General features: G+C 46.0%; 1 protein-coding gene across 2 annotated transcripts; it reads left to right on the top strand.

The window, feature by feature from the left end:
- Positions 1 to 28,354: 28,354 nt before the first annotated feature.
- On the top strand, positions 28,355 to 139,521 carry ARHGAP11A (Rho GTPase activating protein 11A). 2 transcript variants are annotated; one of them, XM_086937027.1, is made up of 12 exons: positions 28,852 to 29,453; positions 41,149 to 41,219; positions 60,413 to 60,509; positions 61,798 to 62,054; positions 64,140 to 64,303; positions 68,411 to 68,557; positions 69,081 to 69,155; positions 73,324 to 73,494; positions 104,621 to 104,756; positions 116,368 to 116,473; positions 127,441 to 127,579; positions 136,070 to 139,521. In XM_086937027.1, the coding sequence occupies exons 1-12, from the start codon at positions 29,310 to 29,312 to the stop codon at positions 137,671 to 137,673; spliced, it is 3,111 nt and encodes a 1,036-aa protein (XP_086793153.1). In that variant the 5' UTR covers positions 28,852 to 29,309; the 3' UTR covers positions 137,674 to 139,521. The 2 variants fall into 2 exon arrangements, with proteins under 2 accessions (XP_086793154.1, XP_086793153.1); XM_086937028.1 differs by lacking the exon at positions 69,081 to 69,155 and having other exon boundaries at positions 28,355 to 29,453.
- The last annotated feature ends 4,658 nt before the right edge of the window (positions 139,522 to 144,179 follow it).

Below are 144,179 nucleotides of genomic sequence, written 5' to 3'. Positions count from 1 at the left end.
GTCATGCAGGCATTGAAGTTATCAGCTTCCTTAGAAGGGGCTTGGGTCAGAGATATAAGAAGTTGCGTGTCGTCGGCGTAGGAGACAAGCTCCACGCCGAACGACTGCACTACCTCTGCCAGTGGGACCATGTATAGATTAAACAGGGTGGGACTCAGGGCAGAGCCCTGAGGAACCCCCTGCTCGAGCATCACCCTGTCGGAGAGAGAAGTCCCCCTTTGGACTTGGAAGCTCCTGTTAAGCAAGAAAGCTTTCAGCCATCCCAGTGCCTTGTTGGTAACTCCTGCTTTGTTTAGACACTGTAGCAAGATGGAGTGTGCTACAGTGTCAAAAGCGGCACTGAGATCAAGCATGATGAGGGCCATTGTCTTTCCCTCATCTGCTCCCTCACGTAAGGTTTCTGTGGCCCTCAGGAGAGCTGTCTCCGTAGAAAAACCAGATCTGAAACCCGACTGAGATTTATGGAAAACATTATGGGTCTCAAGATGTTCCATCAGTTGACTGTTAGCGATTTTCTCTGCTAACTTGGACACATAAGGTAGCAAGGATATAGGTCGTAAGTTATCCATTATGTCCATACTGATGTTAGGTTTTTTCTTAATGGGTAGCACTATTGCCTGTTTCCATTCCTCCGGGAGGTAAGAGGTTGTAAAGGAGGTTTGTAGTAGGTGCCTCAAATGAGGTTCCAGTACAGAAAAGGCTTCAGCTAAAACTTTTGGTGGTGCCGGGTCCCGGGGCGATCCTGATTTAATTTTATTGCACATTTTGGACAGAATCTCATGGGAGGGAACTACAAACGATTTGAGGCACACAGGAGTATTTACAATTTTATCATTTTCAGTAAAGTCCGTGGCCGGGGCAATCTGTTTAGAGAAACTAGTGTAGATTTTATTAATTTTGCCTGCAAAAAACTGAGCAATGTTATTGCACGATTCCACAGAATCATTTTGGGTGGAGGAGGACACCTCCACTATGGATATCTCTTTGTATATTTGAAACAGTTCCCTAGAGGAGTTGCCTGCTTCCGTAATACGGGTGTGATAATGCTCAGCTTTGGCCAGGCGAACTGATTTGTAATATTCTCTCTGTGCTGTTTTATATTGTATTTTAGTATCTGCACAGAAATTATGGCGCCAGGCTCTCTCAAGTTTCTTACAAGCCGTTTTCAAGGTCTGTAGTTCTTGGCTGAACCATGGAGCAGTTTTCTTCGGCCTCCTAACATTGGACATGGTACGGCTAGGGGCTGTGATGTCCAGGGCCTTAGTAATGATATTGTTTAGATTTTCATTAGCTGCCTCACAGTCAGCTCCTTTAGGAGGACCTTCGTCTTGAACAATTTGAGTGAAAGAATCTAAAATAAAATTCTTCCATTTCCTGCGTTTGTATCGCAGGGATTGATGACGAAAGAGCTCCGCTTTGTCAAGTTGGACTGAAATGGGAATAATATAATGATCAGACCAGGGTATGGGTATAGGATCAGAAGTATGCACTCCCAGCCAGTTTCCAAAGACGGGGTCTAGCAAATGTCCTAGTTGGTGTGAGGGTTCTTTATTTTTTAGGTCAAGTTGAACCGATTGCAGTTCCATTCGAATATCAGCTGCATCTTTATCTAAATGATCCTCGAAATGAGCATTGAGATCTCCTAGAACTAACAATTTAGATTTCCTTAGTGCTAGATGAGTGACCGCCTCCATAAGGGTGGATGTGAAATCATATAATCTACCCGGTGGTCGGTATATCAAAATACCAGAGATCGAATGATTGGGACCAGTGTTGATTGTAAAGGTGCCAGCTTCACTATGATCAACCTGTATGTGTGCAAGGGAGCAGATGAGAGGGGCTCTCGTAACTATGGCGATGCCACCTCCTCTGCCGTCCTTTCTATCTAGCCTAGATATGGAGTATCCGTTAGGTAAGGCCTGGATAATGTCCGGATCCGAGTGTTCATCAAGCCAGGTTTCCGTTAGGAAGAGGATGTTAAAATTCTGGTCATCAAGCAAGTGGTAGATTTCCAGAGCATGTTTGCGTAGAGATCTACAATTTAGTAATGCTGCTTTGATGGTGGGCCCGGTACTAATATCAGGGGCTTGAGGGAGGGGATCAAAGCGGCACCTCCAGCATTTTGTAAGTGACTGGGCCAGCATGGTGTGCTTGCAAACGGCAGGCGTGTCGGGTTGTAATGCAAGTAATGCATGTCTATCATACCTTATGGAAGTTTGTGTCAATCTACCAGGGTCTGTGGCCCCGCGCCCCGACCAGTCGCGGACGGGCGCAGACGGGCTGGACTTTGGCTCGACTTCGGCGCGCTTCCGGCGCGCCCGCTGCACGCGTCCGCTGCGCGGTCGCTGGCTCAAGCACATTTATGCTAAGGGGGAGGGGTCGCTAGAGCGCTGACCTCTGCTCCCAGAGCCCGGATGTGCAAGGCTCCTCCTCGCCCTCCGCATCAAACGTCCATGATTGGACGCGGCGGACCGGGGCGGGAGTGGGATAGAATCTAAACTAACAGGTAAATGCAAAAATCACTTTAACCGTGTCAGACTGTGACCCCACACTGAACGTGTTAAAAGACAAATTCAATTACAGCATTTAAAAGCATCCGCTGTTAAAACAGCGCGAACAGTGCATTGAAGCGCGGTAATAATTGCTGAGTGAATAGAGGTTGCCTCTGCCACCGGCAAACACTCTTCTCCACAGCGCGTACCTGTATCTGCAGGATTAAATAACCTTTCCCCCTTCAGCGTCGCTAGAGCGCTGACCTCTGCTCCCAGAGCCCGGATGTGCAAGGCTCCTCCTCGCCCTCCGCATCAAACGTCCATGATTGGACGTGGCAGACCGGGGCGGGAGTGGGATAGAATCTAAACTAACAGGTAAATGCAAAAATCACTTTAACTGTGTCAGACTGTGACCCCACACTGAACGTGTTAAAAGACAAATTCAATTACAGCATTTAAAAGCATCCGCTGTTAAAACAGCGCGAACAGTGCATTGAAGCGCGGTAATAATCGCTGAGTGAATAGAGGTTGCCTCTGCCACCGGCAAACACTCTTCTCCACAGCGCGTACCTGTATCTGCAGGATTAAATAACCTTTCCCCCTTCAGCGTCGCTAGAGCGCTGACCTCTGCTCCCAGAGCCCGGATGTGCAAGGCTCCTCCTCGCCCTCCGCATCAAACGTCCATGATTGGACGCGGCGGACCGGGGCGGGAGTGGGATAGAATCTAAACTAACAGGTAAATGCAAAAATCACTTTAACCGTGTCAGACTGTGACCCCACACTGAACGTGTTAAAAGACAAATTCAATTACAGCATTTAAAAGCATCCGCTGTTAAAACAGCGCGAACAGTGCATTGAAGCGCGGTAATAATCGCTGAGTGAATAGAGGTTGCCTCTGCCACCGGCAAACACTCTTCTCCACAGCGCGTACCTGTATCTGCAGGATTAAATAACCTTTCCCCCTTCAGCGTCGCTAGAGCGCTGACCTCTGCTCCCAGAGCCCGGATGTGCAAGGCTCCTCCTCGCTGTCTCTCTCACACTCTCTCACACTCTCTCTCTCACACTCTCATCTCTCACACTCTCTCTCTCACACACTCTCTCTCACACACTCTCTACTACTCAACATTACTCACTCATAATTAGTCACTCTATACTACTCCCTCTTTACTACTGAAACTAAAAATACACTTTGTATATGTAAGGGTGTGGCTGTGCATGTAAATGTGTGTGGCTCTAGAACTCTTTACTACTCACTCTCTCACTATTTAATACTCACTCTTTCACTTTTTACTACTCGCTCTCTAATACTCTCTTTACTAATAACTCTCTCCTACTCACTATCTATTACTCACTCTACTACTCTACTACTTACTCTGTGTGGGTGCTAATGCAATAGGTCTCGCATATGCAAGCGATTAAGCTATTGGCAATATAAATGACAATGCCATTTATTTATGATTCAAAAAAATAAATGTCATGAGCAATGCCAATAGCTCTACCTTTAATAATGCCGAGACCATTGCATTGTAAATGTTTGTTCATAGAAGCCAGCAAGAGAGAGAACAGTGAATTAGGTGACGCAAGGAAGTGCATGTAGAAAGGAAAAGTGAAAAGACAGCGTTGAAGAGAAAGGACGTGAGATCTGCAGACAAAGAATTTCAGAAAGATGTTGGGGGACCAGTGTCAGAGTGAGAAACTGCAGATGAAAGGGGTTTTAAGGGGAGAACAGGAGTATTTGAGGCACTCCAAAGGCATCTACCGCTTCAACAAACTTACCAATATTTAATTCACAGTCTAATATTGTCAGAATTGAAACATTCTCAATTCTATTTATTCACAACAAAATCATCTATCTTATGGATCTGACATTGCTAACATTAGCAATAGCAGTAGGCTCTGCTTGTTTTATTTGTATGTTCCATGTATGATATGTCTAGATGAAGTAATCTGCCTGTCCGCGCCCGGATCGCGCCAAGCACTAGGGCTGCTGCTCGATTGTCCATCCACACAGCACCAAACAAGGGGTTTTCTGGTAAGGAACTGTGTGAACTAAATCCACTACCTGCTATTAAGCCCAAATAGTGTGTATGCTTTGGCCCTAGAAAACTACTATCTGAGAAACGGATTAGCTGTGCTAGCTGTGGTTTCTCCCTTTCACAGGATCTAAAACCCCACACACCTTTCCTCTTTAATCTGCCATTCAGGACAAGCACTGTTAGAGCTCCTAGCATAACATACAGCGCCCTCATTAACGCCCGGTCTCTGCCTAAACACAAGCTAGATATCTCTGAGCTGATAGATGCTCAGAACTTAGATATGCTTTTCATCACAGAAACCTGGGTGACCAGACGGCAGGCCCGGATTTCTGCACTGCTGTCCCACAGGGGTTCACTGTATTCAGACTTGGCAGAACCCACAAAGAAGGAGGTAGACTCACAGTAATGAACCGCGACACTCTCAAAGCCTCTTTTGAGCCTATATCCACTCCTGACTGGGAAGCCTTTCTTTTTAACTTAAAAATAGATAACTGTCTTTCATTTAAAGGGGCACTGCTCTACCGCCGGCAGGGATAAAAAATTGATTCCTTACCTACCTTAATTCACTTCTTGAATCCTGTGCTTTGGAGAACTCTGTTCATATTCTGGGTGACTTCGATTTTCACCTTGAAGCTGATACTGATCATTCATAACACTGCCTCTTTTCTCAATATTATGACCACGGCAGGTCTCAACCAAATAGTTACAGGCCCTATGCATCGAGCTGGCCACATCCTACATGGAATTTTTAGTAACAGCAAACATACTGTGATCAAAGAGATCTTTCCATTAACATGGACTGACCACTCTGCAGTTAACTTTGAGCTGAATAGCCCTCTTGGTGTTCAGACTATTAACGCCAAGAAATCTACCAGGACTTATCGCAACTGGAAGCAGGTCGACAATAATATGCTTAGCCTCCAACTCTCTCGCTCTCAAACCAAACTATCGGAAAACGCGGAAATTGCCTCCTCTCAGCTCAACTACTGGCTCTTGACCTGTTGGCAGCGTTCGACATGGTTGACCACAATCTGCTACTCAATCGTCCGAATTCTATCGGCATTACGGATAATGCTCTAACACTGGTCTCTACCTTTCTATATGGGAAAACACAATCTGTTGCCTTGGGTAGCTATGTTTCCCATTCCTTTGTTCTTCCATGTGGGGTTCCTCAGGGCTCCTCATTGAGTCCCACTCTCCTTAATATTTATGTCTCAGAACTAGCGGCACTCATTAGATCCTTCAGCTTGGCACTAAAGTCATATGCAGACGACACAGAAATTGTCTTGTTTGTTTTTAAAAACAGTGTGCCGCCGGCCCAAAGATTTAGGGAGCATATGCTGGCAGTCAGCTCTTGGATGAGCTCACACTGCCTCAAGTTGAACTCAGGAAAAACTGAGTTAGTCCTCTTTGGAAACATTTCTCCAAGCCCGTCACAGATTCAGCCGCCGGATGACCTGGGGCAGCACCTATTCCAGCTCCCAAGGCTAAGAACTCAGGTGTGATCATAGATAAGAAGCTTACCTTCGATGCACAAGCCAATGCCGTCTCTTCATCTAGCTTTTTCTTACTTAAGGTGATTAAGACAATCTTACCTTTCATTCCAGTAGACAGCAAGATACCTGTGGTCACATTGTTAGTTCTTGCGAAACTGGACTACTACAACCTTGGCATGCCAGAGAAGCAGTTATGTAAGCTGCAGAAGACTCAGAATGCGACTTCCAGGCTTCTCCTGGGGATTCCCAAGTTTCAATCGGTTGGAAAGCATCTTCAGAAAATGCACTGGCTCCCTGTCAGGAGCTGCATCGTTTTTAAGGCCCTCTACATCACACACAGGACACTTCATGGTGCAGGTCCTCAGTTCTTGAGACAGTTGATACACTGGTATGTCCCAAATAGACATCTCTGCTCAGAAAGAGCAAAACTGATGCCCACTCCCAGATTCCATAAAGCTCTTTGGGGCGGTAGAAGTTTCAAAGTAGGGGCTACGAAGCTCTGGAATAGCCTCCCAAATTCCATAAGAACTCTTCCCTCTCTGAGAACCTTCAGGAAAGCCCTTAAAACTTGGCTGTTTAACAAACAGAGATCCTCGCTCATTTTGGACTACTAGCGCCAAGATACCTTCTAGTATTCACGCGTGTAATAAACAGTGGTTAATTTGTAAAATAAAAAGTGCTGGGGCTCTTCTCAGGAGGCAGAAATGTGCTGGTGCAAACTGCCTCCAGACTAGAGCTCTGGCACTTATTAACAGCCGCGGCCGGCAGTGGGAGTACCTGCAGGGCGGTAACGTGGGGGAGGGGCAGGGGCAGGGTGGAGGGTAGTAATGTAAGGATTACGGAGCTTCTCAGGTAAGTAACCATTTAAATAAATAAAATGAATTTTGTTGCGCGCACTGCATGACCTTTGGGGTTGCAGTGCACTCAACGAAATTCATTTTATTTATTTAAATGTTTACTTACCTGGGAAGCTCCGTAATCCATACATTACTACCCCCCACCCTGCTCCTCCCCCTCCCCCTCCCCACGTCACCGCCCTGCAGGTACTCCCACTGCCGGCCGCGGCTGCTTATTAACCTGGAGAGGACTTGGCCTAATGGATAGAGCTTCTGATTTCGTAGCTGGAGAACCGGGTTCGAGTCTCGGTGTGGCTCAACATCTTTTGAGTCTGGGGAAAATCATGTTCATTCTAAATAAGTGTGTCCTTAACTAGTGGTGCTGGTGCCGTGGATTAGGTGCTGGTGCTGAGCCGGAAAGCACCAACTCAAATTAAGCACTGTTAATAAATGTAATAACTAAACATAACATAATGGATAATTCAGAAAGGCACTCAAATAATTGTCATTGCTTTCATTTTTTGTCTGCAAAAAGGTCACTCAAAGTGTCACACATTAGAGAATGTCACTCGTATTTCAACTGAAACTATAGAAATGTCACACATGAGCAGTCTGAAAACTTGGCAGCTATGTTGAAGTCTGTGTTTTATTCGTTGTCTGAGGGGGCGCTTATGGTGTTCCTTGATTTATCTTGCGCAGTAACTGTACATGCCGCGAAAGGACCTGTGGCCCCATTTCCGGGGGTTGGGGTTGTAGTAGTGAGTGCCTTGATTTACACTCATGAACATACCCCATTTGAAATCGTAATCTGGCATGCTTTTATTTTTAAAGGATGGTCTTGCTTGATGTGGACCAGCCAAAGACAAATAGTACGTAAATATCATTTTTGTATTGTTTCCTTATCAATGTTTTAACGTATATAATAAGGGGTGTCATGTATTTTTTGTAATAATGTACGTTGCTTGTAATAAACGGAACCAATCTGTACATTAAGTACCTAGTCACTCAGCTTTTAGTCAGACATTTTGTTCAAAATGAATGACATGGTTTTGGTGAAAGGACTATGTTAGAGGGCTGATCTCAGGAGGGGACAGATTTCGCACCTGCGCACCCTGGGACCCACCTCTCGTAGGAATACAGCCGAGCACTGGCGGGAGACCCTCAGGCTGAGCATCTCGAATCTAGAATTGTACGCGCTGCGCTAGCACCACTTCAACAGAGAGACACCACACTGGAGATTTTAAGAGAACGTATTCTTTATCTCTTCAAATAGAACTGGATCTTTATGTTCCGCAGAGTATTACGTACAGACGAGCCGGGGCTCGAAGAGTCTTGGCAGGGGTAGGGTAGCAGGACAGTCTCAGAGTTCAAGGTATCCGGAGCACAGCTCTCAATCCTCGAGCTGGGGGATACTGGGTGATCTTGGGTCCAGCCGGACCAGAGTAGTCTCTCGTGCCGCGATCGAATCAACAGGGCTCACAGTGATCTTCTTGGTTGCAAAGGAGCCGCGAACGAATCAGCAGGGCTCAGTGATCTTCTCGGTTGCAAGGAGCCGCAAACAAATCAGCAGGGCTCAAGAGTTCTTAGGGTGACGAAGGAGCCGCGACAGCGTCAGCAGGGCTCAGTGGTCTTCTCGGTTGCAAGAAGCTGCGAACGAATCAGCAGGGCTCAGTGGTCTTCTCGGTTGCAAGGAGCCGCGAACGAATCAGCAGGGCTCAAGAGTTCTCCGGATAGTAGGGAAGCCGCGACCAGGTCAGCAGGGCTCTCGTAGTCCAGGATACAACTGGTTTGGGCGGTCCAGAGCCACGCCTGATATAAGACTCCCTTTCTTTGATGTCCGGAGTCCTCGCAGGCGGAGGTCTTAGCACCTGGGGGGCTGGTTGTTGGGGGTTCCGCCTCAGCGGCTCCTTTCATCCTTTGAAGTAGGGTCTGGGGGGATCCCAGACACTCAGCAGGCCTGGAGCCAGCCCTCGGGGAGGCCGGATGAGTGATCAAAACTCATCTTCGAGGGGAGGTGGAAGGTGTGACCAAGCTACTCCTCCCTCTCTCGCTCACAGGGAGCGCTCTACCCCCTGGCTGGGGATGGTGCCATCGGCCGAGGTCGGGCTGGGGCGGCCATTTTAGGTGCAGGGACATGGGCCTCGGCCTCGGATGTCAGGAAAATGGGGGACGAGGACGGGAAGCCCAGGGTCGGGGATGTAACATGGCGGGAAGGGTCGGGTGGTTCAGGGTCTGGTGAAGCTATCTGGTTCAGGGGTGACCACGCCACGAGGCCGGGTCCAACACGCGTCACCCCCAGCTGAAAGTCGGGGAGAACTACCCATCCTCCTGGGGATTCTCCTCGCTGAGGCGGAAGAACCTGGAGAGGTCGTCAGCGTTGGCGTGGTCGGTACCCTGGCAGTGTTCTACTGTGAAGTCCATCCCCTGGAGGGAGAGTGACCATCGCAGCAGTTTGGGGTTTTCCCCTCTAATCTGCATGAGCCACCGTAAGGGTCGATGATCTGTCTGCACTCGGAAGTGGGTTCCGAATAGGTAGGGCCGTAGTATCTTGAGGGCCCAGACTACTGCGAACGCTTCTCGTTCGATGGTGCTCCATCTCTCTTCTCGGGGCAGTAGCCTTCTGCTGATGAAGGCCACGGGCTGATCTATACCTTCCTCGTTGAGCCGGGATTGTACGGCCCCGATGCCATGCTCGGAGGCGTCAGTCTGAACCACAAACTCTTTGGAGTCGTCCGGTGCTTGAAGTATGGGGGCAATTTTCTAAAACAACAGTGGTCCCATGCAAAGTTCAGTTCACATCCAATAAATATAGACGAAATCAATTCTATATTTTAGAATGACATGTCCAGCCGGACAGAGGTCCTTCAAGTTTACTCAATAAACAAAATTTCAGAATGAAACAAGGATACCTTCCACAATGCCCCTGTGAAGTACACAAGCCTGTGCCCAACACAAGCGGGGTGATTACAGTTGAAGAAAATAGGAAAGGTTCTAAGGCAAACAAGCGTTTTTCTGTTTACATATTCATTGCACAGAAAATATCAAGTAGCACCATTACATCAGTTTACACAACAAAATATGTTTGTATAAGGTGCATGAGCAAGTCGACGGCGTTTCGGTTCCCCTAAAGGGTCATGGGAACCATCATCAGGACAAACAAGTAGTTGCCTTATTTCACTAAACCTCAAATTGCCGAGGCAATGCGTGAATAACAAGGGGCAAGACGTTGCTCAATATCGCTAGGACCAGCAGTCCGAATTAGGACAGCGGGTGCCGTGTTACAGAGTCGTAACCGGACGACGCCAGGGTAAGCCAGAATCGGCGGTCATGGAGGTGTTCCATGACCGCCGATTCTGGCTTACCCTGACGTCGTCCGGTTACGACTCTGTAACACGGCACCCGCTGTCCTAATTCGGACTGCTGGTCCGGGCGATATTGAGCAACGTCTTGCCCCTTGTTATTCACGCATTGCCTCGGCAATTTGAGGTTTAGCTAAATAAGGCAACTACTTGTTTGTCCTGATGATGGTTCCCATGACCCTTTAGGGGAACCGAAACGCCGTCGACTTGCTCATGCACCTTATACAAACATATTTTGTTGTGTAAACTGATGTAATGGTGCTACTTGATATTTTCTGTGCAATGAATATGTAAACAGAAAAATGCTTGTTTGCCTTAGAACCTTTCCTATTTTCTTCAACTGTAATCACCCGGCTTGTGTTGGGCACAGGCTTGTGTACTTCACAGGGGCATTGTGGAAGGTATCCTTGTTTCATTCTGAAATTTTGTTTATTGAGTAAACTTGAAGGACCTCTGTCCGGCTGGACATGTCATTCTAAAATATAGAATTGATTTTGTCTATATTTATTGGATGTGAACTGAACTTTGCATGGGACCACTGTTGTTTTAGAAAATTGCTCCCCGAGATCCCTAGCTGACTTAATTGGGGTCCCTTGTTGTTACAAAAGATGAAGTATGGGGGCGGTACACATTGCGGTCTTTAAGGCGTCAAACGCCTTTTGGCAGGCTGGTGTCCAGTGCACGCGCTTGGGCTGCCTTTTGGATGTCAATTCTGTGAGGGGACCCACTATGTTGCCGTAGTCTTTGATGAATCTCCGGTAATAGCCGGTGAGGCCCAAGAAGGCTCAGACCTCGGTTTGGGTTGTGGCGGGTTCCCAGGCTAAGATGGCGTCGATCTTCGGTTGGAGCGGGGCGACCTGCCCACTTCCGACCTGGTGGCCTAGGTAGGTCACTGATCCTTGCCCAATCTGGCACTTGTTGGCTTTCACCGTCAAGCCCACCTGGCGCAGGGCTAGCAACACCCTCCGGAGGTGCTGGAGGTGGTCACTCCATTGGGAACTGAACACCTCAATATCGTCCAGATATGCGGCGCTGAACTCTTCCAGCCCGGCCAGGACTCGGTTCACCAGTCTCTGAAAGGTGGCCGGGGCGTTTTTCATCCCGAACGGCATCACTAGGAAGCGATAGTGCCCGTCCGGGGTGGAGATGGCGGACCGCTCCCTGGCTCCCTCTGTGAGCGCAATTTGTCAGTAGCCGCAGGTCAGGTCAAAGGTACTCAGGTAGCGAGCAGACCCCAGGCGGTCAATGAGCTCATCCGCACGGGGAATGGGGTGGGCATCTGCTCGGGTGACTGCGTTGAGCCCCCGGTAGTCCACGCAGAACCGAAGTTCCGGGACAGCTCCAGGGGCCGTGGCTTTCGGGACCAGCACCACGGGACTGGCCCAGGGGCTGTCGGAGGGCTCGACCACTCCTAGGGCAAGCATTTTTGAGACTTCGGCCTGGATGCAGGTCCGGACTCGATCAGGCACTCGGTAGGCCCGGTGCCGCACCGGCAGGTTGTCTCCGGTGTCCACGTCGTGGACACACCAGTCGGTGATTCGGGGGACTAGAGAGAACAAATCTGAGAACTGCCCCAAGAGCTGGCGGCAGTCCTCACGCTGCTGAGGGGTGAGGGAGGAAGAGAGGTTCACTCCATCTACGGAGCCATCTTTCTCTTTGGCACACAGGAGGTCAGGGAGAGGCTCCGTTTCCTCTTCCGCTCCGTCGTCGGTGGCCAAGAGCAAGCTCAACTCCGTCCGCACGAAGTGAGGCTTGAGGCGATTCACGTGGAGGACCCAAAGGGGGTTCCGAGGGGACTGGACGTCCACCAAGTAGGTCCCTTGGCTCTTCCTCTCCACCACCTTGAAGGGGCCTGTCCATTTGTCTTGGAGGGCGCAGGATTTCACAGGGGACATCACCCAGACCTGCTGGCCTGGTTGAAACTCGACCAGAGTGGCATTCTGGTTATACCAGCGCTTCATTTCCTGCTGACTTGCTTCGAGGTTGGCTTCAGCCATCGCTCGGAATTTCCGTGTCTGGTTTCGGAGGGTGAGAATGTATCGGTACACATCGGGGGGAGGTTCCTGGGGGGCTGCTTCCCATCCCTCCTTCACCAGGCTCAGGGGTCCCCGAACGGGGTGCCCGTACAGCAGCTCAAAGGGGCTAAACCCAAGGGACTTCTGTGGGACCTTTCGGTACGCGAACAGGAGACAGGGAAGGAGGACATCCCATTTGCGCCGGAGGGGTTCTTCTAGGCCCATGATCATCCCTTTCAAGGTCCGTTTAAACCGTTCCACCAGGCCATTGCCCTGGGGATGATACGGGGTGGTGAATTTGTAGGACACTCCACATTGTTGCCACAGGGACATCATGTACTTCGAGATGAAGTTTGTGCTGCGATCACTCACGACCTCGCGGGGGAAGCCTACTCGGGAGAAAATCCCCATCAGCGCCCGGCCCACCACGGGGGCCGTCACGGTGCGGAGGGGAATGGCTTCGGGGTATCTGGTGGCGTGGACTACCAGGACCAGGATAAATCGGTGACCTTGGGAGGTTCTGGGGTCCAGGGGTCCTACTATGTCGATACCGACCCGCTCAAAGGGGGTGCTGACAACCGGAAAGGGCTGGAAGGGAGCTTTGCGAGCGCCTCCACTCTTTCCACTAGCCTGGCACGTGGGGCAGGACTTACAGTGGGTCTCTACATTCGTTCGCATTTTGGGCCAGTAAAAGTGAGTGACTAGGTGATTGTAGGTCTTCTCTTGACCCAAGTGTCCCGCCAGGGGTACATCATGGGCCAGACCCAGAAGGAAGTCTCGGAAGCATAGGGGTACCACGAGCACCCGGCCCGACCCTAGCTCCGCAGACCTCTGTTCACTATACAGGAGGCCATTCTCCCAGTACAAGGAATGAGTCCCAGTTTGGTCTCCCGCAGCTTGGGCCGCGGCTTGTCGTCGGAGTCCGTCCAGGGATGGGCAAGTGGCTTGCTCCGGACAGAACTCCTCTCGGGAGGGGCCCCCCTTGTGACGCCACTGCGTCAACTCGGGCAGATCGTCTATCTCAGGGAGCTGTGCGGCCTCGGGATGCAAGGTCTCGGGGTCGGGAACGGGTTCTCCTTCCGGGGAGAGGCCGTGGGGCTCAGCCCGATCTTCCCTATCTTCTTCTACCGGGAGGTGGTTGGGAGGCTCGGCAATGACCGCCCCAATGGGGGGTAGTCGAGCGGACATGGATCGAGTGGTGGCGCACACCCACTCGGGTAGCCCATCATGCCCAGGTGTGTCTTACGTTCTACCTGTCTCCATGGGGAACTTTCTAGGTCGTTGCCCAGGAGACAGTCTACGGATTGGGAGGCCCTGACAGCGACTCGTAACTCTCCTGTCACTCCCCTCCATTCGAACGGTACTAGGGCCATCTTACATAGACTCTCGGTGTTGTCAGCGGACAATACGGGGCATAGGACATTCGGAATGATCTGGTCCTCCCTGACTAGGTGACTGAGGATACCTGTCATACTTGCCCCGGTGTCGCGAAGAGCCTCCACCCGGTGGCCGTTCACCTTCACTAATTGTCTGTACTTCTTGGTATTATCGGGCAAGGGGGCCCCTGGGATCATCTCTCGGTCTCCTAGGGAGACTAGGGCCATGGTGGCGGGTTTCCACTCTTCGGTGTCCTCCATCTCCTCCACTAGAGCTACATTTGCTACCTGTCTGGCTGGGGGAGCTGTTGCAGAGGGTCGCGGGCCAGGGGACACAGGGGGTCACTGGCGTAATGCCCGGTTTGCTGGCATCGGTAACAGGAATTTGTGACCCGGTGCCCACGGTTGCTCAGGGGAGCGGAAGTGGCTGATGCGGTGGCTGGTATGGTCTGGGTTTGGCCTCTAGGGGGACAATGCTGGGGTCCTGACTGGGAATACCTCTATATACCTTGGTTCCCTCCACCCCTCTGGCGGGGAGATCCCTGACTGTTTTTGGGGGAGTCTACTACGGGACCCCGGGGGACCCGGGTATTCACCCAGCGATCAGCCTCCATGGCCAGCTTCCTCGGGTCGGCAAGCTTGCTGTCGAGCAGATGCTGGCGAAGTTCCACAAAACAGTTCACGGACAGATGTTCCCAGAGCATGAGGTCAGTGAGTTCCTCCATGGTGGTCACTTTGCTGCCCTTGACCCACCCGTTGAATGCTCTGCTGAAAAAGTTGACGTACTCCACCCAGGTAGTCCCAGGAATCTTCTTGCAGTCCCAGAACCGCTGGCGGTACATTTCTAGAGTGAGGCCATATCTTGACAAGAGGGCCTCCTTCATGTGGCTGTAGGAGTTCTGCATAGAGGAGGGTAGGTCGAGCAGGGTGTCTCTCCCCTCACTCAGGAATCGGCCCCACAGCCCAGCTCCCCAATCTTTCTGCGGAACTCGGTGGGAGGTCATGGTGACCTCATAGGCTTTAAACCATTGCTGTATGTCATCGTTCTTATAATATTCTTTCACCACATCCTTGGGGATGTGGACCTTTAGTTCTGGTGGGGGAGCCGCTTCTCGGCTTCCCAAGGTTCGGTTTTCTTCGCTCCGGGCCTTGAGCTCGATCTCCTTCAGGCCGCGCTCGTGCTCCAGCTGGAGTCTCTTGTCTTCGTGTTCTCGTTGGAGCTTCTTTTCCTCCAACTCCCCTTGGACTCGTAGTTGTTCCACCACTAGTCTCTTTTCAGCTAGCTTCAGCTCACACTCAATCTTGAGTTTGGCCAATTCGAGTTCATGATTGCAGGTCCTTTCTCGGTCCGCTAGTTCTCCGGGGGAGAGGTCCCCATCCGGGAAGCTGCTCCGTACCGGAGTGTTGCTGCCTCCTCTTGGGTTGGGTTCGAGTTCGGTCGGTTGTTCTGTTCCTCCTCCTGACGGGGGAAGGTTGCCTTCGGACTCAACCCAAGTTTGTAGAGCTTTTTGCATATCTTCCTTGGTGTTTAGGCCTGTGGTAGCGATTCCTCGTTCCTTGCAAAATTCCTTCCATTCTCTGTGCGTGTAATCTTCTAACCATTCCGGAAGTAACGCAGGGCTTGCATCACTCTCAGTGGTACCCTTGTTACTCTTCTCTGCCATCTCTGTTTGGTAGCACGTCAGCCGCTTACTGTACGATATCTAGATTTACGGACTCGGATCCCGTCGCTTGCCACCAATGTTAGAGGGCTGATCTCAGGAGGGGACAGATTTCGCACCTGACCACCCTGGGACCCACCTCTCGTAGGAATACAGCCGAGCACTGGCGGGAGACCCTCAGGCTGAGGATCTCGAATCTAGAATCGTACGCGCTGCGCTAGCACCACTTCAACAGAGAGACACCACACTGGAGATTTTAAGAGAACGTATTCTTTATCTCTTCAAATAGAACTGGATCTTTATGATCCGCAGAGTATTACGTACAGACGAGCCGGGGCTCGAAGAGTCTTGGCAGGGGTAGGGTAGTGGGACAGTCTCAGAGTTCAAGGTATCCGGCGCACAGCTCTCAATCCTCAAGCTGAGGGATACTGGGTGATCTTGGGTCCAGCCGGACCAGAGTAGTCTCTCGAGCCGCGATCGAATCAGCAGGGCTCACGGTGATCTTCTTAGTTGCAAAGGAGCGCGAACGAATCAGCAGGGCTCGGTGATCTTCTCGGCTGCAAGTAGCCGCGAACGAATCAGCAGGGCTCAAGAGTTCTTAGGGTGGCGAAGGAGCCGCAACAGCGTCAGCAGGGCTCGGTGGTCTTCTCGGTTGCAAGGAGCCACGAACGAATCAGCAGTGCTCAGTGGTCTTCTCGGTTGCAAGGAGCCGCAAACGAATCAGCAGGGCTCAAGAGTTCTCCGGATAGTAGGGGAGCCACGACGAGGTCAGCAGGGCTCTCGTAGTCCAGGATACAACTGGTTTGGGCGGTCCAGAGCCACGGCTGATATAGGACTCCCTTTCTTTGATGTCCGGAGTCCTCGCAGGCGGAGGTCTTAGCACCTGCGGGGCTGGTTGTTGGGGGTTCCGCCTCGGCGGCTCCTTTCTTCCTTTGAAGTTGGGTCTGGGGGGATCCCAGACACTCAGCAGGCCTGGAGCCAGCCTTCGGGGAGGCCGGATGAGTGATCGAAACTCATCTTCGAGGGGAGGTGGAAGGTGTGACCAAGCTACTCCTCCCTCTCTCGCTCACAGGGAGCGCTCTACCCCCTGGCTGGGGATGGTGCCGTCGGCCGAGGTCGGGCTGGGGCCGGGGCGGCCATTTTAGGTTCAGGGACATGGGCCTCGGCCTCGGATGTCAGGAAAATGGGGGACGAGGACGGGAAGCCCAAGGTCGGAGATTTAACATGGCGGGAAGGGTCGGGTGGTTCAGGGTCTGGTGAATCTATCTAGTTCAGGGGTGACCACGCCACGAGGCCGGGTCCAACAGACTAGGGGGCATATTACCAAGCAATAGCGATAATTAGCGCGAATATCTCCAAAAGTTGGTAATAGGAGATAGCGATGTTAGCGACTGTTTCCAGTCGCTAACATCTTGGCACACCCACTTTGCATGTCATTAGTGATAAATATCACTGACATGCAAAGTGGGGCCCAAGATGGTCGCTATCTCCTACTAGCTGTCGCTAACTGGTGTTAGCGACAGCTAGGTAATTGGAAGATAATTTTATCTCCGCTTTCTTGGCTTTGATTTCACATTTGTAGAGTAAGTGCTTTCCCAAAAGCACCATGTTTCATGCGATTTATTTTTGAAGCTATTGCTTCTGGGAGTTCCACGCATAGAAAAAACAGAATGGGGGTTTTCCCTCTATAACCCAAAATGCATCTGGGAAAAATATACACAAGCAAAAAATATGATGCTGTGGGACCAATTAAATTTAAAAAATGCACAAACAGGTTTATAAATTACCTATCTGACCCTATTACTTATTCTAGAATAAATCTGTACAATTTTAGTATGTCAGTTACCAGCCATTACCTCAATGAATCAATTGTATCCACCGGATATGTCTTTTCTTTTTTGAAACTTTGTTTTATTTTCAAATATTTTGTATATTCATTTATTACTTCATGTTCTTTTATATAATATAAACATATATATTACACTATGTACAAACAAATATAGTCAACATACACAAATATCTACAAAGCATTGGAAATAATAGGTTAAACATTCACTCATTATTTCTAATCTCCCCTATTGTTTATATGGATGCTCTATCTCTCAAGAGCATTCCTCATTACACTGGTACACCTTATCACCGCAGTATTTGAGAGATCCTTATTTGATCCTTATTCTTTAGTCACTGCTGATTATTATTTGTCAATGAATATACATTCATAGGGTGTCCGTATCCAAGATTGTCGACGCGTTTCAGCCCATTAACTTGCGGGTCTCATCAGGACTAGGGATTTTATATTTGCATAACAAGTATGCTGTACCTACAACGTCAAAAAAGTACATTTTACTATCTACATATCCATGTGTCATTCTCATAATGAATTTATTCATGCTGCACCTATATGTACCAGATATATATCCATGTTTATTCAAAATTAACACTCTATCTCAGTTCACTCTAATTTCAACATATCCTGAAGTGACAGCAAGCAAGACTCAACAAAAGTGTCCCAAGGTGCCATTATCCTACTAACCACCGTGATGTGAATAAATATATCTAAATAGTGCTACCAACACACCTCATTAATAAAATAAATCAAAGTAGAACAACCCGGATAGGTGGAAATTACATCAGCGTGGTGCCACAGGTTATCACATACCTATTTCTTTGTATGTAATTTCCACAAATAATTGCCTGGTGTAGAGGCTATCCACATGAATTGGGGCGTAGCCTTTCAAATGCACTTCCTTCAATTGTTTTAGCAAATATGTACCACCTTAAAAATAATGAAAAGGGGATAAAACAAACGCTAATGGCAATGGTAACAAATTACTATGCAGGCTCTATTCAAAGCACTCATTGTAAAGTCAGCCAGGGATCCAAGGTATTTAAGCAAATGACTTACTCTTGTGGACTTCAAATGATATCGTCCATGCCGTCTTTGTCACAGAAAAATGCTCCGGGAGTTTGTTCTTTAAAATGCCACAACCGGGGACTATCGGAATTCTAAAGACAAGCAAGGGAGAACGGGCATAAGCGTAAACGCTCTCCAAAGTCTCCTAATTAAAAATGTATATACGGCCACCAACGCTTAGAAACAACGCTTACCTCAAAGGTTCTCTGCTGTGCAACCGGGCTACCGCAAGGACGCCATTCCACACTTCCGCGCTACAACCGGTCACGTGTGACGCTGTCATCAATTATATTCCAACTAGTGAAGCGCGAAGACATACTTCACCTACGCGTACAGATAAGTGCGGAGCCCATACAAAGGGCAAAGTTCTTCACTTCGCTAGAAATGGTATACCAATATCCACAACCTTCGAAGAAGTTCGGGAGACCTCCCTAATTACGGCCGGAAATAATCAAATGACATACAAGGACAACAAATATATATGCCCAAAAATCGGAACATGGGGTCCCATGAACTCAACAACGGGCTAAACCCCAGGCTGTGCTATAAACTAAACAATCTACTAAATTATAAACGGGGGATTAACAATTATCGAAAAATAATAATAAAAAAATAAAACATATAATTATAACCCGCATTGGAGAGATGAAACACTCAATTTACTCCTATTTTGGCAGGCAGGAGGGTACCGGCTATTATGTTCGCCGATGATACCTCCTGCTTTCCAAAACACCGATGGGGATCCAGCGGATCCTAGATGGATTTGGTCTTTTCTGCAGACAACATGGTCTCGAAATCAATACAGAGAAGACCAAGTTCATGATATTTAACCCCTCCCCTAAATGCAGACCTAACCCATCCTTGGGCACAGCAAGATTGGAAAGAGTAAAAACTTTCCAGTATCTGGGTGTAACCCTACACGAGAATTTATCCTGGGAGCCCCAAATAGCAAGATCCCGGCTTAAGCTTTATCAATTGTCTGGTGCAATTCTGAAGGTTGCAAACACTTCTACCTTTAAACCTATTAGCCCGGCAATAGAAATGTATAAAACTCAAGCTAAAGCGGCCGCTTCCTATGGCAGTGAGCTATGGGGGTATAAAGCAGGGACAGAATTTCTTAGTGTGGAAAATAACTTCCTTAGACGTCTTCTAGCCCTACCCCGTGGCACACCCTTGCTTCCCTTGAGACTAGATGTGGGTCTTCCTTCTATAGCTGAGGAGTTGGAATTAGACAGTGGCGGGAAGGAGACAGTGGCAGTGTCTCCGACCCGTTTGGTGACTGTCCTGGCAGTAAGAGATAATAGCGCTGTGATGTAATTGAAAGCATTTTAAAAATTGTGTTCTGGAAATTACCACTCGAGAATATTGTGTTTAAATAGTGTGTTTTTAAAATTCATAACCCCCCCTGCACCACACGCCTTGACTGATTCCTAGAGCCGCCTCCCTGCAATTCTTCGTAGGGGCCGGCAGGCACTTCCGGTTAGCTAGCACGCAGAGCGGTTAGCGCTCTAGTGCCCAACGTCCTCGAGGCTATTTAGGCTGAACAGGAGCTGCAGCGTGCTGCGGGAAGGAGACAGTGGCAGTGTCTCCGACCCGTTTGGTGACTGTCCTGGCAGTAAGAGATAATAGCGCTGTGATGTAATTGAAAGCATTTTAAAAATTGTGTTCTGGAAATTACCACTCGAGAATATTGTGTTTAAATAGTGTGTTTTTAAAATTCATAACCCCCCCTTGCACCACACGCCTTGACTGATTCCTAGAGCCGCCTCCCTGCAATTCTTCGTAGGGGCCGGCAGGCACTTCCGGTTAGCTAGCACGCAGAGCGGTTAGCGCTCTAGTGCCCAACGTCCTCGAGGCTATTTAGGCTGAGCAGGAGCTGCAGCGCGCTGCGGGAAGGAGACAGTGGCAGTGTCTCCGACCCGTTTGGTGACTGTCCTGGCAGTAAGAGATAATAGCGCTGTGATTTAATTGAAAGCATTTTAAAAATTGTGTTCTGGAAATTACCACTCGAGAATATTGTGTTTAAATAGTGTGTTTTTAAAATTCATAACCCCCCCTGCACCACACGCCTTGACTGATTCCTAGAGCCGCCTCCCTGCAATTCTTCGTAGGGGCCGGCAGGCACTTCCGGTTAGCTAGCACGCAGAGCGGTTAGCGCTCTAGTGCCCAACGTCCTCGAGGCTATTTAGCCCTAGCAGCATCACGAGCGCGCAGCGATCGCGCGCAGCCCGGCCGAAGACCGGCCAAAGAGCTGCCCGTCTGCGCCCGTCCGCGACTGGAGGGGGCTAGGGGCTGGGGGCTATGGCGGATTCTATACATTCCCTTGAGTCGCCTCACCGGCATGGTCTCACTTACACCAGTCAATCCCTACTCGCCTTAAACAGGTATGCCACCACACTGTGTTCACATAAGGTACTGGGGAGGCTGGAGGGACCGTTTTCTTGCAGGATCTGTCGTACTCAATTCACCTGTAGTGCTGTAATCACTCCTTGCCAGCCAAAATCTACTAACTGTCAGCCAATTTCGCTTGACTACCCAAATGATTTAACTCTTTCCTGTAAAAACCTACTGTGTAATGTTCGCTCTTTAGTCACCCATTCCACCCAGGTTTGGGATCTGATAACATCAGAAAAGCCTCATCTATGCTTTTTAACAGAGACGTGGTTGAAGCCCCACTCTGTTCCGGCCATTACTATGGGGGTACCACAAGGATACAAATTAGTAAGGATGGACAGGCCAATTAAAACCGGAGGGGGTTTAGCCATTGTTTTTAAACAAGAAATTGAGGTAGTGGTCACTGAGACCGTATGTAATCCGCAAATGGAGCTCCTTATTTTCACGGTAAACCCTAATTCCAGAGAAACAAGGAAGGGAGCATTAGTATATCGACCCCCAGGTCCACCCGGGAATTTTTCTCTCCAACTTGTTGAAATACTGGCCCCACATATACAGATGGACTCTGATTTCATCTTGGTAGGGGATTTCAATGTCCATAGTGAACTTTCCTCCTGTGTGGAGGCACGGACACTCCTGGCAGATCTAACCACTTTAGGTCTGCACCAAGTTAATCAGGGACCCACGCACTTCGCCGGTCACACTTTGGACCTTGTGCTATATAATTCCACTTCTATAAAGTGTCTACCTCCCTGCCAAGTGGATTGGACTGACCACTCGATCATTGAGTTCTATACTCGACCCAATCAGGTGTCTAAGGGTGTTCAGAAAACCTTGGCCGATGTTAGAAGACCTTGGAATAAACTAACGCCTGAGAGCTTCAGGGAGAAATTTATTGAACCTAATTGGGCTGAATGTGGCGACAATGTCACTGCGGCACTGGCCGCTCTCAACGAAGCGGTAACTATCTCCATTAATCATGTTGTTCCTTTTAGAACATACAAACTCCGACCTGCCCCAAGACAAGAAGTCTGGTACACAGACGATCTCAGGCAGTTAAAAATCTTGGCACGGAAATCGGAAAAACGATGGAGACTCACACATAAGGCTGAGGATAAAGACATTATAGGACCTCCCAGAAAAATTACCATAAAGCCATTCGATCTTCCCGGAAACATCATATAGCAGACCAAATAACAGCTGTGGGTAGAAATGCGAAAGTCCTTTATCAGATCCTACAGACCTTTGTCAAGCCTGCAGCCTGTGAAACAGAGGGGATTGAGTCCCAAGAACTCTGTAATAACATCTCGCAGTTCTTTGTAAGGAAAATAGAAGGCATTTATGCAAAGATATTAGCCTCGAACTCCTCCTCTAACATCTTGAGAACTGTTGATAGTATGGCTCCCCCACACCTCTGTTCAACAGAAAATAATGCTAACAAGCTTGTTGAATTCCCCCCTATATCAATCGAGGACATTGGCACTCTAATTAATCAAACCAAGAGTGGATGCCCGTCAGATACTGTCCCAGCTCGTATCATGTCTCTTTTAAGGGATGATCTAGGAGCAGGGATTCAACGGGTGCTTAATCTATCCTTAGGATCAGGTGAAGTTCCCCCTGATTGGAAGCGTGCTTTGGTGAGGCCTCTACGGAAGAACAACTCTATTCCATGGACTGACCTCACTAACCTGAGACCCATCTCGCTTCTCCCTTTTCTAGGGAAGCTTGCCGAGAAGTTTGTTAACCGGCACTTATCTAATTACATCGAGAGTGCAGGGGGACTAGATCCCTCTCAATCGGGTTTCAGACCTAGGCATAGCACCGAGACCGCCTTGCTGTCCGTCGCTGACAATCTCCATATGCTTCAGGATAAGGGGTACTCCGTGATCCTGGTGCTATTAGATTTGTCAGCGGCGTTTGACACGGTGTCACATGAGATCATGACCTCCAGACTAATCAACATCGGTCTGGGTGGCAAGGCGCTGGCATGGCTAAGGAGTAATACTGGGCCCCTACCAGTCAGAGGAGGTGGAGATCTCTAAGGGGGTGCCACAGGGCTCCTGCTTGAGCCCAACGTTATTTAACATCTATGTGGCACCCCTAGCTAACATCATGAGATCCCACGGATTTATCCCTGTATCGTATGCAGACGATACACAACTCCTCTTCCCATTTAAAATCATGACTCCTGAAGTGCGCCACTCCTTTGCCCAAGGGATGAAAGAAGTAGCACATTGGATGGCAGCAAACCTCCTTCAGTGCAACGTCTCCAAGACGGAGGTGATGCTCTTCGGGGAAGCCAAACGACTGTGGACTCCGGACTGGTGGCCTTGTGATCTTGGCCCAGTCCCTGAGCCAAAAATGGTAGTAAAAGATCTGGGAGTCAAACTGGATCAGGAGCTCACCCTAAAACATCATGCTACTCATGTAGTAAGCTCCTGTTTCCATGTTATTGGACTTCTCCGAAGGGTGTTCCCCTTGCTACCTGATTCCACCAGGAAAACATTAGTTCAGTCGCTCGTGCTGAGTAGACTGGACTACTGTAATGGTCTGCTTCTAGCCACCAATGAAGGGGTCATCGCTAGACTTCAAGTCGTGCAGAACACGGCTGCCCGCCTTGTTCTCAATGTCCCGGCCAGGACTCCTTCAAAGCCGCTCCTCAAAAAACTCCACTGGCTCACCATAAAACAAAGAGTGCTGTTTAAAACTTGTTGCACTATTCACAAGTGCTTGTCTGGTAGAGGCCCGGAGGACTTAAATAAGAAATTTATCCCATATATTCCCGCAAGAACCCTGAGATCCGGAGACCATGAACTATTATGTGTCCCCAGATTTCAGAAGACACGACAAGGTGGTAGAGCTCTGTCAGTGGCAGGCCCGAAACTTTGGAATGAACTTCCACTGGAAATCAGAACATGCAGGGAACATTTTCCCTTCAGGAAAAAGCTAAAAACGTTCCTGTTTAATTACTGACACTGTTGAATATTAATATTACATGACAGGGCTATTTGCTTTCTGATGTTGCCAATGGCGCGGAGATACTCCCAAGGGAGTCGATTCCCAGCGCGGTATAAGCTTGCAAATAAAATAAATAAAGCCTTTAAGATTCTGGCACAGGCTTTGGACCACAAATGAGCTCGCTCATTACAGGCAAGACCTTATTCATGTAATGAACTTGAATAAATGCGACAGAATTCCCTGGTTGGTTTTCATTAAGAAAGAACTGTACCACCTGAGACTTCAGGAGTTATGGGATGTTCCGGAACAAGGCTGCCAAAGAGTTTCCCGTAAAAGATTGGTGGAAATACACAAGGAAAAAATCCTATCTATCCAGGTATCTGCACTTAACAACGGCACTTTAACAGAAGGATTTTAGGATTCGAAAAAATTCTTACCAATTTGAGGGTTTTATGGACATTATCTTCCCCATTTTAGCACGAAAACTGTTCATTCAATGGAGGCTTGGCACCCTGCTATCAAAACTTTTACCTGCAAATGGACAAAGAGTGATGATAAAACCTGTCCGGGGTGCGCTAATCAAGACGAGGGGGAAATTCATGTCCTGTTCTTTTGCCCGGCCTACAATAGACCAAGGAAATATTTGCTTTTGCCATTATGTAGGAACCTGGGCATAAGGAGCTATCTGCACTCCTACAGAATATTGAAAACTAGCACTTTGCCCCACATAGCCTTTGCAGTTGCCAAATACATACTGGCCATGTGGCATATAAGGAATAAACTTCTAAAAGACTGAACATTGATATGAACTGTAATGTACTCCCCCCTATGAACAGATTTCCAAAGAATTACATTTTTATGTAATGGTCTTTTATAAGGGAAAGTGTCTTTTTTAATATGAATGTTTTAATGTATGAATGTTTTTATGTATCTTTTATGGTCTAAATGATCGAAATAAAGAATGTTTGGATTGGATTGGATTATAGGGAGATAAAACCCTCACTTTATCCCTGTTCTGGTTAATTAGAGAAAGGAAACCTTAAACCCAAAAGTGAATTACGGACACCTGGAGTCATAGAAGCCGCCACTCCTCACATTCTGATATGTCAATTCTACATATCAACAATTATACGTGGTCAAAAGTCAGTAATCGAAACAAAGAAACCATACAAACACATATATATATATATAACACATTTAAAACAGTAAGCCATATTTCTGATAATTTACACTGTCATGTATTGCCACCATACTGTCTATAGTTGTAATAAATCCCACATCTTGTCTTTATCATTAAGACCATCTCTAGCAGTATGATACTTTTCTATAAATCTGGCCTCCAGTTTGTTTAATTTTTAGGTCTCGCCTGTCGATGCGCATGCGCATCGAGCAAGCGAGACTATGGGGGCTTATCCACTCTTTGTCCAACTTGCAAGGAATCGTGGCGATTCCTTGCAGTGCCCGTGACTTTTAAGCTCAATGCGCATGCGCATTGAGCTTAAAAGCGCGTGCACATCAGTTCCCTCATCCGCACGTCGCATTTCTCCTCCCCCCTCGCCCCCTCCCCTGCCCGCTGTGTCGCATTTCTCCTCCCCCCTCCCCTTATCTGTCTTCCCTTCGTCTGTTCCCTCTCCCCGCTCCGCCCCCTCCCCTGCCCGCCGTGTCGCATTTCTCCTCCCCCCTCCCCTTATCTGGCCTTCCCTCCGTCTGTTCCCTCTCCCCGCTCCGCCCCCTCCCCTGCCCGCCGTGTCGCATTTTTTAAAAAATTTTCAATGACTTTTTCAAACCACTGAATTGTGCCAGGAATATCATAATCTTTTTATTAACAGCTGTACGTTTTTGCAATTATCTAAAAATGTCAAGTTGCTATTTTGATGTGCACTCGTTGGCAATGGCTAATCACAATTATGTGTGCTCACTATTTACAATTCTTAACTATTTCCAAAGCACAGTGGTTTGCAGACACGTCCTTGTTTCCTAAATTCAGCCCCTCACAGTAATTTCTCCAAACTCCCTACTCTCCGGCGACATCATGCAGACAAACCAGTGTTCACGCTTCCGGCGTAGGGATTCCCTTCAAGTAAACAACTGCTCCACCTCTGCCGGCTGTCCTCCTTCGGTTGAACTCTGGCAAGACATGCGGTAAGAGACTCCGACCATTCTTTTTGGCAATTATATCGAGCACTGGTGTGTTTCGAATTTAATGTTGTCCCAAACGCTTGTCACATTTAGCGTGATTCCTTTTTTCAGGCAGCCTCAAGCTTTTTTAATTGTTTTTTCAAGCCGTTAGACTCGGCGGGAGCTCGCTGTATCAGATTAACATAGGCCTCTGCAGCTAACAGCTATGTTGATTATTGTGACCGGTTCTTGCAACCCGCACCCCTGAGGCATTTTGACATTTGATTTTGGTCTGTACTTTTTACCTACGGGATTCCTGCACAAACAAGGACACTGCCCACCGAAGGTCTGCTGCCATTTAATTAATTCCACTTAACACGGACCTGTTCTTAGACACATTTTCGATAATGGTTAGAGGCCACAACACATATATACAGATTTTTCTTTCCTCTAATACAATGTACATTTAAGGTGGCCTTCTCAACCCACTAGGTCATCCTCTGTTTTACTTGAATTTAATCTTATTGGGTATATCTCGGTATTTGCGAGTGTCTGACAACGTTGGTTCATACCAGGGTTTTAGCTGTGTCGGTCAGGGGGTTTGCTGCAGAGGCAGTCTTCTGAGGAACTGCCTCAGTTGTGTGATCCTCGGCAACTCGCTCTGTATCACTGCGTTCAGATCGGCATTCATCAAAGTGAAGCAAACCAAAGCCAGTGCCTACCATTGTGTGAAAATAGGACAGTGTGTAATCTTATTTCAAGCAAAAGTCATACATCTCAGGATGCGCTCACAATCCCTAAGTTATCACAAATTCAACACCCTGCAAGTGGAATGTGTTAATTTGTGTGCGTGTGAATTCGAGATCCTACATTTTTTAATTAAATAGTGGAAAGTATGAGGTCCTAGAACAATGCCCTCGAGGGACCCCTCTGCCACACCCTGAAAACGCCCATTATTATATGTGCACACATGTTGGTTCTATGAGAGCAGTTACTTCACAGCCTTAAGGCCACACTCCATGTGACATCCCTTTTATGCACCATATGAACATGACCTGCACTTGCTTAATTCTTAGATGTTTGTATTTAGCCCCTATGCAGAGGGTTGAGGCGATGAGGAAGGTCACGTGCCCAGTAGATGTCCCAAGATCGTGAAGACAGGTTGTCTTTTATTCTGAACCCTCTCAGATGTATGCATGACCTTAACATATGCATGTTCTTTCATATGCCTGGCCCTAAGATGTCCTCAGACATGCCTGACCATAACATACTGTGAACAGAATATGAATGTACTTACATATTTTCTCAGAGATGTCAGATGCTCTTGGGTGGTGTGCCTGCATGTACGCAAGAGCGTGTGTTGCACTGGTGTTGCCAATAGGTCTCGCAGTAGGAAAGTTGGAGCTATTGGTTTTGTAAATGACAAAGCCCTTTATGTTTTTAAAATTAAAACAAAAATAAAAGGCATTGCTATTTGCAATTGTAATAGCTCCAACTTTCCTACTGCGAGACCTATTGGCAACCCTTCACCCTCAACCTCTCACTCACCCTCACTCACCCTCAACACCTCAGCCTCACCCTCACTCACCCTCACCCTCACTCACCCTCAACCCCTCACACTCACTCACCCTCACCCTCACTCACCCTCAACTCCTCACCCTCACTCACCCTCACACTCACCCTCCCTCAACCCCTCACCCTCACTCACCCTCAACCCCTCACCCACACCCTCAAACCTTCACCCTCAACCCCTCACTCACCCTCACTCTCACTCACCCTCACTCAGCCTCAACTACTCTCACTCACCCTCAACCCCTCACCCTAACTCACCCTCACCCTCACTCACCCTCAACACCTCACTCACCCTCAACACCTCACCCTCAACCTCAACTCCTCACCCTCACTCACCCTCACCCTCACTCACCCTCACTCTCACTCACCCTCAACCCCTCACTCACCCTCACTCACCCTCAACCCCTCACCCTCACTCACCCTCACCCACCCTCACCCTCACTCACCCTCAACCCCTCACCCTCACACAGTGCAATAGGTCTCAGACCATTTCAGTTAGAGCTTTAAGAAATGTTTATGGCTTTTTTTATTTGTAATTCTTTAGCATTGGCTACAGGAAACAAAAATGCTAAACATTTACAAAAAAACCCATAAACAATTCTAAAAGCACTAACTCTAATGGTGCGAGACCTATTGCATTTCCAATGCTTGTTTCTGTATGACTTCCCCATAACATTTGATATTACGTTCAGGATTGACCAGTGAATCTCCTCCTCCGAGTAACCCACATCTGGGAGTTCCACGGTCATGTTTTACTTGCACTGTTGGTATTATTATTCACGTGTATTTTACCTTGTAACGGTCAAACCCATCTACATTGGGAGCCTCGTTATCCGTCCCTCTGTTTACTTTTTCAACATCACATGATGGGTGCTTTTGAGCAGCTGATGTTTGTCTCTCGCGGTTTCAATAAAGCTTCCCCGGTTGAAAATAAAAACATGGCGTCGCTTGCCTGCTCCTAACTGACCAATCAGCGCCCGGCTCTCTGCCTGACAGGCGCGGCGCGGGCACCTCTGTCGCCGTGGTGACTGCGGGGTCCTGCGATTTAAACCTCTGCTAGCCAATGGGAGCAGAGGACGGGTAGCGGCGCGGAGGGCTTGAAGCTGCTCTGAGTCTGACGAGCAGGAAGGGATCAGGGGAACAAGAGATTGGAGAGGGAAGGGGGCGCAGGGGCAGGGATGCCGGTAGAGTTAGGGACCGGCCAGACGTTGCTGGTGGGGTGACGGGTACTTGACCGCTGGGGGCAACATTTGAAAGTGGATTGGAGGAAGGGTGAGGGTTTTTGTTTTGGGTGGCTCGTGGGCTTGTAGTGTAACTGGGAGCAGCATACAGACTATCTGGGCAGACCAGGCAGCACAATGGGAGGAGAGTGACGAGTTACCCGAGGGATGTTGGTGCCTGGAAGTTGAACAGGAGCCACACGAGTGGGCAGGCGAGCCAAGTTAGCCAAGAGCTGGCAGGAAGTGGACGGGAGTGACACAAGTGGGACAAAGTACCACAGGGGGAGCTGGGCTGAGTAGGTGAAGGGTTGGCAGGAAGTCAGTGGGGGATTCAGTGAGTGGGTCGGGTCGGGGTGGAATTAATGAGTAGATCGTTCAAGTAGTGCGCGTGAGAAGGTGTTTACGTAGCGGGTGGAGAGTCGTAGAAAGTTAGTAGTAGTGAAAGAAGTATGTTTTTATAAGTGCATTTTGAACTGTCAGTAAGTGGGCAACCGAAGGGTGCAGTACGTCACTAAGGGGATACAGGAAGTATTCGGGATGATCTGTAGGATGGCAGGCGGTAAGTGAGTTGATCAGAGACTGCGTGGGTTGTTAATGCATAGTCTGGATGAATAAACATTACTAAACCAACTGAAGTTTTAGAAAACACCCGCTTATTGAAGTAGAGCACTGTGTGATTTGAGGTCTCAGTGCTTGTGCCACTTCGTTTTCGATTGCAATATTGAGTGTCCGCACAGATCCCATGGTCTGGTTAACTTTTACATTGTATATGTCCTTTGGAGTACTTCAAAGGGAAACCAATCGATTGCAACACATTTTCCTTTAAAAGAGGCGACCGGGCTTCCCATTTAAGTAATTAAGTATGAAACCTCTGACCGATCACAAGAGTCTTTTGCGCCTCGCAGTGGTGCAGCAACTCCGAGGCTATGGCATCAAAGTAAAGCACTGGAACAGCAAGCAGCGGCTGGCCCCCGAAGAAGTGAGAGTTGTGGGGACCCCTGACAAAGTAAGTACAAACATTGCTCAGATGCACGAAAAGTTATTAATATGAGACATACATTATATAAATATCCGTCACACGTGTGCCTTTTCTAGGCTCTCAATATGAAGTGTTATTAATCTTAACAAATGTATGGTCCTTAATATACTGATCTTCGGAAAGATGACAGGCTGAGGTGGCCTTACCAGGATTCACACCCTTGACATGTAGATTATTCCCCATTTCAACAGTGAGCGTTCAATTCGGTAGACATCCTTCTGGCTGAGTAACTATGCTACCCAGAGACTGCTGTGAATGTACTAACCCGTAAGGTAATTGTGACATCTCAGCGGTCCTGTCATATGAAATACTCCGTGCTGTTGTGTAATACCTTTGTTGCAGATAAAATAGAGCTAAGATTAATTTCTTAAGAGTTTCCTTGTCAGTCTTTAAAGCATACCAGCTCCTCAGGCCTGCATGCCCAGCTGCAAGGAAGGCCCCTTTCTTCATGATGTGATGGGTCCCGACTCTATCAAAAACTGACATGTACTGTAAATTAATTGCACTGAAAGCACCTTATGATAGATCCTTGTATACATTTTGTGTTTTTATACACATTTTTTTTTTATAGATTGTTTGCTCTGGTGTCTATCCATCTCTGTTGTACTGGATGATTTCTTTTTTATTGTATTTGTTTGTGCTGTGTACTTTAATGATCGTGATCGAAATAAAATTATGATAAGGCCCCTTTCTCCCGTTGGGCATGCCTACCTGAGAAGCTGGTGGTCTAAAGTGTTTGCCTTGCTTGGTATTTACAGCACTCCATTGCTACCTTAGGTAGTGATTTATAAATAACACATCTGCATCTTCGCTCCCGAGCCATCCTCCCCTTAGCCTATTCTCACCAACTTTCGTTTGTCGTTGCCGATTTTAAATTCAGCCCCTGAATTGCTGGCACTCTAGAAGTGAACGGGTTGGAGGTGACCACAAGTCTTTTACTTATATGTCCACATGTGGTCATCTTGAACGAGTTCATTACTCCTGTTATGGTTCTCACTGGGATGTGGCCACTATGTTCAGAAAGCACTATCCCAAATGTCTCACTTGTTGGCTTTCTCAGCTGAAATAGAGAGTAGAACTTCTTGCAGTCAACAGCGGACAATGTGCTCGGCACTCTTCACCTTTGGCTGTGTTGTTTCCATCAAAGTGAGTGAGGTGTATACGTGTGAGGTGCAGTGGTGAATTGGTTGGTTCTTGTTAATGTCCTTTATTTAGTATCCTGGAAAAAAGGCTTTTCGCTTACAATTTGTCAATTGAGTTTTGGAAGAGAACGCAACATGTTATGTTGTAAGAAGGTAACTCAGTCCCTGGGAGAACTAATTATTTGGAAGCGCACCTCCGCAGCAGGATTAAAGCCTAAGCGGTTTAGCGGTTTTGATACATACACGCGGTTCCAACCTAAATATCCCTCGTGACAGGCAAGATAGCCAGCACTGAACCAGCCCTGCTTCTCTGAGATTGACTGAAATACATTCTTACATTATTCTTATAAGAGAAGGTCTATCTTTGTCAGAGTGTGCAAAGTGTTCAGGTAGTTTACAGCACATGTCAAAATTACGTAGGGTAGAATTTTATTAGCAAAATCTTGGTTTATTTAACGATCCACCGAAAACCTTGTTTAATGCACATATAGATCATAGTGCTGTACTTCAAAGGCGTTTCACTTGCTATAATTTGCTTCTTTTGATGCAATTTGTTTTGATGCGTATGGTATGTTGTCTGGCTTTGGCTGCAATATATTATTCTTCACAAATATCTGTATATAAAAATATATTTAGGTATGACATGCTTGTATACATAACACCATCCCCACCCCACACACATTCATACAGAAAGATCAATGACCTAATGTGTAGGGCGCTTTGTTTGAAGTCTTGAGGCTTTTCCTATAGCACAGATTTGTTTTTATTAAGATGCTTTTAACTTTCTTTGTGGACCTCTTTTGCGTTTGTACTTTTGAATGGTTGACAATCGCTTCAATCCTGGCCCATTTTTGAACACGTCTGGTGTCCAAGAATTCTTAACCACCTTCTGGGAGTTCATGGGAATTAGCAGATATGCCTCAGCATTACAGATGTGCATCCTACCATTTCGAGTCCTGCTCCAACAGGTGTGGCCATTTTTCATAGGGTCTCATCCACATTTTCCAGAAACGGTTATTTCAAGCAATCCCGTTTGTTGATAACAGATTTGGTTAGTTTTTGAGGTGTCATTTGGTAGTAAAAGAGGATAAAAGGTTGATTTGGGTGGCAACATTTTGCACTGTTATAAAGTCCTGAGACTTTGCTCTGGTCTAGGAGATGAGTACCATGGAAGAGGATTTTCAGGTACACTGTGTGGATGATGTTTTTTGCTCATCATCCCTAATGAGGTACTGATTAGCTACTAGGGCGTTGATATTTGTGCATCTTACCCTATTAGTGGAGTTTCTCCTTCCCATTACGACTAAGCCAGTTGGATGGCCACTCGCTGCTTTGTCTAGGTGAAGTTTGCAGCACGTCGGTGGATATACCATGCACCGTTCATACGCATGTAGAGAAGTGTGATAGGCTGTAGTGAAAGATAAGGTCAGACAGTGAAGATGTTATGAAGTTTATTCATGGACACTAGCCAACAGTGGGGACAATAGTCCAGCCAGCTCTCAAGGTAAGCATCCAGAATCTTCAACATAGTTCCGTACAAGTATAGAACATCCAACCATGCAGTGATACAGTGCTTCTTAAAGTTGTGACATTGGGCCTGTGGATAACTGAAAGAACACATTGACTGCCCATGACTCCTAGATGTGTGTGTGTGTGTGCGCTAAATAAGAGCGAGTTCTGGGGCAAAGTCCAGGAGGTGTCTGGGTCCTTCTGGTACAGACTCTGTCTCAAAGCAGACCCCAAGGACCTCAAGAACTTCCGGCCCATCTCCCTGTTCCCCTTCGCGGCGAAAGTCACAGAGAAGATTGTCAACAGACAGCTGACCCACTACCTCTAAGACAACAGCATCCTGGACCCATCCCAGTCCGGCTTCCGCAGCAACCACAGCACTGAGACCGCCCTCATCGCCGCCACCAACGACATCAGGATCCTGATGGACAAAGGAGAAACAGCCGCCCTCATCCTTCTGGACCTATCAGCAGCCTTCGACACGGTCTACCACCGCATCCTAACAGCACGCCTCCACGGCACCGGAATCCACGAGAAGGCCCTGGCATGGACCACATCCTTCCTCCCCGGCAGAATCCAGAGCGTCCGCCTCCCACCCTTCCGCTCCAAGACCACTGAGATCATCTGCAGCGTCCCACAAGGTTCCTCCCTCAGCCCGACGCTGTTCAATGTCTACATGGCACCGCTCGCCCACGTTGCACAACAAAATAACCTCAACATCATCTCTTAGGCCGACGACACCCAGCTGATCATATCCCTCACCGAAGACCCCCACACCGCCAAAGACAATCTCCAGAGAGGAATGAAGGCCGTTGCCGAATGGATGAAGGAGAGCGAACTGAAGCTGAACTCAGACAAGACGGAGGTTCTCATCCTTGGCTCCACCCCCTCAGCCTGGGACGACTCCTGGTTGCCGATCTCGCTAGGAACTCCCCCAGAACCCACCGAACACGCACACAACCTGGGGGATCATCCTCTACTACGCCCTCTCCATGACCAAGCAAGTCAACGCCGTCTCCGTGTCCTGCTTAAACACCCTCCGACTGCTCCGCAGAATCTTGAAATGAATCCCCTCCAACATGAGAGACAGTCACCCATGCACTCGTCACCAGCAGACTGGACTACGGGAACGCCCTCTACGCAGGAACAACAAATCTCCGGAGACGGCTAAAACGCATCCAGAACGCCGCGGCACGACTGATCCTTGACGTCCCATGACGCAGCCGCATCACACCCCTCCTGAAAGACCTGCACTGGCTCCCTGTCGACGAGTATCACCTTCAGGCTCCTCATCCATGCACACAAGGCCCTCCACAACGCCGGACCGGTATACCCCAACGACCGACTCAGCTTCTACACTCCCACCCGTAGCCTCTGCTCCGCCAACCTCTCCCTCGCCACAGTTCCTCGCATCCGGAAAACCACTGCCGGCGGCCGATCCTTCTCCCACCTCGCTGCCATGACCTGGAACACTCTCCCCAACAACTTACAACAGATCCAGGACCTGCTGACCTTTAGAAAACTTCTCAAGACCTGGCTCTTCGATCAGTAGCAGCGCCTTGAGACCCTCACGGGTATGTAGCGCGCTTTACAAAGGTTTTGTTATGTTATGTCTCAGTATCTCAAATGAGATTTGTCAATAGTCATGGTGGTGTTATATCTGTTAGGTTGCTGTGTTTTTGGATGTAGGATAATTCATGTTCGAATTTAACTAAAAGAAGGAATGGTGTTCCTGCCATGGAATTGTTGGTTCTGGTGAGGGATAGATTTGCAATAAGCGATTACATTTTGAACTGACTGCGTGATGCGGTTGTCATACTTTTATTATTGCACGCCAATTGAACATGGTTGCAATCTGTATTTGTTCATATGAAAGTGATCTCTTATTAAAAAAATAGTAAATGTTTACATATTTACCTTTTTTAGCCCATTGAGTTGCATTAGACATCTGCTAAAATGTTTACATGCATCTTCCCTCTATAGTGTTCAAAATTCCATCTCAACAGTCCTGTTTGATTATGGGGTTACAAGGCTCATTCAGTTATCCAAACAAGGCTCATTCAGTTTTGCTCAACATTGCATATGACTGAAAGAAGCTTTAAAGTAAACCATTCGAAATAGTGCCGCTATCTGTTAGTACTGCAAGGGCCTGCACGCTTCTACGTGCCAAAAGCACGTTGTTGCATGAGGTTCATTTAGCATTCTGATTCCGTACTTGGTGAGAATGGTGATGGGCACCCTTTTAAAGTAATTGCTGACCGTAGCAGTATGGGAAATGCAGGGCCGGCTTTAGAGCAGTGAGACTGGTGGGGCCGCACTGGGAGCTGGCCTGGGGGGGGGGGGGAGGCGGGACCAACACCACTAAAGCCGGCCCTGTGGAAATGCTATTCTGAACCCAGCAGCCCTTCCATCTGTAGAGCCCTTTGAATGAGACTGTGTCCTGCAGCCGTTTCCTACATGAGTCACGTCCCGGACACTAACTGCTCCTTTGTAAGGAGTGAGGGCATCCGTGTTTTGCACGTAGGAGAGGGTCAGTGCCAGGGGTTTCTTGAAATATTGGTTATGGAGAATGTGGCTCCCCTGACATGGCAGACGTGATCAAGGGGTGGTTATAGCATTCTGGGACGTCTGCACTGACAGTGAAGCTCCTTGTCTTGCTCAGTCTTGGCACCTCTAGGATGATGCATTGGAAACAGCTCTGAATGAAGCACACTTGGTGTCCACGCATTTACTCCAAAGTGTGTGTGTTTTTACTGTGTTATGTGCAGGTCTGTAACTGTAAAACCCTCCAAGCGAAGGTATTGGATTGTTAATGATCGCCACAACTTGCCTAAAGCTCTTTTTTGAAACGCTGCTCACATGCTCCTCATTGTAGGATGTGAAACTGCCTCGTGAATGTGTTGCAGGATCCGAAAGAGGATGCAGCTAAATCTGCATAAACTGGTAACTTGTAATCCGTTTAGAACTTTTATACAGCAGACCGCCTCTTAGGAACAGGATCGTGTCCTTTACAAGTCGGTGGCTGAGACAAAAGCGGTCTTTAGACTAACCTCACAATCCATGCTTTTTATGCATGAATCTGTAGTTTTTGGTACCGTCCATTTAAGATGGTTAGAAATGTAAAATAAATGCATAAGTAAAACCAAAATCATTTTATTCAATTCAGAACAGAAACCATTCCGTGTTCTTAGTTATTGCATTTACCTGCTGTCTGCTCTAAATTTTAAAGTCTAACTTTCTGACCAGTTCTGCTTTCTCTCGGCCGTCGATCAGCTGATTACCCACATCCATTACTTCCCATACACAAGAGGGCTCCTTCCCTGACACTTGCTGCATAGCCGCTGCCTTGCTGTCTCGCATTCACGCGCTGTTTAATTTCAAACCAGTCTGTAACCATCTGTAAAGTCATGAGAAGAATTGAAAGTTGCCCTTTATGCAAAAACAAAACACGCGGCCCTAGGGAAAATAAATCATTGGTAACCTGTCCTTTAAATGTGCCAACTTGTTTCTTTTCTCTATTTTGGTAAGTTTTTTGCAACACAACAACAACTTTATTGTATTATTAATTAAAATCCTCTACAAAAGCGGAAGAAAATGAAAGTTATAAAAGGTTAAAATGCAATAAATATCATCGAAAAAGGGGTTAAAATGCAAAACCACAATAAAGTAACTTTGTGCAAAAAAAGTCAGTTTAGAAACAACACATAAAGAATTTGACATGCGAAGGGTATGCAAAACTGCGGAGGGCATCCTGTTGCTAGTAAAAGTTAGTATAGACAGTAAAAGTATTAAAAGTACGATACTAAGCAGTTGCAAGTGCCAGTGGTCCTTGAAACATTTATTCAACGGTCACTTCTCTGGCCGATCGTAATGAGATTTCAGCAGCCGCATACAACTTCCCAATTAGTGCCAGCTCCATCGGGACTATGGTGGTGTAAATATGCCTTAAGGCCTCCTTACATGTTCTTATACCGTAATGTAAGAACACTGTTCTTAAATACAAGCGCCTTGGGGACAGCAAAGCTGGGCAACAGCAAATAACCTGTTCCGTGGATTCTGTGAGGTATTGGCACAGACTACAAACGGACCCACTTAACAACCAATTTTTCCAGCGGGCTCTGCATTCTTGTATTGGCAAAGTTAAGAGCCTCACCCTCATGACATTTTGTAGGGCTTGCCTTCCTAGACCTGCTTTTAGATAGGTCTGGCATACATTAGTTTCATGTGAATTAATAAGACCTTCTGCGCCTAGAACAGGTCTGATCCGTTCAAGGTCTTGTTGCCTCGAGATGTTCTTGCCACACTTTTTTAGAAGGTTCTTTAGACTACACTATGTTAATGATATGTCTGAGAGTTCGATTGATAGTCTTAGTGTTTTTTTTGGCCATCAGGAAATACCTTGCCCAGCTACTATTATCTGTAAAAACCACCTGTAGAGCTGCCCTGATTGTGCCCGGACCTGCATTAAGCACGTTATGTTGACATTTGACTGTCTTTTTTGCATTCAACGTCCATTGCTGTGATGTTGAACTCTAGTCGGATCAGTAAGCGCCTAGTCGTGAATGGGAGCTTAAAGACTTTTCTATATGCCATTGTGTATAGGGCCTCCAATTTTTGGGTCAACAAACCAGCGAAGGCAAGGTGGCCATAGCGGAGTGTAGACATTAGCTTGGCTTGCATTACTCATTGGATCCCTTCCGTCGAGTGACTTACAAGCTTATGGTATAATTTACGCAAGTTGAATTTTGGCAAGTTTTGTTTTCTTAAGTTTGTGTAGCGCTTTTCACTGCCTAGTTGAGCATGATGAAAGGAATGCCTTAGACACTTTAGCTTTCCAATGCTTTCCCAACGTAAATGCACAATTACAGAACCAATCTTTGCAGCAGACATTTCATACTGGAGCAGTCCGTCTGAGGGGCAAGTAAAGTTGGAGCGCAATCAGTCACTTATTTTGGCTGTTTGGCATGCTTCGGACTATCTCTGTCCAACCACACACTCTTACCTTTCACCTCTCAACTTTACAATTTTTAAAATTGATGCACTTTTAATTTTGAAGTAGAACGCCATCAAGCATATTCTCCTTTTTTTTCTACCGATTCAAGCCTGGAACTAAACGAAAATCAGAAGTCACTTGTTTTGTTAGGAGCATTGGCTTCCAAAGGGTGCTTGAATTCTGGAAAATTTCCCTCCTGTGAGATCCTCAAGCATTCGAAAGCACCACAGAGCATCACGGCCCAGAAAAAGATCTTCACCCACTCAATAAATCATCTTCGGTAATTGTATAAATCGCGTGTCAAACTATACACCTTACAGAAGACCGTTTAGCCATCAAATCCTGAGTACAAACTGACTTATTTATTAAATTACTGAAATATGCAGGCACATTAAACAAGCTTTTGCAATGCAATAGGTCTCGCATATGTGAGAGGTTAAGCTATTGGCATTGTAAATGACAGTGCCTTTTATTTATGTTTTAAAAACCAACACGTAAATAAAAGGATTTGCCAATTACAATGCCAATAGCTCAAACTCTCACAACTGCGAGACCTGTTATTTTGCAAATGTGAGCAGTTTTTTTGTGTTCAGTGAAATGTTGTTTAGTCTCTGGTGTGGCCAAAAGTGGAGCAAACTTGACTAATAGCTTTATGGAATACAGAAATCATTTTGACTCTTCTTTCATGGCACTTGAACAAGCTAATGTATGTGCATATAATCAGGCCCATCCCTTATAACATTTCTCAAGTTTCCTAACCTGGATCCAATTGTAATCAAATATGAGACATCTGTTGTAAAACATAGGACCTCCGGTTGTTAAACCAGAACACATTTTTAAGGTGAAAATTTAGAGGAATCCAACCGTTATGGTCATGCAATTTAATAACAAAGGTTTCTGAGCCGTGATGAGCATAGATCAGGGGTGTCCATGTGGGGCCAGGAGGGCTGAATCCACCCTAGATTTTCAGGATATTTACAGGAGATCTATTTGCATGCAATACACCTCAGTGCAACTAATTTAAATAATGGTGACCAAACACCATCATATTATACGCAGCATTATATATGAGAGGGTTATTTATCTAATGCCCCCTGGAAAGGCACTTACTCTTGCCAGAACTGCATGTCTTAATTGGAGGAAATGTCCTGCAAGAGGTACGTAAATTCCAAAAAGTTGCAAGTTTTGAGGTATTCCCCTTCTTATAAGAAAATGCCCTCGCCCTGAACTCGTGTGGCCCACCCCACTGAGTTTTTGTATTTATAAGTGCTCCCTTAAGAGCGTGAAATTACACCAAAGCGTATTTCATGAATCAAGATGGTGTTTTTTTTTTTTGTAGGGCTGAGCCCATCTTAAGGGCAAAACGAACATTGCAAGTGTGTTCCGTAGGTGTTAGTGGTAACACTTGCTGGATACCGGCGGGTGGAAATAAAATAGGCTTTCAATTGCATCTCACGTTCAGCTATAACCCAGTCTGCTGTTGTAACCCAAACCGTATGTTTGCTGTTGCTTAAATGTTAATTAAGGAATGACCGAGTACATAACCTATTTTAGTGGCATTGCAGTGCGTACTTGCTTTACTGAGAACCGCCTGTGTCGAGAGGGGCGACATGCGGCAGAAAGTTTCTCTGAGACCCAGAGGTAAAGACTGATAACCTAGTTTTCAGAATAAGCTTTTTTTCTACTTCCAGCAGATCGGTAATCTGTCTGGTGTCTGTCAGTGTGCACCCCACCCACTGTACCGCAAGTCACAAAAAGAACAACCACAAAAACACTACTTACAGCTCAGGCTAACGTAGTGTACATATGCACAAGTACCTGTGCAGTCCCGCTCCCGAAAAGGGGCGTCTGTTTCTAAACTCTGCCCTCACCAGTCACGTGACACTGTCAATACTTGGGAGCTAGGCGTACGTGCCCTCACTCGCGTTATCACTGTATCTCCCCTTGTTCCTGAGCGCTGCTTTGCGTGGGCCACACAGGACACTTTCAGATACCACTGTCATATTACTCTAGGAGCCCGCCAAAGGAGTTACGAGGTGCTACTAAACCTTGAAATTAATAACTAAAATAACGAATATATAAAAAAGCAATTAGTTTGGCAAGCAGAAAGCAAGCACATTGATACATTTCCTCCATGACTCGCATTTTTAAGTTTACTTCTGTATTTAAAAATTTTTTTTTTTTTTTAAAGAGTTTAATCCTATACTAAATCGTTACTTTTCTGTTACAATTATTCTTTTTATAGTTGAGCGCTTAGACTGGTTTTGGGACTTACAGTGAAATAAAATGACGCTGACTAAATGTCATCTTGGTTCTCGTTACAATGCATCTGGGTTATGCTTTGTGCATGCGTCAAAAATCACGGGAGAGGGAAAGTGAAAGCATGCCATGCGCGCGTTGTCCCAAAAACGTCGCGAGCCGTGCACATCACCTGTCCTCCAGCCGCATGCACATGCCCTGTCCCCCTTCAGCCAAAAAACCCATTACAATAGATCTCGCCAAGGCGAGCACCGCATGCGATGCGTCGCTAGGCGAGACCTAAAAAGAAAGTACCTCCTAACCACCCACTATTTCCAATAGGCTTTAGGTGGCTGGCTGGGCAGGAATGCAGATGTCTTGCTGTTTAACAATCGATTCCTGTCCCACTGAAGTCTTCCTTAAATGCAGTCTTTGTAGTACTTCATACATTGATATCCCCATTAGCAAGCAAAGACAGCAAAGTAATGCATGGTCCTATTTTAATAAATTGTTTTATAAGAAGGGCATACAATATGTCACCTGTATCACACCACTGATGGATTAACTTTTACAAAATGAACTTTGCAGGAGTCTAGTTTTACTTTCTGGCCATATTTCTGTAACAAACACAATGATTTGTGAAGTGCATAACTGGCAAGCAGCTTTTCTGGACTGAAATTCAATCTGAAAATGTTTCTGTGATGGGACGTTGCTGTGTCACTGGTACGTACTTAGTAAAGTAGGTCAGATTGCACCAGTGTCCAGGATAGCTTTGGCATGCTCTCTATTTGTGTGTTCCAAGCATCATCTGTGAGTTGTGTGTGGGTCATGGAAGGTCTCCGGAGTCACATTTTCCCTGGTTTACGTAGGTTTTCATATATCACATTTAAGATTGTGTACAAGTATTCGATTAATAGGGCCTTATAGATTCCTTCATTTACTACCTACATTGTCTGTATGGGTCAATAGGTTACAAGTCTTCTAAAAGTAGGAATATCTTGCAGTCTCAGTTGATTGCAATTTGCTGTAGTTCGAACCTGGCTGTAGAAGCTTTACAGTTCATCTGTGTCTTTAATATCTATCACATTAATACCCAGTAGTTCTCCTCTCTAATCCTTTTGCAGTTGATGAAGCGCGAATACCACAGCTGATTGTTAAAATCTGTCGTCCTTTTCTTGAGACGATTCAGTTCCCACTCCGAGCTCTATGTAGGTGCCTATTATGAGCTATGTAATTAGTTGCATATTAGGACTGTTTTACTGAGCTGCTGACAGAACATTGTGTCTCAATATAAAGGCTTGAGGAACCCCGATATAAATCATCGCAGTTGCCGCATGTATCAAAGTGCGAATTATGTAGATCAAGTCCCTCTTCCACAGCGCCCGCAAAGAGAACAGCAGTGCCCGTGTGTGATACCTAAGGGAGGCAGTGAACCACTTGATAAGATGCCTTCCCTGGACCATGACGTGTACATTTTAGTGGTTATTCATGTTTGGGTACCCTTGACACATCTCCCCAGTGTTTGTGTTGTGCAGCTATGATTGTTCGGTGTATGAGGAATTGCCCCGTTGCTACCCCAGAATTATACACAAGTGAGGCAAAGGACACCAGGCTTCCTTTATGATACAGATACCCACGATCTTGCACACATTGTTAAATGGTATTGTTGCTATGGACATAAACTAACAAATCAAAATTCCTTGAAGTCCTTGTAGCACTGTGCACTTTAAAAGTAACCAAAGTGACTGCACAGCATTAATTACATCTTTTTCAATTTTAGGGTAAAACCTTTGGCACACCCCTCCATGATCTGCCTCACGCCTTTGTGCAGGATTATGGGAACATTCCCAGGTAAGCAAGCTTCACTGTTCTCCATCATCATAATGTGTGTGATTTGATTTTAGGTCTTTCCTGGAGCAGAAGATCCCTGCTCCAGTAACTCATTGCCTGCTCCTTGGGGCTGTTGAAACCATCTCTGAATACGCCTATCTTTTGCAATAGCTGGCAAGCTACTTTAGCGTGTTAATTTGTTTGCTTTAGAAATTGCAAGCTTGTATTACTGATGTTTTCAGCCATCTCAGCCTTTTTCCTTTGCATGGTGATGGAATGAGTACCGTTGAGTTGGTGGTTCTGTTCTCCATTTTACTTGGTACTTGGGAAGACTAGTAGGTCTGAGTTGCTTTACAACTAAGAACATTTTGTGCGTACAGAGAACATCGGCCAACATTTTCATTTAAGTTTGGCTGTTTTGTTGTTGGGATCCTGACTGCGGGATAGATTATTGACTCAAACTGGTATTGATTAGTTCAGATACCCCATATTTTGTGCATAGCAAACTGCTAACATATCAACGGGTGATGGTTTGTGTTGCTCTCAGTAAGGTATTTTTCCTCAACTGGTTATTAGAATGCCCTCTTCGGTGCAGATTCTTCAGGACTTGTGAACACAAATGCATGCAGACTTCCCTTGCCTTTGGGGGTAAATTAAATTCATTATGAAGTCCGCTTGGTTTACAGTGTCCTCTATAGGAGTAAGATGGCAAACATTAGTGAGGATTGTTAAAGTTCGAGCCCACACAGGGTACAAGCTAGTATCCTAGGTGCCCACTACCTTTCAGTACCTTGGAGTCTATCATTTTAAGGTTGTAAATGCTCTACTTTATTATGTTTTAGCTGCACTACAGAAATAGTATTGGAATGTATTTTGAAAGAAATGGATTGCTTTTTTTAAATTAGCTGGATGCATCACATATATCCTTGATTTGCCTAAAGAGTCCCTCTCCATTCCCTCTGTTATCTTTAAAGAAGTAATTAGTTTTACACTCTTAGTCAAGATTGGGAGTCTTTGCTTTAGACAAGTTCACTGGTCCCCACACCAATCTTATTATGTAGTACTAAGAAGTTGTAGTAGCTGTCTGGTCCATACATTGAGACACTGTGTGACTGAGTACCGCTAAGAATTTGGGGCAGGTGAACTATCTGAATTTCTGGGACAGGAATGCTATGGCAGGCCCCATGTTCTCTCAATATGGCATTCCTTTACCTCCAAATCAGATGAAAGTTTCTTCATAGCCAGGTCTTCACATAGTCTATTAAAACCATGAACTGTGGCTTTGTCTTATCCCCTTAGTGCCATTATCACTTGTTTAACTGTGCATAGGGCTAATGTGATCGCTTTGCCTCATGCAGAATGTAGTGGGTGTGTTTGTCTGTTACATAAACCCAATCGGATGTATGCCGGAAATTGTGAATCAATTATTGTGACTATGGTATAGATGCTGGTAGGTTGGCTTAAGCAGAAAGAACAAACCATGGATGAAATGCTGAACAAACCAAACATTCAACCCCAGTCACAGATCTGAGTTTAATCCATTGTTTTCTGGTCACGCCGCATGCAAATCAGTCTTGACCCTGTTCCCCATGGGAACAGTTCAGCCCGAACTGCCAGGCCCTCCCTGGAATAGAAACCAGCATCCTGAGACCAGTTTTAGGGTATCCCTTCTCATCAGCCAGGCTAGCTTGAATCCAGTGGCACAGTAAGCATGGGACCCATGTCTGGCCATACCCTTCCCACTTAGTGCAGCAAAAGCAAAAAGAACAAACGATGGACAGATTGCTGAACAAATCAAACATTCATACCCAGTCAAAAATCTGGGTTTCATTCATCATTTGTTTGCTCACCACGCCACCCCAGTTGGGATCCAGCCATTTGCAAATCAGTCCTGCCCGTGCTCCACATGGGAACAGTCAAGGAAAATAATGAATTTAACCCAGATCTCTTAACTGGGGGTGAGTGTTTGAAAAGTGTGAGCACTCCGTCCGTCATCTTTTTGTGTTTGGTACGTTGACTTGAAGCATTTAGAGAGATGTGGAGCCAGAATGCTTCGTGCGTTGTAGTACTGGATGGAGTCTGTTACATTTGTCTAGAACTCCGACTCTGAGTTTGTTTAAAGAATAGCTTTTATAATGTTCCTAAATGCAGGCACCTACATAGCTTTGTCATCAGGTCACCGTTTTTCTAGTGCTGGTCTGTCATTTGACAGCCAATAGCCCACGGGTAGTTGTAGTCTTGGTTTGCTTCATAACCCACCTGTTAACGTTGATTTCGAATTTAAAACCCATCCACTGCAAACTCTTCTTTCAACCTAAAGTGATGTGACTTCTTCACTGGCAGCGTTCAGGGGCCCGGATGGGTGGCAACAGTGAGATGGTCCTCATTTATGCTATCTGAATGTATGTACTTGCCTATCGAGGTCTCCTCTGCTCAGAAGTGGCTTGTTAGCCAGAACATGGTTTTTAAATTGTTGCACAGTGCTTTTTGGAATGCAAGTGCTTTTAATTTGAAAGTGATTTCATTGGGTGCTGATCAGATACTACACAGCTGAGATGTGACCCCAGTGCCCGATCTCAGTTTTTGAGTTTTACTTGAAAGTTCTGAATAACTAGGGCTAGGAGGATGCCACAGATGCAATTATAGAGTGAAATGTAGTGCTAAAAAGGGGCGAGCATGTGAACTTGCATGACTGCTGTCTTGATGCGCTGTAAGGAGTGGTACAGTTGTTGTTTTTGGAGTATCCGAAGTGTGCAAAAACACTGGGCAATTTTTCATAACATTTATTTTAGTTTGCACAGTGCTCTCAATTGAAAATGATTGCTACTACACAATTTCACATTGCTAACTCGGACCTAATTTGTCATTGGGTGTTTGGCCCTTCATACCGAGGAAGGATTGCTGGAATTCAGTACGAATTCTTGACCAGGTCTCTCCCACCACCCCCTCGGATGGGTGAATGGAATCTCTGTGAGGTGGGTGGTAAGGAGGACCAGCAGGAAACTTCCCTCGGGCAAAAGCAATAGAAGCTGACTTGCTTTCTTTCTAACCATCTCATGTCCCTGCATATTGTGGATGCACAGTAGCTTGTGGGTGGGACTGCACATGGGGTGGAGCGGTGTTGCACAAGTTGTGACTGGATAGTTGAGGTATCTGGTGGAATGAACGGAATGTTCTAGAGTCACCAGCTTAATGTAATGATGGTAACTGCTCTGTGCATCTAGCTAAGATTGGGCCTGCAGTGAATTTGCCGCTATAAGATTGCAGAAAAATAAACCCAGTGTAGATAATGTTGGGGTTGCTAATAGATGTGAAGCTTGAGAGATCCCTTCTGATGCACTTGAGAAGAAGGTACACTCCCTGGAGGGTTTTGATGATGATCATGTTGGGTTCTACCCACACCCTCCTGAATGCTGACTGAGAGACATTCAGAAATTACTGCAGGTTGGGCAAATTGCCAATAATTGTACATTGTCCTACAGCAGTATATTTGTAAAACGTTATGATGAATAGTGTAGTTTTTTTTTTATCTGCCGTTTCCTTTGTTACAGTGGGATCTTGCCTTTTTAGTCTTGCACGCAATGGTGTTGTATCACACCCCAAAGGCCTAGTTCTACTAGAATAGCACATTGATACACCTATCGCTTATTTGAATACGAAGACCGATATTTGATCTGTGTACTGCTAAATGAAAGCTTAGAATTCACAACCTGTGGAGGAACAGGCTCCTTGAAGTCTGCGCGTTCAGTATAGCATGTTTTTCAGTTGTTTTCAACAACTGCTATAGAAAAGGAAGGCTCAATGCAAATGAACTAAAATGCCTTGTGTGGAAAAGCAAACTGACCTAGTTCAGAATGTAGAGCAGTCCTGTGGGGAGTGTTGAAGAGATAGCATGCTCAGCCTGCTAGTTGTTTAGAGTCAACACATTTTCTCCTGTCTAATCTCCAAAGCTGTGTCTACGTTACACTTGATTGAGCTGGAAACACAGAATTTATCTGTCAGCAGGGTTTGCCTCAAGAAATGGGTGTGGACTGTTTGCAGTTCTCTGTGTGTTCAAAAGTCCTTTAGGGCAGGTTCACTGATTGTAAAGCAGTATTCTGATGAGCGTATCTAATTTGATCTTTTACTTGTGAATCTGGTTTGTCTTCCTTAATGTTTGGCAAGTTTCCATCTCTGTCCCAGTTGTGTGTAAAGAACACCGCTTGTGGGTTATTGGTGAATGCAGGTGCTCTGTTCTCGGTTTCCTAAAGACAGCTTTGGAAATTACTTCTCCAAGGGTTATAAGTGTACACCACTAACCTCGCACACTTCATTTTTTTAGACGTACACTTTCTGAAACCAGTTCAATTAAGTGCACTTTTATTTTTGTCTTGGTGGTTCGTCTGCATTATTAGCAACAATCCTCCAATCATATTAAGTAAAGGAGAAAGTGAAAAATCTTGATACACCACTGCATCAATATTCAGTCCCATGCCACTTCCATGCATATTGCTATGCTTATTGTACTTTTATGATTGTAGCAAGCTCAAGACTGATTTGCATATGGCTGGTTCCAAACTGAGGTGATATGGTGTGCAAAATGCCCAAGTAGTTACCGGTAGCTTAGATGAATTCAAGCATGCCACCCATCACTGTTTTAAATGCTTATTGGTCGGAGCATGGACAAATTGAGTGTCCTCTCCCATATTGAAATTGCCTACTATGATGATCTGGTTTAGAACTGTGAATTAAGTAGCCATCTTGAAATGTTTCTTTATATATTGAAACGGCAGCAATTTACAAAATGTGATATTCTAGAATGCAATCCTTCACAAACCTCATCTCTTCGATTGTAGAGCTACATAGAGTGAACACCTCAATCACCTGCCAGCATTATCAATACACTTCACCGGCAGCGCGTCTAGCCTAAAATGCTGCCTTCTAGTGTACACACAGGTCTCTCTGCCATGGAGTGGAGTCAGCTGCTTTCTAAATGCCCATAACCCCAATTCACCCAAGCTCCACACCCTTGAGATTGTCTACTACCAGCCTGTTCTACTTGCACGCTCCACGTAGTACATTTATACCTACCTTCTGGCCAACTAGAATCTTTGTTTCAAGGAGCTGGGCACGTACGTAACCAACTCACTTTCAGCAAGGTACTGAACTCAATCCTCCTCTTTACTATCATGCTTTCCTTTCAGCATTAACCCCTCTCACTGAGACCAGGATATGGTCAAGGCCACTGGAATTATGAGACGAGGGAGGGCCAAATTAGGTGGCAGGGTTGACTAAATTTTGCAACATGAAAAAAAGCAAATTATGCGGCGTAATGAGACCGTTGTAATAGAATTACATTATGTTGTCTTTTTTACACTGAGCATAGGTTGCACCTCATTAATAGCAGTTTAACCCTCAAAGTTGGCAATGGGCAACAAAAAGGTGACCAGTAAACCTTTTGCGAAGGTCCTACTACTGTGCAGCAACATGTGTTGCTATGTTTTTTTAGTAACTTTTGAACCGTTTAAGCTAGAGACCTATTCTGTGACACTCTGCAAACTATGGATTTGCTGCATTTGCTAAATTGTACATTATTATGCTAAAAATGCTGAGGCCGCACAATCCCAGTGGGTCTGAATATGATGCAGCATCCCTTCTGCTGTCACCCACGTGCCTTAAAACCCTTCACCAGGCACATAAAGTAAAGGCCTCACCCAACAGCTTACTCTCAATCTAAACCGAATTCACCACCCTCCTTTCTAATTTCTTCAACTGTCTTTCGATCAGCACTTGACACGTTGCATCCAGTAACATCTTGACACCCATCCGCGTCTTGCCTTTGCTTGCCCCAGTTGTGGATTACCCCAGATATCTGCTGGCCCAAGTCTACTATGCCAGCCAAGCTTTGTAAATGTTCGCACCCCATAACCATCCAGCTGCTACAGTGCTCTGTCATAATCACTTCCTCAGTCCTGCTTCATGACCTCCTTCATTCGCGAAAATTTGCTTTACTACACATATCACTACTTGCATTCCTCTTCTCTCCCCCCCCCCCCCATATTCTTCATTCTCACCTTCTTTAACTTTTTGACTGGTTGAACTGCTGCCTGTGAACATGTAAGAGCTGATCATGGGACGATTGGACTAGGAGAAGGTTTGGTGATTACAAGGACTAGGGTGTTCCCAGCCATGTTTGATCGAGATGGAGATTATCTGGGTTATCCCAAAGGGCAGCAGGGTTTCATCCTCACGACTAAGTACGCAAAACTATGTACAGGTCCACTATTTTATGCACGTTTCAGATTACATTTCATACACTTGTTAATTATGATGAAACTACAAAAACGATTACCATTCTAGCAATCAAAGTTGGTTGAAATGTTCATTTCTTGTGAACTTGCCACTCTGTAGTGCAAGGGCTTTATACCGCTCCTCTTAGTCGACAATGTAAAAAAAAAAAGGATAATTCTAGCTTCCTTCCTTTTTTTTTCTTACTTTGTGTAGTTTTATATAGCGCAAACTTGACCCGGAGGTATCGGAGCGCTTTAATGTGCACCTGTTGCGTTAGACTGACACATTCATTTTTGTTAGGCATGGGGAGATTAAGTGATTTGCCCAGAATCACAGTATGTCGAGTGTCCTTGCAGAGGCTCGAACCTGGTTCCCCAGCTCTGAAGTCGACTGCTCTGGCTGTTAGGCCATATCCTCTCTCCTCTTACATGTCCCTTACGCCACTGATGATAAAGTTTGTCTCCATATACTGAACCTTTGTAAGCACTTAATTTTTAGTCTATTTGTGTACCAAGCAGATCTCCGTTATTTTGAGGCTATTCTAAAAGACAGTAGAGGCTTAATAGGCTACTTGGCAATGCTATAGCCTATGCGATCCTTCTAGCACAGTGGTCATCAAACTTTTTAATGCCACGCCCACCCAGTGGGGGACCCCCTCATAATTTTTTAAAATTATTTTATTAAATTGGCAATGGCTAAGTATGTCTATAAATATTTAAACATTACATTTACGTTCTCTTACCGTTTAAAAAAAAATGCAATCAAATACATGATTGCCAAACATACTGTTCTGGCCAGGAAGGCCTTACTGACATTTACTAGTATCTGCAGTGTGACTATTAGAAGTGGTGGTGAGGGGTTTGAAAAATATTTAGAGTCTTTTCCCTTTTGACACCTTCTCCCAGCTAGAATATGAATATAAAGGACAAAACATGTTAGTGATGGGCCATTACAAAGCGGCTTTGTGCCGCTTATTTTTGTCTGCTTAAAACAAAGCACTGTTATCAGCACAGTGCTGCTTTTGGGCACTGACTAAACAGATTAAGCGGCTGTGGTCGAAGGCTTGGCCACTGTCCATCAGGGTGTTGGATGTGTATATTGGTGTGACAAGTATAGTTGGATTTTTGGGACTGTACTTGAATTCAGTTCTCATCATGTAACCTTATTGCAAGGTACTAGGCTCTTGGATTGTTTTTGCACCTCCTTAACTTTTTGTCTCACTCCAGTACATATTGTATTTACTTTCAAGCATTTGTAAGACACCTGTTGCATAATCTGCATAAACCCTAAGGTCAATCAATGTAGTTACAAGTGTAGCAGGACTGAAGTAAAGTTTTCATGTATTTATAAATTAGGGGAGCGGTTCTTGGATATCCTACAGAGTTTACGCCGGACTGAAGATACTTTAACGATCTGAGCAGCATCAGTTAAAATATTATTGGTGAATTGAAAAGATAGCTGGCGCTAAGGGGTAATCCGAACCGTTTTGTAGAATTTGTGTCTTAAACAACTGCCACTAGTCTGGAATCGTGGTTCAGAACTGTCCATGGCAGAATGCAGGCAGACATGTATGTTGCAACTACTCTCACCACTCCATGTCTAAACAAAGTTTGTAAGCTGACTGACACTTTCTGCTCTTGTGGAGAGCTGTCGTATCACTCTGGATTGGGAGGACATCATTTTCCAAGTTTACACCACAGTACACTTCTCCGTTTTCAAATATGTTGGCTGTATTGATTCGTGAAACAGATTTCAAATCCCAGAATGTTCTGCTTTCTTAATAAAAACCTCTGGAAATGTAGTGTCTGCCTTCACATGCAGTGATAGGGCAACCCTATGCTAGTGAAGAGCTCTGTGAATGATGGAGAGCCTTTAAAAGGACTTTGTAGTAACTTAGTCCACGCTGGTTGAGATATTACAAGAGGATTTATTAAGATAAGTTACAGCATTGAAGTATAGATGTAATCAGCCCCACCAGGAGCAGCCAGCAAGGCTGTCAGCCCTTCTCCAACTGTCTGCTCCATGCACCAACATTCTAAATGACATCAACATTATAGTGTTCTACAGATGGAGGAGTGTAAAGCATGTAAAACATTTAACTAAGATATTACATATCCGCTTCTCTTCCAAATGAAAACAAAGATATTACATATCTCTTTTGTTTTCATTTGGAAGAGAAGAGGATAACAAAAATGCATTCAGGTGTATTAGCTAGAAGGGAGAAGAGTGCAAGAAAGAAACGACAAGAGAAAGAAACAGAATAAAAGAAAGAAACAGATAAACATATCCTTTTCTGATAATTATGAGAAATAAACAAAGCGAAGAAAAAGAAATAAGAAAGAAACCATCAATGATTACCCTCTACACACCAACTGGCCAGGAAAGCATGCGAGTGAGCAATCCACATCAGGGGAAAAGAAGGTGACAGAGAAAGAGAAATGCAACGTAAAACTCCTTCTCCATACACTTTAAACATTTGAGTAATGAATAGAGATAAAAAGTACTGGGCTACAGTGTACTGAAAGTTAAAGAAATAGAGAAACGCCCAGTCTTAAATGGACCACTGCAAAAAAACAACTCGCAATATGATTGTGCAGAGGTATTAACAAGAGGGAATAAAACTAATGTGCGCAGTCAAAATAAAACATACAACCCAATTGGATACTTTAAGTAAGGTTACAACGTGCACTGTGGTGAAAGGAAAAAATATAAAATGACATGTGTAAAGTCATGTCCGTGTGAGGACGCACCTCGACCAGAGGAACCATGAAATGCATGGGACTGACACCCACTAAAACAAAAACATGGGACTGGAACCCTTAAGAACGATATAGATGGGACTGACACCCACTACTGAAACATGGGACTAGGACCCATAACACGAGGTAGATGGGGCTGACACCCACTACTGAAACATGGGACTAGGACCCATACAGATGGAGGAGTGTAAAGCATGTAAAACATTTAACTAAGATATTACAGACTTCTCTTTATTGGGAGACAGTGGAGATTCGAGAACACAACAGATACCAACCCAGACGATGTTGTGGTAGCTGTTGGGGAATCTCAGAGTTTTGATGATGTTTTTGATCTCTTAGGTGAAGCCTACTGGCTGTATTCTGTATGGGGCACAATGTCCAACTCTGTTCCACAGCGCACCGGGGGCAATGCACCCTATTACAGTAAATGCACTGTCCCCAGGATATTTGCCTGTCCTGGGGCAGTGCATTAGTGTAGGCATATATGCTGGTTCAAGCCTCTGGCCAGACTTTCTCTGAGCAGGGGCAACCCAACCACATTTGAAAGGCGGATTGATGGCCTTCTAATGGGTGCTGTTGAGCGCACATTGGCCTTGCATCACCTAAATGCTGCGTATAAACCCATATTCCCTCTTAACATCTGTATTACCCCTCTCTGCAGACTTGTTATCTTTGTGAACATTTGCTGTCGTGAAGCGCTCGGATACCTTCGGGTCTGTCTGGCGCTATATAAAACTCTCAAATCTGTAATATCACAAAGGCAAAGTGTTTCAACCCCATTTCCAGAGCTAAGTGTTACAATGCCCTCCAGATCCACATATACAATTATGCCATCCGTGCAATCACAGTTAACTTGGCCGGCCTGTTGTCCAAAGGCAACTGGATACATTCCTTGATGACCTGATTCAAACTGTCCTCAAACCCTCTGGTTTACGGATAGAGTGGATATGTACGTTATGAATGATGGTCCGAGCAAAGCTGCATACCATTATCTAAAATCGGTTGGTTTTTCCCTCTTTTTAAACCTCTTATCTGAAATTATGTTTACAATTTCTTCATTTCTAAACTAGTATTTAAAAAAATTAGTAGCTGGAATTGAAGACCAACTCATTTGCTCTACTCAGTCCATGCATGTTTTTCTAAACTTTTAATTGGGCTGTGTATACGTTGTAAACACTGTACATAGATTGTAAAGACTTGTCACTCATTCCTCACTCTAAAAGTCTTTGACCACCTTCTTTATTTCGCCATTGATGAGGGCTACCAATAACTGTTTAACCCTTAAATTACATCTAGCCCCATCTCCGGTATCTTTCATGGACCAATACCTCAGTTTTCCCACTACGTGACTTCACTGTAACCAGTCTTGAACCTTTACACATACCCTCCTCCACCTAACAGTTCATCCACACACTTTAGAATTTTTTTCATACATCTCATCTCTGACATATGATGAGCATCAACTCCTATGCATTCATTGTTTTGATTCTTTTATTTTTTATTTTTATTTTCCAGAACCGTTCCACTTTACCCATTGTAAGCACATCTCCACCATGCAGAGCAATAACCGAGCTGTTTCTCCACATCAGTTACCCAACCTGCCTCTTACTCAACCAATGGCAATCATGAAAAGCAGTTTGCTGCGGTTTTTGTCCCAGGAACACATTCAAAACTCAGTTGAATTAAGCAAACGTGCAAATTGTAATGCGCGATTAAACTTTTTGTTGGCCAATTTTTGTCAATTAATGCACACCTTACTTGTAATCCAGCGTAGTTAATTTAGGAACAACCTACGCTAAATATTTTGGATCCCACCAACATACCATCGAGTCTCTGAACCAGTCTTGTTTCCTGCTTAGCACTGCTCCCAACCCCTTCTCATTTTCACCCACCATTCAGAAACTCTCTGCACTGGCCTCAACGCCAGCTAGTACCCTTTGTTCTGCCTGGTTGAGTATGCTGATGTCCGTGAGAGAACCTTTTATGTTGCTCTTTGATATCCACATCCTCCATGTTTTATGCGAAGATGGTACAGTGAGGGAGCAACACTTAGTTGACGGCAGTTTCAACCATGTTCTCTCAGACTTCAGTCGATTATGAGCAATTTGTTCTTTGAGTGGGTTGACCAGGGGATTAGTAAAGGGAGCTAAATTAAGCTTTGTAATCGTCCAGCTGCCAGACAATGGTAGATGCTAGTGGTTATTGTCTGCCTCTACTTCCAGAGAAGTGTCCGCCCACTTTAGTTTGTGTACATTATATGTGACCGTCTTGAACAAAATACTTGACCCTTGCTGCAAGGATGAATTCAGCACCAGAGAAGGAAGCATACCATTTGCTCTAGGGCTATGAAGAAAGTTGCACTCCATGCCATGAGAAATTATTTCATAGCCATATAGCAAATGGAGCACTATCAATTATGCCTGGAAATGCTTGGTTGAAATATTCTGTTACACATCCTGTCGGTGAGACTATTTTTATTAATTCAACAGCATACCAGCTCTGGCAATGCAAGACAGGGTTTTTCCACCAAATTGTCCAGATGCAGCTAATCAGCCTGTTTGCCATATTTGGATGCATTTCAATTTTAAGTGCATGCAGGCGTTGTTGGTCCATGTATGATTATAGATGACGAATTCCTCTTTGTACTACAATTTATTTTAGATTAGCAAGAGGTTGGCAAATGCTAAAAGTTAATAAACGCCAAGCAGTTGCAAATTGTACCCTTTTTCAGAAGTAGGACTAGTGTGTTTTTGACATGGGATGGTATTAACCGCTCTGAGGGCAAAATTCATGATCATTGGAAGGGTATGAAGCAGCTCCTAGACCGTTGCTCTTCGATCATGAGATTACATTTGCATGTTTAACTGCTAGCCTTCTGTTGAGTAGACTGGTATGAACAGTCATAAAATTTGGCGCAACTCCGACTTGCCTTTTGAGCATCGTGGAGCGGGTCTTCTCCAGACTTGTTCCAAGCGCATCTTGAAGCTGTATTAGAAAGTTGGAATTTTGAGAGCTCTTTCGAAGATTATGTAGTAGTAGTGAGCCAAAAGTGGCGGGTATGGTCCTCCTGCTACAGCATTCTTTATTTTATTATTTTTTTTTTTTTTGTTTAACCGATTTTATTGAAGTCTTTGAAACATTCAACATAGTCATCACATTATCCTTGTTCCTGCAACTAATGGTTGTTTGTCTGTTTCTCTTTTTAATTTAGAACATTCTACTCTCAGTGGATGGAGTGTTCTAATTTCAGTATAATCCTCCAGTGTCTGGCTATACGGTTGTTAAAAGCCTTCTCCCTCGTTAGAAGTCCTTCCTTGTGGCTTAGACTTATTACTCCTATTCAGGGACTTTAGTAACCGCATAGCACGCAGCAACAGGCTGAATATAGGACAAAGTACCCCCTGCTAAATTTTACAAGCATATTTTAAGTAGTTGCGTGGCCAATTTGCGGAACTAGGTCCGAAGTGACCTACAACATCATTCTAACAATGAACACAGGGCATTTTGTTGCTTGTATGATATAGTTACCACATCCCCTTCTCACAAACCACTTAATTCCTTAATGTCTTGTTCTTGGATAAAAAACAGTGTGTTTGCAGACAGGTAGAGGAACAAATTGAATATTTAGTACAAAATTGAATCCACCAAAAAGCAGTTCGTTTTGTGTTGCCAAAGTATTTTAGAATAAGTTTAATGCAAGTCAGATCTTTTAAAATACAGTTGCTAGGAATGTGTAATGAACATGACCTAAAGGTGGCAAAAAGAAACTTATTGCAGCAACAATTGTTTTGATCTGTTTTCGTTGTATAAACGGCAGCTGTTATTATGGTCTGTGATATGCCTTTCATCTTAGCTGCTGGGTATGCCTTTAGGCATTATATCACAACTCCACTATAATAACGTGTTACACTTGAGCAACTACATATTCCTTATTACAGGTGACCTAACTCAACTGTAATAAAGAAATACAAGACTGGTTTTGTGCAGGGGTTGCATGTGTTAAGGTATATTTGCCTTCTTGTGTGTGAGCCATCAGCAGGTATTCTTCCTTACATATTATGGAAACGACCTAATCTGGTCAAGTGCAAACCTTTGTATATTAAGCAGGTGTTCATGTGGATGCCGAAAAATATTACCTAAGACATCAGTTTACAGGGCGTTTAAAAAAAAAAAGTGTTTCTAAATTCACCCCCTTCTATTCAGTATGGATTTTATAGAAAACACAGATACTATACAATGAGTACCTACATTAGATCTAATCTACAGACTGCTTTTAGTTGTCTGTCGTCGAAAGAGCATTTGTGGACCGTACCAAAACCTTGCAGAGGACTCGGAGCCAGCCCATTTCTTACCATAGATTGTCTTTCTTGTCACTCTTATTGTCTCGCCTCCTTATTCAAAATCTTTCTTTCCTCTTCCTTTTTTCGCCAAACAGTGTAGCTTTACCCCCTTTTATGTGTGATGGCTTGTATCCTTCCACTGCTCACATTCTGGGAACTACTTTTTATTTAGGTGCCCTTGAGCGAGTGTGTGTGTGTGTGTTTTTGTTCTCTCTTTCGCGTGCGCTGTTTACTCCCCAATATCTGCCCATCCCAGCATGCTCCGTGGTGTTCTGTCCCCTCCCAGCTTATTTCCTTCACCTGGATCTTTTTAGGTCTCGCCTATGCAATCGCTACTTTGGAGTGACCTTTTGGCATTACTTCGTACTTTTTTGGAAACTCGTGCATGCACTGCACAGTTTCCAATGACCCCCCCCCCCTCCCCCGTGCATCATGAGCAGCAGATCCATCTGGTTTTAATTATCGCACCCGCCGCTGCTCGCTCCATAAGGTAAACATGGACTGAGCCATTGAAGCCGCACCCCTGTTCCGTACCTTGGGCGTTTCTGGCCACGCTCCACTCAATCCCTCCTTGAGTGGTGCCCTTAGCGTCTACAGACACAGCGGCCACAGTGCTTTCCTTATCACTTTCTGGTGATTACCACGTGATGGTGAGAACTTTGGGCCTGCACGCTGTGCTTCTGTTGCAGTTACATAAAGATTGCAGAAATCCTGCCTTTTGGGCATGTTTCCAACCTAGTGCTCTGCAATTGTCGCTGCCGGAACGCCTGGGATGGTGGCCTTGCGCACTTCAGCCTGTAACTGCTGTGCAGTCCCACAGTGTTCGTGCCCCACTTGTACAGTGTTGGGCGTGCACCGAGGTACCCCACAATGTGCTTCTTTTGGAAGGTATTACTGCGCTGTAGGGCACTGCAGTGGGTTGTTGGACACCGTGCGTGCGCTGCTTCTGCAGAAAGTGCTCTTTTGTAGTGTTGCACAGGAGGAGACCATGCAGTGCGGCGATGATGTAGCGTGTCACCGTGCACGGATGTACAGTGGTGTTGTACAAGATAATGCTGCACTTTATGGCGCTGTAACGTTTCTTGGTGCTCATTAAGGTGCTGAACACTGCGGGCCACAATTTATGCTTGGCACACACAGACTCTATGCGATGTGGAGCTGCGCTTTGTGTTTGTTGATGTGAAGTGTACCACTAAGTAGCATGGCGCCCCCTGCACGTTTTGCTGTTGTACATCTGGGCACTATACGAGATGGCTTTTGTCAAGGGTTGGTGATTTTTGTTGTGCTAAATGGCTGTATTTATAATGTAGTGCAGCTATGCTCTTTATAATATTGCTCTGCACTTTGCCGCACCACACTTTCTGGTGATGTACCACGTGGTGGTGAGAACTGCAGGCCTGCAGGCTGTGCTTCTGTATGCACCTCTAGGTGCTATACACGAGAGCTGTGCACGATGCATGATGCTTTCAAACCCGGACACAGTTTCTTGCCAGAACCACTGGCAGTTCTTGGCAGCTTCGGGCATATCTGGAAGAACAGGTTGGCGGCGCCAAGACACAGCAGTAGTGCGATATGGATACCGTGTGTGAAAAGCACAACACATGATGGGAAGGCCTGTCCAGACTATCGCTCATTGTTTTTGTATTTTACCCTTTACTTGCCAAATCCATGTTCATTTTGCTTTTCAGGAAACCGTAATTAACAAGCATTTGCAATGCAATAGGTCTCGCATTATGAAAGTTTGAGCTTTTGGTCTTGTAAATGACAATTTTTTTTGTGTTGGTTTTGAAAATAGCTAAATTAATAGCTTTGTCATTTACAATGCCAATAGTTATAACTTTCGCGAATGTGACGCCTATAGAATATGTAATGCAACATGTTTTGTATTTACATGACTTAGATGTATTGATATTACAAATGACAATGGCTTTTAATTTTTTTTAAAATAATTAATACTTGAATAAAAGTGATTGTAATTTATAATGGCAATAGCTTAAACTTTTTTAAATAACTTTTGTGAAGGTTATGTTCAGTGTATTTTATTGTGATGAAAATCCAAGAACAGAAGTGAAATATTAACATCTTTTTGTGACATTTGTAGTAAAGCTTGAAACAATGAGAGAACATATTTGAACCAGTTGTTGTTGAATGGTGGTGCTTGGTGGCGCTGAGTGATGCTGTGGAGTTAAAAAAAAAAAAAAAGTACACTGGGAGGGGGGAGGATGTTGAAAGAGACACGGCTTGGCCGCCGTGAAAGTGAAAGTACGGCCGTGGGCAGCAACAGCAGGGGTGAATAATTAGGGGGGAGGAGAAATGCCTGAGGCAGAGTGCACGCTGGGGGAAGCTTCAGATGCCTGTGGGAGGGAGGCTGATTGCTTTGATGTGGACGTGCTTTCCGCTCGAGTGCACCACACGAACTGTCCGAAATCCGCGATGGTTTCAGACCTTGGTTTGCCCACTATACTCTAGTCTATTATCCCTTGCGGGATTAATAGGCGAGACCTAAAAAACGACTAGATGAAGAGGTGGTCGGCGAAAGAGCGGCTGCGGCGGGGGTTGCGCACCGTTCTCATTGTGCACCCGGGCGCAGACTGTGGAGCGCACAGATGGCACCGGAGATATTGTTTCCGATTTACTAAGAAGTAATACGCCTAGGTTCTCTGTAGGATATAGAACCACCAACCCCTCCATCTTTCACTACTGCCAACAGAGCCCATTGGACTTGAAAGGACGCACCTCAGTTGTGATCCCGGCGCAGTTTGACAATTGGCACCTGCGTTTATCTCCGGTTTCCTCAGAGCCACGATGTTTGTCTTGTTAGTGAGCACCTTCATGTAAAGGGATGCACGATTGTGACGCTCTTTCCTCCTGTTATTTTCCCTGATGGCACAGACGCACCGTGGCTGATGCCAGGGAGCTAAAATAAACTAGCATTGGCATAGCCAATAGGTATCGCCTTTGGGTCCTTAGTAGTGTTAAGCCATGCAACAGTTGATGTTGCACCAAGGATATTGTGCTGCATAACTAAATACTTATAAGGCCCCAAAAGCGAGAACTTTTGGCAATGCCAATGCATGTTTTTCCTGGTTTTTCTTCTGCTCATTTCCTATAGCTGCTCCTCCGTTGCTCCCCGTCCACTTCAGTTTGCAAACTACACCCTAGTGCAGAAGACAAGAGTATATTCTTCTAGACTGTGTGTGGACACGGGCTACCCTACCAAGACGGTGGGCCCGCAGAAATATTCTGAACTGGGCCCAGTGTAATTTTCAGGCACAAAGACACGTTCAGCAGGTTGTCTGCCTATGTTTTGAGCAGCAGCGTGCAGGCGAGGGAGCTTTGTTGTTTTAAATTCCAGCTGGGGCCAAACGAAGGGGCCTTTATGCCCCTATTGTTGGAGTATCCTGGCTTGGAGCTATCTGGAGCCTCCCAGCCAGATGCAAATGTAATTGTGGGGAAACAAAGGCACACAGCTGATTACTTCGCAAGTACTTGATTGACAGGCTTTTGATTTTTTTTGTGTATATATATTTATATAAAATGCATGCACTGTAAATGTCAGGTTGGTCTGTCCTAGTATTTACACAAATAACAATTTAAATGCCATGATTTTGCTTCATTTCTTTTATAGTGCTGCTCATGCCAATGCAGGGTGTCTGAGCGCTTTACATCACATGCACATTATACATTGACCATTAATCGTGTGTGAATCAGAGTACACGATGCGTTACATAAGACGGTGAGAGTTACAAGGTGTAGGAGTCGCATGTCCAATAGCTCACTGTGCTATATTGGAAGGATTAGTATTTTTGAACTGCAAGTAATAGAACGATCTGTGTTAAAGGCAGTAACCCATTTAACCAACTACATAAAATACAAATCTGTCATCTGCGTTACATGATGTGCTTTGCAGAAGACCTATTAATCCTCTGTGCTACCTTGATTTGAAACTCGAACTAGACAAAACCGTGTTTAATTGTAGTCGGTGAGTGTAATTTCTAGTCCGCAGACCATACGACATAGGGCTAAGTCTTGGTAAACCTCCTCCAGATGAGAGTTAAACGTGGCTAGTGGTGAGCACCAAAAGGCTGAATGAAAGTTTGTTTGTGTAAAGATTTTGAAACCAAACTGTAGAGGGCGAATGTGGAGATTGTCTGTTAAGGACTACCCACTCTAGGACTTTAGAGAAAACGGCAGTTGAGACAGGGTGGTGTTTGAGAGAGAAAGGACCGCCTGTGTATTTTTGTTTGTTATTCCTTCACCCCAGGGGTGGTTGTATGTACTGTGTGTATTTTGTGCATTTTAGTTTATACTTTGTGTTAGAGACCACTTGAATGAGACTAAGAGAAACAGCCTGAGGGCACATTGGGTCATTGGAGGGATTAGCAGGTTTAATTGAAGGGATTAACCTGTCGGGATAAAGTAAGAAGGACGTGAACGTGGTTTGAGCATACGGGGAAGCCTGAGAAGGGATCTGTAGGAGCGGTAAGCAAGGTGCAAGCGAGGCTTCAAGGGTATGGATGTTCATGTGATAGTAGCAGGAGGATCAGATGAAAGTTGTCCGGGAAGGGGGAGAGAGTGGGTATTTTCTTATAAGTGGCTTGGATGAGCACTGACTAATGTGATTAAGTCCTACCGACAGCAGTCTTATGCTGCATTGAGAGAGCTGAGCACATGTAGGTATATTTTCCTTTGGACCCCATGCACGCCCGGTGTATTGCATTTGAACCATGTCTTTTTGATGGATATGCAATACTTTGTTATTGCAATACACATTCTTCGTGCTAAATTTTTAAAAAACAAATGTGCTAAATCTCACAATGACGTTTTGAGTTTGAACATGATGATTCACATCCTAGATACAAATTCTAAACTATAGAACAGGAACTCTCTATACCGAATACTACTTGAATTATGCACATATGAGAATACTGGTAAGGAAAAGGAATTCATAACTTGTGCATAACCGCACTAGTGATTGGTGTAGGCTTTAAGTTGTGTTGACTTTCGGCTTGAGTGTTTAGTCCAAAGCAATTGATCTTTCAGTGTCGTCCTCCCCCCCCCCCCTCCCCCCCCCCCCCCACTCCCCCCATGCCTTCCCCACCCCGATATTCTTCAGACTCAATAAGTAGAAGGGAGTTGCCAGCGCCGTCTGCATCCATGTGCTTTAGAACTAGCAAATCAAATTTAGCTTTAATCCGTAAGGAAACCTCTTCTCTCAATCAGCCACCAGTGAGTGGAGCTTTTAGACTTACAATGCGCTTGTGACCATGGATGGGTGACAGTGCAGCATACGTTTTAACATAATACGACATACAAATCATGAAAGTTCTTGCTAGAATTTTCCATCATGAATTGCATATCTGCAAGAAGAGTAACAGTTGGCTTCTTGCTCGCAGGTGACCTAACCCGGATAACGTATGCCATACAGTCCTGCAGCTGAGACCAGGAGGAATATTATAATTTGCCGTAAACTATGACACTAGCTCGGATCTCAGTAGCGGTTCCTCAGTTATGAGCTGCTTCAAAACTCAAAGTGCAACTCTTGATGCTAAAGGAGCTCTTACAAGACCATGAGCACCAACTCGGACACCCACTGCCAGTGTTTCTGTCGTTCTGAGCAGTCTGTCATCTACTCTCCTCTTGCTGTTTCTACTGTTGGTGTGTGGTAGTCTCCATTGCTTCTGTTGCCTTGTCTGATTTGTGCATAAGTCTATCTCGTGTCATTAATTCATCAGGCCATCTGTAGAAAGCACTGTCCCGTGCAATGGGTGTGTGTGTATTATGAATAAACTACTCTGAACATGCAGTCGCATGACCAATGTAACCATTATGTTCTTTTCTTTAGCTTCGTTGTTGCCGCCTGCAAACATTTGGAACTGCATGCCAGCACAGAGGGACTTTTTAGAAAATCTGGTTCTGTGGTTCGGCTGAAGGCATTGAAGGTATGTAGATTAGGTGGGGTTATTAGCAATATTATGTGGAAGTAGTTTATAGAGCAGAGAGGTAAATTCATTGGCTTATATGGTTTTTGTCAACCTCTGTCCAAGATTTTCCGCTCGTATGGGTTCTCTGCGTGCCTTGAGCAAATTTCGGGTACTCCATTGTGAAGTCAGCCTGGCACATTTGTAAAAAAAATAAATGAATACTCCATGTTGACATTGTAAATGTTAATTGCGTGAATTGTGATGTTGCTGCATTTTTATTTGATGAAATATGGGTTTAAAAAAATCTAAATAAATCAATGTTTGATTATGAAAGCTAACATCATTTATTGTAATTTGGTTAAATTGGTTTTGCTCTTCTAACCTCGCGCTGGACCTAACCATTTTTCAGTTCAGCTTTTTGTCAGATTGCTTTTTGTAGTGGCCCGAAGCTGCCTTTATCGTCCTGTGTCTGCTAATGAAAAGAATGAGCTATTCCAAGCTACTGAACATGGTAAAGATGTGCACAATGGAGCTTGGTGCCTGCTGCGTCCTTTTTCCTCGGTCTACCAATGACTTTATTTTAAGTTTATTTTATTTATATTTTTTAACCGGTTTTCAATCCTTCAGTAGTCATGAACGTTTTAGGATTTTATGAAGCACTTGTAAGAAGAGTGTGTTGTAAATCTACTAAACTGCTGCTTGTAAGTATTTGATTTCTAACATTGGAGGCCGTCATGTCAAATGGATGCTTCTTCCATAGGAAGAGTCTTCCACCAGTTTCTCCTAGATGATCTGGAAGCTTTTATTGCCCTTTTTCCATTTTTTTAATTTTTGTTATTTACAGTTTTACATACTATGGGCAGTGTCTGACAGTTGTTGGAGTACTATCCATAGCGACAAAACATAAGAACATTGTGGACTAAGTTACAAAAAAAACGGACATTAAAAGAATTATTGAGGCAAATATATGGGTAGTTCTGTTAGGAAATGGATTGTATTAAATGGTGTGGTTTTTGTCTCCTTACTGTGTAATACTCTGCCAACCCCTTGAGGACCAGTCGGGTTATCCTTTGTTAAACCTTAGCGCAACCCTGAGTAGCTGTGGCTCTGAGCAGTCTGACTTAAACCAAGTAACAGGTGTAAAATCTGCTCATAACGGAGGTTACTCTGTGCTTGGAATACAGTATGTTCTATCCTTTGCAGTGCTTATATTGATGCTTGGTGAAATGGTATTGAAATAATATTGTCCATATTTATTCCTTTTTGCTGCGGAAAGATTAATTAATTTTAAATCCCATTTCTCCAGAACCAGTTGGATGTTGGCGATGGCTGTTTGGCCGCCGCTCCACCTTGTGATGTTGCCGGACTCCTGAAGCAGTTTTTTCGGGAGCTGCCTGAGCCCATTCTGCGACCCGATTTACAGGATTCCTTCTTCAAAGCCCAGCAGCTGGGCAGTGAGGAGGAGAGGACTGCTGCCACGCTGCTCCTTTCCTGCCTGATGTCAGACCAAACCATTGATACTTTGCGGTACTTCTTTGGGTTCCTCCAAAGGGTGTCTCTGAAGTAAGTAGGAATGTCAGTCTGTTTTGAAGCTCCTGTCAAGTTTCTTGATTGTGCAGTGTTTTGAAGAGCAACTTGCAAATGTAAAATTCCCCTTAAACGGTGCAAATTTTATAATTTGTACTTGGTGATGTGATTCCTTTTTACAGATTTTCCTCTGCCTGGCATTTCACTTGGTGTCTTAGACCGTATTCTTGCCTTCCACTACAGGGTACTATTTGGTACGAAAATGTATTTGTCTGTGTGCCTGTCCTGCACCGTAATCAAATATTTATTTCTCTGCCTAATTCTGGTAATGTTGCAGTGAACTGAAGCAAGCCTTGGGCAGGCATAGCATATGACTGCCTTAATGTGCATGCCAATTTTGACATTATGTTGATCACTTTTAGCTAGGCTCTTTGTGGTGTATGTCGAGAGTATGTGCAAGACGACACAACTCCGTATTCTTGCATGATACTTAGCATTTATTGATCACCTGTTTCTTAAGCTCTATGTGCTTGCTGTTAACTGCTTCAGGGCACTACCCGCCATCGTAATCTCCACGATTTGCTCATAAGAAGTAGAAAGGTGGAATTTGTTATGCACAGTCCAACTGTTCTAAAATATGAAACATTTTTCTATTGCCAACCAAATACATCTGTGAGAAGGACTTGCAAATTGGGCAGACTGTGATTCAGGTGCAAAGATGTAATTTCTCTTGGTGTCAGCAAGATCAAGGTTTGTTATGAAACTTTTTTCTTGTGTCTACTGGTCTATAAGCCAAGCTCTGTGGCACACCTAATAAGCAATGACTTGTGATAAAACAATAACTGCAGGTTTACTGGACCCTTGAACTACACAGTTGGATCCATTCCGCTCTAAACTAAGCATGAGCTATTTACTATTTATCGGCCAAATTTGCATTTGCTGGCTCGTTAAATGTAGTTTTTGTGCGTGGAGAAAATGCACTGTGAAGGTTTTGTGCTTTTGTAAGTTGGTTTTACATTTTCCCAGTGTAAATAAGGAACTTAATTGGATATAAATGGTGGCTTAGCAAAAGGAATTGTGTGGCATGCCAACACTTGAGACTGTCTTCAGTGTGCCATGCTAACACAGTTCGAAGCACAAATCCAGAATCGTCGCAGGGTGGTTGCTACCTTGAGGTGGAATTAGAGGGTACCTTGTCCAATGTGTCTGGTAGGGATGCTGAAGAACTCAAGTCTGACTGGAGTCTTATTCCTGGGGTGGTGGCTGGAGGTGCAGGTATTAACATCCTGAATCTTAAAGGAGAGCTGATGACCAGCGCTTGGCTGACCACCGGGTCCTCTTGAGTTCAAACCTGACTAGTAGGTTCTTTCCCTCGATAGTGGTCCTTAACCTTTATTACACTCCTCCAGTGAAGGCGAGGTATGCTAACTTTGGGCCACTTTGCTCCTAGAGACGGTAAGGTATTTGTGTTTGTATCATTTTGCAGTTTAGTTGAATTTAGTTTGAAGTCTTTGGTGTGCTGCGCCACAGACTTCTGTGTAAACTTGATCTATAGTTTTACACTTTTACCACGGCTCTATATGTATGTCAAGTTGACGTTTTTGAGTCCCATTTTCGTGTTCTCACGACTTCAGTAAGATACTCGTGTTGCTGATAAAGAATAGTGTTGCATTTGATAAGAACGATATCATTCATGGTCTCACTGTGAGCTGGAAATAGTAGTGCATAGTCCACTTACATGGCAAGTAGTTGCGATTGCTTGAGTTTCCCTCTGAAGGGAAACTAGAGCAACCCCAGACTGACCAAATTGGGCCAAACCCATTATGGCATTGCATATGTTTTTGGTTCAGAGAGAACCTGGCCTGGCAGTTTGGGTTGCATTTGTTCCATTTGGAGCAGGGCCAAGGCTGAGTTGCACAACTGGTTCCTGTCTGAGATGGTATGATGGAAAAAAACAACGGACAGCAATGCAACCCAGAGTAATTACCAATGGCTGACACTATTCAAACATTCTACCCACCATTTTCCAAATTTATATAATTCAAAACTTTCTATTTTTCCTAGGCATTTATTGTAAAATATATAAAGTAAGCTGTGCATGTTATTTCTCCTAATTTTAAGGTCCAGTGAGAACAAGATGGATAGTAGCAACTTGGCTGTGATCTTTGCCCCCAACCTTCTACAGTCGAGCGACGGAAGCGAAAAAATGTCAGCAAGCACCGAAAAGAAGCTACGTTTGCAAGCTGCTGTTGTGCGCGCACTGATTGATCATGCTCCAGATATCGGTGAGCACCTCAAAGTGTATGGGTGTTAAGATTTTGTTTTTGCTAATTTGATGATTCTATATCCCTGCATGAATCCAAGTCCGCCTTGTAGAGGCAAACAGTGTATACAACTTATCACTTGTCTAATGTTGTGAGCAGGAATCGGTTTTGTGTATTGCACCTGGCAGTGTGTCTAAAGCGTCTGCATGACAATCCTTTGGAGTAAAGATTCCTTTGATTTGTGCATCAGTATTAAGGGCAGGCGGAGAACTCCGCCCGCAGAGTGTGCGTAGATTTGCCATAGGGCAAAGCTCCGACTCCTGAGCAGAGTTGGCCAGCCTCCACCCCTTATTAAAAATTAATTGTACATTATTAAAAACAACAAAATAAACAGATAATCCTTACCTGTACTGCGGCGTCCCCACGCGCATTACTTGCAAGAAAGGCACGCCCGCATGCGCAGTTTTTACAAGATGATCGATCCAAGTAGAGGGACTGCGAGGTAGAGGAGGAGGGCAGCTCGGGGACGCCGCAGTACAGGTAAGTGTTTATTTTGTTGTTTTAATTAATGTATAATTAATTTTTAATGGGGGAGCGGAGTTCCATGGATTGGGTTCACAACTCCGTGTACCTCCGCGTAGATCCGCTACGCTTCACCAGCTCCGCCCGGGGTTAATCAGTATAACTTGTTTTTGTATAATAACATTTTCTTTATGTCCCCTCCTGGGGTGTTTGGGGTATTTTTGTGGATCTGGCGCTGGTTCAGCCCATTTGGTGCAGTCCTGCGCACTGCTCCAAAGGCTCCATGGCCTGATTGACTGCCCTATATATGGAATCCTCCACTGCCTGATAAAACGCATCGTCCCATTGGAGGAAGGAGCCCTCCTCTGATACTGACTGCATGGCAAGTCTGGCTATAGTGACTCATTGTGTGGAGCGCACGAGTGACATAACAGGCAATTTCTGCTAGTGCCGAGGTGCACAGATTATGGCTTGGAGGAGGCCCAGGCTGATATGGGTGGGCCAGAGGCAGACAATTGGCGAGCTGATCCCTTGGGTCACTCTCGCCCTTGGCTAATTTAGGCTAATGCCATCCGAGATGGTGTCCCATGCAGCGCTCTCAGCTGCACATTCAGACACTGCAATGTGTCGGGAGCAAAATTACATACAGACCCCGTATGATGTAAATACACTGGGGGAATACAGACCCAGCAAGAGTCACTCGGGCAGCATGAGACAAGGCTGGGTTTCTCCTCAGGACAGCGTGCTATTGGCAGTAAGTTTGAAGGGAAATTTGTGCTGCTGAAAGAGGTGCCACAGTGCCCCCAAGCAGTGGGAGGACCTCACCACAGTGAATAGTGGGAAAAACGGTGCGTAAAGCACACACGTGTCCAGCGACTGGTAAGGAATCTGGAAAGGAATCAGATTATCACAAAAAGAAACCTACTGCTGTACGCCCTCAACAACAATAAACACTATATTATGCAGGAGAAGAGAAAAAAGCGACTTCACTTGCTGCTAAGCAGCGAAGAAATAGGAGTGAACAGAGGAAGGACCCCGTTTGGGACCAAGCTACAGGCATAAAGGAAGGACCTATGGACTTTTTCCTTTTCCCTCGTGTTAGTGGGAAAAGTAGTTTTGTTGTGTTTTAAAATGGCTGCTGTTAAAATAAAGCGAAGGAAGAAGGCGTAATCCTCACCTCTGTGTCCTTAATAGAATTGAAACATACCAGTACTAAAGCTAGGGAAAGTTTAATTCCGAAACATGAAAAATACAATGTGCCTGGAAAAAAGGGATTGCATGCATAATCTGGAATGTAAATATTCCATAATGTTGGTGAGCTAAAATGCATGGTTTAATATCTCAATGACACCGGTTATAAACTACCTTCTTCAGAGTTAACTTTATTTTTCTCTATTCTTGTTGTGATCCAGAACTCCCACTGTTTGAGATATGATGGTTAATATTGTACAGCTGCCATAAACTTGTGTTCACTATGGAAGCTGTTCTTCCCTATTGATATGAGGGGGAGTAATACTCTGAGAACTATTGCAGCAGATGTAATAAGGTGATAGCTGAAATTTACTTTTTCCCTCGCGGCCGGACCCATTGCGAGGACCGTGCCTGGCACCCTGCTATGGACGTCACCTACCCAGCCGGATCACGGACATTTGTCTTGTTTTCCTCCCCACTGCTGCCTCCTCCCTGTGGATTTCCTGCTGTCCCTGGTCTTTCCTATCCTGACTTTCATGTTTGCTAATTTACTCCTGTATTGTTTATTTATCCATTATGTGACTACTGTGAAACTTTTGTAACTTGTAACTCGCTTTGGCCTTATCTAAAGCGCTCTGATACCTCCGGGTCTAGCCAGCGCTATATAAAACTCAGTAAATAAATAAAATACTTTCTTAGTTATTTATGGTGCTTGGGTGTTGGGTAGAGGACTTGGAAGATGAATAGGACTGGGGATCCGAATTGGAGCACGGGGTCCAACTTGAGGAAGCAAATGGAGGAGGGGGTAGGACTGGGGAGAAGATGGAAATTACCTGGGTAGGCACTTAGTCAGTATTGCAGGGGGTGCAGAATTTGGGGTTTAGTGAGAAGTGATAGTTGAGGAGGATTAGCTTGCAAGGACTGGAATGAGTTTTTTGGATTTGGGAGGAGAGGAATGTTTGGGGGAGTAGGATTGAGAAAAAGGCTGGAGAGGATTGGGACAGAATTGAGAAGAGCGGATTGGCGTAAAAAACAGTGGAAGATGAGAATTGAAGGAGGGAGAGTATTTTTGTGATAGTCTAAAACTGGCCCTCATGACGGTTTGTGGTTCGTGGGTGCCAGTCATGAAACTTGTTAATTCATGATTGCATAAAATAGTGTGTTTTTTTCCCCCTACTTAGTAAACTCCCGGCCGACTCCCACAGGGAGTTAATGGCGAGGTTTTGGGCTAGTCTACTCCCAATCTTTATACTAGCTAGGAATTTTGCGAGCTTAGATGCACATGCTAATGTTATGTGTTGGGGTCCTTGCTGTTGAAATCCGTGAACGTGGCAAGTAATGTGTTGCAGCTCAGGAGAAAGTCGCAGGTGCTTTGACTGGCAAACCTGTTTTGCCACGAAGATAGTAAGGGGGGGAAAAATCATGAACCTTCTCAGGGACTGAGTGCACACTAGACCGGACGGTAGCTGTGACACCTGTGGTTCAGGAAAGTTGTTTTAACGAGGATTTAATGCCATTGGGTCCTTTGAATTCTTCTTCAGATGGCAAAGGCTGTCCGCCAATTGAAAACTGTGGTTCAGGTAGTTATGCCTCTTTTTATGAGACTATGCGATTCCTCCTTGTATTCCAAAACTGTGTCGGACATCTGGAAAGCAGTTTGGATTGTCCAATTGTTGAAAAATAACAGGCACTGACCCTATCATTTCCTCTAATTGTATGTCTATTTGTTGCCATTGACAGCTAAACTCACTGAACATGTCATGTCTTTGAACCTTGAAGTCAACAACATTTTACATTAAACAAAGTAGCGTGGAATTTATAGTAGTCATATAGCTATATAAATCAAAATATAATTTTACCTTATTTTATCTAATCCTAAAAAAATGCTATAGTACAATCTTTTAGATTTATGAATAGATAATTACAAATCTATATGTAGATATCATGTTAGGTTGTCCAGGTAAGTATCCCAAAGCACAGCCTTTGGGGATACATTTATGCGGCCTAATTTAGCAAATCCTTTAAAAACATATGCCAAAGTAGTCTTTCCAATTCTTGAGTCCATAATTGTAGAAGAATTCATATAGAAGTATAGTACAGCCTTTGGGTTTCGATTTTGCAGTCAGCGCATGTATTGGCACCCCTGCTTCTTCAGGGCTTCTATTGTGTTCTTTAAATAGCATAAGAGTTACTAAATCTAGCAGGTCAGTTTCAAATAATCCATAGTCTATGCCCAAAGATGAACCTCCTGATTAGTTTCCAATATATAGGTCACACATGTGGGTACGATTGTCAACTAGAGTGGATGCCCCCTGTCAACAGACATATTTGGTCAAAAGTTCCCATCCCTTTCCTTGTTTCAATGTTCTGTCCAAAGCTACAGTTTTTTAAATATTTGTTCTCTTGGTGACGCAGGGCGTATTCCTGATTCCATTCTGGAGAAGATCCCTGCTATGCTTGGAGTTGATGCTGGCTGTCCCATGCCCTTCTTGGAGAACTACGAGGATGGTGAATGGGAGTCTCCTGGTGAGCGCAAGAAGAGGAGACGGCGCAGTGTGGGAGGTGAGGAGGAAGTTCATGCATGTATGTCAAGAATAATGCTTATCAGGAGAGGGTATTTTTGTGGTTTTTCCATAACCCCTATGCAAAATTAAACCTAACTGGTGCCTGTGCTGAAAAATTCTGATTCAAGCACCTGCTGCACGCAGGACTTTACAAGTAGTAGTATTTTCTCTATGTAAACATGTTCCCACCTCATCTTCCACTCTTGAAAAACCCTGATGCCCTAATAGATGTCTTCAGTGTGCACTATGGCAGTAGTTTCCTCATCTGTGGCCCAGTTCCCTCTTTGCAAATGTTACCTTTAATTACGACCTCCAAATAGCGCGCATGAAAACAAATCTTGCTCCAGTAGGGAATCTAAGCACTGCACAATTTGTATTCCTTTGACTGCCATGCTTTATGTCTAGGACTCCACTTGTCCTCTAGTACAACCACACCAGAAGTAAGTGTATTCTCTTGGTTGTAGAACAGCAAGATGATCTGATTTTTAAGTTGCATTAGCTTTGTGTATCTTACATTTCAGATATTGTTAGTGGAGCCTTGAACAAACTTAAAACTAATCGCACACCCACCACTACTCCCCAGACAGACCGAAACGGTAGGTACATGTAATGCTGCATGTGGTATACCAGCTCCAACATCCCTAATGAAGTGTTTTGTAACAGCTTATAGTTATGCTTTTTTTTTTATATTGTTTTATTTTTTATTATCTATTATCCACTAATGTGGCAGCTGTTTTGAACAAATTCCCCTAGCTGGTACTTACTCAATAACATTTCAGAGGGATATTGGACTTGATTCAGAAGCAGCAGCTATGGTATTTGCTTTTTGTGCACTTTGCTTCTTCGTGGTTGACCTTGGCACTGCTGCTTGTAGTTTACATGTAATTCCCTTTCCTGGCTTTAGAAGTAGTAGATTTCCCGACTATTGTTCCCCATGTCCTCCATTGTTCATTACTAAAGAAGTGCTTTGGCTTGGAAAAATATCGCCTAACAATTTCCTTACTTAATAAGTTAACAACTTCTTTCTGCATTGAATGGCAAAAATTAACGTTCCTGCTTCAGTCTTGCTCCTCATAGTTATATTTGTTAATGTTCTTTGGGATGAATGTGTACATTGTGATTCTTCTGCAGTGGATTCAAGCCTACCACTTAAAGAGCTGTATTTAGAGCATGATTTTCAGAAACCCATGTCAATCAGTCTGTTGGGATTCTCTTTTTACAATACAGACCGGTTTCTTAAAGATTCTTAATTCAAGATGGCTGTTTTTTTTTACAGAATAGTCACTGAAATGTGTACGCTGATTTGCACTGTCATCAAATGATTTAAACTAGGATACTCACATTTCCCCATTATCTCTTGATTGGTCTTAAGGTATACTCTCTACTTCCATAAAAGGGTTTATATGTTGCATTTCTTTGGTATCTGTAAAAACGGGACGTCACTTAAATTGAGTAAGGTGAGACGATATGACCTTGTATCTCTATAAACTGGTTTCACAGTTAATGCTGCCTGTATTTGCTTGAGCAGTCGGTGTTTCATCATAAATTCATGGAGCTGCTCCAATGGTCTTTGACCTTTAAGGTAAAGCATCACTGTACTGAAAATTTAACAAAATGAAGACTCCAAGATATTAGTCCCTTTTTAAATGTGCTCCCACTTGTAGGTGAAGGAAGCTCATTTTCTGAACCCTGCAATGGTACTTCAGTTATTTTGATCATTGTTGGTATCCATAGAAAATATAGAGGGTGGAACTTCCCAAGCCTGAGCATTCTTCGTGAAACACCACTGAATCTATGCAGGACGTGTGTTTGGTTTTTTTCTCTTCTGGATGCTGGTGTTCTACAATATTTTCTGGAGAGCCCCTAACCTCATGTCCACATCCGTTTCTAATGGAAAGCATGACTCTATCCATAGAACATTCTGTGTAATTGCTCATGGAACCTTATACTTCTGTTGGATACTTCTAACTGCAGATTCCTCAGCTTTGAAATATCCCCAGACAGCAGACTCGATCCAGAGAATTTAACAGCAATGCTCTCACATGCCGATTGTTTGGGATGTGTAGATCTGCGGTGATAGTACAGTGATGGAGCAAAGCTGCAAATAAACACCATGCCTCGTTCTGATGTTAGTTTCTTAAGCTTTCTCATTCTATGTCCTCCGAAGTAGATCACTTGAAAAAAAAATGCAAGTAAGAGTGTGCCAAAAACGAACTTGGAACCTTTTGATGTTCAGTAGTTCACTTAACAGAACAGGGAGGTTGAAGGGCAGCGAGTAATCTGCTGGTAGAGTATCCACCAGAAAGAGCATTTCCAGAGGTAAGTAACTTGTTCTTCTGATGGATCAGTATTACCCAGGGGTCTCCAACCTTTTCTATAGTGTGACCTATTTTGATCGTTGAAAAATGTCCTGTGCAATTGCCTCACATAAGAATTCCGAAAGTGTGCATCAATTAAACACCATGACTCGAGTCTCCCCAAATATGCTCCAGTTAGCAATAAAACCCAAAGGAAGAAAGAAGCAGGAATGGAGGGATGTAAAGAAATAGAAAGCAGCAGAGAAAAGAAAAACGTTCCTGCAGAACGAGCCTATAGACTGCGACTGGGGGAGGGAGGGGGCAGGCTGGCTAAACCCAAGGGTGGGTTCCGTTTTAGACTGTCTTAGGACCATGTTAGCACAGTTGCTTCCCTCGGACACCTGCTGTGGGGTTAGGGTGCAAGAGTGCTTTGAGGCATTTGGTCGTGGTATGTCCGAGACTTACTCCAAGTCTTGGTGACCTAGTGAAGAGAGGATGCAGGGCCACTCTTTGTGCTGGCCTGGTGGATCCTGACGTCCCTCAGCGGTAGGTTCATGCTTCATGCTGTTAGAGTCCACTCTAGTCCACCAACAAGCCTTAGTTACAGCAACTGCTCTGGTACCCAGTGTATTGGCTCCTGGAAGTCCTGGCATCTGCAAACTTGGCAAGGAGACAGCTCTGACCCATGGAGCGCAAACCTATTCTCCTGTTACTCTGCTTGTTTGGTGGCCCGATGGCTAGCAGCACTGAGGACTGGCAGATTCTTTGTGGTGCAGGGAAGCAGCAACTCTACTCCAAGGGAGATCTTTCCTGGTTGTTGAGGTGCTGGGAAGTCCTCCCAGGATTTTAGGAAGAGTGTCCAGCTCTCTGTGAAGTCGATCCCTGCGGTGGCCCAAGTGCCGGCAACTTGGCAGGGTATTGCGCCAGTTTGGGGTGTAGATCTTGCTCTCTTCAGTCCTCCTTACCTCTTCAGTTCCCAGTAGTCTAATCTGATTTCTTGGTGTCAAGGGGCCATCTAAATACTCAATCTAGGGACGAGAAGTGGAGTGAGGAGTAGTAGCCAATTGGCTACGTACCCCTGGGGTCACTATACCCCCCCCCTAGATGACCACTTCCTGTGCGGAGTGGGCATCACCCTGTCCTAGAGTTCCTAATTCCACCACACAAGATGGTGGAATCCTAACTTTGGTGTTGACTTCAGGCTGCTAACCCTATAGGGTGTGTCTAGCTTGGCAGTGCAACAAGCCTCCTACATTCCCTGCCTGCATTGGTGCTAAATGGGTCTCGGTGCGGGGCGCAGGGCACCCTTCAGGTCTGGGGGTAGCCAGGCTCACACATCAAAGGCAGTGAGCTCTTTGAAGCTCCCTGCCTTGACATGCTAATTTACTAGCCATCCTCCTGCTGAAGGAGGTGTAAACACCTGCCAGAGCAGGCATTGTTTCTGCCCTCTGAGAGCAGATCGCTCACCTCCTGGGGGGATCCAAAACTTGTCTGGCAGGCTGGAAGGATCAGTCAGCAAGCCAGGACACTGGAGAACCGGTAGGGTTCAGGGAGTACCTTCTAAGGTGCATGTATTAATAAATCAATCACTGGAATCAGTGTGCGCTTATTGATATGAGGTGTTTGATACTGAACACCATAGGTTTCAGTGAAGCAATTATGCAGTAGAGAAACTAGTTTTGACAAGTGCCCAGTACATACCGTTGGCTTCCCTCCCATCTAAATTACAGGGGAATATCTGCTCATGAAGATATGTCCTCACATGCTCTGATTCACTCTGCCTTAGGGCTCCATGGCATATGCAGTGGTGACTTGCATATAGCTCATGTCTTGTCTTTAGCATGGCACATAGGAGTGCGCCATGTAAGGTTTTCAAACATGGTTTGCACCATGTCACGCTTTCTGCAAAGGCAGTCTGTGTGGAATTCTTGTGGGTCCCTTAGGGTGACATACAATATGTTGCAGCCCTCAGGGACTCTCTTTAGCACCCAGGCTCTAAGTAGCAGTGGTATCATTTACTAGGAACTTACAGGGGTGTTAAAGTCCTGTACCAATTGTGAAACAATCGGACAGCACTTTGTTCCAAGGAAGGTGTACTGGTCCTAAGGTCTGGGTAGCAGGCCTCAGTGCACTGTCGGTCAAATCCGCATCTAGTAGCTAAAAAGGGGGCAGACAATGTGGGGACAACTGCAACAAAAACCCAGTTTCCTACTCTCCTTTAGAAGCAATACCACAACAGTACCCCCCAAGATAGTGGGTCTAGGCAGGGATCGGATCAAAACTATTTCCATCTAGTCTGCCGCCCGAGGATATTCTAAAGGTGAGGAATATGTGGTTGCATAGAAGGAACATTATTTTCATCCAGTACGTTGGTCTTCGCCATTTGGCTTTCTTGTCTACAATCACCTGTGTCCAAGGGCGAATGCAGTTTCCAAATGTGCTTCATACTGTTATCTTTTCTGTTTAGTTTTTTCATCTATGGTGACTCCTGTGATCCTTACTCCAAGCACAAAGCGCAAACTCCCAGTGGATTCTGGTACGGGCTTTTCCAACAAGAAAAGGAGGTCGTTGAAACATAACTTGGGCTTTGATCTTCTGCCCAGTAGCCTTTTCAGTGGTGGCTTTTCTCCAGCATCAGGTGAGTGATTTTAGTAACGAATAAAACAAAGGGGGGGGGGGGGGGCTTCAGGAAATGCTCAAGGGTAAAATCCCTAAATACAATTGAAAAATTACAAGAGTACCCTGCCAAGGTAAGGAATTGGATGGGAATAAGGGAATCAATGGTCTCCTACGCAAGTGGGGTTGGGGAGGGATAGGAGGGTGAATTCCATTTTATAGGCCTAAAACCTTCACCAATTGGCCAGGTTCATGCTTCATCATAAGACTCCTCACTCTTGTGTGTGTGGATTACAACTCTGCTCTTGGAGTCTTCACTTAGGAGTTCTATGATAAGGGTCGTATGGAGGAGGCTGAAAGGGGTCTTGTTAGTGTATACCGAGATGCAAGTAAGCTATAAAAAATACCCCTCGGGTGCAGTTTTCACCTTTTTATTTCTGTTCAATGATGGGGATGATTAAAATAAATAGGAGAACAATTTAACCCTTTGATAGGTCAACATGTTTCAGTCCTCCATGTAGTCCTTCCATTCAGGTGCAGACGGGCTTTCTTCAAAACCATGAAATGGAAGCAGTTACTCTATATTAATGTTCCTTCAATGGAGTATATTATAGTGAACTGCAGAGGGCTATACTGGTTGTTAAGGGTCCTGAGCCCAAGTTTTGCAGCGTGAATCTTTCTGGATTCACTATGCTGTGCATTATTCAGCGGTCTAGTGGTTGGGTCCGGAATAGTAGTTTTTGTTTTTTTTTCCGTAGCCCAGGTGGGCGTCGACGTCCCACCGTTGGGTGTCCTTCCTCTGACGTCGGCACGCTTCCTGCGGAAGCTCCCACCTTTGGGTGCCATCTTCAGATTCTTTTGTCTGCCGTTGGGTCTGGATCGTCACCGAGAGGTTCCAGAGTTTTTGGGAGAAAAGAAGAAAAAGACTGAAATCTACCAAAAAGGATTGGAGAATACATTGAGATAACAAGACCACTGAGCCGGGACGACAAAGAAGTGGAAGAACACAGAAAAGTTCGACGTCCGACAGAGAATGCGCACACAGAGAGCCCCCTGAGCGCAGGAATGGACGAAACACCTTTTAAATTCTGCCACCACAAGTACGCACAGAAGGACTGCATCTGGTTTGCAACCTCTGCCTACCAGTCGACCACGAGAGCAAGGCTTGCCTGTTCCGTCTTTACCCCAAAGACGCTCAGGGTGAGAGAAAGACAGAGGAGAGCCAACTACAACATGCAAGGCCAAGGTCAACCTCCGTCTCTTCGGGACTTGCCCCTCTCCAGTGAGGAAGAGGACAACATCATCGAGGGACCAGATGACTACACGGTCGTAGAGACCGATAAGAAAACATCAAGAGGTAGGAGATACATCGACCCCCAAGGCCCTCACAGACTCTCGAAAAACAGTCGAAGTCCTCGAAAGGAGCACTGGCGCCGAAAAGTTCGACTGCCGCAGCTGCATCCAAGGACAAACAGCCCAGCGGATCCTTCGAAAAGGACTCCCAGATGGCGAAAGCACAAGAAAAGCCTAAGTCGTCGAAGCACGTCCACGAAAAGGCACGCTCGACGCCGAAAGAAAAGGACCCGAAGGCAGCTTCAAATTAGACATTGAAGAGCTCGTCCGAAACACTTGACGACGAACAGGCCGCCCAGATGGAGAGGAAGAAGAGAGGGCTCGAGGCCGAAATGGATAACATCCTGCAAAGGAAGAGAATTCGACAAGTGGATGAAAAGGTTCACCATTCCGTCGAAGCCGGCGACCATAGTCGAGGAAGAAGAGGAGTTCGACGCCGAAGAGCCGCTGAAAACTCCAGAGCCCCAAGAACACCAAGAGGAAGAGGGCCTATACTATTATGAGGGAGAAGGCGAGGAATACCGACAAACCAGTTTGGGCTCGGCATTCTCTGTGGCGCAGGACCTGGATTGGCAGGACCTAGACTCCGAAAGCCCGGATGAGGCTGTGGATACGTATCCTTCAAGGCCTTCGCCACCAGATGACATTGGCATCTACAATATGGTCATCAGGAACGCGGCAACAGCATATGGGGTGAAACTGGAGGAAGAAAAACCAAAAGCCTGCTTACTCTAAGACAATGCTTCCAACACAAACTAGGAGTCAACTCCTCCCCATGCTTCCAAGTATCCTGGACCAGGGAAGGGAAGCATTCAAGGAGCCATCAAACTGCAGGTCTTTTACACCTAGGACAGAGAAGAAGTACAAACACTCCTCTAAGGATCCACCATACATACAGGGATCAGTCACGGCTGACTCCATCATTGCAGCAACAGTCAGAAAAAGAGCCAACGTTCCCACAAACTCTGGCCCACCACCAGTCAAGAAGAGTAAGAGAATAGACCTCACTGGAAGGAAAATGGAGAGGAATGCAGCAGTCCACTGGCACATTGCCAACTCTAATGCCCTACTCAATAAACACACGTTATAACACTGGGACAAGGTCGGACAGCTGTTCAAACACCTCCCTGAGCAATACCAAGAAAGAGCAGCACACCTGGTGGAGGAAGGCAAGAATCTAGCTAACTTGTGCCTAAAATCAGCCTTGGATGCAGCAGGATCCAACAGGCTCATGATGATCGGGGTCACAGAAAGAAGTCATTTGTGGCTGAGAATATTAGGTTTCAAGCCGGAGGTACAGAATAACATTCTGAACACCCCCTTTAATGGAGAAACCCTTTTCGGGGCACCAGTGGATGAGAAACTCGCCCCTCTCAAAAAAGAAAATGAAACTGCAAGGTCTATGGGGGCCTTGCAATTCAGAGGAATGAGAAGGGGCACCCCGACACGGAGGCCAAGCGGAGGAAACCAGCCAGGAACGTCACACCAGACATTCCAGCAGAAATACCAGGGAAACAACCAAGCGCAGCAAGGTCAGCAGCAGCAAACCGGTCAATACCAGCCCAGGGGCCAGTTCTTTCGTGGGAGAGCAAATGGACGAGGACAAACAAGAAGAGGAGCTTTGAGCAACCCACCTCAAAGTGACTCCGCACCAACACACATGCCGACCCACACATCACATCTATGGGAGGGGCACTACAAAGAGCGAAATAGGGTTCTGTAGTAGGGGATCTCTGTGTATAGTCATACTCTAGTGAATAGTCCCGCCCATGTGCGTGGACCCCGGCAATCAAAAATAATCTCTTAAGTTGTCAAATCATGCAGGAACTGCAAAGACACTTGAGAGAATTTAAAGACAAATAATGCAGCCTATATCCACAGGCTACACTGGCCAGTACTTCAACTAGAAATTCCACCAAACAAAACCACACACAACACAGCCTGCCCAGTTTCCTCCATAGGGAAACTTGCCTCCACCAGTAAAAGACTCTGTAATGATGGAGAGGAAGGCATGGACAGACAAGCCCCATAGGCTGCCATTATGTGGCTTAAATAGGATACTGTGCCTTTTAAGAGAACTCTCCAGAACGTTCTCCCAGTATCCCAGAATGCACAGCAGGTCCCTTTTACTTTCAGTTCTTTTTTCCAGCTCCTGCTAGCAGGACCCTGGCATTGAGCTCTCCCCTTTTCAAGGGTTTCTATTGGATTTAAGTTCACTTTTTGATAAAGTGTGTTTGCAATTTATATTCTTGGTTTTTTCCTTCTCTCCTGTGTGTTTTTTCAGGCTTTTTAGGGCTCTAAAATGCCTGCTCTTTTCGACAAATGCCCAGCATGTGGAAGGAGGAAGGCCAAGACTGATCCACACGATGTCTGCATTATTTGTCTCCCTGAAGCACATGTCCCTGAAGACTGTGCAGAGAGGTTCTGGCAGATGCCAGAACCTCTCTGCAAGGACCCTGAGGGAAAGGCTGAAGATTAGGCTTCAAGGCCTAGAAGAGAGACGACTGCAGGCTGCAGGTGGGTCTGGGCAGGCTGGGAAGGTTTCCTCTGCCTCTTCTGAGGCCTCTGGGGGCTCTCCAGAGGCAGTAAGACCAGCAAACGGTCCCAGTCTCCGGCATAGATTGCATCGACGACTACGTCGAGAGGGATGACGACGGTGTGTTCCCTATCTCCCCGGGGCTCCGGGTCGAGACTGCGTGAAGATTCGACGTCGAAGAGCCTGGTGAGGCCTCCGTCGAAACCACTGTCTACGGAGTCTTCGTCGACGTCAGCGGCGAGCTATCGGTGTCGAAGGAGAAGCCACAGGCGTCTGTGCTCGTCGTCGAAGCGATACCGCCGGTCGCCGTCTAAGAGGGTCTGCGTCGAGGGGATCGAAAGCGGACGGTGTCGAGGAGGAGTCGACACTCGTCGTCGAGTGGAACGGTCGACGTCGCGGAGGCGGCGTTCGGCGTCGGAAGGAGAGGTCGACATCGCGGAGGCGACGTTCAACGCCGGAGGCGACATTCGACAGGACGTTCAGAGTCGAGGAGAAAGAGGTCGGAGTCGTTCCCACTCCCCGAAGCGGCGCAGAAGGTGTTCTGGCGCCAGAAGTCACGCCGAGTCTGGTGGAGGGCACCGGAGACGGCGATCACCTGCTGGAGGGGCTGGTTCGCAATCCCCTCCTCCGAAGAAGTCACCGGGCTCGGTGTACTCGGTGGTACATACACCACCTCGGCTGAAGACGCCGCCTCCCCCTGTACCTAAGGAGGATCCTCCCGTCAACCCTCCTCTCCCACCACTTCCTCCCTCAGGACAGCCACTCCCGCCGCATGGGCCTGCCCCTAGGCCGGAGATACCTCCTGTTCCTCCTCCAAGATCGGTGTCACTACCTACTCTTCCTACACCACCTAAGGGGACTCCTAAACCAAGACCCCAGGATAGGCCACGGAAGACTCCTCCACGGAAACCTGCGGAGCGCCCACGGACCGGGAGGCTGCGCTCTCGCTCCAGAAGGAGGGAGCGATCACGCAACAGGTCATCCACGCGGTCGAGACGCCGCCATAGGAGGCACAGGTCTCGCTCAAGGTACTCGGGGACCAGGGACTACTCTCCGACTTTGTCGGGATCGCCGGACACTAGGGTGTCGACGGTTGATGATCTGGTGGCGTTTCATGATGTCCTAGTAAGAGGCGCAGCCAACTTGGGCATCTCCTTGACGGTGCCCACGCCCAAGACATCAGTAATTTTCGAGACACTGCACCAGAAACACCTGTCTCGTCCTCTACTGCCTCTGTTTTGGGAATGCAACAAGGTGGTGTACAATACCCAGTCTGACTCGGGTTAACACAAATTGATGGGAGGGACGGGACACATTCGCAAGATAGGTTTGAAGCCCCGGAAATAAATTCAATTCCTTGTAGAACTTCACGGTGGCTAGCTTACCATGCACCTTATCTCACTCGTTCTTTTTAAAGTTTAAAAATGTTTGTTTAATTTCTATTTTGGGGATTGCGACTGCCAGTTCGGGGTCAAGAAGAACATCAATTTCAAATAAGGTTTTATACCAGAAATGAATGTATTTCAACAACTGTATGCGTGATGAGTGATCCAATCCTATACAATCAAGAATAATCTCTTGAGTGAATCGAGTCTCTGGTTTAGCCCAAATAGAACGCCACAATAAGAGTGGCCGAACGGCTGCTAGGTCAGAGATAAACTCGATCCCTACCTCACCATGGATTAGTTGTACAGAGGTAGAAGGAGGGACACATAACAGTCTCTTTAAAAATTTGTTTTCATCTTTTTGGAGCGGGGGGCCTTCAATATGGCCCCACACACCCGCCCCATACAATGCAGAAGAAACACAACGGATGTTATATATATATTGATCATATCTGGAATACTTCTCGATCCAAGCTTGGATGCAAATCGGAATATACTACTTGTGGTCCGCAACATTTTCAGTCTGATGTTGTCGAACTCAGATGTCCATGACCTGTCATTAGTAAAAGTAATTCCCAAATAACAAAATGATTTAACGTGTGTCATCCTATCACTATCCAAGAAAAAGCTATGTTTCAGTTTATTAGCAGCCTGCCCGCACAACATCACATAAGTCTTGGATTTGCTCACACGGAGCCTCCTGTTTTGAATAAACAGCATAAAACTACCAATTAATCGCTGTAACCCAATCTGAGTGCGGGATAAAAGAACAGCGTCATCCGCATATAGTAATATTGGGACAAGTTTACCTCCAATCTGGGGAGAGTCTGCTGGGATAGCGACCAGGTTACGATCAATACAATTGATAAAAAGGGAAAATAAAAGAGGGGCCAGTACGCAGCCCTGGCGAATTCCCCTTGAAACTTTGAAGAACGGCGTACATTCGCCTAGGGTACCATAGCGAACCTTACAAGAGAGTTTCATGTAAAGCCTGGCCAGAAAATGAACAATTTCCTTCGGTGCCCCCGACTCTAACAAAACCTCCCAAAGGATAGCGTGATCAACTAAATCAAACGCGCTGCTCAGGCCAGCAAAACATAAGAAAATATTGCCCTTTTTAGCTACAGTATATTTGTTAAAAATGAGGTCTAAATTAACATATTGCTCCAGGGTGCCCATACCTTTCCTGAAGCCATATTGCACTTTTGTTAAAATATTCGAATCTGTTGCCCAGGATTCTAGCCTTTTGAGCAGGATTCTGCTCATGACCTTCACTGAGGCGTCCAATAAAGAAATGGACGATAATTTGAAGCCTCCGATTTACTACCTTTTTTGAATAGGGGGATAATAACTGATTGGCCCCAGGAGGGAGGGATGTTGCCTTCTGCCGCACAGTTAAAAGTCCTCACCAAAATAGGAACCCACAAATTCGGTTCTGCTTTTAAAAGATCAATGGGGACCCCATCTGGGCCCGGGGCCTTCCCCCCCCCCCCCCCCCCCTTACTTTTAGAGAGCCCTTCATGACCCTCGTCCAGGGTTATTCCCAGGGGTAGAGGTATCCAGGAAGATGCCTCGGTTGCTGATACAGCTAGTGGTGTCCCTTCTGGATTAAAAATATTAGTAAAATGAGTAATCCAATCGTTGCATGCAACATATGAAGTTATTTCCGGGATACCATCAGTATTTAGAAAGGGGCTATTAATTGTTTCCCAATAGAGTTTACTATTTTTGGTCTCCACTGCTTCCTTTAACTTATCCCAAGCTTCATTTTGTAGAACCTTTTTCCTATTAGAAATTGCCATTTTATAGTTGACCCTTGATTGTTTTATCTCATTACTATCTCGGGGCTTGCTACCTAGAACCTTCTTCAGTTCCCGTAGGGCAATTGCACAGGGTTTATCAAACCATCCCCGCTTTGTAGCTCTATTGGAAGGGGATATCTTGGTAAAAATACCTTCAATAATGATGTTAATATTGATAAATTGTGTCAATAAGAAGTCAGGGTTGATAAAAAAAATTTAAACAGTAGCTGATTTCTGTTTTACAATTAATTATGACCTCTCTGTTTGGCCAAAGAGTTTGTTCCAGACCATCTGATCCTCAGACCGTTTGGTCTGATGGGTACTAATTCAGTGGAACATGTTTCTCCCGTCATTGATGTTGCACCTCGTCCCGAAAGGGTAACGCAGATGCTATTGTGATCACTTAGACTTTCCTCTCTGATACACAGATTTAGGAAGTCACCTGTACTGGAGAACAGAATATGGTCTATGAATGTCCCAGCATCCCTCCCTGTAAAGGTAGGACAAGTAACATTCAAGCTGTTTTTATTACAGCTTAGCAGATGTAGGTCTAATTTGGTTAATAGTTTATTTAAGATTGAGCCATAATGGCAATGTGGGAAGTGAAGGAAATCCTCCCTCTCATCCGCACTCCCCCAGTGAGTAACCGTTTCGGTTCCAAAGCCGCAGGGATTCCCTTTTGAGAGCTGGCATGGCTGCAGATTAAAATCCCCTGCCCATAGAACATCTGCCCTTCTACTGGAGATGCCCAGAACCCTTACAATTTCCTTTTCCAGGGGGAATAAGATGTTCCCTCTGGAGGCATCAAAGATGTTATTGTAAAAGTTTACAAGGACCAAGTCATTTCCCTTGCTACATTCAACCCTCACTACCTGGCTGTGGGTTCCCACAATCGAGCTACTTCTGACTACACAATTACTCAGCTTATTAGACAAAAGTAACAAAAGGCCCCCCTTTGCCCTGCCTGAACTAGATTTAGTAGCGTTAAGACAGTGAGATGAGTAACCTTCTATATTTATTTGTTCTTGGCACCAGGTTTCTTGGAGGAGGATTATATCAAATCCTTCCCCCATGAACTTGGACCAGAAGGGTGTGTCTAGTGTCCCTGCAATACCGGCAATATTCCAGGAAATAAGGGTAAGGCCGATAGACTCAGTGGGACCGTATACAGCTTGCCCCGACTGGGAGGCGCGGGGTGTAGTCAGGTTAGCCTCAGTGATACTCTCACCTACGACTATTCTGGGGGCATCAGAAGACACACGCGCTTCAATACTAGTACATGAAACACCTTTCCGTGGATACCCGACTGTAGGCCCACAGCCAGGGAGTTGGGTATCACTTGGGTTAATTTTAGGTGGGAGAAATTCTGCGGGGCTTCCTTCCTGTAAAAAATCCTCCCGTATGACCACATGTCCACTAGGCGGAACATAATCCGGAGGGTATACTGCCAAAACACTATCGTGGACAAGTTGCATAGGTACGTCAGATCCTGTCTGACTAATGGCAGACTGGCTTGAGGATGGTGAGGCATAAAGTCAGTCAACCATCTCAAGACAGTCGAATCTGTTGTTAGTGTGAATACCTTGCCACCCTTCACCCAAATAGTGGCCTTTGTTGGGGTACCAGGAACGAGGGACCCATTCCCTGCTCCTACTCTTTTGGGTCAGCCAAGGACCTCCATAGTTCCATACTTGTTCTGGAGGTAGAACCCAATTTGGTGGTGGTATTGGGGGATGATAGTTATACACCGGAGGGTAGAAAAAAGAGTCGGTGGGTGTCAATTCCCCCTTTCTTCTCCAAATCTGGCCACGAGCAAATATGATTCACAGTGGATGCGTCTTCACAAGTAACAATGACGCAATCCCCCTGAATACTCTTGGTACTCTCCCCCACCCATGATACTCTACGAACAGATGAAATTCTACTGGTATTTGGGGGCTGTAATGGCCTATTGATACTGAGCCATTGAAGAATTTTTTATTCAGGAGGGACCAGGATGGTTCATCTGTTCCTGCTGCTAGTTCGGGTTCTCCCGTTAGGATTACCGTGAATGGGGAGACCTCGGGTGGCAGATGAACAGGGCGTTTAGATCTAGGCCCCCTCTTGCCCTCGGGAGGAATTGATTTTTGGGGCACCGAGGGTTTAATTTGAGATGGCTGTGAAGACACCTTAGCTGCGGTGGGGTTAGCAGCTGTTGGTGGAACTACAGGGGGAGGAAGAGAAGGGGTTTGCTGACTAGATAAAGGTGACTGAGATGTGGATTTGGTTTTTAACTTGGTATTTACACAATTGAAGCTGGTAATAGGGGGGTTAAAGGTTCTTTTGTTTTTGCCTGAGCCTTGGACATAACGGGCGGTCTAACTGGATTGGCTTTTATAATCCCAGAATTGTCCGCTACCTGGGCCCGCCCGGGATTAACCGTTCCCGCCCTAGTCTGATTGGATAATTTGGTAGTGAGTATAGCAAGTTGCTTTTCAATTGCCATAATACTCCGTTCCAGGGGTTGGTGAGGTTTTAGTAGATCCCTAAATCTGGCGAAAAGTTGTGAGATATCGCAATCAATCAGGCCGGAGCCACCCTCTTGAGCGTTGTCTGATATGGGACATTCCAGATTAGGTAAAACAGATGGTGCACAGTTATTAATAGACGGGGCTTTCTTAGATGGTAAAACGGTAGACCCTTTCTTTTTATTGGTGTTGTGATGGTGTCTGGTGTTCCCCTTTTTTTGTGCTTCTGGCTGTTTAGGAACAGCACCTTCTCTAACTCCCCTAAGCTGGGTTATTTGTACAGGATCTTGCACAGGGTCTTGTGCAGGAACTTCAAGCAAAATCTGCTCAAGGTCCGGGGTAGTCTCGAGATTCCCAGTCGATTCCAACTCCAGTGACAGATTGGTAGCTGATAGGTCAACAGCACTTGGGATGGAATGAACTTGGGCTGTTGTACCAGACTGTATTAGAATCTGTATAGGAGAAGCTGATGGGAGTGGAGTTAAGGCTGCTGCTATGAGTCCCATAGAGGATCTCCGGGCGATCGCAAGATCCTGGGATACCCTACGTTCTAACATAGAGATGTTTTGGTTAATAGCCTCAGTAGTTTTAGAAATGAACAGGTCAATAGGACCTGTAAACGAAGCAGTTTTGAGAGCAGTCTTGCTCCTGGAGCCTCTGGTAATTATTATAAAGGTTAGAAGGCTGGGTTCCAAGTACTCAAATGTCAAAAGTCAGTAAACAAATGTCAGTACCTTTTATGGAAAAAAGGCGGCGTCTGATCGATAGAAACCAAGGGGGGTAGCCCAGCCCAGCCTGGTTCAGTCTGGAACGGGCTGAAACGGGCCCGCCCTTGGCCCGGCGTCCCGCGAGAGGAGGTGTATGCCTTTTTAATGCGCCTCCTGGCGCTTGTGGATGATGCACGGTGGGCGCTATGCCTGCTGGGGGTTGTAGTGCCCCTGACCCGCCCTCCACTCTGCGGCAGCTCTCCAGGAGTCAAAGGAGGCGTGCGGCGGGAGGCGGGATGCGAGATGGCTCTGGCAGTAAGCAGCGAGGCGGAAGGTATCCGCAAGTACAAACAAATGAAGTGCAATGGGCCACGGCAAAATCCGACAATGGAAGAGTTCCCCCGCTCTGCAGGGTGTGCGCCTTTTTAATGCGCCTCCTGGCGCTTGTGGATGATGCACGGTGAGCGCTATGCCTGCTGGGGGTTGTAGTGCCCCTGACCCGCCCTCCACTCTGCGGCAGCTCTCCAGGAGTCAAAGGAGGCGTGCGGCGGGAGGCGGGATGCGAGATGGCTCTGGCAGCAAGCAGCGAGGCGGAAGGTATCCGCAAGTACAAACAAATGAAGTGCAATGGGCCACGGCAAAATCCGACAATGGAAGAGCAATCTAATCTTACTTAAATGCATAATTGGGGTGGGTGGTGAATCCCAATAATCAACACTGCGGCTTCAAATCGCCACTTCTGCGCACTTTTATGCCCTTTACCTGGTACTTCTTTTCAAGAGCACAGGCAATACCATAATTTCCTGGTAGTCACAACCATATTCCAGGAATGTTCTAGCTTTTTCAATTGTATATTAACTTGAAACTATTTTGCAAAAGCGTTTACGGAGTCTAATAAACAATTATTTTGAATGTGTTAACTTCAGCAGACTCTTTGCTTGAACCATTGAGACAGACCGGATCCAGACATTTTTGCTTTATGATTTTTCCAGCATCTGCAACTTGACAGCAGCATTTTGCAGCTCTACTGCAAATAGACCTTGATATAAGAACTTGTTGGACCTCTATAAGGCGCCATGTGCGACGCTGACATTGTTTCAGTTTCTGTGGCTCTAGTGGACACTGGATCTGGAGCCATTGTTTACTCAATGGGTGTTTAAACCATTTCATTTTATCAAACCCATTTAGTAATGTTTTCACAGGTCTCTTAAGTCCTAGCTTCAAGCCGTACAGTAGTTTTAGAAGACTGTCTGTTACTGATTCTTGTGCCACTTGTATCTGGTGCTTGAGTAATGAGCATGACAAATTGTTGTAAGACTTGTGCCAAAAATTGCACCCATAGGCACTGATCAAAAGATAAGCCAAACTTTATATGCTTTAGATGATGGAAAAATCAAGATATTCATCATGATTTTAGAATGGATCCAAATCTCTGGAATAACCGACAAGCGCATTGCTCCCAGCCCAGAAAGAAAACTTAGTCTGGATCTGCTGACAGCCCTGCATATGTGAGCTTCTCTGTGCCAGGGATTTTGGCACCTCTGGTTGAGACCTTTAAGAATGCACAGCTAACATCTTTAAGGCTGCTCCTTTGTTTCACTTGCCAGCTCTGAACAAGTCTGTTTCAGCACCATCTGAGCCAAATGGCTCAGCTGTGATGCTGGTAAGTTCGCCCCAGTTCCTATATGGAAAAGTAAACATTAAATCTTAACTGGGTTGAAGGTGCTTTTGAAGCCCCTCTAAACCATTTGTAGCTCTGCTTTTGGCACCTGTATCTGAGTTGGTGGTGCTATTATCACCTTAGTCTGGCACTGGTTTCAAAAGTGCCTTTGGGAAAGCACACTTCATGTTACAGGAGTGTCCAGAGAAGGAGACAATCCCTCAGATTTTAAAGCTAACAAAGGAAGTGTCTTAAAACACAATACAGGATTTGTTTGATTCACTCTCTAATGCCGTTGACATCTATAACAGGATACAGGGATTCTACATTTTTTTTTTGTTATGTGCACTTTAGACTGCTGCTTCACCTGCAGAAACCAGCAATGCAGACAAAGCATCTGTAATAAAGCATACAAGATGTTGAATAAAGACCGTTACGGGCAGATGCAGAAGTCCTTTCTTGTTCACAAATTCTTACAGGTTAGCAAGCGACTGAGGAGTTTCTCCAGTTAATGAGACTCTTACCGACTTTAACTCATCCGATACCACACACATGGGCCATATTAGGGTATTGCTGCAGGTTGGAATGGCAACGTCAAGACAGATCTGCCTGGATACTGGGTTCTGTTATATGTTCCATGATCTTGCCAGTTTTCTTGTGACAAAGCAAAAACCTGGAGATGATTAATGGAGCACTGAAAATGTTCAGACACTCACCCTCCGTCACAGATCTGCGTTGAATCAATCATCGTTCTTTAGCCACCCCAGTATACCCGGCTAATTGCAAATCGGTCTTGACCCTGTGCCTCCTGGGAACAGTCTAGCCCGAAATGCCAAGCCACTTCTTCCCTTGACTGGAAACAAGCATCCTGGGACCAGTTTCTGGATAACACCCCTCATCAGCCAGGCTATCTTGAATCTAGAGGCAAATTGAGCAAGGGACCCACGCCTGGGCATACTCTGCCAACTTAGGGCGAACAAAGCAAACACAAGGAGGTGATGGACGGAGGCACAGGTCAAGACTAATTTGCATTTGGCTGGGTGCAAACTGGATTGGCATGTTGAGCAAAAAACCATAGATTTAGGCCCAGATCTCTGTGCTGGAGTGAATGTAGGACATTGTTCTGCATTCTGTAAGTCAATTGTCATATTTCCATTAGTCACCCGAGTGGGGCGGGTAAGCCCAGGCGTGGGTCCCTTGCTCACTTGGACACTGGATACAAGCTAGCCTGGCTGATGACTGAAAGCCCGAAACCGGTCCTAGGATGCTTGTTTCCAGTCCAGAGAGGACCCAACCTGGCAGTTCAGGCTGGACTGTACCCATAAGGCACAGGGTCAAGACTGATTTGGTTATGGCTGGATTCGAACTGGAATGGCATGATGAGCAGAATAACAATGGATTAAGGCCCAGATCTTTGTACTGGGGTGAATCTATGACCTTGTTCTCCACTCTGTCCATCAATTGTTCTTTTTGCAGTTTTCTTGTCAACGCATGCCTGGATGAGAGCCCCAATTCTTCTTATATAAAGACTCCATTCAAAGAAATGATTTAATCCGTCACTGCTAGAATTCTAGGTTTGGCCCTGCATTCAAGAACATTTCACAGTCCATGCAGAAACTTTTGTTCTACGGGTCACCATTAGGTAAAGGCAGCAGCCCCCAAGATTCATTGTTGTCATCCTCCTCGTACTCCTTAGCAAAATTGATCTCACCAGCTATTCATTTTTGTCATGTTGTGGATTGAATAGTAGGATTTCTTCTGAAATGGAATGAAACTATCTGACCCATTGGTTTGAGATAATCAGAAGTGTTTTTAAAAAATTTTTTTAAACCTACACAGCCTTCCCCGCTGTAGGCAAACTTCTTGATGGAATGTCCCGCTCTCAGAGAAGCGTGCCATAGAGGTGGTTGTGTCTTCTCGGAGATTAAACGTCCTTTGTTCGCACTACTTTCTAATTCCAAAATTGATGCTTGTGGCATATTTTGTGTATCTCCTTTCTAAACAGATTTCTTGAGAGAAGTTTAAGTTATCGACTTTGTGTCATATTCTGGCTTTTCAGAAGCAGGAATGGATTATGTACCAAGACTTTGAGATCCTACTTCTACATCGCTATACTTCATGATCACTGGAAGTTTCTCAGCAATGCAGAAGGTGATCATCTCCTACTCAATTTCAAAGTGATTTCTTTGGCCTTTCATGAACAAAGTGTTATTACCAAAGTCATGGCAGAAGTAGCAGTTCATTTGAGAAGAACTTCAATTGTTTATTTATTTTTCTGGGTAATTGGCTGACGAGTGTCCTCTCCCTCCCTTGTGATGGAAAATTTGGCCATTGCAACTATTCTTTTTTTAAAGAAATTGGTTTGTAAACTCTTTTCTCATTCCTCCTCCTCCCCTCCTCCAGAAACCATTATATTTGTACAGTTCTAAACACCTGTATTAACCTGGTGTTTCTTCCTTCAGATAGGGGTTCCTGTATTAAAGTGTTCATGGTATTGGGAAAAAAGCTCTGTTTAATCAGCTATGGGTACTTTGAATCTTTGTTGGCCTCGTGTAAATACCAGATTGATATTGTAGTACCTGAAATGGGACCTACATATTCAATGGAACCAGTTTCAACATAAATAAGAGGGTACGACTTGGTCCTCCGGTTCTGAAAGGGTTGTTTTTTTTGTGTTTTTTTTTTGTTTAAATCTTTTTATTAGGGTTTTACATGTTCAAGCAATATCCCTTGCGGGACATACAACAAATCACAGGTCTGTCATTATGTACGTAAATAGTGTTCACAATTAGTAATCACGGTTTTACAACCGCATATGGACTCCAGTCTCTGGCGTGTAGCAGGTGTGATGAGGAAAGGGATCTAAGCGCGTCCCCTTAGTGTGTAGTAAGGCTATCGTATCGCTGCATGTCGGACCTGCGTATACCTGACCCCTCCCACGGTGTGATAGCTGGGTCGGAGTGAATCTATTGCCCCTTCTGATAGCGAGATACCCTCGTGGAGGTGTGCAAGTGATTATGTTTGCGTAACTGAGGTTGGCTTTGAACTGCCGACTAAAACTTGGCTGGTAACGATGGAGGGGGGGGTGAAGGTAGAAGCGCAGTGGATGAGGGCAAACGACCCATGTGGGCTGTATGCAGGCTGGTTGCTAAACAGCGGGGGGGGGTCGACGTGCAGGGCCCAGGGGGGGCGGGGGGGAGTGGACGGGACACAACCTGACCTGCGACGTCTGTAAACAATCATTTGAGCAGAAACCGCCCCTCGTCGCGTGCCTGCCTCCCTACTCATGCGGTCGGGGGGGGTGGGGTCGCGGGTCGGGGCCTCGCTTGGGATCGCTGGGTGGGGGCTGTGTCAGCTCCAGGCTCTCTTCTACGGTTGTCTCAAGCTTAAATTGTATGAGGAGATGTGCCCATTCCATAGAGATTGGGTGCCTGCGTGTGCCTTTTACCTCCTCCTCCTCCCTCAGAGTCTCTTCTGCTGCTCCCCACTTATTTACCGCTCCTATCCAGGCCGCCTCCGGGGGTCCCGCAGGGGACCTCCAATGCATTTTTGCTAGGAGGAAAATTAGGGATGCAAACCGCCACTGTAATTTCTCCGACTTCTTTTTAAAAAATGTTTTTTTTATATAAATCCCCAGGGTACCTGCCTCCTATGTGTCAGCGTGTTGGAGGTGGACTAAAGTCTGTAAGGTGTGATGTACTCTAAGCCAGTACGGTTGTAGGAATGGACAGTCCCAGAACATGTTTGAAGTTCGCGCTTAGTGTCTGACAGCGGGGGCATTTAAAGTCCGTGTCTGAGTAGAATTTATGCAGCTTTTCGGGTGTAAGATAAGCGCGGTGCAGGACATTGTACTTTTTATTCTTAAAGCGGGAGTTGCAAGAGAATTTTTTTGGGTATTCTAGCACTTGTACCCACTCCTTATCGTGGAAGACTCTGCCTACGTCGTCCTCCCAGGTTTGGCGTAGTCTGTCCAAGGGAACTTTAGTCAATTTCCGTATGGCCTTATAGTGCCATGTCACTAGGTGCCTGCCCGTCCCCATCCGCAGTATTGTGTGCAATACTGGGCTCATGGAGGGGGGGGGGAGGGGGGGGGGGTCCCACTTCTCAGATCCCAGTAAGCTCAGCCCCTGCCTATCAGTTGCCTGTGTGTCAGGAACTGGCCCCGCGGGAGGTCGTATCACTCGACCAGTTGGTCATTTGTCTTCAGTTGCCCTTCGTGGAACAAGGCTTCCACCTCAGTCACTCCACTTTCCGTCCATGTCCGCAGGTCTCTCTTGGTATAGTATCCCTCTTTTCGAGGAAAGCCCACCGGGGGAGCAGAGGGGGAGTATAACTGCTGCCCCTTCGACAGTCTGTGGATCTGCAGCATGCACTTGCGGGCTATAGTAACCTGTATCGGGTGTGTGCAATCCGGTTTGGAGCCTGTTATGTTATGTTAGTATGAATTTGTGGAGCGCACGTTCACCCCAAGGTTTCTTGGCGCTGTGTGCCGCTGGCGAACCCGTCCTGGCTTTCCCTGTGAGATGGTCCCTATTGGGCATCCCCAAGGTGAAGCCAGGCATCCCCGGCAGCGAGTGGGCCGTTGTGGAGATTAAGCAAGCTATTGCCCAGAGTTGCAGAGTGGGACCCATGATTAGAGAGGCACTGAGGTGAGATTTATCGAGTCCGCTGACATTGGTTCCGTTCCCTGCCACGTCTGGAATTGAACCCTGGTCCCGGGCCGACCTCTGCGTCTGGGTCTGCCGCCTCTAATGGTGAGCCACGCTTCTCCACTTCTTAGCCTGGTATTGGTAGTAGTCTAATGGCGGGCGAAGGCAGCCTCCCTCCATCGGTGACCGTCTCACCCAGGTGCCTCTCAGCTGTCCAATGAGACAACCATTGGAGCTGTGCAGCCAGGAAATATGACTCGAATGCCTGGGCACCTAGGCTTCCTTTAGTTTCTGAAAGGGTTGATTTGTTGGAATTGCTACATGACCCCTTATTCTGGACCATTTGGTCTGAAATATGAGGGCTCTCCGATTATCATTGTTGATGGATTCTGACCGGCACTACAGTGAGGTCTATGAAAAAGCACGTTTTTTTTTTTGCCTCCTGTGCATGGTCTATCTAAAGCTTTAGCAGTGGGCATCAGATTGGCATATTTTGTCAGCAGTTATCTAGCATGGCAAGGAGTATAAGATGGCAAGGTTTCTGAGCAGACTGTCCAGGACAAGCCATCTCGATGGCTACTGTTTGAGAAAACACTCTTAAGATGAGTCTTTGAGGGAATGCAATGCCTCTGGACTAGACTGTTTCTGCAATAGTTTTCTACCTCCGCCCTTTATGCAAATGGTGACTTGCAAGATTTTGCTTCATAGGACTTCTTTTGCTTTGAATCTTCTGAACTGAGGTTGCCTTTGTTGGTATCATGTTTTTCTCCTTGAAAAGAGGCTCCTGCATGGCCTCGGAGTGAAAATCTGTACACACCGTGTGGGTGACCATAGTTCCACTCAAAAGTAATGAAAGTGTAGGCATTTTTTTTTATTCCCTTCAACAGTATAGGTTAATGTTCTCTTTGCATCTTGTAGGTCAGCACACCGCTCTTTATACTTGCAGATTGACTGCATTTGCGTCAAGGTCGCTGTAGGCTCAGATTGTTCCGATTTTTTCGTTCTGGTTTTTCCTGACTTGCAAAGTTTTCGATATTTAAATGGGGTATCTTAATTGCAGCCTGTCCTGTTTTCAGTTTCTATTTGTTGTGAATTCTGGTGGGGTTTTTTCCAGTGCTTTTCCAGACTTTTCTTTTTTTTAAATCCATATATTTTTTATGTTCATAACCACTGGGATGTTGTTTTTCCAGTGCTTTTAAAAGTATTTACTTTAATTTATTTAATTCCAGTATTTGTTCCCACAGTCCATTATCCCTACAATCTTTCTGGCTCTTAACTCCCTTTTTTGTGGCTTTAGTTTAATTTACCCTTTCAAGTATTCAGCTCCCTGCCTAAAGTATGGAAAGGCATGCTTTTTAGGCGGTTACAGTGGAAACCGAAGACAAATAGTGTTTGGTATTAAAATTTATGGGAGGACATTGATATGGCCGGGATACCCATCACCCCCTCCCAACACGATCCCCAAGAATGGGAAGACGGAAACAATTCTTGAGTTTTTGGAAGGCGGGGGGGAGTTACCCTCCCGACCGTATTTATTAAAATATGAAACAAAATTAAAACATTAAAATAACAGTTTCATATCATGTACTATTTTCATTTACACATTACGATGTTTATTGGCTAACCTTAACATATCTCTAATACAAAGGTTCTCCTAGCCGATTCTAAAACATCCTGTAAATGCATTTCTCAAAATTCAAATTGTACATCCTAACATTACGGGCCAACGGCAAGGTCGTAACCGGTGTCAGATCCCTAATACCAGATCTCCCCCCCTTACTTGTGAGGGGCGGGCGCACAGAGGACTGTACCTCGGTGCCAACTTCCAATTTCCCTTGTCTTAACGGGGGCCCCATATTTACTCGACGCCATCTTGGTGGTCGTCCGAGGACTCGTGTGAGGTGTCTAGAAGGTAGCGTAGACCCCCCTCCCACCCCACACTGCTTACCACATCCGCCGTCGCGGATGTCCTGGCCCCGGGAAATTCCCAGGAGGGGCCCGTAGCCCCTCCTCCCCAGGGAGGGGCCTTGACCGCCTTCCCTTTCGGCGGCCCCATCCTTAGAGGGTACCACCTCCCCGGGTGAGGGGCCAATGGCCGCCTCCCCCCGGGCGCTCCCATCCATAATGGGTGGCGCCCCACCTCTAGGGATCTTCCAATTACTGCTCACCGATCATGACCTTACCGCCACAGGCCGGATAGTTGACCGGCTATCCGGACCCCCCCACAAAACTCCTACTAAAGGTCATGGCTACACAAACTTATTAACCAAGCTATGAAGTCACCTTATGAGTAAGACATTTCCCTCCCGGGACAAGTGGACCCCGTCTTCCAGATACATATGGTCCCCCCCTGATACATCCATGTGGAACACAATGCAAATTTCTTGTACGAAACAACCTACCCAGTTTGTTATTAACCTTCTTTACCGATTGATTCAATGCTGACACAGAGAGGGCCCCCGCCACACCTTCCGAGGAATCATGTGTGACCATGCAATCGTGCACCCCGGAACCATTCTCGCCAACCAACTTACTGAGGATAAGATTAACTCGAGCAGTACTCGTCGACCAATGGTCACCAAATCATTGCCCCCAAGATGCACTATGATTACAGACGGCGGTGACCTTGTCCGCCCTAACAGTCCCTCCATAAAACCTTGAAACTGGTCAATACAGAGCCCGCCCCTTCCGTGGAAGGTCACCCTGTACCCGTATTCCCCAGCCACGTAAATCATGTCACCTGCTTTGAATACGTCCGCGGCGCGCCTCACGTATGAGTGGCCAACGACCCACACCACTCTTCCCTCAGCCGGTGATCTTTGACCGCTGGTCCCCAGGTGTCGGGTCAACTGCACAGTCCGCCCCGCAAAGCCTGCTCGCGAAACTGAAAACCAAACAGAAGACAAGAAGCGTGAGTGCATGACATTAGCTTCACAACATGTGCAATCGCACATACTTTTTATAACAATTTGAGGACCAACGCCCCAACTGTTTCACCTTTTCAACACTCAGACCCCTGGCTGTAGCCTCTGTAGCAGCCCCTATCCGGAAGGAATGGGTCCCAAAATCGCTCGGGTCCAAGCCCGCTGCCGCGATTGTCATTGTTAACACCCGCTGAAACTGAAATCTAGTCAGTGGGGTGGCGTCGGTGTGCCTCAGCAAGCTCCCCCCCCCCATGCCGCCCTCTGCGCTAAATACTCCTTCACGCATTTTACCGGGCACATGGGAGACCACTGGATCTGCTGGATTACCACACTGTCCCCGATGGCTCCCTGATCGGTCTTGGACCTGGCCATTGTGACTATCATTGTGTCACCCCTTATCTGAATGTGTTCTTGACACAGACCTCCCCCCGTATCCTGCTTATTCCTTGCTACCAGTTCGCTTACCCGCATCGCCCCATGGAATGCTAATGCAAAAGCGGCCCGGAACAGCACTGTCTCTGATTGAGATGAACATGTCGCAGGGAGTACGGACATTAACAGGGACAACCTTTCTAGACCTATCGGGTGCCTCACATCCACTCTACGACCCTCAAGGCGTTGCCACCCACGCAGAGCCTTCCTTACGAGAAAGGACAATGTGGGGTCCTGGATGCCATGAGCCTGCGCCATGAAGGCAATGGTGGCCCTGTGCCTATTAGCTGTTGCCAGTGATCGGCCTGCCTGATGTAGTGATACCAGAAATTTCAGGACATACTCCTCCTGCCCCCAATGCTCCCCCCTAGCTGAACCCAAAAATTCCCAATAGGAACGGAACGCCCTTTCATATGCCTTCCTTGTCCTGGGTGCTAGAGTCTGTCCCACGAGGTTTTGTAATCCGGGGCACCGAGAGACCAGAGAGCTTCGGGAAATGGTGCCGCCACCTAGTCCGCTGAGGGCAGAAAACCCCGGAAGGCCTGCATGTGGGAACGAGCGAGCGCATCAGCCGCCTGGTTCAGTTCCCCAGGCACGTGTCTTGCCCTAAAGTGGACGTTTAGTTTCATACATAGCAGGACAATTTCTTTCAGCAATCTCAAAATCCATTTGCAGCGTGCTGCCTGATTATTGATACATTCAACAACGGTCATATTATCAGACCAGAAAACCACACTGCGATCACGAAACCCTTCTGGCCATGTTTTCAATGCCACCAGAATGGGGAACAACTCAAGAAACCCAATGTTACCTGTGAGCCTACTATCGTGCTACCACGCCGGCCATGTTCGTGCCGACCATTGATTACCAAAGATGGCGCCAAAGCCCACACTCCCTGCCGAGTCGGTCCACAACCCCAGCTCTTCGGAGGAAGCTGGCGGTTTGTTCCACACAACTCGACCGTTGAAATCCGCCAGAAATGCCAGCCATATGCACATATCCTGGCGAACCTCTGCTGACAGTCGTGTGCGGTGGTGCCCTTCCTTGAGGCCCACCATGACTTGTGCGATAGAGCGGGAAAAGGGGCGTGCCATCGGTATCACTCTAAGGGCAAAGTTAAGCTGACCCACAGCTTGCTGCAACTGATGGAGAGTTACTTTTTTCTCGCCGAGGCACATTTCAAGTGAGGCTTTAAATTTCATTACCTTCTCCTTGGGCAAACGGAAGCACCCCTCTACAGAATCGAGCTCAATTCCCAGAAACTCAAGTGAAGTAGATGGCCCTACCGTCTTGCCTGGTGCCAGTGGCACGCCAAAACGTTTCATGAGATTACAAAATTCCCTCAAAGCCTGTGCACATTCCGTGTCCCCAGCTGCCCCCAGAAACAGAAAATCATCAAGGTAATGCATAACCTGCGTAAAGCCCGTGGCTCTGGTAAACGCCCACTGCAAAAAAGTACTGAACTTCTCAAAATACGCACAAGAGATGGAGCAACCCATCGGCATACATTTATCCATGTAGTAGCGTCCTTGAAACACAAAACCTAAGAGACGCTGATCGCGTGGGTGTACCGGGAGAAACCGGAACGCTGACTCGATATCTGATTTAGCCATCAGCGCCCCGGGTCCCAGGCGATTCAACATGGCGACGGCCTTATCAAAGGATGCGTACCGCACCGAACAAACTCCCGGGTCAATCGCATCGTTCACTGAAAGACCCCTAGGAGCCGACAAATTATGGATTAATCGAAACTCACCTGGGTCCTTCTTGGGGACTACTCCCAACGGTGAACAAACAAAATTAACAGGCGGATTCACATACGGTCCCGCAACCCGACCTCGGGTCACCTCCTTTGCAATCTTTGCCTGTACCACCGCCGTATTTTGTTGGACAGATCGTTGATTTTTACACTGCTTCCCCCCGAAAATCCCCCGCCGGGATGTGGAAACCATATGAGAAACCATCTCGCAACACCCCAGCGGAGACATGATCAGGGTATTCGTTCAGACAAGGCATGTTAAGTGGCTTTACATTGTCAACGGGAGTAGGTAAGGGTGCCCCTCGGTCGATGTTAGACCTGTTTGGCTCCTCCTCTACCTCCTGTCTCACCATTCTTGGCTCTGCACAAACTCTCGGGGTGTGAAGACTGTCCGCACCCCGCACACTCATGCCTGAACTTGCATGTCCCTTGTGGCCTAGTGCATTTGCCTCTGTTAAAGCTCCAACAGACCCCTTTTGTACCTGAGTTCCCATTATTCTTTGTGTGCTGATCCCCGTTGGCGCCTGCCCGAAAGGGCGCCGCCGAATAATGGCGGGAAGGCTCTGTCCCATTCCCGCCAAAAGAAGACGACTTCGCCGTGCTCGGCATACCCTGCTTCTGCCATGAAATGGAGTTGAAACAATCCCACGTCAGGAATGAGTCGTGCTCCTTGGCCTTACGAAATATGTTATCATAACACATCCATTGATTGCCTTCGTATGATTCATAAAATTCCATAATACGTGTTTGATAACAGGCTAATTCCGACAACAGTTCAGGCCTACGTTCCCCCATGATTGCAGTGAACATTCCAAAGGCCCTGGCCCAATTAGAGATCGTTTCATCTACTCTGAAACCCGCCATTTTTGCACGCCATACACTCTGATGTAACAACTCCTTCTGATTTTTAACGTGCTCTATCTCGTAGTGATCGGTCAACAAAGAAAACATATTCACATATTTATCAGCCCAGATCCTTTCTTTCACATCCATCGGGATATGCTGCACCACCCTTTCCCTCCTTGAGGGTAACGATCCCATCCCTGCCATTGGCAGCGGCTGCTTACCCGAACCGGTAGCTGTATCTGTTGTTGCTGCCATTCCAACGCTCGCCGCCGGCCTTTCCGAGGGAACCTGCGGGGGAACAAGAGGACAAGGTGCCTTCGCAGCATCTCTCGATTGCCGCAACTGCTTCATTATTAACCTGGCCTCTTCGGCCGTGTCCCCTGATGCCCCACCACTCTCATTGTTCTTGCCCAACCATGTCGCCAACTGGGCGGCCAGTTCGGGAGGCATATCCCCCTCGCTAACGGGTGTAACGACCACAGGGATCGGCTGTCCCGCGTTCGGGATCGGAACTGGGGCCTCCACCGGACTGACCGGGCTCGCTGGAGGGGACTCTGGCACCGGGGCCTCCCCTCCTGCCGCCCTATTCCTGGCCCTTTTACCTCTCCCGGCAGGGACTACTCCCGGCAATGCTGGTCCGATGACTTTCTTCGGTCTACCCGTGCCATTCATTGCCGCCATCTGCTTCTTCATGTTCGCCATGTCCTTCACCAGCATGCGAAGCATTTGTTCGGTCCCAACCTTCTTTCCGACCTTCTTGCCAGGCATCGTTCGCGGATATTCGATTCGAGGTCCTGGATCCAAAGCTTCGGACTCACTGAAAGAGAAACACAAAAATTACACGTTCTCAAAATTGGCTCCTTGTTCCGTCTCGGGCTCACGTGCAACGAGTGGGTGCAGCTTCCAAGCACGGGAACAAGAGGATGCTTCCTTGGATTGTTGCTCCTTTTATTCTTCCTCAGGAGGGCGTGGACCCTCCTCCAACCGCCTACGGGGCGTGTCCAACGGTGTAGGTGTCTAGGACAACCCCTCTTGGGCGGGAAAAGGCACGCACGGCTACGCCACTTCGGGCATACCAGCCGAGACACGCCCACCGCCCAAAATGGTTTCCGGGGGGATCGGGGCACCCGACCATACGATCGGGGGGACCGAGTGGTCGCCCCTTTCCATTCATAGATACCCTTTCGGATGATTAGTGTGCTTTACAGATCAAACACTACATACAATATCTGTGTAGTGTCATTTATTACCACAATCCTGATAACTTAGCTTTTAGAAAGCAAAGCGCTCTCTGCTCTTAACGAAGGAGGATAGAATCATGGAGGCATACATTGCCCTGGATTGAGAAACTGCTCAGTGTGCTGCTGCAAACCTGCTGACCAATGCACAGCAACACTGTGAACTCAAGCCATATGATAACTATGCTTCCAAAACGGGACTTCCAGTAGGTTCTAGGGCACCAGTGAATTTGCAGATGTCCACAAGGCATGTTAAGTGGCTTTACATTGGCCACGACCGCAACACCAGCACCCTGCTCGACAACCTCGCCAATCTTGGACTCAAGCAACTGGTGTCCACCCCCACCCACCTCGCCGGACACACACTCGACGCAGTCTTCTCATCCAGCACAGACATCGCCTTCAGCCACGCCACAGAGCTTCAATGGACGGACCACAGCTGCGTCCACTTCACCTTCAAGAGAACGACGACCCACCACCACCAGCAACAGGCCGCCCGCAGAAGCTGGAACAAGATCACAGCAGACCAGCTCGCCACCTCCCTGAGCCAGCACCCTCCTGCCAGCTCAGCGAACCCCAGCCAGGCCGCCGACAACCTCACGAAGTGGATCAGCATCTGCGCGGACGAGCTCGTCCCGCTGAGGACCCCGCCCAGCAGACCCGGCAGCAAGAAAGCCCCGTGGTTCACCGACCAACTCAAGAGCTCCAAGAAGAACTGCCGAGCCCTCGAGTCTGGAGAAGGGAACCAACACCGGACAACAGGACCTCCTTCAAGCTTGCCACCCGGAAGCACCACCAGCTGATCCGCGCCGCCAAGAAAACAGCATTCAAGGACCGGTTGGACAACAACGCACACAACTGCAAGGAACTCTTCAACATCGTGAAAGAGCTTTCCAACCCCAGCGCAGGAAACGACATCACCCCATCGCAAGACCTCTGCAACTCCCTCGCTTCATACTTCCACAACAAGATCGCGGACATACACAACAGCTTCAACAACCAACCAACGCACACCATGACCGAACAACCACCCCCCACCACCACCCTCCACGCCTGGACCCCGATCAGCACCGAAGACACCATCCGCACGATGAACTCCATCCACTCCGGATCACCGACCGACCCCTGCCCTCACCACGTCTTCAACAAGGCCGACGCTGTCATCGCACCCCACCTGCGAGACATCATCAACACATCCTTCGACACCGCCATCTTCCCTGAGAGCTGGAAACACGCCGAACTCAGCGCTCTACTCAAGAAACAAACAGCGGACCCCACCGACCTCATGAACTACCGCCCCATCTCGCTCCTCCCGTTTCCAGCCAAAGTCATCGAGAAGACCGTCAACAAGCAGATGGCCGCCTTCCTCGAGACGAACGGATCCCTCGACCCCTCACAGTCCGGCTTCCGAGCCAATCACAGCACCGAGACCGCCCTCATCGCCGCCACCGATGACATCCGAGCCCTGATGGACAATGGAGAAACAGCGGCCCTCATCCTCCTAGACCTCTCCGCGGCATTCGACACGGTCTGCCACCGCACCCTAGTACAGCGCCTCAGCAACATCGGAATCCAGGACAAGGCGCTGGAATGGATAATCTCCTTCCTCGACGGAAGAACACCGAGTCCGCCTACCACCGTACAAGTCAGAGGCCTCCGAAGTCATCTGCAGCGTCCCTCAAGGATCATCTCTGAGCCCCACCCTCTTCAACGTCTACATTAGCCCCCTCGCGGCCATCGTACGCAAACACAACCTCAGCATAATCTCCTACGCCGACGACACCCAGCTGATCCTCTCCCTGACCAACGACACCGCCTCCGCCAGAGCCAACCTGCACGAAGGGATGAAAGAGGTAGCCGAGTGGATGACGACCAGCCGCCTGAAACTGAACTCTGACAAGACGGAGGTCCTCATCCTGGGCTCTTCACCCTCCGCCTGGGACGACTCCTGGTGGCCTCCCGCCCTGGGCACCGCACCCAAACCGACAGACCATGCACGCAACCTGGGCTTCATCCTGGACTCCTCCCTCTCCATGACCAGGCAAGTCAACAACGTCTCCTCGGCATGCTTCAACATCCTACGCATGCTACGGAAGATCTTCTGGTGGATCCCCACCGAGACCAGGAAGACAGTCACCCAGGCCCTCGTCACCAGCCGACTGGACTACGGCAGCGCCCTCTACGCCGGAACCACCGCCAAGCTCCAGAAGAGACTCCAGCGGATCCAGAACGCCTCAGCCAGACTCATCATAGACATCCCACGAACCAGCCACATCACCGGACATCTGAGAGACCTTCACTGGCTCCCCGTCAACAAAAGAATCACCTTCCGCCTCCTCACCCACGCACACAAAGCCCTACACGACCAAGGCCCGAGCTACCTCAACAGCCGGATCAACTTCTACGCTCCCAAACGCCACCTCCGATCAGCCAACCACGCCCTCGCCGCCGTCCCCCGCATCCGAAGAGCGACTACAGGAGGAAGGTCCTTCTCCTACCTGGCCACCAAGACCTGGAACTCCCGACCGACCGACCTGCGCCTGACCCAAGACCACCTCTCCTTCAGGAAGAAGCTGAAGACCTGGCTGTTCGAGCAGTAGCGGCTCCCCCCCCCCCCCCCCCCCCTCCCCCCCAGCACCTTGAGACCCTACGGGTATGTAGCGCGCTTTATAAGTGTCACTGATTGATTGATAGTTGGGGCATCCTTCACTGGAAAATGCTTCAAGAGAGGGGCTGCAGTTATACTGCTCGACACCAAAGGGCACCAAAGCAGTAAAAATGCAGCAAAATCCAGTGTTTATCAGTATGTACTAAGAAACAAATTCTCTTAGGCTGCGTTTTATTGGTTAAAATTAGTTGTGAAAACCGGAAACTATATTTATCTGGCATCTGTATTGGCCTGCTTTTTTTCACCTGAACAGGGCTCTTCATTTAAATTTCTAGTTCTAAATCTGTTTCCCCGGAGGTTTGCAAAATGAGTTCACGAGGCCATTAAATATCCAGTGTTGGGATATTAATTTGTTGACATTCCTAGTGTGTTATCTAAAGTTCCTTTCTGGTACTGTGACGTTTTAAAATGTCTAACTTCTGCTGTGAGGGCAAGTGAGATGCCACCTTTGTCTGCTTTTCATCCTTTCCCAATTTTACCTCCAGTTAAGCTTTCTGTTTTTACAAAATGAATTTAAGTTTAATGTGTTTGACTAGGACTCCCAAATGTTTATCCTGCACCTCATTGCCTCAAGGTAGGTTAACAACCAACATGCAAAAAGTATTTACAAAATCTGACCTTCCGCTCCTGAATCCTTTGTGTGTGGGTAATATTACTCCAGGTTGTGTAATGTTGCACCACGAGTAAACCTCTATACAAGTTGAGTGGTTTTCCATGGTGAGTTGAGAACACCCACGAACTCTTCAGTGATGCTCCTTTCCATCCTGAAAATGGATTTATTTGTACCAAGTAAAGGAGTAAATTTCCTTTTTATGTCAAGAGTTGACGCCTGAGTTGTGGGGGTTGGGAGGCAGGGAGGGTAAGGCATGGGGCTCTTTCAAACGTTAAAAATAAAGTTTACTTCAGTGTGAAAATAACATGTGCCATTCCACAAAGCTAGATTGCCTTTCAGAATGTATAACTGTACAACCGGAATTCCCAAATTTCCTGTAGTATACCTGGAACCCTGCGACCGGCACAGCCCAGGCTTCATGTCACATTGCAACATGGACAGTGATGGTCTGCATGAATGAATGAAATTCCTAAGTGCTATCATACACCATGGAAGCATTTTGGTTTTAGGAGACGGAGATGAAAAGAAGCAAAATAATAGAATTGTCTTAGACTATTACGAACTGATCATGAGTGCTGCGATGCTGCTCCTGAACCTGCCTAATCATTCAGACCACAAAACCGTGACTGTTTTCATAGCGCTCTGCATCACTTGGTTACACGTTTTCTACAAAAAGTCAAGTCAAGTCAGGATATTTGTATTGCGCTCATATCACGTCCAAAAGAGTCTCATGGCGCATACAAAAAAAGTACTTTTGCAATTCTTCCCAAATTCGATTTAGTTCTGATGATTGTGATGGAATCATTCAGCTGGGTTGAAATGTCTGCTTACTACAAGTGTAACTAGCATTGGGAAAGCCAGTAGGTTTCACCTGAAGGACCAATTAGCTTTGCCAGTGGGTTTTAACCCTGCTGCACAGCATTGCAGCGTGGCTGAAGAGGAAACAAAAAGCCCATCTACTCCTCATTTTGAAAGCATGAGTAACATGCACGTGGGTGCCTACAAAATGATGTAGGCATTTCTTTTATTCATCATTCCAAGTAGGATTGGTAATTAAATGAGAAATTTTAAATACATTGGCAATAACATCTTTTTAATGAGGTGCAGGTGGAAGGGAAGCAATATGGAGTGTGTGGCTGGTGAAAGGGAGGGTAATCAGAAGTAACAGAGGGGGTGCATGTAGGGGAAGCAATGCAGAGTGGGAAGCCCATACAAGCTGACAACATCAATCAAATCAGTGACAGGAAATGGAATGCATTAAGACTTGCTCTAAACCCACTGTACGCCAACAAACAGGCCTTTTTAAAGTCACTGTCTGCTAGGTGAGACTGCTAAGGCTTTTTAAAGTAAATTTCTTGAATGCAGCCCCTTATAAACCAGTCTCTCTCCAATTGCCTTCCTCAACGAAGCTCAATGGTACTACTTATGACCTTTTTTCTCTTCTATTAGTAACACGTTTTTCCGTGCTTTGTCTACATCTTTGGTCACTGCTGCCTGTTTTTTGTTGTTGTTTTTTTAAACAAGATTGTATTAATTTGATATTTATCTTTGGAATTGTTTTCTGCCAATTGTAGTTAATTTATAATATTCACTACTCGGAACAATCCCTTTCTTTAAACTGACCCTGCTTTCTAGGCTACTACTGAAAATGGTTGTGTATTTCCAAAGATTGTAATAAATCTGCACACATGCAAGGGTGCAAGTCTGCATGTACATTTGACTTTTCCTTTGAGTCTAAGGCTTCTGTGTGCAACTTAAATTAGTTCTATATCAACTCGAAACTGCAACCACATTCAAAATTAACTCATTTACAAATCATTGCTCCACAATCACTAAATTGGTTTTAAACTACAGTGCTATCTACTTTTATAATACCTACTGTTCTCGAGTCACACTTTTTTACTTTAATGCATGTTAGTCCATCAATGTGCATGAAAGACTAGTGTGATGGATGCAAGTGAGTGTAGCAGTGCAAACTATTGTTCCTTTTTAGAGATGTTTTTTCTACTTACAGAAATTGCCTTTTTTCCATAAAAGGGGTTTAAAGGACAAGGTCAGTGCTCCACTACATTCTACCCGCACAGAAACCTAATGTTATGTATTTATTTACATCATAGTGTTTTGGGAATTATGAGAGTTTGAAATGTCCCTTTTCACGTTGGAGCAAAAAACTGTGATCACTGCGAAACAGAAGTGACTAGGTTCTGTGCTGCTGATGATGTGCATCCAAGTTGTATTGCTCCATCAGGGTTATTTCTCTTCCAGAGGATTGGCTGACAAATCCGTGCAATATTTTTGTTGCTTGAGCGAATGTACATTGAGGAAAAAAAACCACACCTAGAGAGAACACTTCAGACCAGCAACAAACCGTGCCGTGCTAGCCAAAGTTTTGGAAAAATATGTACAACAACTGAGCCAACACATCTCTGAATTCAAACTGCTGAATGACTACCAATCAGGGTTTATACCAAATCACAGTACTGAAACAGCAATTCTTCACATTGTGGACGGCGCTCTAGTTGCTCTTGACTGCAACGAAACCTGTCTCCTAATCCTGCTCGACCTCTCGGGGGCATTTGACACTGTAAACCAACGCCTGAAAGAAAGGATCAGATTAGAGGGTAAAGTCCCCCGGTGGCTTAGATCCTCTTTAGAGAACAATCGCAAAGATTCATAATGAACCAAACATTACCTGCATCATCCCAAAATCTAATTAGAGTACAGGGTTTAATACTATCCCCAGCTCTATTCAATCATTACGTAGAACCACCAACCGAAATCTTACAGCAGGCAAACATCTCCTTCCACATGTATGCAGACGACAGACAGCTTTATATCAAGTTACATTGATGGAAGAGATCGGTATCATGAACCAGGCATTAAAGAGGACCGTCCATTGGCCAACTATTAATCATTTCAAGCTTAACCCACATACAATTGAATTCCTTCTGATTGCCCACTAGAAAAGTACTACGAATATCATGGAATGGACCAAGCTGATCACAGCACTAAACTGTACTCAGAGGCTTGTAGACTCAACCAAATCCATTGGAATTATGCTAGACAAAAACCTGAACATGCTTTCACACTAACACGATGGCAAAAAACGCCTGTTTCCATTTAAACTACCTCAGAAAACTGAAACCTTTCAAACTAACTCAAACCTTAAAACAGCAGTCCATGCGCTAGTCCTATCGAGGATAGAGTACGGATGCACAACTTTAGCCGGTCTGCCCAAGATTTCAACAACCCCCACTAAAAGCTTGTCTCAATGCGGCCACAAGACTTCTAACTGGCTCCAAAAAATTCGACAAAATCACCCCTCATCTGAAAGCACTCAACTGGTTACCCTACGAAGCAAGAATCCAACTAAAGATGGCATGTATCATTCACAAAGAGATACACTACAAAACATCAATGTGCCTAGCCCAGAAAATCACACTATCAGGAGAATGCAGAGACTCTCGGAGTCATGGAGATCTGTGACTGAAACCCGCCCTATTCAGAAAGAACAGAACTTATGACCGCGCTTTCTCTGGTGCAGCACCAGGAATTTGGAACGCTTTCCCCCCCAAACATTAGAAGAATATTGTCAGTTTCTGCCTTCAAAAAAGAAGCGAAGTCCTTTTTTTAATGAGCAAATTCCTTCCATAATTTCAGCAGACTAGACACTTAGAACACTCTCCTTGTTAATACAATTCGACCCCTAGCAGTTGTTTGGACTTCTATATATGAGTATGAAAGCACAAATGTTTCTCTCTCGAATAGTTGTATATTTACATAGGATCTTGTAGCACAACGGTCTCTAGCAAATTGCTGAACTATTGTCATTGTAATTTATTGCACTGTTCGAAGTTTAAGGCTATGTAAATGTGAAGCGCTCTGATAGTGTTTATGGTCATGTTTGCAATATATAAAACACCAAATAAATACATTGCAGTTACCCTGAGCCCAAGTTGCATCAAGCCATATTCGTTGTGCTTGTTACTTTGTTTCTCCTTGTACACTTGTATTTGCCTTGCTTGGACTTTTAACCCTTTCTTTGACCTGTATTCCTTTTCTTTTGCAGCTCAGTCTGATGCAAGTCCTAGTGTTTCTTTTGAGACCTCCCAGAACTCCTTCTCCCCCTTAATTATCAGTGCAAAGCACCTCTCCGGCTCAGGAAATCTGAGGAGCAAAAGATATGAAAACAAGAAGATACACAGGTAAATTCACCCCCTGAATGTTTCACACCCTGAATCTTTCACACCCAACACTGCTACTTTTTTTCTAGTGCTCTAAATTTGTAAGTCTATATAGGGCTCTATCCAGCACTGTCCCAGTGACCTTCTCAGTGACTTTCACGTCATGTCCTGGTTTGGGTCATATTTCAAATAAGTGCAAAAGTCTCTCCCACCTTCTCTGCTGGTCCTTCGAACTACGGCTTCACTCTTCTTTGCATCATTACTTTAACATGTGTGTTTCCTCCACCATGCTTACAATTTTTCCATCACTCTTATAACTACACTCATAACTTTTACCCTCCTCTCAAAAAATATTTGTCTTCAGTTCACTTCCCTTTATTACTGGTGAGTAAAGCAGTGCTTTGTGCCTTGGTGCATTTTTATATACGAATGTCCATGTTGCAAATCTGTGGAGAACAGGCAGAGATCTTCAAAACAAAGTTTCTCCACATATCCCATGTGTTTAACTTCAGCTTCATGTTTTTGTTTTTCAGTCGAAATAATGATAATCTTACACTAGACTCCCTTCTGACACATCCGTTTGACACTAATGTACTTTCTGCAGAGAAGGGACCTAGATGAACCTTCTCCCACAGCCTGTTTTGTCCAGCAGGTGTACGTGAGGAGTGAACATATGGGAGGAAAGAAACGTGGTGCAGATACAAAAACTGCTGTAAGATAGAAAAGGTGTGGATTTATGAGATTGTTTGGCCTGGACTCTGGAAACTAGGGGTAATTGTCCTCCATAACTGTTCAGTTACTCCATCACTTCAAATGATCCCAAACCGAAAGGTGTTCCTCAGTGATTGCGTAAAACAAAAAATTACATATATATAAATTACAGTTGATCAAATATGCCAAAAAACTCCAAGTTCAACACCCCTTCATCTTTAACACCCATAAGCAATCCAGAACCTCAAGTATTCAAATCTAACCCGGGAAGTATTTTGTAAGCGGCTCGGCCACAGTCCGGCAACACCTATTTAGCAATAGCCTCATGTGAGAGTACCACTGAGATCATCTGCGGCATTCCTCAGGGATCCTCACTCCGCTCAACAGTCTTCAATATCTACATGAGACCCCTCGCCACCATTGCACGAAAACACAACATCAACATAATCTCCTACGCCGCCGACACCCAGCTGATATTATCCCTCACCAAGGACCCAGCCACCGCCAAAACCAACTTCCAGGAAGGGATGAAAGAAGTAGCAGACTGGATGAAGCACAGCCATCTCAAGCTTAACTCAGACAAGACGGAAGTCCTCCTCCTCGGACAATCCCCATCTGCCTGGGACAACTGCACCGACACCCACGGACCACGCACGCAACCACGGGTGAGTAGTGCGCTCTTTAAATGCTTCGATTTATTGCCTGTTTTTTTTTTATGTGGTTTCAACTGCAGTGCACCGGGTACCTGCCAACCAGGCCCCCTGTACCAGTGCCTCTTCCCTAAAACGATTCCACAATTGTGCCTTCGGGCCCCCTGTATGTCCCTGATAAATGATACCTGGGTACCTAGGGCATTGGTACTGAAGTGGGTCTCTCTAGGGCCCCTCACCTAGGTTATAGACTGCTACTGCAGCATGCATGGCCTGGTGCAGACAAAATGACAGTCGACATGGCGCACTGCCTGTGGGCCATGCCAAGTTGCACTGCCTAAAGTAAAGGTAATTGCAAAAAGAACAATTGATGGCCAGAATGCAGAACAATGTCCTACATTAGTCTCAGTGCAGAGATCTGGGCCTAAATCAAAAAATGTTTTGCTCACCATGCCATTTCAGTTTGGACCCAGCCATATGCAAATCAGTCTTGACCCTGTGCCTAATGGGAACAGACCAGCCCAAACTGCCATGCCAGCTCCTTCCTGGACTGGAAACAAGCATTATAGGACCGATTTTGGGCTTTCAGCCCTCATCAGCTAGGATAGCTAGACTCCAGTGGCATGGAGAGCATGGGACCCACGTCTGGGCATACCCGTCCCACTCGGGATGACAAATAAGTCACCTCTCGAGCAGGCCTTCCAGCCCTAAGGCAGGGTTCACTATACCACATTTGTGGGCATATCTGCATCCGCAGATATGCCCCTACAATATTTAAGTCCAGTCTTAGATATTGTAAGTGCCAGGGAAGCCATAGAGAGTACATGGGCCGGAAACTCACCAACTTGAGTTCCCCAGAACCATGATGGGTTCTCTGAAACTAGTAGTGTTTGGTACCAAACTACTCCTCAATAAACACACTGGTGCCAATCTGAGATTAATTGCACCATGTACTCAGAGTTGCCCCCTAAAAACCTACCAACCTTGGTGTGGTCACAGACTGGCTCTGGGCAGCCTGCCACAACCAGACATGTTTCTGGACCCCTGGGTCGAGAGCTTCTGTTCTCTGGGACCCGAAACCATGCACATCCTGGGCAGAGGTGTCACACCTCCCCCCAGGATGGGCACAGTGCTCAAGAGTGAAGCTTCAAAGGCTTGCAACCTATGTAATGCAAGCCCCAGCCTCTGATGGCAGCCCCGGGTCTACACCCCCACTTTGGGTGGGAAAACCGGCAGGGAAAACTCAGGAAGAATTGGTGTGCCCACCTCTTGAAGATGGGGAGACTCCTTCAATCAGGGCTAGGACTATGTCCCCCTCCCACAGGTGGGTAGCATAATTGAGGGTGTAGTCACCCCAAGTAAGGTGCTCATTGGCCCTACCTGAAAGTCAAAACACCCCTACATTTAGTATTTAGGTGGCTCCCCCAGACCCTGAATCTTATTCCTGCCAACCTAAAAAAGGACGACTAAGAAGATGCTATGTCGCTAAGACTGAAGACTCCTACTGGCTTGGCCCCAGCCCTAGCGGCCGGTTTCCAGCTTCAAAGACCCTGCAAAAGAAGACTATGCCGGTCCTGTAGCCAGTGACTTTCAGAACCCGAGGAAGACTGCCAGCCCTTCGACAAAGACCAGAGACTCACAAAGACAGCGGATCTGTCCCCATGAAACTTTCACAAAGGACTCCCGTGCCCTCCGCATCCGTGACTCCTGCCCACCCTGCACCTGGCGTCTCCGGCCCATGTCCAGGTGGCCCACCGATCCATAACCAGTTCCCCAGCGATTCTGACCAAGTCCAGCATTGACTGACCCTGCCTGGACTCCACATCTAAGTCTGCAGCCTGAATGCACGCCCCCCACCCCACCGACCATGACCGGCTCTAGTAAGAAGAATCCGACATCCAAAAACACCCCTACACCTGAAGCCCCTGGACCTTGGTGAGCTGAGCAGATGGTGCCCCTACGACCCTCAACACCTCTACTTTATTTATTTTATTTATTTTAGAGGTTTTATATAGCGCTGGCTGGACCCAGGGGTATCGGAGCGCTTTACACTTTTGAGACAAGAGGGTCAATAAGACGGGGAATATACAAAGCATCAATGTGTGTGTATATATATATATATATCATAAGTCTCAGCCTAACCGATTACAAAATGATAAATATGGGAAGTAAGCATATCAGAATGTGGAAGAAGTGAAGATCAAAAATATGATAAGGCACAAATTGAAAAGAGTCGAAAAATTGCAGAGTCAGGATAGGGAGGTTAGTGATCATTCAGGTTGGTAAGGAAGAGAGAGGAAAGGGGGAGAAGTAGGGGGGGGTTTGATGGAAGTGACGAGAAGGAAGGGCGAGTAAGGATGATCGAGATAGGGCGGATGCATTTAGGGTTGGACAGGAGTGGCCGGTGGAAGAGAACAGATGGGGATTAGGGTCCCGAGTATTTATTGAGGAGATGTAGTTTGAGTTCTTGTTTGAAGCTAGAGTAGGAAGGGTTGCAGCGAAGGTCAGTTGGAAGGGCATTCCAAATGCAAGGAGCGTTGCCGGAAAAGGAACGTCACTGGGGTGTTTTCTTTTTTAGAAGGGGGGGGGGGGATGAGGAGGGTGTTGGTACTTCTCAGGGAACGGGAGCAACCGGCTTTAGTGAGTTTGTTAGCGAGGTAGGTCGGTGTGTTTTGATGGAGAATTCTATGTGTAATGCAGGCTGTTTTGTAAGTGGACCTACTTTCAATGGGGAGCCATTTTAGGGCAGGGGAGATGTGGTCGAATCGCTTGCAGTCAGTGGTAAGCCTAGCTGCAAGGTGAAGCACAGATTTGAGAGGTGCTAGGTGGATCTTGGGAGTTCCGGTGAGAATGGCATTACCATAGTCGATGCGAGAAAGGACAAGGGATTGTACTGCTAGTTTGAAATCCTCGATAGGGATGAAGGGCTTGATTTTCTTAAGGTGGCGGAGAGTGAAGAGGGCACCTTTGGCAGAGTTGTTGATGTGTGTCTTGAGTGTAAGGAGATTGTCAAGGGAAATCCCTAGTGATTTGACTGAGGAGGACAAAGATAAGGAGCAGTTGAGGGCATTAAGGTCAGAGGTCCAGTTCTGAATGGGAAGCTTGTTATTTTTTGGGGAAAAAGAATAATTTCAGTTTTTTAGGGTTGAGTTTGAGGTGGTTAATGTGGAACCAGGCTTGAATCTTGATGAGTGTTGTTGAGGTGAAGGATGTCAGCATGAGTTTTAATCTTATAATAGATTTGGGTGTCGTCGGCGTATCGATGGTAGTTGATCCCGGCTTGTTTAAGAATGAGTGTGAGGGGTTCCATGAAAAGGTTCCCTCCTGCAGCCTCCGGTGCGATGCCTGTATCCGGTTTGTCCAACAGTTTCTCCATTGAAGAGCATTAGGCGCCCAACACTGTATTTTTACCCAGCCGCCTGTTTGCTGGTGGTGTATGTTTGGTTCTGCTTTGTGGCCCACTCTGTGCTTGCCTTAATCCTCAAAGCTTGGCCTCTACTTCCGAATTCCCTACCTGCAAGCAGTGTGGCTCCAAGCACCTCTAGTCTCCATTGAAACGGATTGAGCCTATCGGCGCATTTGACCTCTGCACCTGGCTGCACTTTGTGCCGCTGATGGTGCAGACTTTGTGCTTACCTGCACCCCGCCCTCTGTTGACCATAACCCCTGAAGATTGGAACTGTAATTTGGGTACTTATCTATGAAACTGCATTGTTTTCCTCCATAGGATGCATTTAACTGTTTAAAAATTGCACTGTTATCTTTTAACGAAAGTATTTTCCCTGAAAAACGTACTTACTTTTTTGCGAAGATCATGGGCTTAAACTAAAACACAGCTTATTTTTCAAATATTGGTGTGAATCTCCTGTTTTAGTTGTGTCCCTCATTGGTCCATGTGTGGGCAATAAATTCCTTACACTTCTGTGTTAGGCCCAAGTCTGCTCGCCCACACCACCGCTTTGGGATGGCATTGAGCCCTGTACACTTCTGGGGAATCTGTGCAAGGTATAACCCCCTAGTGGTATACCATATACAGAGCCAGCTTCCTAATCACCAAATCTATAACCCCAAAAGCAGGAAGTGTTAACAAAAATGCAAGTTGTAACCCGGTCTCACTGTGTTGAGGCTCAAGTCAAGGTGCAGGAAGAATAATTGTAAAGTGCCAGACTCTATGTAGTTAATCCGTTTTAATGTAATATGCCCTTCAGTGTGTACGTCTTGGCCAAACTTCCCCCAAACTGAGCGAGGACACAGATTTTTTTTTTCTTCTTCTTCTTTGTTTTATTTCTATAACCTTTTTCTATTTTATTTATTCATTTTTGCGGTGTCATTTTTAGGTCTCACGTAGCGTTGCAACTCTCTGAGAGACCTCTTGCTAGCAAGAAGATTTGAGAAGGGCACTTGAAGCCCCACCCCTAAATTGCATTGGCCGGCGTCACCGTTTTTGTAAAACGGTGGCCTCCGATTGAAAGTTAGGCTTTTTGGTTGCAGCCCTTTTGCCTTTTAGTCCGGCCCACCAGGACTAGCTCGCCTGCTTCACGGCTGTTGTGAAGAAATTCCTGATCTTTATAGGGGTCATCTGTGGTTCTGTAATAGAGGCTTGTTTCCTTCGGGCAGGCAACATGGAAGGGCGGAAACGCTGTATCTGTAAGGCGGCCTGGAGTGAGGTGTGCCGAGGGAATCGATGCCAGCCAGGAGGAGAAGTGGTTTTAAAGCACTGGTCCGCATCTGGCATTCTGCAGATGAAAACATATGACTCGCAAGCAGAAAAGATGACAAGGCATTACCAACTTTGTGCCAAAACTCCCGTGGCGCTTCCAGCTGCTCTGGAGAAGTTTGCAGGAACCAGCTGCAGGTTCTGGTCTCATATTTCTTTACTATAAACCTGAAGCCAGCAACACCACATCTATCCTTGAAGCACGGCCACCGCACTACACTGACTGGTCGTAAACACCAGCAAGAAATGTCTGATTGTCGAGAGGTTTTGAGTGTGGTTAAACAGCACACGTTTAACACAACGGTTTGTTTAGATCATGGAATCACAGAGTGTTCTCACTGTTTCTGTTAGACAAAATGAATGCTTCTCCTTTAGAAATCTGCATGCCTGCAGCGCTTATAAATTTCAGAGATGCGGTATTGGCATTACAAATGACAATGGCTTTCATTTGTATTGGTTTTTAAAACAGACAAATGAAAGGCATTGTCATTTACAATGTCAATAGCTTAAACTCTCGCAAATGCGAGACAAATTGCATTGCAAATGCTTGTTTACTACTACTACTGCTGCTCTGACCGTGCGTATTCCTCGGGCTCTCTATGCACATTTATGGCTAGTATTGTGGCTGAACTTTCTTTGTGTGATCTATTTGCTGCACACATCAGTGTAACATATTGTACAAAACTGCACCATTAAAGTTCGCATTGCACACCTGCCTGTCATGATCTTTCAGAGACCCCATCTTACTCTAAGAATATTTAAGGCAGCCACTTGTGTAACACCTCACTCCTTTCTAGGTGCCTACATTAGTGATTCTAGTTTGTGTACTTCAATGGCCAAGCGTACTTTTCCACATATTTGTTTGAAACTAGTTTGTAATGAAGCAATCTCCTCCTGCTTTCTTCTACTATTATTAATTGCATACATCTGGGCACAGGAGTAAAATCTTAAGGTACATCATGGTAAACTTTTCAGTTACAAATAACTATCCGCTTTTTGTGTTATTTTCTTGGCCTTTCATAAGCCATTCCTATAAGGAGAGGTGTATTGTTTGAGCCCCGAGCACCCGCTATTCAGCTGTTATGCATAATTTTCCGTTACATCAACACTACTTTGCAGTAGGTTACATTTCTGATGACTCTTATCCTCGGATTATTTACCTTTTAGAATTCATTCAGGCTCCAGAATGGATCCGAAACTTTTGTCATAGCAGCTCTCACGCGTGCTAATAGGTGCAGTCATCTGACCCCCGTGAACTTGTTCCACCTCTTGATGTGATGGTTGTGAACGTATATAGGTGCAACCCCAGTATGATAAAATCAGTTTACCTTTTAATTTTTTCCCCACACATTTAGAAGCAGAACCCCTCTGACAAATTGGAAGAATGTATGCAAAACTTTGCTTGGAACTTCTTTAGAACCCTATAGGTAAACTTCACTGAACAGGGAGGATGGAGGTGAGGAATGTTTGGTTGGAGTATCCACTTGAAAGGGTATCACTAGGTAAGTAACTGGTTCTTCAGAAGGATACTTAGAACCAGAAACTACTCCTCTTCTGAATAGATACTAAAGCACTTCTAAAGGGAGGGGGGAAAGGAGTCTGAGGAGTGGACTTGCATGAAGAAATCCTGCAGGCTAGAGTGGGCAAAATGACCCTCCGTGTGGACTAGAAAGTCAAGGCAGTAATTTATTTATTTATGCCTGGTGAAGGTATTAATAGACACCCATGGAGCCACCTGGAAGATATCTAGCATTGGAACACCTTTTGGAATAATGCCATGATGGCTCTGGTGTAATGTGCCTATAAGCCCTTTGGAGTATCCATTCCACCTAGACCAGGTGTGCTTCTGGACTGGCCTTTCCATTCTCCACACCCATAAAGCTTGTTAAAAGCTGGTCATCCACCCAGTGCTCAATCATGTTCTTGATGTAAAAGCTAGGAGCTCTTCTAGGGTCTAGTCGGTGAAGCCATCTCACCCCCAGAAGGAAGATAAGCATGATTGTGATTTAAGCAGTCAACTGCCCCTACCACAAGTTCGTCCCCTCCTTCTCAATTGGTAGATTACCCCTAAAAGGCTTGCAGCCTCCTGTAACGTTTACCCGATTATGAGCCCGCACCACAGACATACCTAAGCTTCAGCCTCTGATGAGACTGTAGAGTGTAATATGAATCTAAATCCTAGGACTCTGTCATTTGTATCTTTCAGTCTTGACCAAGTACAAGGTTTCATTAGAAACCTTGAATTGCCAAAAATCAAAGTTTCTATGAAGGCCACAGACCTGCTCTTACTGAAGAAAAGGGTGTTAAGGATGCTGTGCCTGAGCCACAATTTTTTCACTCACTTTTGCACACCATTAAAAATCCCCTTGGGAGTTTAATGTCTGCAGCAGACTGAAAAGTTTCATCAGCACCCTGATATGCTACAGAGCCAAACCTTTTGCTTGCATGATTTTTAGATTTGGAGCAAGCTAACCCACTGCCATGCCTACAGCACGACTATTTTTAGTTTCTGAAAGGAACTAAAACATTTTTATTACTCTCCATCTTTGGAAACGAAACAAAAGGTAGCGTGATAGAGGTTTGTGGAACCTTGTTCTAATGAAACTGTCGGACGACTTAAGATTCAATCCTTTTCAAAGGGGGGATGCAGACACAATCGCATGCTAACACTACTTCTGGTCCTCACTAGGAAATGTTTCCTAAAAGAAATGTGTATGTGACTGGTTTGTGTTTTTAACTGGGAGCCCAGGTGAAAATGCTTGGCATGCCCTTTTGTGCTGCTACTTCATGAGGTACGGAGCATGTGTATGCTAATGAGACTACGATGACGGGAAGCTTAATAGGCTCATCTAGAGCAAGTCCTTCACCTGCATTCTCAGTTCCTACACTTGAGCTTCCTAGATAACCGGGTGACATACTGTGAAATGAACAAACCACAAGCTTTTTCTCCATGCTACTAGATTTTCTTATCTGCTTTTCAACACTGCAATCCATCAATTACGGCGCACAGGTGCTTCGGAAGAAACCTCCCAGCGCTAGCGAAAAAACTGAATCCGTACCGGGGGCAAGTGTAGAGCGATGAGCTCTAAACCTCAATAAACAGGAAAACTTTCAGCTTCTTTTTGAAGATGAGGTTGGAGGGTACCAAACGTAAGTTAATAGGAAGTGAGTTCCAAAGTTCAGCTGTAAGAAAAGCGAAGAATCTACTGCCTTTTCTGGCCTCAAAGTTTTGGACCTTGAAAGAGCTTGAGTGTTAGATCTTAAAGACCTGAATTGATGGTAGGGTGTCAGCCTTTTCCTTAAATAAGGATGCCCTTGGAGAGCACATGCATTAAATTGGATACGTTTAGCTACTGACAGCCAATGGAGGCGCTTCAAAATAGGTGAGATTGATTGTCGATGTGGAATGTTCAAAATCAGTCTTGCTGTAGCATTCAGCACAATCTATGAATCAAAAAGGCTGGAAGGCTCAGATATAGACTGTTGGCTTGATCCAGTCTGGAAGTTACAAGTGTATGCAATAGATTTTATGTGTATCTTTAGGCACCAGCATTTTGAAGAGATATAAGTTTCCCAAAACATTGCAGAGACATGTTGAATTTGGGCTAAAAGGGTAAGATTGGAATCAAATGGCGTTCCCAGGGTTCTAGCCGTGCAGGCAGGGGTTGGAGGAGTACTTATTGTATTGTCAAAGCACTAGAATGAAATAATAAGGGACATAGCTAAATGAATTGCCTCAATCTTCCTGCCCCAAGATAATTACCACGAGTGCCACATTCTCACATTGCGCCCAACCGGAGGGTAATCAGACCATCATGGCATTCACAAACTTCTTATTCACAGGGTTCTTGTTTGTCATTCAGTCTACCTCCAAAAGGCGTACAGGAAGTCGGTCAAGGGGCCAAAATTCACCATGACTGTAAATGTTCCAATGCTGCAAATAAAAGGCCACATGACCAACTGTGTACTGCAGTACATGAACCGAATGGTACATCCTTCCCCCCCTGTTTGCACCCTGCAAGATCTCTTCACTTCCAGGAAAAACATCAAAGGATTCAAAACCTGGGGACACCAACTGCAGCACCTAGCTTGTGCTTTCTAGAGAAACTGACAATACCAAAACATTCATAATGCAATACTGGTGTCTCAACTTGCATATCCATGACTGAGGAAGCACACCACACCTGCTCGCTATCAGATATTTCAGATTCACATTTGTAAAGCCATGGCTAACCTGTGACACCTGCCGAAAGTGTTCCTGTTCATGGTCTTTGGTTAACAATTGTTTTGAGTGCAAACGTCTCTAAAACAAAACTTTTGTTGTGTGCTTTATATTTAATCATGAACCAATTAACATCTATTCTGTACTTCAAGGCATGTTTGCAAATGTTCAGAATGCTTCCATGCCATAAATGAGTTTTTTCCGTTTTTTTTCTTCTTCTTCGAACTGAAGAGTACAAAAAAGTTGTGAATGTAATGTGTGAATTAATCTTAATCTCACAAGGAGGACAGGGGCTTAGTAGGTCCAGCATACGGGCCCCATGGGATTATGATGAAATAAAGTACGCTGTTCCTATGGGGGAAGGAGGAGTGCGCCAGACTAAGAATGCCAGTTACAGGGGCCTCTTTGCCTGTAGGTCTTCTCAGTTTGCCGTTGTGATGCTAAAGGATGTTGTGGAGGAAGCCTTTGTGTGGTGAGTGGAAGTGAGATGGTGTATGTGTGGTTAGAAATGGGTACTGGATTCTCCAATCATAATTTATTCGCAGAGTACCTGGCCATGAGTAAAAACACTGACTAACATCTTTTAGCTTCACAACGTCAAACCGAGAAGACCTCCAGCAAAGCGCCCCCCCCCTGCGGGCCTGTTGGGCATTGCAGCGCTGGTCCAGCTAGGAGCTGCCCTATGATGAAGCATGGTCCCCCTCTGGGGTGTGTGAGGGCCCTTGCTCTTTATTAGAGATATCCCTGTACAATCCGGAATGGTCCTATCTAGCGCCTGTCTGTAACTGACACAACATTCTTGGCCTGTCACAGCCCCCCCCCCCTTTTCTCATAGGAACAGCGTACTTCCTGTTTTTATTTGAATTAATTTTAGCCATTGGTAATTCTCAGGGCCACGTTCCAGTCTGTTTTATTTTGCCCACCATACCACTTCAGATTAGATCCAACCATATGCAAATCATCCTTGGTCCTGCTACAGGCAGGACCAAGGCTGATTATTAGAACGTGTCCCTGTCTACATTGGCACCATGGGTGAAAAACAGTGTCTGGAACGTTGTGCAGAGCAATTGCAAGTGGCTGAGATTCATTCAAGCATTCCTTCCATCCCTTAATTTTTGCAGCTTTTTCTACCCACACTGTAGAGGCACCTTACCGATAAGTATGCTTCTTGCTGGTATACTAACATGGGGCAAATTCCTGAAATATCAAGCAGCCATAGAAAACTGCTTGGCATGCTCCGCTTTGTTGCGTTTTACTGATTATTTTACTCTGTGGCCGTTGGACTAGAAGCGAAGTTGATATGTTGTATCAAAAATTGTGTTTGTTTTCCAGAGTTGAATCCGGAAAAACAGGATGCTTCTCTCCTAAAATTAGTCGAAAAGAGATGGTTCGCCGTTCACTGCGTCTAAAGTTCAGCCTGGGAAAAAGTAGCAGAGAGGTATAAATAAAATAACTATATTTAATTTATCAAAGCTAGTAATGAATGTTAATTTACTCCGGTCTTGTTCATGCACTTGTGTGAATCTCTTCATAAGCATTCTGCTGCTGCATCTTTTTGGTTGCTCTCTTCTCCGCTGTCTGTAATCTAGGTCCCCTAGGAAAGGAGGCACAGATCTAGCTGCTCCTGTTGATTGTCTGGTCTTCTTCCCCCACCTCAACTTCTAGCATTGCATGCACTGTTACTGAGGGGGCAGTCTTATTGCCTGTACATGTGAGAGTGCCTACCCAGTGAACGGGCTACCTTACATTTGGAGCCCATTGCATGCTTTTTGGAAGAGCCAAATAAGCCCTTAGTGGTTCTTAGTTTAGTCTCCATCCGACATGAAAGTTTCCACACTTAGCTCATTGTGGGCAAGAGCAGCAGTACCCACAAGTAAGTGAAAATGGCTAGAGAAGGAGGAAGGATGCCCTTCCAACACCATTTCCCCAACCACCACATACTCTCAGATGACTCCAGCTGCCCTCATTGGCCGTTCATAATGCCGAAATCAATCTCCTGTTGGAACCTATGTGATACGAATTCTACGAGGCCCCGTTAAATTACCTCAAACCCCTATCCCCTTGACAATGTGGGTGGACAGGAGTACTGCATTTGTTTGGTGTTTTGTAGTTTAGGGACCCACATAGCTTCTATTGCTAATACTAGAAAAGGCTAGTGGTTACTGTGGGTAGCCTCAATATTTATGTAAACATTGATTAGTTGGGGCACTATCACCACCTTGCCCCACAAGGCCTGAGGCGATTGTTGTGACATGCGCACAGGTTGTGAGGAGTAGGAACACAGTAGGGCTTAATTTGTGGGGATCCATCTCCCATATTTCTCCCCCCAATGTGTGGGGTTGCCCTCATTACCTTATGAATTTGTCCTTTTTAAACTGTGTACAGCTTTAACTCACATTTTGCAAAACTTATTGAGTGTTGTTAAAAACGTGATTGAGAACCTTTAACCTTTTTAGAAAGTAATATTCGTGATTTCTGCTTTGAAATGTTCACAGATTGCTATCAACCTCTGTTAATACTCTGCCCTTGGCGTTGCGTGGCGCCACTAGTTGGCTTACCTTTAGGAAGGGCCTTAAAACCTGGCTTTTTGCCCTTTAGCCTACCTACCCTGTTTTTCTGTTTCCTTGATCTGTTTTTATATTACTGTGTTGTGTTCACTCTGCTGCAGGTTCTCAATAAAAGCGCCGGGACACTCTTTTTGAGTAGCCGTGCGCTATATAAAACAACATATAGCATAACATAACATTAATGGGGAAAATGTGGCAAGGGAACTGCTAATTTATTGTATTATTTGTATTGCCTCAAATGCCCTGTAAGACAACAGTGCTAGTAAAATTTTACTTGCCTTGTGCATGGTTGAGAGTAGATTTTAGTGTGGCTTTTGTGGGAAGATCTTTGATTTGTGTGGGAAGGTTGGAGAGTACTCCAAGCTTTAAGAATTTGTTGAGTAGACCTGTGAGTAGACCATGCACAGAGATGTACGAATTGTGCCTTTGGAAATTGACCTTCACACTTTGCTGTAGATCCAGCAGCTAATAAAGTAGATACATGAGCACATGGACTGTTGCCATGGAAGGGGATGAAATATATGCTTTGCTTAATTTGTCTTTTAAGCGAAACACCCACCTTCTCTTCCAGGGGATCCTCATCAATAGTCATAAGCATTAGAATATTCCCGCCCATGAACTGGACCCCGGAAACACTATATTATATGTGCCATATATATATATATATATATATATATATATATATATATATATTAATATATATATATATAATTATACACAATAAGCAATTGCAGCCTAACAAACACCAAGAGCTGAATCATGCTGTAAGGAATTTCCACCATACATGAAAAACATGCATTAGAAACAGGAGAAACAACATTTGTTTAGAAATGGTTTTAATGCTCAGGAAACAGTAGAACGTCTCAAATCATTGAAAGCATAGGAAGCTCCCAGGCTGCATTGCAAATACAGTCTAAAAAGACTGAACAGCTAACCTGTAGCTGCATAGCAATAAACTGACGTGCCTTTAAGGCACTCCTGACCCCCAGCTTCCCAGCATGCCTCAGGGGTGACCGTTAGGTCAGTTGTTCTTTCTGGCTCCTTCAGGAAGTATTCTGGCAACACAGCTCCACTCTTCTCTGATTTCTGTCCGAAAATCTCTTCACTTTTTACAGCATTTATTCCTTACTTCGACGTTTTTCATCTGTAGAAGTAAGAAGCTGTCTTTTTTGATAGGTTTGGGCATTTTTAGCAATTTAAAATGCCATCTCTTTTTGACTCTTGCCCTTCTTGTGGTTAAAAGAAGGCCAAAACAGACTCTCATGAAGTCTGTATTCTTTTTCTACCTGAGGATCATGATCCTAAGACCTGCCCTCACTGCCAGAACCTGTCCAAAAGAACATTAAAGGACAGGGAAAGAATTCGCATGTATGGCCTGGCAAATCATCTAGGGGAAGGTCTCCGGTAAGGAAGGGCTCCAAGAGGTCTAGAACACCTTCTAGAAGCAAGTCCTCGCGTCCTTCTGCTGCAGCGTCTGGCTCGGCGCTGAGAAAAGATCTTCAGGTGGGTCATTTATCTAAGAAAAGACCTTCAACAGCGGGCTCGCTGTCGAAGGTACGTTGTCGAAGATTCGGGATCCTCCGCCGTCTGCAACCAGGCGACGATCAGCGTCTAGGTCACCCCTCCGCCGTCGTCAACCTGGCGACGATCGGTGTCGAGGAGCAAAACGCCTCCGCCGTCAACTCTGCAACGATCCGCGTCGAGGGGCGAAGAACCTCCGCCGGTTTCGGCACGACGTTCGGCGTCGAGGACAGTCTCACTTCTGTTGTCGCAGTCCGATCGGCACTGAGAGCAAGGACCTCTCCGCCGTCATCAACTCGGCGTCGAGGATGAGGTCTCCGTCGTCGTCTCGACGACGTTCGGCGTCGAGGGCGAGGAAAAACCCCTCTGCCGTCGTCTCCCAGACCTTTGCCATCGAGATAGCGATGAGTGCTATCTCATCGCCGTTCGACGTTGAGATAGCACTCAACTTCTCATCGGCACCGGTCGCCGTCGAGAGGACGTTCGACGTCGAGCAGACGTCGAGCAGATCGATGTCTGGAGTGTGCAGGTTCGATGTCGAGAGAACGCTCGATGTCAAGACAGGCCTCGATGAGGTATGGGGATGGATCGGTGGTCCTGGTGACGGATTCAGCCTCACGCCATTCGTCCCCTCACTCTTCCAGGAGGGCTTCTTCAAGGTCGGCCACTCCGGTAGCTGATGCCCATGTCCGCAAGTCTCCTTCAAGGCTCCTCTTCAGAGACTGGTAGACGAAGTGGACAGTGAGCTCTCCCAGGCACAGGCACGAGAGGTCCCCTGAGAGAAGGCACTATAGATCGCGTTTTCCGAGGCGTGAAGAACGTGCAGTCAGATCACGGGAAAGGAGGCGCAGTGCACGCCGGCGAAGTAGGAGAACACCATCTACTTCCTAGACTTTCTCTACCCGGTCCTCCAGGAGGTATTACTCCCCCCACACTATCGGACAGCCCGATTTCCAGGGTCTCTCCCATTGATGACATTAGCCATGAGGTTCTGCAGAGAGGTGCTCAGAAGCTCAATATTGAGATGTCTGTCCCACAAGTCACAATAACAGTGATTTTCGAGACTCCATCAGAAGGCTGCATCGCAGCCATTGCTTCCATTGGTTCCTGGGATCCTTGACCCAGTCATGGACACTTTTTTTAACTCCAGCAACCATCAAAGCGGTGCCGGTTCGCCTCTTACAGAAATATAAGCCTGGAGGAAAGTCATGAGCAGTGGCTTCCTCTGCCGCCATTGCCCACTCCAGTGGGAGGAAGTGCTTTACGACATCTGGCAGAGTGGGCCAGCATCACAAGAGATCGCTGGGTGCTGAATATACTACGCAATGGATTTCAGTGCGCTTCCAAAGGACATACAACCGAAAAAGTCTCGTCCTCATCAGTTAAAGCTGCTTCGAAAAGAGGTGATAGCTCTTCTTCAAAAGCAGGCGATAGAGGTTCCGCCCTCTCAAAGAGGAAGAGGAGTTTACTCCAGGTACTTTCTTGTCCCCAAAAAAGATCAAGACGACCAGTTTAGACCGATCCTGGACCTCGACTTCTGAACAAGGTCATAGTCCAGGAGAAGTTTTGCATGTTGGCCCTTCACCAAATATGTCCACATCTGCAAGTAGGGGATTGGATGTGTTCGGTGGACCTCCAAGATGCGACTTCCACATTTCCATTGCAAGACGTCATCGCAAGTACCTGCGGTTTATGGTCGGCCACAAACATTATCAATACAAGGTCCTGCCCTTTGGTCTCAAGTCTGCTCCGCGAGTCTTCACCAAATGCATGGCAGTGCTGGCAGCTTTTCTTCACAAAAAGTCTCTTCGTCTATCCATACCTAGACTGGCTGTTGAAAGGTCCATCCCCGCTGCAAGCGAGAGACGACTTCCAGACCTGTCTAGAACAGCTGCACGACCTCAGCCTTCATGTCCACATGGAGAAGTCAGTGCAGCATCCCACACAGACCATCCACTACCTCGGCTCTGTTATGGACACAAGCGTGGGAAAAGCATATCCTTCGGAGGAGAGACTGTCTTCAATGCAACAGAGGTGCAGGCTTCTGCTCCAGGTGCAGAAGCAGACAGTCCGGCAGGTGGCATCCCTGCTAGGATCTATCAATCAAGACATTTATAGAGCGGACTACTTACCCGTAGGGTCTCAAGGCGCTTAGGGGGGGGGGGGGGTGGTTGCCGTTACTGCTCGAACAGCCAGGTCTTGAGCTTCTTCCTGAAGGAGAGGTGGTCTTGGGTCAGGTGCAGGTCGGGAGGGAGTTCCAGGTCTTGGCGGCCAGGTAGGAGAAGGACCTTCCTCCTGTAGTCGCTCTACGGATGCGTGGGACGGCGGCGAGGGCGTGGCTGGCTGAACGGAGGTGGCGTTAGGGAGCGTAGAAGTTGATTCGGTTGTTGAGGTAGCTCGGGCCTTGATCGTGTAGGGCTTTGTGTGCGTGGGTGAGGAGACGGAAGGTGATTCTTTTGTTGACGGGGAGCCAATGCAGGTCTCTCAGGTGTCCGGAGATGTGGCTGTTTCGTGGGATGTCGAGGATGAGTCTGGCTGAGGCGTTCTGGATCCGCTGAAGTCTCTTCTGGAGCTTGGCGGTGGTTCCGGCGTAGAGGGCGTTGCCGTAGTCCAGTCGGCTGGTGACGAGGGCCTGGGTGACGGTCTTCCTGGTCTCCGTGGGGATCCACCAGAAGATCTTCCGTAGCATGCGCAGGATGTTGAAGCACGCCGAGGAGACGGCGTTGACTTGTCTGGTCATGGAGAGGGAGGAGTCCAGGATGAAGCCCAGGTTGCGTGCGTGGTTCGTTGGTTTGGGTGCGGTGCCCAGGGCGGGGGGCCCACCAGGAGTCGTCCCAGGCGGTGGGCGTGGAGCCCAGGATGAGGATCCATGGCATCCTGCATCTTTCTCATCCCCAACGCCAGGTTGAGGATGCGTCCTTTGCAGCAGACTCTGGAGGACCAGTGGGATCAGTCAACAGGTCACTGGGAAGATCAGATATCTCTCTCCCAGGCGGCGAGATCCTCCCTCTCATGGTGGACACAGCAGCGGAATCTGATGGTGGGAGTCCCTTTTCACCAGCCACTTCCAGTGCAATCGGTGGTGACAGACTCGTCTCTGCAAGGCTGGGGGGGAAAAATGGGGTGCCTTCAAATACAAGGACGGTGGTCGGCAAAAGAACAGTCCTACCACATCAATATGTTGGAGCTACGAGCGGTCCATCTGGCTCTAAAAGCTTTCCTACCTGCAATAGTCCGATTCAGTCCTGGTCCAGACCGACAACCATGTTCTACCTGAACAAGCAGGGTGGAACTCTGTTGCGTCCTCTCTCCCTGGAGTCATAGGCAATCTGGTACTGGCTTCTCGCCCGGAAGCTCTCGGTGGTGGCAGTGCACCTTGCAGGAGAGCTAAATGTCAAAGCAGACGCCCTCAGCAGGCACTTCGAAGATCAGCCAGACTGGGACCTACACGAGAGGTGGTGGCGGACCTTTTCCATCGTTGGGGTCGTCCGGAAATGGACCTATTCGCAGACAGAAACACAAAATGCCACTCCTTCACGTCCAGATTCCATCGTCCAGGGACAAGAGGGAATGTGCTTTTGATGGACTGGTCAGGGACATTTGCCTACGCCTTTCCTCCTCTGCCCCTGATCGCGAAGGTGGTGTTCAAGCTACTCAGATCCAGCATGACCATGATCCTGATAGCTCCAGACTGGCCAAGGCAGTGGTGGTTCCCGGACCTTCTTCATCTGTCGGTACTGCCACACAGGAGACTACCTTGCAGGCCGGACCTGCTGACCAAGATGGGCGGGAAGATTCTTCATCCCAACCTTCCCTCCCTGAACTTGACAGCATGGCTCCTGAGATCCTGCAATAGGGACATTGCCTCCTGATTGCATGCATATTTTGAAAGAAGCAAAAAGGCCCGCCACAAGAGTGTCATACGCATTTAAGTGGATGAGGTTTTTTCGTTGGTGTAGAGAACATCACCTTGATCCTACGAAGGGGCAGGAGGATGTCATTCTCATTTACCTTCTGTACTTGGCAAGATCTGGTCTAAAGTATGCTTTTATCAGGGCGTTTATCTGCCATTACGGCGTACAGGAAGTCGCCTAGTAAGCCCTCCTTTTTCCAAATGCAGGTGGTCATGGACTTCTTGCAGGGGTTGAAGAAAGTGTATCCCCCTGTTCGAAACCCTTCTCCTCCGTGGAAGTTGAACCTGGTGTTATCTAAATTGATGGGCCCACCTTTTGAGCCAATCCATAGAGCTTCCTTGTAGCATTTGTCTTGGAAGGCCGCTTTTCTGGTAGCCATTACATCAGTGCGCAGAGTAACCGAGATCCAAGCGCTGTGTATCAATGAGCCTTACACTGTTTTCCACCATATCAATCAGTCAATTTTCCTGCCATCTTTTTTCCCTAATCCAGCGACCCCGGCAGAGCGGTCTGTTTATTCCTTAGACCTTAAGAGGGTGCTTAAGTTCTACTTGGAAAGTACCAAGGGCATAAGGAAGACAGATCAGTTATTTGTCAATTATGGCGCCATGAGAACAGGCTTCCCAGCCGCTAAGAGATCCATTTTGAGATGGATTGTTTCCTGTATCACCTTAACTTACCAGCTGGCGAAAAGGCCCTTACCTTTGCCTCCTAAGGCACATTCCACTAGGGGAAAAGCAGCCACAGTTTCTTACATGACGTCCCAATGTCCGAGATTTGCAAGGCTGCCACCTGGAAATCAGTTCATACCTTTACGAGGCACTACTGCCTAGAATCTGATTCCAGGGCTGATGCTCAAGTAGGCCAAGCCTCCTTGAGGAATCTGTTTGGAAATGTTTTGCTCTATCCTAGCTTGGTTTTTCTAAGCTTACTGTTCACATTTTCATCGTTCTCCTTTGCCCGCAGGGAGATGAGGAGGCTTGCTATTCTATTCTAATGCTTATGACTATTGATGAGGATCCCCTGGAAGAGAAGGATTAGTTACTTACCTGTAATCCTAGTTCTCTTCCAGGGGTATCAAAGTCATAAGCAACTGTCGCAGGGATTCTGTGCTCATACAGAATTGTGCATAGAGACTTGGAACCTCAGTGAATTAGGGTGTGCCAAAACTCACCTTAGTACCCTAAATCCCTACCAGACTAGCTACAGTGTCTCATTGGTTATCACAAACTCCCAATGCTTAGACAAACCAGAACATGGACTTAGTACACCTCAGGTAACCTGGAGCACATGAACACTCTTAGTTATACAATCATTTCAATCCAGAACTAGGAGTAAAAGAGGACACGTGCATATTTGAAATGTTTATTCACTAATGCAGTGTTCTCAAACGCAGTATCTTAGCTAATACAAGCAAACATATTATAAGAAACAAAGTAATCAGCATAGTTACTAGTCCGTAGAACACAAACGGTGGAAGCATGGTATTATGCTAAAACAAATAGGGTATAACACCTAATTCTCACCCTCTGTAGCTAGTATATTATATCTAAGAAGGTCTCTTTGGGTTTTTAGCAGGGTGGCCCCATACCTCAAGATCCTAGTGGTAAGGGATCACATTATCTGCCACCAGCTCTCTGCATGCGAAGCACCATCAAGTGTGTGTGTGTGTGTGTATGCTCTTGTGCAAAGCAATCTAAAACGCGTCTATAGCCAGAACTTGTCCGCAGCTGCATGTATGTTATGTCTAGGAACGTGCGAAGATCAGACCTCACAACAACCACTGAGATATCCTTGAAGGTTTCTGCACTCACTGTACAGACGCACCTCGCCAAGCAAGGCTGATATCAGAGTAACAACATAGTATTCTCGCATGAATCAAAACCTTCTACTAGGCTCAAAGCTAAAGCAACAGCTATGTGTCGTGTGCAAAAGCAGCAGAAAGGTAAAATGGCGTTTAAACTCCTAAAAAGCTCATGCTAACTTAACACAGCATATAGGCAATATATATCCATATGACACAACCCTCCCGCCTCCCCTGGCAAAGGACTAATATAATTTGGAGATCTTGTTAACCTCTTTGTTCCATGGTTATTTCACTCTTCGCAAAGAATAACTGACCTAACTGTCACCCCTGAGGCATGATGGGATGCTGGGGGTCAGGAGTGCCTTAAAGGCACGATGTCAGTTTATTGCTATGCAGCTACAGGTTAGCGTTTCAGTCTTTTTAGACTGTGTATTTGCAATGCAGCCTGGTAGCTTCCTATGCTTTCAGTGATTTCTGAGAATTTCTACTGTTTTCCTGTTTTCTGAGCATTAAAACCGTTTCTAAACAAATTTTGTTGTTGTTTCTCCTGTTTCTAATGCATGTTTTTCATGTTTGGTGGAAATTCCTTACAGCATGATTCAGCTCTGGTGTTTGTTAGGCTGCAGTTGCTTATTGTTGTGTGTGTGTGTGTATATATATATGTGTGTGTATATATATATGCAGTAGACACAGTTTGGCCCATGAAGAGAGGTGGCAATCGAGATGCGAGGCTTCGTTTACTCGAAACCAGATATATTCTGGAAATGAACAGTAAGCAACCACATGGGCTTAATGCAACTGAAGATTTGTATACATGTCTGTAAATAATTTGCATTATTTTAGACATACAATCTTTTTTGAGCATGTGCTTTTTTTAACAACCAGATGTTAGGACTGTTTTGACAACGTGTTCTAAAAATAGCATATGGCTAATTCAGTTGTAAATATACTATCAGTAGGATATCAAGACTGTGGTAGATATTACTTTTAAGAAGGGATTTTCGTTGATATGAAATGTACAAACACATAGGTATATTGATTGTTGTCGTTTGTGCCAAATGCTCTGACTACAAGTACTTATATTAATGGAACATCATGTTCATTAATACATTCTGCCTTTTCTCGTTTCATGTATTTATGAGAGCAATAACATCTAGAGAGGGCAACCTTGGATGGCTATCCATGGAATTTTTGTGTTGAAACAAGAACATATAGGATGTGGATTTTTTTAATTTATCACTTGCACAAAAAAAGAGGAAAAGTAAAAAAGAAAAAATTATACAATTATGCACTCATTGTTCTGTGCCGTGTATGAAACCTACACCAAACAGCGTAGTTATGAATTTTCCAATGAAGTACATGCTCACTTGAGCTTTATTTTTTCACAAACAATATTTGATGCTGCCCACTTGGGCTTTATTCTGTGTGTTTGAATCTGGGCATACTAGATGAGAGAGTGAATTATATAACCTGACCAATATGAATTAAGCAGGGGATTCAATTGTGCCCCCGCTTTAGGTCAATGAAATGCTCTCGTAAAAGTACATTGGTCAAATATTAGATCAGGTTGTGCAGTTTTAAAGTATTTAAAATATTTAAATGTTTATTTATTTACATGTTTTATAACTTGTTTGTATGCACAGATGAAATGTACAATGTAAGCATGTGAAACAAAGTATTTTTTATAAAAAAAGTTACTTCTGGTGGAAAAATAACGCGCGCACTGGCACTTTAAATCTCGGCACTTGCTCTCAGCAACTTGCCATGTGACCAAGCTTCGCAAGAGGCGAAACGCGTAATGGCGGCGGCAGGCTTGCTGGAGAATAAAGACTTCAATTGAGCACTGAATCTGGGTCTGTTCCTTCGTCATTGTATAGCTGTGTACTGGGGCGGCTGCTTCAGCTTGACGAAATTACGTTCATATATATATATATATATATATATATATATATATATATATATATATATATATATATATATATATATATAATGTGTGTTTCCGGGGTCCCGCGCATGGACGGGAATATTTTAATGCTTATTACTTTGAGGATACCCCTGGAAGAGAACTAGGATTACAGGTAAGTAACTAATCCTTTCCTACACCTTTCAAAAGCGCCTTTTCTTTCATTTGATCAACACAGACACTTGACTCTAGCAGTTCAGACAGTGCAATATTTGACTACAACTATGAGTGTGCAAAGAGAAGGTGACTATCATGAAACGTGTTATGGTAGATTCAAGGGAAACAATCCGGATTTGACTTCTACCTTCAATTGTCTTACGAAGGATTTTACATCCCTGATGGGCAAACAGCCCAGTCCTCCCCACTGGGCAGGCCAGGTGACTACGACTGGTCGTGCTTCAGCTTCTCATGTGTGCACTATTGCCAGAATCCAAAATTACATGGCTTTCTTAATGGAGTTCTTATGCCTTGTCTCTTTGGGGGATAAACGCACAAGTTACTCCAGAACATGACTTGCACACATGCTTGATTTCATTATGCCTGTACTATCTAGACGCCATCTTTCTTGGAACTTGGGCTTTTCTCTCACATGGTGTACTTAACTGTTTTTTCCCATTTTTCCACCTGCTGAAGAATCTTGTAAACAGTCACCCACCAACCAATGGATCTGAAAGCATCGGTTGGCGTCTTGCAACCCAACAGGAATCAGAACAAAAAGTTGAATTGCCCAAGGCAAATGCATCTTTCTCCCCGGTGAAGGCTACTAAGAGAAGTAAGTGATGTACAACCAAAATGAAACTTCATTAATGATTTAGAACTTAGTAACCTAAAGGTTCTGTTTTTCACTTTTCTATGTTGTCATTTTCGATTATTATTCTATTGGCATTCATTTAAATGAATAATGCATATGTTAAAGGCTTTTTTGGTGGACATTCTTATACAGGACAGTACTGCGTTATTTTAACATCATAGAGACTTCAGAATTTTCAGTCTCGTAACATTTCAGTCATTTACAACAATGGAATACTGCTTTGCAAAATACTGTGCTTGCCTAAGTGAAGTTTCCTCTATAAACTGTTTTGCCAAAGAAGTGTTTAAGAGGTGAAAATCTTGAGGCTGAAAAACTTGCCCTTCATATCCAGGCCAGGAGCCTTGTTCTGATACTGGCAACTTGAATGAGCATGTTAGTGATTCCTCGGACTTTTTTGGCATTAGGGGTTTTGGCTAAGATTTTTCACATTTGAGCCTTTGTGCTGACTTCCAGATCACTGATTGACTGTCTCACAAAGCACTAAAAAAACGTAACTACTTCGAGCCATCTGTTTGTCGTCTTTTCCCACGCTGTTATTCTGACTGCAAGCATGTGGGAATGTCGCAACCTGTTATATAGCCCTAGTAAGTATGCAGATGGAAATTATTCTTTATTCCACTTTTGATGGAGTAGTGCAAACATTTGCCAATAAATGTGTTCACCAGCGTTGACTCTCCCATAGTCGCATGCTTGCATCATTTCTCACTGTTGGATGGCAATCCCTGCAACATTTGTTGAACAGTAGTACTAACATGCATACATGTAATAGGTTGTAGAAGTAGCCCATGTACCTTCTTGTTTTTGGTCTAAACTACACCCTCCCCTGCAAGAACACTATTACTCAGACTTTATGGTGTGCAACATATACCATACAGACTTTATTAAAAAGGAAGTCTGTTTGCACATCTAAAAATCACAACACTAGAGTACTGTAGTTACGGGCAAGGCTTCTGGAATTATGTGGCAGTGGAAGACCAAATTTACTGCAGGGTTCACCACATTATGCAGCACAAAAAGAAATTAATAACTTTTGATCTGTTTGAGCTAGAAACCAATTTGTGATCTTGAAATTTGCAGTTTATGCCACCGATTATGCTGTAAATTAATTCTACGGAAAGTATGGCCACAGCATTGCATAATACCAGTAACACTGTTTATAGGTAATCTCCAGCAAAAAGAGCACTAGCAGAAGGTAAGCAGCTTATTCTAAGGATTGGCATCAGCAATGGCTATCCCTTAACCAGAAACACTACTGGGACATTTGGAAGAGCATCATTATAGAGAATTAGCCACTTTTGTAGCTACACAGTATTGTGTGGATTTCCAAAGAATGAACTAAACTGGGTTGGGACAAGCAGCTCTTTGTAACCTGTTTTAATATGGTGGTTAATTTCCTGGCTTTATTCTTTCTATAATGCAAAGTCTTTGTGAAGATTTTGAATCTATGAAAGATCCAATTATAAAGTCAACACCAAATACAGTTTGGTGGAGTTTAGCAGATACATTCCTACCACCTTTTTTTAATGAGGTGCATGGTATAACATTCGTACCAGTTAGAAATTGACACATGATAACAGTGAAGAGTTTTGGATTTCAGAGACTGCACCTTGACCACATATTCGAGTCCTAACTCAAAACATGAGGTCTATGTCCTGCTTACATTGGTGTTTTTGTGTGCATATTCATACTGTTTGTGGGAAACTGTGTTCTTGTTGCAGTACCCCCCCCCCCACCCCATCCCTCTTTTTGGCTGGTTTTTGATGCAACTTTGTCTGCGGTGTACTTGGAACCTGCTAAGCAGGATCCCAGTGTAGGACGCTGGCTCTGTATATACTATAACAAGGTAAGGTATAGTGTGCACAGAGTCCAGTGGAACCATCAAAGGGAGGCAGAGGTAAAGGTAGATACTACCTTACTCTCTATTTGTGATAGTGTGGGTGAGCAGTAAGGCTTTATCAGAGGGTAGTGTTAAGCATTTATTGTACACACTCAAAGACTGAACTCAGACCAATTTGTTTGTACAAAAATTATTTAGTTGAAAATTATTTTCTAGAGCCAAGCCTGGTGCAGGGGAGTTTTAATAGTACTGTGCAAGAATAATGCAGGTAAATACAGTTTTGCAGCGTGAATCTTTCTGGATTCACTATGCTGTGCATATTCCGCAATCTGGTGGTTGGGTCTGGAATCATAGTCTTTTTTTCTCTTTTTTTTTTTTTTGTAGCCCAGGTGGGCATAGACGTCCCACCATTTGGTGTACCTTCGGTGACGTCGGCATGCTTCCAGCGGAAGATACCACCCTTGGGCGCCATCTTCAGATTCTTTTTTCCGCCGTTGGGTCTGGATCGTCGCATGAAGCTCCAGAAGTTTTGGAGGAGAAAAGGAGGAAATACAACAACTCTTCGACGGTAAAGACCTGAGAAGATTGGGAGAAGACCATCAGAGAAGAGACGACGAAGAAAGGGAAGAACATCGAAAATAAGACGTCCTTGGAGGAATGAGCACACAGGGGGCCCCCTGAACGCAGGGATGAACAAGACTCCCTTTAAATTCTGCAAAACCTGCCACCACAAGTTTGCGCAGAAGGACTAGCACCCGGTCTGCAACCTCTGCCTGCCAATCGACCACGAGAGCAGAGACTGCAACGCCTGCTCCGTCTTCAAGCCGAAGACACTCCGGGTTCGAGAGAAACAGAGGACAGCTCAGCACACGATGCAGGGCAAGGGCCAGGCCCTGACGCTTTACGAACTGGGCCTCTCCACCGACGACAAGGACAACATCGTTGAAGGTCCAGATGACTTCACGGTCGCAGAGACAGATAAGAAATCGCCTGACAAGGTAGGAGAGCCTACGACCCCGAAAACTCCCACAGGGCCTCGAAAGCCAGAGGCAGACTCTCTCGAAAGTCAGAGTCCAGAGCCTCAAAAGGAGCACCGGCGCCGAATAGTTCGATGGCCAAAGCTGCATCCTCCAAAAAAGAGCCCAGCGGATCCTTCGAGAAGGACTCCCGAAGGTCAAAGACCGGCGAAAAGCAAAGGTAGACGAAGCAAGCCCCCGAAAAAGGGTCTTTGACTTCAAAAGAAAAGGAGCCGAAGAAAGCTTCGCCGCCGAAGAGAGCAGCCGAAGCGCTCGACGACTAGCAGGCCGCAGAGATGCTGAGAAAGAAAAGAAGGCTCGAGGCCGAAATGGAGAACATCCTTCAGAGAAAGAAAGACTTCGATGGAAGGATGAGAAGTTACAAGATCCCCTCGAGTCCGGCAACGGTCATCGCTCAGGTGCAGGAGCACGAGGAGTTCGACGTCGAAGTGCCGCCGAAAACTCCAGAGCCCTCTGAGCACGAAGAAGAAGAGGACCTCTATTACACAGAAGGTGATTACAGGGAACAGCAGTCAAGCTACGGCTCAGGTTCCTCGATGGCCCAAGACCAGGATTGGCAGGACATCGAGGCCGAAAACCCGGAGGAGGCTGTGGAGACATACCCCTCGAGGCCTTCGCCGCCGGATGACATTGGGGCATACAATGAGGTCGTCAGGAAGGCAGCAGCAGCTTATGGGGTTAAGCTGGAGGAGAAGCCAAAAGCAGATTTCCTGCTGGAAACACTGCTCCCCACGCAGTCAAGAATCCAATTCCTGCCCATGCTGAAAAATATCACAGACCAGGGGAAGGAAGCCTTCAAGGACCCGGCTACATGCAGATCAGAAACGCCGAGGACGGAAAAGAAATACAAATTCTCCTCCCAGGACCCGACTTACATAAAGGGGTCCGTCACAGCAGATTCAATAATCGCCACGACGGCCAGAAGGAGGGCCAACGTCCCAACGACATCTGGGCCTCCACCTGACAAGACAAAGCAGGAGGATGGACCCAACGGGCAGGGAAATAGAGAGGAACGCTGCGACGCACTGGCGGATGGCGAACTCCAACGCCCTCCTGAACAGACATCAATCCCAGCATTAGGATGAGATGGAGTAATACTGTGACAGGGCATCGCACCTTGTGGAAGAGGGGAAAAGCATTGCTAACTCGTGCCTAAAGACAGCCTTGGATGGGGCTGAAACATCCAGCAGACTGATGGCTATAGGCATCGCAGAGAGAAGGCAAGCCTGGCTCAGGATCTCAGTCTTCAAAGCTGAGGTTCAAAACATCCTGAACACACCCTTCACTGGTGAAACACTGTTGGGAGCCCCAGTTGATGAGGAGCTCACACAACTGAAGAAGGAAAACGAGACGGCAAGGTCCATGGGGGCCCTGCAATTCAGGGGCATGAGAAGGGGCGCCCCTACACTGAGGCCGAACGGCAGGGGTGGAAACCAGCGAGGAGAATCACACCAGGCGTTCCACCAGGGCCAACAGAGTGACAACCAAGGTCACTAGGGCCAGCAGAGGCAAAACTGGAACTACCAGAACAGGGGCCAGTCCTTTCGATCAAGAGGAAACTGACAAGGACAGAGAAGGAGAGGTGGTGAACTACCCCCCCCCCCCCTCTAAGTGACTGTACACGGGAAAAAGTGCTCATCCACTCAAACCGTCCCGGGGAGAAGCACGGAAAAACAAAGAGGAGAGGGCTACACAAAGGAACATGTAACACCAGTAGGAGGCAGGCTAAGATTTTTTCTCCAGGAGTGGAGAAAAATGACCACAGACAAGTGGATACTAAACATGCAGTTCGGATACTGCATAGAGCTGGTAAAGAATCCACCAAACAGGAAGCCAAAGAGAAGAGAGCACTCGGGAAGAGATCTGCAATTGCTCCAAAAAGAAGCTCAAGAACTCTTCCTCAAAGAGGCCATCGAAACGGTCCCGTTCAAAGAACGGAACAGGGGAGTGTACTAAAACTACTTCCTGGTGCCAAAAGTGGACGAAAGCCTAAGACCAATCCTGGACCTACGGTTCCTAAACAAATATGTAAAGACACAAAAATTCAGAGGTCATCCCGCAGATAAAGGCCGGGGACTTCTTGTCCACCATAGACCTCAAAGATGCGTACCTGCACATCCCCATGAACAGGCAGCACAAGCACATGCTAAGATTCACAGTGAACAAGGATCACTACCAATTCACAACCCTGGCTTTAGGTCTCAAGTCCGCACCAAGGGTGTTCACCAAATGCCTCGCGGCAGTGGCCGCACATGTGGGAATGGAGGGGATGCACTTGTACCCCTACCTCGACGACTGGCTCATAAAGGCAAGCTCTTACAGGACATGCAAAGATCACACAGAACGCTAACAGGCCTGGGATTCTCCATACACTGGGGAAAATGCTCAATGGAACCGGAGCAGGTGAAGATCTTCCTGGGTGCTCAAATCACCACCGTCCAATGCAGTGTGTTACCCAGCGAAAACAGAACACTCAGCCTACTGAGGGAGAAACGTCACTACCAGAAGGGGCGAGCTCTGACAGTGGGGACAGTGAGCAAAATCTTGGGAATGATGGCGTCATGTATACACCTGGTCCCCAATGTACGCCTACAGATGAGACCACTCCAGGAGTGGCTACAACAGCAATGGTCACACACACAGCATGTGTGTGTGTGTGGGGGGGGGGGCCTGCCTGTGGGTGTGTGGGGCGCCCTGTGTGGTGGTGTGGGGCGCGCAGTGTGAGAGAAGGTACAGGGCCCCTAAGGGTGGCACAATAAGTGCTGCAGCCCTTGGAGGCCTTTCCTGGTCAGTGCCCTTGCTACCTATGGTACCATTTACAAGAGTCCTGCATGTGGACAGATAGTTGCCAATTGGGTTTTACAACAGTACAGTTTAGGGAAAGAACCTAGGCCCTGAGTACCTAGTTGGCAGGAACCCAGGGCACACTCAAAGTGCTTCAACGTTGGGCATAAAGTGGGGGGCAACCATGCAAAAAGGAGCCATTTCCTACACCCAGTACAAGGGTTCTTTCCCTAAAACCATACCACAATTCGGCACACCTTCAGCAACCCTTATCATTCCCTAGTAAATGGTACTCCTGACACCTAGGGCACCGGGGCTGAAGAATGTCCACTAGGGCTGCAGCACCGATTGTCCCACCCAGAGCCCCCTCACCATGAACATGCAAACTACCATTTCAGGCTGCCTGCCTTGGTGAAGGGTAAACTAAAGAGTCTACATGCCACACAGCTCTGTGTGCCATGCCCACATACACTGCATGAGGTATAGGTAAGTCACCCCTACCGCATGCCTTGTAACCCTAAGGCAGGGTGCTCTATATCCCATGTGTGTATGTGGACATATCTGCCTGCGCAAATATGATCCTTCAGTATCATGTCCATTCTTGGATATAGTAAGTGCACAGGAAAGCCATAGAGAGTGCCTGTGCTGGATACTTGTCTTTACGAGTTTCCTAGCTCCATGATGGCTTCCTTGTACCCTAAGATGTTTGGTACCAAACATCTTTTCATAATAAATGTTCACTGATGCCAGTGTTGGGTTTATTAATAAATGCATGCAAGGGTCACCTTATAGGGTTCTCAGAAAACCTACCAAGCCCTGGTGTGGTCTCTGACTAGTCTTAGCCAGCCTGCCACCACCAGATATGTTTCTGACCTTATAGGGTGAGAGCCATCACTCTGAGGTCAGGATAAAAGTCTGCTTTGTGCAGAGGTGCTTCATACTTCCTCAAGGCCAGGATGGCCTTCCAGAGCGGGAAGCTTCAAAGGCGATGCTGCCTTTGAAATATGACCCAGGCATCTTCATCTGGTGGGGGATGCCAGCCCCCCTTTCCTGCTCCACATTTGGCAGGAGGACAGGTGGGAAAATTAGTTAAATTAGGAAGTGGGTCCCCATTCAGCCACCACCACTCCTAAGGTGAGGCAGGTGATGTGGCGCCCACTTTTCATTTTCCGCCATCTTGATTTGAGAGGGAATTGGCCTATCTGGGCAAGGTTAATGCCCTTTCCCACATGAAGTGGTCACTTAGAGGCTGTATATGCCCTAAAGGTAGGTAGGGGTGTCCTTGGAGCACAGTCAGTTCACAATCAACTTCGATACAAATACGCAGTGCTCAAATCATCCAATTCTTTTGACTAAAGGTAGGTAGCCCATTGGCTACTACCTGTCACCCCATTTAACACTCCTAAATTTAGTATTTTGGTGGCATCCCTGAACTTCGATTTTACGGACACAAAGACGTTACAGACACAGAAGCGCTGTTGACCCGTGAACTGAAACCCTGCGGCAGAATTTTGACGCCAACCCTGCCTCTTGCCTTCAGGACTCTACATTTGTGGTGTTGTCTCGTACTGCAACTGGGAGGCCTCGAACCCTGGAGCCCCTCCAGCCTTCAGCAAATCTCCAAAGAACTCCCTTGGAGTGGGGTTACCACTCCCCTCCCCTCCCCTGCAGCTGCTGGCAATGAACCGCAGAATCCGGTTTTACTGACTTGCTGCTTCCTGGTGACTCAGACATCGCACCAAAACCAAGTGCTACACCCGCTATGGAGGATCAAATCTGTCCAGCTGCCCAGGAAGCAAGCACCCGTCGAGACCCCCAAGATCCACTTTGTGAGTGACCCAGCTGTCCTGGAATTGCCTTTACAAGCTACCTGCTCCTGACCTCAAGGATGTCTTGACACATGCCCTCTGGTGACCTATCTGCACTGTTTTTGACCGGCTTCGGTAATTACGATCCAGCTGTCCTTCTGTGATACTGAGGCCCTTGCAACCTGCTCCCTCGAGTGGGACTCCTCGGGCTTACCTTTAAGTCCCTTTGTGCAGTATTTTCAAGTGGCTCCCTTCTTCGTAGTGAACCAGTTACCAACTACCTCAGAACCCTGCTGCTGGCCGAATCCAGGACGCTCCGGACAATCCGCTGGTGACCTTGTTACTTAAATCCTGAATGAAAGTGAACCTTGAAATCCAACTGTTTGATTTTTATATGCATTTTTCTATTTTCTCCCATTGACTTTAATGATGCGTAATTGCACACAAATTATTTATTTTGTAAACTTGAAAAATTCATATCTGAAAAAGTACTTATTGTAGAGCGAAGTTCTTGGTTTGAAAAGTTATATAAAAATCGGTATTAAATTTGTAAATTGGTCTCAGGTTTACTCTTGTCATTTATTGCCTCGGAGTACAACAAATGCTTAGCACTATCCTCTGATAAGGCCCACGCTACCACAAATAGAGCGTTGGTATTATCTACTTTTGCCTCTACACAGTGTTCTTTGTTTTAGTGCACGATATAGAGCCAGCATCCTACACAGTTAAAATAAAAATAAAAAGTTCCAAACATTCTTGGGTATTATGGCATGGCTTCGCTGTAAGGTTGGGTAGGGCCTTAAGTTGTGAGTTTCATGTCTCCAAGTTGTGTGATGAAGCCACTGTTGACACCTTGTTTTCATTAGGGCATCTTTAACTCTATTTCCCCAATTAATTTTTGTATATAAATATCAGGACCCAAGCTGTGTTTAAATGTCTAAAAAGATCATGGTATCAAATGACTAATCTAGTTTTTGTCTTTAAGGTGCACAACTGATCTGCAAATCAGAAGAAAACCTACTGACTCCAAAATGTTCAGATAGCACGAATTACCGGATGTCGTGGACTGGACCTGGTCAGTCGAAACCCCCACTCAGTGACAACGAAGGGACTCCTGGTATGGGAAATCTCAACCCTGCTAATTTTTATTCGGAGCCCTTGCTGGTTGTAGGGAAGCCTCCTGCTTTCCCCTGTGACTCTAGACTTGGACCTGTAAGTTGTAAATCTGACCAAATGCTGTTGGAGTCCCCGCTCGGTGGGGAGGAGAAACACCTTGCAGAAAAAACATTGGTAATGATCAAGAAGGCCTTTTCAGAATCTGGCAGTGATCTTCATGGCCTCATCGTGAATTCTCGCTCTTCATTGGACAGGGAAGAAAGGGCAACTGAGACTCTTGCTGAAGCTGTTGGTGGAGCGGGTACCACTGTATTGCAAACCATCCTGCACATTACAGGTGTAACTGGACATGTTGACCAGAACACCTCACGTGCTAACAGCCCTGGTCAGGAAAAGAACTCCAGTGTTGTGAAGGAAAATGGCGTTTCTGTAAAGTCTGACCCTGTAATTGAAAAATGTGTCGCAGAAGAGACGCTAAAGAGTCCTTCGTTAAAGAGTAGCAATGAACCATCACCAGTGACTACTCCTTGCCAGGGTCCTTCATCAGAAGATCAAGCGGGTGAAAGAATAATCGAAGCAACCGCTTTTCTGCAGCCTGACATTCATGATGATGCTAATGATGGTGTAAGTTTGTCACGGTGTACATTGGACAAAAATGTTATGGTTTCTGATGTTGCTGTGGTTGCAAAGCCGCTGAACTCTCCACCTAGTGTACACGAGTCTAAGGATACACACCTTGCCAAACTATGCCAGGTAACAGTGGCTTCCAGTGATGCGGTTTCCAAGTCTTTAGTGGTATCTAAAAGTGTGAGGGTTTCAGACCACATACAACGGTTCAACAAGCTCTCTTTGGATGATAACCAATCTAAAAAGGTGAAATCCCCGCTCCAGTTCCAGCGCACACCTGTCCGTCAGTCTGTTCGCCGAATTAACTCACTTTCTGAGATTAAAAAACAGGAGGCTTCCAGCATATTGGTAAAATCTAGCACCCTTGGTGCACCTTTGCATAAATCAGCAAGTTGTGACCATAATTTCTTTTCCCGTGTGGCGGAATTAGCAATGACTTCTGCTCCACCCAAGCCATGCCCTGTAGCCGCGAGAGTACGGCCAGCACCTGCTTCTCTTGTGCAAAGAAGTACAAGTTCCATTTCTCCGACATCTGATTCCAAAGCGACCTCCAAGCCAGGAGTAGATACTTTGTTGAGAACTCATCGCGTTTGCAAGCCAAAGATGGGGCTTGTCAACCAATCCAAGTCTGTGTTGGAAGATTTAACAAATCAGGATACTGCAAAAGCAGCTGGAAGAGACACATTGGACAAGAAACCAAGGGCATGCAAAGCTGCTGCACCAGCTCCAGATACTGGTCTGGTTCGTAAACTTTCTGGGAAGGAGAAGGGCCGGTACAAAGGCTCCCCAAAGAATCCAATCATCAAGGCCCAATTGCTTCCTACTTCAAGGCCCTTGGAGTTGTGAGCAACTGCACATTTGCAAACTTTTTGAGAGCCTCCAATCTTTTTACTGTGCAGTATGTACATATAAAATAGGATCCCTCTGCAAAAACTGTTTTACTTTTAAATATTTTAATTTTTTTTTTAATCCATTAGAATATTCCAAAAAATAAACGGTACAAAAGTAGAAACAACTTTCTATTCTAAATCAAGTGTCAACCTAAATGAGCAACTAGACTTGAATATTTAATTTATTGATTGTGGAACCCGCTCATGAATCTGTGGGTTTTGTGATATTGTCGAACCTAATGACTCGATTACTGTACCTCTACCTCCCCTTGCATTGAATTCACCCACATTTGTGCATAGTGGGCAGGGTAACTTGGGTTTCATACTTTAGGTGACTACCTACTTCAAATGTTGTAAGAAGCCTTCTGATGTCTATATATACTGTATAACACATGTATTAAGTACCTGTTGAGCAAGGTAGTAATGCATGTTGTTTATCACAAAGGATGGTTTTGCAGTGTGAACTACTTATTTGAATCCTTTGTGAAATGGTTACCAGGCGCAAGATTATATTTTACGTTTGACTGGCATGTGTGCGCAGTTTGTTTTCTACAAAAAGATGACTTCACATAACTCCCCAGTTCTTGGCATGTCATGTGAGCTGCTTTGAGGTTGGGCAAACATCTGGATTCATGAGCTGTCCATCCCTTTGTTGGTTAATAAGTGGAGGGCCAAATGAAAAACTGAATACCTGCCAGGCTGAGCTACTAGACTCTTGTGAACCTGGCAAGATTCTGCAATCACTGGGCTTTCGACCACCATGATTGACCGTCACTCGCTTCTGCAAGACTCTGTTGTTTTGTACCTCAGCGGGTATTGCTTCCTATTTGAAGGCACCAATTGTGCGGTTACATGAAGATGCTGTTTGAGGCGGTAGTGTGTGTGTGTGTGCCAACACTTTTGTTCTGAACAATAAATGTTGTTCTTGGTTGATGTCATGCTGCGTATGTGAAAGGAATTTTCAGCTTTTCACAAGGGTCAATCTGTTATGTACATCAGTGTGGTTCCTTTTGTTCATGAAGAGGTTTTTTGTTTTGCAATATTAGTCTTAAAGTGGGAACCGCGTTTTTTATATATATATATATATTTTTTGTAATTGGACCATTGAAACTGAAACGAATGTAAAACAAAAAAATTACTGTCACAGGGCAGATGTTTACAGTTTGTACATGGCTGTTGGATGGTTTCTTAAACTCTTGAATCGTCTTATGATTTTTAGATTGCATGCTTGTTAATGATTTGATGGCTTCTTTTTCTGTGTAAATATTCAGTATTTATTTACTAGTGATTTTTAGCAAGAATGAGTCTTGCTACAGGTGAAAAACTTTGATTGCAATAGCATTGCGGGAAATGTGCTGATTGAATAAGAGGATGGATGGTGATTGAATAAGAGGGTTGATGGTGATTGAATAAGAGGGCTGATGGCGATTGAATAAGAGGGTTGACCTCCTGCAGTCAAGCTAAGCTGATGGGCCGCTACGAACTTTTATTCGGAGATGGACTGATGTTTAAACGCTTTGGCATATTCAGCTGAGAAATGTAGCCTTTTGTTAGTGAGGTATCTTTATTTACATGTATGGATCAGTTCTTTGGTCTGTGTGCTTTAATTGTCAAATTTTTATTATTTTTATATAAGAGTTTTGCAAGTGTTAGAATGTGGGTGTAGGATTGGTTTATTGAGGAATATCACAGTAGCATCACAGTTTACTTGGCTATAAATTGTGACAATCTGAAGAGCTGTCAGCATTTCAAATTATATCCGACATGTAAACCAAAAAAAAATAAAGTATCTGCATTTTTCATACTTTGGTTTTTCACCTCATTGATAGCTGTTATACTACACCTAAATATGACTTCTAGTGAGAGAAACCTTGTTGTCTCCTGATTATCCATATTGTATGCTATCAAGAGAATGTGCAAATGTACTACTCCCAGCTTAGCCATCACCACTTTTTTCCTAGTGGATCAGTACGTTTTTGTGTCCTTGTTCCTTTAAGCCTATGACGGAGAATCCCTCTCGTTGGGCCATACCAAAGGGCCCGGCCCGTTAAGGTAAGCCTCTACACCTGAGTCAATTGTCTGCGCAGTCAACGGGCGTTTGACTCCCCTGTTATCATGTCCTCTGCCCCATGGATTGGGAGGGCAGGGTTTCTTCATGGATTCTCTTCTGAGAGGAGGGGGGGGGACTTGGCTTGGCATAGGATAGATTTAAATTTGATTGATCCATTTCATTTGTTTTTCTTTACCAGAGTCTTCAGCCGTGATGTAAGTGTGCTCATTGTACTAGAGCCTTTTCAAACACCCATGCCCTGTTCCTCCTTCCCCAATTTGCAGTGTGTTCAGAAGTCTTTCACGGCAGGTGGTAACATTAATGATGTTCCTTTTAAGTCCGAGAATTAATGTTTCTTAGTGGGACTAGAAGTCCCGCCTCAGTTTTTGCCTCTCTCCCATTGGCTGGCTTCCTAAACGGAGGCCAGCCATTGGAGGAGAGAGCCGTCCCTCCGAATAGGCTCTGTCTTTTTCGGATTTGGAGACGTAAGTTTTGTTGTTCTTTAGACAGTGACATTGTCTGTCACTCAAAACAGCAAAACCACGCCCCCGATTCCGAAAAAATTGGAAGCTTGCGGCCGCCCTTTTTTTTCACCGCAGTGAAGGTGAGCGTCGAGTCTCTGCCTCTGCCCCCGTTTATTTTTTCCAATGCTTTTTTTGTTTTGTTTGTGCCTGTGACTTGTAGCGCTTGTCGTGTTCTCTTTTTCGTTGAGTTTTGTGGCGAATTGTCTTGTTTTTAATTACTACCGGGTCTGAGGAGGGACTTCGGATCTCCGGTATTACTGCTGCTGTGTCTTTACCTTTTGCAATATTCCACAAATCTGTAAACTTCGCAACACAAAAATATTGCCGACAGTAGCATTCTTGAGATGGTTACCTTGTTTTTAGCATCAGTTTTCAATCCTTTTAGGGGTTAAGGTGAGACAGGCTCTTCCGGATCTCAGGTTTGCTGCTGGTAAGGTTGAGCATTCACGGAGGATGGGATGGCAGCACCGCAGCAGAGCGCTGAGAGTGGAGCCAAGCTCGCTGCTGCTCCTAGCGCTGCCTTTCCCAGTACACCTTGACTGCAAGCAGACCGACATGCAGTTTAATCCAATGAACCCATTCATTCCAGGGATAAAGCAGCAGCCTCTCGGACGGGGCGCTGCAGCTGTGTACCAGGGGCAGGAGGCGGATGCAAGCGCTCAATGAAATTGGTCCATGGACTTCACCGGGACACGCAATGGATTCATTGCACTATAGTCAGCGTCTGCCTGTCGCCAGTGGTGCTGCTGCTGCTATTGTGGTATTGGATTGTTGTGGACTCTGTTCTCCCTCCCAAAACCAGCCACGGGCGCTTGCTCGAGTGCCGCGCGCTCTCCTCCACCAAGGGAGCATTATTATTTATTATTATTATTATTATTCGGAGTGCTTCCACAGAAGCGTTCCGCCAGGGCTGGATTCTGCCAGCCCGTGTTAAAGCACTGGCAGGAAGGGGCGAATCTGACGTGAGAAACATTCCCAGAACGGCGCAGCGCCGCTTTCTCTTGAAAACTAAAGGCAGCACTGTTGCCCCGGGGCTGCATAATAGCACCCCCAGTGGCCTCTAAAGGGGGTTAGATGCATCATCTGTCTTCCTAGGACCGTGTATCTTGGCGCCTCCGAGCGGCGACGCGTGTCCTTGTTTCTTGGGTGGGCAGAGGAGACGAATGAGGGACGACGTTCATTTTGCAAGTGGCGAGCAGCACACCAAGCATCAGAGGCTGTTTTTACCGTCTCGCCACAGTCCTTCGGTTTCTGCAGGGCTTTAAGTGGGCCAGGTCTCACCGGGTCTGAGCACCGGCAGTTTTGTCATCTCCGCTCAAAACCAGCCCTAGCCTTGAAATCAGAATGTCTAGAAACCGTCGGAGAGTAGAGTCTTTTTGTCTAGTAATGTGCTGCATGGTCCATAGATAGGACCACTGTCCTTATTTGCCCCAAAGCACACATTCACGCAGGTGCGCCAGGCAAAAACACGAACAGAGCGCTGCCTATTACAACAGGCGCGTGCCCGGGGGCAGCACATTCAGTGAAATATAAAGGGGCTGTTTACAAGCTGTTCTGTGTTCCATAGTGTAGGCGGCACTGTAATATCAAAGATCTCTTATGAAGTTTAATTTATGTTTACAAAGATTGGATCATACGCTATTGGCCTAGGGAAACCCAGCGGAATGGTCTCGTTTTTGTTTCTGCACCGCTACGAGCCCTCTGACAAGGACTGGCTAACGTGGGCGCTCTCTCGGCAGATGCCTAACAGTGAAACTCCTCGCACACACCTCCTGCCGCAGGAACGCGTGATGGGCAGTAGAGAGGTGTTGGGGCGTGCCTTTGGTGTGGTAGGGTCAGATTAGGGCTTGGGGTCATTGGGGCATTGGGGCTTGTCTGTGTGTGCCTGCCCGAGAGCCCTGCCCGCCCCCTGTGCTCGGCACATACTGGCTTCAGAGCGGGGGACGTTTTAAGGTCAGCGCTCCAAATCCCTCCCCCCCCCCCGCCCCCTGCCGAGCGCTCCGAACTGGGGCCGTGAGTCCCGGGGGGGTGGAAGTTCATGTCAGGTAAGAGATGCTTGAATTCCATGCCGTGTGATGTTTGGAGGGCTGGGGGAGGGGGTGCTGTGTGGGGTGAGGGGGTGCTGTGAGGGAAGAACAAACTTAGGCAATGGTGGCACTTGTGCGAGTATCAAAAGCAAACAAAATGCAAGAGGTAGCAAACAATACGTTAATAAAGAAAAGTGACTTTTTCCAAAAACTTGTGTTCACTGTGATTTTCATAATTTGAATTCTGTGCACTTGAATAAAAAAAATGCGAGAATAAACTGGACAAGGGACTCCAACAACCAAAAGACGTATAAGCTGAGAGCGCGCACACCTATTGTGCGATCTTTTCATTTGCCCGAGGACCGTGTGTGTGGTTGTCGTTTTGATCAGTGCGGGGCTTTGCCATGACAAAGAATAAATATTTACAGGTGTGGTGTCTTCCACTCCGTGGAGAAGGGTCAGCTTTTGTGATAGGCGAGCTGAGCCTGGCTGCTTAGCTCAGTCATTGAGACGTGAGAGACGTTGTGGTGGCTCTGTCTGTGTGAGTGTAGCTCTTTGTGGGTGGCTCTGTATGTGTGTGTGGGTGGCTTTGTGTGTGTGTGGCTCTGTGTGGGTGTAAATGCAATAGGTCATGCATTTGCGAGCGATTAAGCCATTGGCATTGTAACTGACAATGCCATTTATTTATGATTAAAAACAAAATCATGAGCAATGCCAATAGCTCTACCTATAATAATGCCGAGACTATTGCATTGTAAATGCTTGTTTGGTAACATGGGGCTCAATTGTTTCTACAAAACCGGATTCTTTTTTTATAGAATGGCATGTTTTTTTCCAGTAATTAATGCGACACACTATGCATCCTATCTGCTTGCCGCTCTGTCAAGTGGTGTGGGTTTGTTAGATCCTCCACTTTAGTGAAATGTTAATGTTTTTATGTTTCATGTTGCAAAGTGTGGGGATAAGAACTCCTGTTCTATTAAGTATTTGCCACATAATTTCGGAATGTAACTTTAAAAAAAAAAGACAGTTTTGTATTAGCATGCAATGTACTGCTCTACAATGAACATATATTGGCAGCTATCAGCCTGTGCAACTGACTTTCTAGGATGTCTTTGCCCTATTTTTTTTGTCAAGTTTCTTATGACATTTACTTAATGCTGCCTTAGGATGACCTCCGAACACAGAGGGCGATGGTAGAGTTGAAAACAATGGACCAGGACTATGAGAGGAGGACTCAAGGTAGGGGTAATTGAAGGAGCAGTTTGCCAAACTGTCTTGCTGGACAGACAGATAACACTGTAGGTCCTTGGCCTTATGTGTCAGACACTAGGTGTGAATGAGACGAAAATACATTTGGGAAGGTGGAGATGTGTGTCACCATTCCCCAGAGCAGTCTTCTTTTTTCACTGCATAAGAGTCAATGTGAGATTTGGCCAAACACCAATTACTTGCATCTCTTGAAGCAGTGAAATCCCACAGCAAACCTCTAGTTCCTTATATTCTTTGGTGCTAAACCGGTGACTATAAGAAATCCCTCTCTCCTAATCCCCAAAAGAAAAACATTTAAGCTGTCCCCTAAGAATGTATTCACTATGCTTAACTTAAGTGCCATTTGCGAAGGAGGGTCTTTCAACCAAAAAGTGACAAAGTATTGCTGGGTCCTCATAATCCTAATATGGTGTGTTTAACTCAAAAAAATGTGTTCCTGTCTTTAGATGGTGCCAGGGTGCTGGCAATTCCAACTTTGTACATGCCCCTAAGATCTACCCTGTCAGGCAACTGAATGGAGCCGCCTTCATTATTATAACCTGCTTTGATGCCAGGCCCGTTGGAAGTAGATGAGGGGTTCATAGTGGCA

Source organism: Lissotriton vulgaris, chromosome 9, assembly GCF_964263255.1.
Source record: "Lissotriton vulgaris chromosome 9, aLisVul1.2, whole genome shotgun sequence".
Lineage (NCBI taxonomy): Eukaryota > Metazoa > Chordata > Amphibia > Caudata > Salamandridae > Lissotriton > Lissotriton vulgaris.
Note: the sequence above shows the minus strand (reverse complement) of the source record. Positions and strands in the feature narration are given on the sequence as shown.

Bases quoted from the DNA above. Each gene is read 5' to 3' on its own strand.
- ARHGAP11A (XM_086937027.1), top strand. From the start codon at position 29,310: ATGAAACCTCTGACCGATCACAAGAGTCTTTTGCGCCTCGCAGTGGTG. The intron at 69,156-73,323 runs GTAGGTACATGT...TTTTCTGTTTAG, and splicing joins TCCCCAGACAGACCGAAACG to TTTTTTCATCTATGGTGACT. The intron at 104,757-116,367 runs GTAAATTCACCC...TTTGTTTTCCAG, and splicing joins GAAAACAAGAAGATACACAG to AGTTGAATCCGGAAAAACAG.